The following is a 144,179-nucleotide window of genomic DNA, read 5'->3' on the forward strand; positions in this document are numbered from 1 at the left end:
GGCGAACACAGCGAGACCTGAGCTGCCTTCCTTCTATAAACACTGATGGCTGGGTGTGGTTTGATGGCTCAGCAATTGCCTGCTGTGTAGAAACTTCCTGGTGAGTCAGTGGGGTAACACCTGGGGTCGTTGATGTAACTAATCAGCATACCTCATCTACATCAACGCCCCCAGGTGTTACCCCACTGACTCACCAGGAAGTTTCTACACAGCAGGCAATTGCTGAGCCATCAAACCACACCCAGCCACCAGTATTTATAGAAGGAAGGCAGCTCAGGTCTCGCTGTGTTCGCCCTAGAACAAGGACAGAAACACCAGCCTGAAGATGACGAGTGGGACCTCATCGAAACGTCGCCAGAAATTTCCAAATCCTACATGGGAAGAAACCCGAATATACCAAGACCGTCATAGATATAATTCTATATAGTGCTGGGGTGTGGGTGTGTGATTGAAGTAGAACTGTTTGCACCTCATATAGCATTGCGTGGCCAAGGACGAGCTGCTAATTCTGTCAAATCTCTGTCTACAGTCGTTACAGCCAATCTCTGATGTTTCCAAAAAGAAGAGTGCTTGGTTGATTGCTCATCCCACATAAGGCGTCCCACACCGTCACTTCACAGCCAGAAAGAAGCTGCAGGGTTTGTGCAGCAAACACCCAATTTGTTCCACAATCATTCACTTTGACAGACATCACCCAACCTTATCCTGTTCTTATTTTTGAGTTTTCTAAACACCTTAAAGAGCCTAAAGCACACAGCTGCAGTCCCGTAAGTTGCAAGAGAGATTATAGATCTTTACGATAATATTTTCGGTGAAAGTGCTAATAGTAGAAGTTGCTTATCTCTACCTGGAACTCTAACCTTGAGATGTGAAAGGGAGAGGTTTGGATGGCTTTTCTGGGATTCCCAGAAGTACATAGCCTTCTAAATTTTGCAGCCTGACATTTTTGAAGGGTGGTTGTATTACCGAAGGCAAACGTTAAAATCTGTTTCTGCACAGAAAAGAATTTGTGGAGGGCAGAAGAGCCCAAAATAATCCACCACAAATCTACAGGGCAGGTTGCATCACAAGAATATGTGAGTCAATGACATTATCGAGTCAATTATATATCAGGGATCAACCCTAGCTTAGAGAAGGGGCGTGGAACACCAAGTTCCTTATATTATTTCTTGATAGCTGATTATGGTTGGGGGGGGGTCCACTTTAATTCCAGATGATAACGAATTGAGGTCTATTTCTTTCTGGCTCTAAGCATCCTTTCCTTTCCCTCCCCTCCCCAATTGCAATCACCTTTTGCACAAAGCAGTTAGCCTACAGTTTATTGCTATCCACCTGGACATAGATGCTGAGAGCATTTGCTGTGCCAGAAGTTTCTTTGGTTTCCATATTATCCTCTGGCCAAAAAAAAAAGTCCTTTAGTGCAGGGGTCTCCAAACTTGGCAACTTCAAGACTTGTGGACTTCAATTTCCAGAATTCTGGGAGTTGAAGTCCACAACTTATAAAGTTGCCAAGGTTGGAGACCCCCTGCTTTAGTGTCTGATCTAAGGCACCTTGCAAGCTTTCATGGAAGGAGGGGGAAAGGGTCCTTTGTACAGAAGACCTACATGACTTGCCAGCTTTACATATACAGTATATGATAATATGATATCCCTTTTCTAAGTCAAGTAAATATTTGTAAGAGTTATACTCCCTTCAATAAGATAAATTGATTGTTAATATATTTTTCCCCATGCTCCCCACTGCCTAAATAAAACCAATGTTCTTTCAACTTGGCTGTATCTTGATGTATCATTTTGTATGTTATTTATTTCTAATCCAGACATCTACAGATTTTGATACCGGACTATAATGAATGTAAAACTGTATAGCAAAAGTAATAGCAATATATTAGCAATAAAAGTAATAGCAATTATATAGTGCTTCACAGTGCTTTATAGCGGCTTACACAGTCAGCACATCACCCCCAACAATGGGTCCTCATTTGACCCAACTCGGAAGGATGGAAGGCTGAGTCAACCTTGAGCCTGGTGAGATTTGAACTGCTGAACTACAGTCAGCAGAAGCAGCTTGCAGTACTGCACTCTCACCACTGCGCCACCAAGGGTCATAGCATATGTAAAAGCATAACAACATCTACATGAAGCTTCCTAACAGACAGGAAGCAGCAGGTGAAGCTAGGAAACATCACATCAGATATATGTACAATTAGCACAGGTGCCCCCCAAGGCTGTGTACTCTCACCACTTCTCTTCTCTCTATACACTAATGACTGCATCTCCTACGATCCATCTGTTAAACTACTGAAGTTTGCAGATGATACAACAGTGATCGGACTCATTCGAGACAATGATGAATCCGCATACAGACGGGAAGTTGAACAACTATCCTTGTGGTGTGACCAGAACAATCTAGAACTGAACACACTCAAAACCGTAGAAATGGTGGTAGACTTTAAGAGAAACCCTTCCACCCTTCCACCTCTCACAATACTAGACAACACAGTATCAACAGTAGAGACCTTCAAATTTCTAGGTTCTATCATATCTCAAGACCTAAAATGGTCACCTAACATCAAAAACATCATCAAAAAAGCACAACAAAGAATGTTCTTTCTGCGCCAGCTCAGAAAGCTCAAACTGCCCAAGGAGCTGCTGATACAGTTCCACAGAGGAATCATTGAGTCTGTCATCTGCACCTCTATAACTGTCTGGTTTGGTGCTGCAACCCAACAGGACCGACACAGACTTCAGAGGAGAATCAGAACTGCAGAAAAAACAATGGCTGCCAATCTGCCTTCCATTGAGGACCTGTATACTGCACGAGTCAAAAAGAGGGCGGGTAAAATATTTACTGACCCCTCACATCCTGGACACAAATTGTTTCAACTCCTACCCTCAAAACGTCGCTACAAAGCACTGCACACCAAGACAACTAGACACAAGAACAGTTTTTTCCCGAACGCCATCACTCTACTAAACAAATAATTCCCTCAACACTGTCAGACTTTCTACTAAATCTGCACTTCTATTCTACTAGTTTTTCTCATCATTCCTTTCACCCATTTCCTCCCATGTTGACTGTGTGACTGTAACTTGTTGCTTATATCCTAAGATTTTTTATTAATATTGCTTCTTCATTGCTTATTTGACCCCTATGACAATCATTAAGTGTCGTACCACATGATTCTTGACAAATGTATATTTTATTTTATGTACACTGAGAGCATATGCACCAAGACAAATTCCTTGTGTGTCCAATCACACTTGGCCAATAAAAATTCTATTCTATTCTACATGAAACAAGCTTAAAATATAATACATCTCACTGTAAGGTTGAACGTGTACTTAAAATTTATCTGGAGCTGTTTACAATTCATATGGCCGATGCAGAAATGTGAATACCCCTTTAAGTTAAATTCTTGCAGTTAAAAATTTTTCTACTCTTGCTTTTTGAGGGGTTTCCCCCCCCCCACTACATTTCCTTGAACTTTTCGGCTAAAAAATATTATTTGGTCTCCTTTTGTACATTTTATTGTTGAGATCTCCAGAGATTGCTAGTAATATTGAAATCTGGGAAATGTGAAGAGTACAGTGGTACCTCTACCTAAAAACACCTCTACTTATGAACTTTTCTAGTGTTCTAGTCTAATGGGTGTTTCTAGTGTTCTAGTCTAATGGGTGTTCAAGGGTTTTTTTGCCTCTTCCCAAGAACCACTTTCCACTTACAAACCCAAGCCTCCAAAACTGTAACTGGAAAAGGCAGGGAGAAGCCTCCGTGGGGCCTCTCTAGGAATCTGGGAGGAAACGGGGCCGGAAAAGGCAGGGAGAAGCCTCTGTGGGGCCTCTCTAGGAATCTCCTGGGAGGAAACAGGGCCTCAACCCTCCCTGTAGTTTCCCCAATCGCACACATTATTTGCTTTTACATTGATTGGGAAAAATTGCTTCTTCTTACAAACTTTTCTACTTAAGAACCTGGTCACGGAACAAATTAAGTTCGTAAGTAGAGGTACCACTCTATTTCAAAAGGATCCTGACTTCCTATTAAGGCTCCATCTGTAGATGTCTTTGTGAAGGAGGAGATCTTTTATGATCCTGGGAATCTCTCTTGTACTATGCAACAATGGATTCGTCCATTGTGTTTTCTAAATCATGATTTATGACTTGAGGTACAGTATTCGCAAACTCAATCGCCTTTCTATTCGTCAAATCACAATTAAGCATGATGAATGAAACCCCTCCCTCATTCAAATGATACAAATAAGGGCCAGAGTATTGCATTCTCCCCTTTAAGATCCAAGGATTAATTTTCAAGCAGAATAAGTTTTAAGAACTGCAAATGATACAAGATCTGCACAAAACTTAACTCCATCTCTGTTGATTCTTGAAATTCAACCCATTTGGATAGAAGCCTTATTGCACAATTCTATCTCATTGGTCACTAACATGGTAAACGTGACAAGGAAATTTTTACCAGCCCAATAGAGGTGGGCCTTGACTTGCGACCATTCGTTTAGTGACTGAAAATGAAACAGCATTGAAACAATTGAGTTAATGATGGGTTTCACATGACCATTGCAGCCTCCTGCTGGTCACAAGATCAAAATTTGGGCACTTGGCAGCTGTCAGTTATGACCATTGCAGTACTTGGGATCAGAGTTTCTCACCTTCCCAACTTGCTTCCCATAAGCAGGCTAATCCCAGCGACCGGTTAGGTCCCACAGAGTGGGTATTCTCTGGGTCCTGTCAACTAAACAATGCCGCTTGGCGGGACCCAGGGGAAGAGCCTTCTCTGTGGCGCCCCCGACCCTCTGGAACCAACTCCCCCCACAGAATAGAATTGCCCCCACCCTCCTTGCCTTTCGTAAGCTACTTAAAACCCACCTCTACCGCCAAGCATGGGGGAATTGAGATGCTCTTTCCCCCTGGGCCTTTACAATTTCATGTATGGTATGTCTGTATGTATGTTTGGTTTTTTTATATTAATGGGTTTTTTAATCATTTTTAGTATTTTATTGGATTATTATTGTACATTGTTTTATTATTGTTGTTAGCCGCCCCGAGTCTCCGGAGAGGGGTGGCATTCAAATCAAATCAAATCAAATCAAAAAATAAATAAATAAATAAATAAATAGTGTGCAGAGTAATCTCTGAGTAGTCAAAGATACACATACACAGAGGAAACACGGAGGTCTAGCAGCTATCCAGCTGGTAGCCCAGAGCTATGAGTAATAATTCAGTAATACAATCCAGTGTATAAAATATTATTTACTTTGGCAAATATCTCAGTCAAGAACAATCCTAGCCATACAGAATTACATCTGTCAGTAACTCTCAATACATATACAATACTGCAAGCTTACTTGTTCAGCTTACATAAAACAGCATTTGAACACAGTTCTTATAACATCATAGTCACAAAGACAAAACAGAAATAGCAGGGAATAGTTGAGAGAGAATCACACTGCTAGCGCCCTCTTATGGCTAACTGCAACACTAACTCTTAAAGCTGTGGTGTTCTATTACATGTAAGCATACCTTGTGATTTGTGGTATACTGTACAGTGTTCCCTCGATTTTCGTGGGTTCAAACTTTGCGAATAGCCTATACCACGGTTTTTCAAAAAATATTAATTAAAAAATACTTCACGGTTTTTTTCCTATACCATGGTTTTTCCCACCCAATGACATCATATGTCATCACCAAACTAATAATTTTTGCAAATAAATGACCATAAATAATTATGTTTATAAATATCAGGATCACTAAGTGTCTTATTCAATGGTCAGTACCAGTAATAATAGTGAATAAATGGTTGTTAGGGGAATGGGAAATGGTAATTTAGGGGTTTAAAATCTTAAGGGATGGCTTGTGATACTGTCCATAGCCAAAAATGGTGTATTCCGCATCTCTACTTCGCAGAAATTTGACTTTCGCGGGCGGTCTCGGAACGCATCCCCCGCGGAAATCAAGAGAACACTTATATTTGTGGTATATATTTGTGGTATATAAGGAAAATCTTAGATTGCGCTGAAATGGATATGATGACAAGACAGTTGAACAATCAAGAAGAATCAGAATTTTATACTATTTGGAATAAAGTTTATATATGGATAAATAAAAAGAAAAATACTGTAAAATTTAAATGATATGGAAATGTTTAAATATACTGTTATTAGAATATTTTTTCTCTCTCCTTTTATAATGTTTAAATTACATAAAACAAAATTCTTCTTTTCATTTAAACTAGTATGTTGATTTTATGAATTATTAGTATATTCTTTTTCTGTATTAAAATAGACTTCTAAGATAAGAGGGGTAATTGCAACCCCAACTACAGTATATGTTAAATGTATGTAGGTCTGTTTGTCATTTTTATGAAAAATTAATAAAGTATATTTAAAAAAAAAAGAAGCACTGGTAGAAGACTGATGGTAGCCTTGAGATAAAAGGCTTTCCCCATTTTTAGGTGCACTACCAAATAATTTATGTGCACCTCCATAACAAGAGAGACACACACTTCAACAGATAATTAGATCTGCAGAAAAAAACGATTACTGCCAATTTGCCTTCTATTGAGGACCTGTGTACTGCATGAGTCAAAAAGAGTGCTGTGAAAATAACTACAGACCCCTCACATCCTGGACACAAATTGTTTCAACTCCTACCCTCAAAAAATGATGCTATAAAGCACTGCCCACCAAGACAACTGGACACAAGAACAGTTTTTACCCGAACGCCATTATTCGGCTAAACAAATAATTCCCACAACACTGCCAAACTATTTACTAAAATTATATTATTATTATTATTATTATTATTATTATTATTATTATTATTACGTCAGTACAACACATCAAACGAGATCACTATGTTGGATTTTGTATTTCATCACCAGTCGGGCGCTTCCCAAGCACCTAGGACTGCGTGATGTAGCGGCGAATTATGTTAGCCAATCCCAGTAAAGCGGCCTTTTGCAATTGACAGGTGGAGATATTGTCAATTCCGATGGTTTTCAAATGTCCGCTGAGATCCTTTGGTACTGCGCCCAGCGTGCCAAGTACCACTGGGACCACTTTCACTGGCTTATGCCAGAGTCGTTGCAGCTTGATTTTTAGATCTTCATATTTCACTAATTTCTCTAGCTGCTTCTCCTCAATTCTGCTGTCTCCTGGGATTGCGATGTCGATGATCCATACTTTCTTTTTCTCCACAATCAGGATGTCTGGTGTGTTATGCTTCAGAATTCGGTCAGTCGGAAGTCGGAAGTCCCACAGTAGTTTTGCTTGCTCATTTTCGACCACTTTTTCGGGCTTATGATCCCACCAGTTCTTTGCCACTGGTAAATGGTAGTTCCGGCACAAGTTCCAGTGGATCATCTGTGCCACAGCATCATGTCTATGCTTGTAGTCAGTCTGTGCGATCTTTTTGCAGCAGCTGAGTATGTGATTATTATTATTATTATTATTATTATTATTATTATTATTATTATTATCCTCCTTCCTATTACCTATTTCCTTTTCTACTTATGGCTATAAGTTTGTTGCCTGTATCATTACAATTTATATTGTTTTATTTAATTTCCTGGTATGATTTACTGTATGTTGATTGTTTTTTCAGTATCCTATGACTATCACTAAGTGTTGTATCCTATGATTCATGATGAAATTATTTTTATGACTATGATCATGTTTTATCACTTACAGCTTTTATGTACACTCAGAGCTTATGCACTGAAGACAAATTCCTTGCGTGTCCAATCACACTCGGCCAATAAAGGATTCTATATTCTACGTATTTCAACCCAACAGGCATACATACACAAACATATACACATGCGGTGTTCTTTTAACCAAAGTAGATATGTCTTCAAGTGATGGAAAGGAGAGAAAAATGCAGGAGAACAAATTAAAGCCTGGGGAGAAAACCCTGATCAAACGTTGATCAACGTTTACTAGCTAAGAAAAAAGGAAGCGGACGAGAAATGAATTACTGAAAGTTCCTCTTTATGGTGTGTGAACACACACTTTGTTTCAATATTTCGCTTTTCTACATATCCGTAGTATCGTTTTTCAAACTTAACAATTTTCAGTTATGTGGATTGCCAGCACTCTGATTTATACTGTATCCTTCACTATTATTTTGAAGAACTAAAGTGACTATGTTTATAATAAAGTGTCTTTTTTATTTTAAAAAAAACGTTGACTGGGGCCTAAAGAACAATCCTATATCTTTAAAGTCCATAGACTATTACGTTAGTAAGAAATCATGTTGCAAAAATCCACCCACTTCGGTCTTGAGAATCATGCTGATAAAATTCACAAGATTCCTTCCTTCTTTCCTTCCTTCCTTCCTTCGTTCGTTCGTTCCTTCCATCCTTCCTTCCCAACCTTCAAAAAAAATTGTGACAATCTTTCCTCCTTTCCTTTCCTCTTTCCTTTCCCCTTCCCTTCCCTTCCTTCCTTCCTTCCTTCCTTGCTGCTGAAAAAATTATGACAATCTTTCCTCCTTTCCTTTCCCCTTCCTTCCTTTCCTTTCCTTTCCTTCCTTCCCTCTTTCCTTCCAACCTGCTTAAAAAATATGACAACCTTTCCTCCTTTCCTTTCCTTTTCCTTTCCCTTCCTTCCTTCTTTCCTTCCTTCTTTCTTTCTTTCCTTCCTTCCTTCTTTCCTTCCTTTCTTCCTTCTTTCCTTCCTTCCTTCTTTCCTTTCCAACCTGCTGAAAAAACCATGACAACCTTTCCTTTTCTCTCCATTTCCTTTTCCTTTCTTTTCCTTTCCTTTTCCCTTCCTTCCTTCCTTCTTTCCTTCTTTCCTTCCTTCCTTCTTTCCTTCCTTCCTTCTTTCCTTCCTTCTTTCTTTCTTTCCTTCCTTCCTTCTTTCCTTCCTTCTTTCTTTCTTTCTTTCCTTCCTTCTTTCCTTCCTTCTTTCTTTCTTTCCTTCCTTCCTTCTTTCCTTCCTTCTTTCTTTCTTTCCTTCCTTCCTTCTTTCCTTTCCAACCTGCTGAAAAAAACCATGACAACCTTTCCTCCTTTTCTCTCCATTTCCTTTTCCTTTCCTTTCCTTTCCTTTTCCCTTCCTTCCTTCCTTCTTTCCTTCCTTCTTTCCTTCCTTTCTTCCTTCTTTCCTTCCTTCCTTCTTTCCTTTCCTTTTCCTTTCCCTTCCTTCCTTCTTTCCTTCCTTCTTTCTTTCTTTCCTTCCTTCCTTCCTTCTTTCCTTCCTTTCTTCCTTCTTTCCTTCCTTCCTTCCTCCTTTCCTTTCCTTTTCCTTTCCCTTCCTTCCTTCTTTCCTTCCTTCTTTCTTTCTTTCCTTCCTTCCTTCTTTCCTTCCTTTCTTCCTTCTTTCCTTCCTTCCTTCTTTCCTTTCCAACCTGCTGAAAAAAACCATGACAACCTTTCCTCCTTTTCTCTCCATTTCCTTTTCCTTTCTTTTCCTTTCCTTTTCCCTTCCTTCCTTCCTTCCTTCTTTCCTTCTTTCATTCCTTCCTTCTTTCCTTCCTTCTTTCTTTCTTTCCTTCCTTCCTTCCTTCTTTCCTTCTTTCCTTCTTTCCTTCCTTCCTTCCTTCTTTCCTTCCTTCCTTCTTTCCTTTCCAACCTGCTGAAAAAAACCATGACAACCTTTCCTCCTTTTCTCTCCATTTCCTTTTCCTTTCTTTTCCTTTCCTTTCCTTTTCCCTTCCTTCCTTCCTTCCTTCTTTCCTTCCTTCCTTCTTTTCTTTCCAACCTGCTGAAAAAAACCATGACAACCTTTCCTCCTTTTCTCTCCTTTTTCTTTCTTTTCCTTTCCTTTTCCCTTCCTTCCTCCCTTCCTTCTTTCCTTTCCTCTTCCGGAATTCCAGCCCCACTTCAAATCTTCTAGGCATGAATGACCATGACTTCTGCCTGACCAATTCTGTTAGATCCAAGCCAAAGAGGACGGATGGTTGCATAGCAACTTAGCAAATTGGATCACATGCTCTAGCCACAAAAAGAGACTTATGCAAAGATGAGCAGAAAGTGCCGTGCTCAGAAGCATGAATAGTCAAAATCCCCAAACCCCCACAGCCTTTTCTTTCATTTTTATTTTTTTCATTTTTATTCTTTTCAGCCGTCTTCACAGGCAGGCGTTAGATGCGCAGAGCCCTGGCACAACGGAACTGGCGGCCAGCAGAGTTTCAAGCGAAGAGGCTGCATGGTGGTAAGAAGCAACTAACTTTCCAAGCTCTATAAATAGTTCTGCGGCACATTGTGCGATCTCTTCCTATCTGATGTTTGCAAGGAAAATGTGTTTTTTTTTTTTTAAATGTAGATCTCAGCCAGTCACAAGATCTGCGAAACGCAGCCTGACTTTAGATTTTAAAAGTGTGGAACCTGAGGGTTACTAGGGAGGAAGCAGGAAGTGATTTCTGAAAAAGGGAAAAACAAAAAAATTCAAAAGAGAATGCTAAAGAACTAAACTTATTAAGTGAGGAAGCTGCCTCTTTTGTGAAAGGGTGTGTGTGGAAAGTTCCTGCAAGTTGTGACATTGCAGTTTTGCAGACATAGAATAGTTTAGTTTAGTTTAGTTTAGTTTAGTTTAGTCATTTAGTCATTTAGTCATTTAGTTATTCAGTTATTTAGTTACTTAGTTACTTAGTTATTTAGTTATTTATTTAGTTACTTAGTTATTTAGTTATTTAGTTACTTAGTTACTTAGTTATTTAGTTATTCAGTTATTTAGTTACTTAGTTATTTAGTTATTTATTTAGTTACTTAGTTATTTAGTTATTTATTTAGTTACTTAGTTATTTAGTTACTTAGTTACTTAGTTATTCAGTTATTCAGTTACTTAGTTACTTAGTTACTTAGTTATTTAGTTATTTATTTAGTTACTTAGTTATTTAGTTATTCAGTTATTTAGTTACTTAGTTATTTAGTTATTTATTTAGTTACTTAGTTATTTAGTTATTTAGTCAAGTACATATTGGTGGTATACAAAGATATAACCATGTTTATATACATGATACTAGTAAGAGAGAAACATTAGAAACATAGAAATGTAGAAGTCTGACGGCAGAAAAAGACCTCATGGTCCATCTAGTCTGCCCTTATACTATTTTCTGTATTTTATTTTAGGATGGATATGTTTATCCCAGGCATGTTTAAATTCAGTTACTGTGGATTTATCTACCACGTCTGCTGGAAGTTTCTTCCAAGGATCTACTACTCTTTCAATAAAATAATATTTTCTCATGTTGCTTTTGATCTTTCCCCCAACTAACTTCAGATTGTGTCCCCTTGTTCTTGTGTTCACTTTCCTATTAAAAACACTTCCCTCCTGGACCTTATTTAACCCTTTGACATATTTAAATGTTTCGATCATGTCCCCTCTTTTCCTTCTGTCCTCCAGACTATACAGATGGAGTTCATGAAGTCTTTCCTGATACGTTTTATGCTTAAGACCTTCCACCATTCTTGTAGCCTGTCTTTGGACCCGTTCAATTTTGTCAATATCTTTTTGTAGGTGAGGTCTCCAGAACTGAACACAGTATTCCAAATGTGGTCTCACCAGCGCTCTATATAGCGGGATCATAATCTCCCTCTTCCTGCTTGTTATACCTCTAGCTATGCAGCCAAGCATCCTACTTGCTTTCCCTATCGCCTGACTGCACATTAGGACAGGGGACAGAAGGCACACTGGTGCACTTATGCACGCCCCTTACTGACCTCTTAGGAATCGGGAGAGGTCAACAGTGGATATCTAAGGGAAAATTTTTGGCAGTTAGGTGATGATACTACAGAGTCAGTTAGTGAGTTCCATGCATCAACTACTCAGTTACTAAAGTCATATTTCCTGCAGTCAAATTTGGAGTTGTTTACTTAAGTTTGTATCTGTTGTGTGCTCGAGTGTTGTTGTGATGGAAGCTGAAGTAGTCATCGACAGGAAGGACATTGTAGCAGATGATTTTATGGGCTATGCTTAGGTCGTGTTTAAAGCGACGTAGTTCTAAGCTTTCTAAACCTAGGATTGTAACTCTAGGTGTGTAGCGTATTCTGTTGCAAGTGGAGGAAACAGGGCCAGAAAAGGTGGGGAGAAGCCTCTGGGGGGCCTCTCTAGGAATCTCCTGGGAGGAAACAGGGCCTCCACCCTCCCTGTGGTTTCCCCAATCGCACGCATTATTTGCTTTTACATTGATTCCTATGGGAAAAATTGCTTCTTCTTGCAAACCTTTCTACTTAAGAACCTGGTCACGGAACGAATTAAGTTCATAAGTAGAGGTACCACTGTAGTACCATATTTTCCCCAAAATAAGACCTAACCATAAGCCCTAATGCATATTTTGGTTTTGGAGCAAAAAATAATATAAGACCCAGTCTTATTTTTGGGAAAAGATGGTAATTTGTTTGCCCCGGAAGTTATCATCTTCTAGCAGGATAGAGAGATTTTTCCAGGCCTTTTTTCTTCTTAATTTTGTTGAGTCTTCTTGGCCTATTGCCCTGATTGGGATGTGCCTGCTGGAAAGGAAGAGGCATAGTTTCAGAGGCCAAACTTTGCCCTAGAGATGACTCCTCCAGCAACGCAATTCACACGTGACATTAAACTAAGTTTGCTAATAGCCACAGTGGGTCGAGCTAGCTAGATGTATACTGTTATGTCATCGATTTTGATAAATAAATAATGCCTGGCTAGAAAGCTGTGTTGACAAATAAAACTGAATCTACCTTAATGCGTTCCAAAAATATATCCTATATATATATTTAAAAACCCCTAGCCAATTCTATTCCAGTTACAATGATCTCACACACATTGTAATCTCATTGGACGCGTGACCTAAATCTCACCGTATACAATACACATGGAGACTTTTAATGCTAAGGAAGGTAGTTTGTATTGATGGCATAATTCAAACATTAGTTCTTCTACCTTAGTAAATTGTTCTGTCGGGCTCTCTGGTAGAATCCTCCCAAAAATTCACAGGTACAAATTTCAGACACACACACATTTGAAAATTCAAAACAATGTTCTTTATAATGAAAATTCACTTAAACCAAGCCCTCTTTTGGTATAGCAAAGAGCACTCGTCTCCAAACAAACTGGTAATTTGTACAAGTCCCTTATCAGTTCTGTGATACTTAGGCAATTCACAGTCCTTCTTCTTTCACAAAGTGAAACACACTTTGCTCTGGTTTAGTTTCAAAGTGGGGAAAAATCAGCACACAAAGGTCAAAGTCAGCAAGGCAGGCATGAAACACAACGATCAGATAATCCTCCACAATGGCCAAACCCACAGGCTGCTCTTTATAGCAGCCTCACTAATGACCACAGCCCCACCCAACCACAGGTGGCCTCATTTTCTTTGATAATAATCTCTCAGTTGTTGCTGCCTATGCATCGCTCTCCGCATGCGTGGCTGTATCATTAACTCTTGTTCTGAATCCAAGGAGGAGCTAGATAATTGATCTCCTTCTGAGCTGTCTGCCACACTCTCCTCCTCCCTGTCACTCATGTCTTCTTGGTCAGAGGAGCCTTCATCATCAGATTCCACCGGGGGCAAAACAGGCCTGCAGCATGTGGATGTCTACCCCACATCCACAGTCCTTGGGGCAGGAGCTGGGCCAGAGCTAACCACAACAGTAAATAAAGTGGCTTCTCCATTTTCCTGCCAACGTTTTAATTCCCTATCAAGTTTATTTACTTAGCTATTTAACATACTTCCAAAGACCACTAGTAATAAGTAGTTTCAAGACACAATCTGCTCAAGATACTTCTGTCACTGCATAGATTTACAAAGTAGTAAATAAACAAGCAAGTACATCAATATTTCTTTGAACAGCATAGCCGTCCCATTTTCAGATATCCCCACAATGCAAAAATATCTATAGATTTTAGTTTTTCCAGCAAATACTTCCTGGAAATTCTGCGTTAGGAAATAGTACGTGATGGGGAATTTCTGGGCAAATTTTCCAAGCATTTATGGGGCTAGGAAACTTTCTAAAACTTGAACTTGAACTACCTCTCTTCAGGCTTCATCCTACACCCCAATATCAGGACCTCACAGGCTCTTTCGCTCTGAAGTCAACAGCTATGTTTACACAACTCTCATCCTATTAAAAAAAAGATTTACAAGTCACAACAGCTCCGAGAAAACCAAACAAGCCTATTATGGCTCAGTTTGTTGTCTAAACTGGATCATCCCATTAAGCCTGGCAGATTACAGATATGGTCCTCAATTTATAACCATGTTTGGTCACTGTTTAGAGTTTGAATGACACTGAAAACAAAAACAACTGATTTAGGCTTGTTTTTCACACTTATGACGGTGATCACATGATCAAAATAAGCAAGTGACATGGATTTGTGATGGTGGCAGTGATCCTTGGGGACATGCAGGAGATGAAACTGTGGGACTTGATCACTGGAGGCTTTCAAGAAACCATTGTTTTTCCCATTTGTCACAAATGAGGTAGGCAATCTCCTGCTTTTGGGGTGCAGGGGGTGTAGGGATCTACAAATTCAAGATGAGGCCAACAAAGGCTGCTTGTGTGAGTTGTTGATGATGATGATGAGAGAAGAAGAGGAAGAGGAAGAAGAAGAGGAAGAAGAAGAAGAAGAAGAAGAGGAAGAGGAAGAAGAAGAGGAAGAAGAAGAGGAAGAAGAAGAAGAAGAGGAAGAGGAGGAAGAAGAGGAGGAAGAAGAAGAAGAAGAAGAAGAAGAAGAAGAAGAAGAAGAAGAAGAAGAAGAAGAAGAAGAAGAAGAAGAATTCATCAGCCAGCAGTGGAGTTGAAGTCCACAAGTCTTAAAGTTGCCAAGGTTGGAGACCCCTGTTCTAGATCACCCTCTTCCTCCAGCTGAGGTTTGCTGTTATTTCCATGCATGTGGGTATGTAACAATGGGTTCTGCCAATTAGCTTCTCTCTCTAATTGGGAAGTTATCAAAGTGGAGATAGTTGATCAATTGGCAACAGAACCCACCTTCCCACCCTCCTGGTCCAGTCCTGCCCAGCTTTTAATCGGGCTGTTGTGTTTTGGATTTTGGATTCAGTTATTTATATTTTTAGTTTAACAACAACAACAACAACAACAACAACAACAACAACAACAGAGTTGGAAGGGACTTTAGAGGTCTTCTAGTCCAACCCCCTGCTTAGGCAGGAAACCCTACACCACTTCAGGCAGATGGTTAATCAACATGTCTTAAAAACTTCCAGTGATGGAGCATTCACAACTTCTGGAGGCAAGCTGTTCCACTGATTAATTGTTCTAACTGTCAGGAAATGTCTCCTTAGTTCTACGTTGCTTCTCTCCTTGTTTAGTTTCCACCTATTGCTTCTTGTTCTACCCACAGGTGCTTTGGAGAATAGGTTGTCTCCCTCTTCTTTGTGGCAACCCCTAAGGTATTGGAACACTGCTATCATGTCTCCCCTGGTCCTTCTTTTCATTAAACTGGACATGCCCAGTTTCTGCAACTGTTCTTCATATGTTTTAGCCTCCAGTCCCCTAATCATCTTCTCTGCACTCTTTGTACAGTGCTCTTATGATTTGATTGCTTATTTGTACCCAGACTATCATTAAGTATTGTACCTTATGATTCTTGACGAATGTCTGCACCAAAGACAAATTCCTTGTGTGTCCAATCACACTTGGCCAAATTCTATTCCATCCCATCCCATCCCATCCTTATTTCTTCTATTTCTATTCTGTACATATCTATAAATGTGGCCACCTTTTATGACCTTGCAAGAAACAATGGGTCAATGCCAAGCCAGATTCACTTAAAAACTTTTGTTACTCCCTTAACAACTGCAGTCAATCACTTAACCCCGGTGCCCCAAAATTTCTGGAGCCAAGAAAGGCAGCTGCCACGTGGGCTTTATTGATTTTATTTATGTATTAATTGGACTTGTATACCTCCCCTCTCCGTGGACTCCTGGCGGCTCACAACATATGAGTAACCCAAACATTTGCCCGATTTTACGACCTTTCTTGCTACGATTGTTAGTGGAGGACTACCGATAAAAAGCCAGCATCTGTAGTCTCGGCACGCTCCAAATTTTTTAAATCTCGGGGGTTTTAAAGGAACGTAAAAGAAACGCGCCGAGCTCAAGCGGCGCTTCTACAGCAGTGCTTCCCAACCTTGGCAACTTGAAGATATCTGGACTTCAACTCCCAGAATCCCCCAGCCAGCATTCGCTGGCTGGGGAATTCTGGGAGTTGAAGTCCAAATATCTTCAAGTTGCCAAGGTTGGGAAACACTTACACGCTCCAAAGTTGGCAACTTCGGCGAAGTCCCGGCTCTTGCTGGCGAGGGGTCTCCGGGCCAAAAGCGAGGGTGCTCCGGGTTGCTATGCTGCCCCACCGAGACTGTGGACACGGAGCATGGACGGGGCGTCGTTGTAATGGGCGGCCCGTCCAGACCCAGTCGCGGCACCCAGGCAGGCGATGGCCGAGGCTTCCCGGGCGCCGCCTTCGCTCAACATCCGGGGCTGGCTCTGGCGAATGGGAAGCGTACGGAAGCCAGAAAAAAAAAGGGAAGGGAAGGGAAGAGAAGGGAAAGGAAAGGAAAAAGAGGAAATAAGAAGGGAAAGGAAGAAAAGGAAGATAAAAGAAAGGAAAGGAGGGAAGAAGAAGGGAAGGAAAGAAAAGGAAGATAAAAGAAAGGAAAGGAAGATTGTCATGATTTTTTCAGCAGGTTGGAAAGGAAGGAAGGAAGGAAGGAAGGAAGGAAGGAAAGGGAGGGGGAAGGAAAGAAGGAAGGAAAGATTATCATGTTTTTTTTCAGCAGGTTGGAAAGGAAGGAAGGAAGGAGAAAGAAAAGGAAAGGAAGGAGGGAAGGAGGGAAAGAAAGAAAGAAAGAAAGCGGGAGAGAGGGAAGAGCCGCTGCGGAGACCGTAGCACAACAGTCCAGGGCCGAACGACAGCCGGGCGCTTGCATCCAGGCTGGAGGGCGCTCCGATCTCCGATCTCCCTGGCCGTGTGGGGCACCAGCCGGGCTGGAGCCTCCACGCCGGCCACGAAGCCCGGGAGCCTGGCCGGCTCAGCTCGAACGGCGGTCTAGAGAGCCGGGCGCTTTGCTTGCCTGCCTCTGTGCGCGCAGCAGCCGGGCCGGGCGAAGAGAAGCGCACGGGACCCCGTGGGAACGTCGCGTCGAAGAGGCGGGGAGGGGGGGGATTGATGCTGCCCTTTTCGGGGAGGGACCGAGTAGATGCCCTTTTGGGGGAGGAGGAAGAGGAGGAGGAGGGAAGGGTGGTTTGCGTGCTGTGCGCACCCGAAACACACCCACCCGCGTCGGGGTTGGAGCTTGGAGAGGGCGCGCCCGCCGCCGGAGGAGACGGGAAGGTGGCGCAACGGGTCGTCGCAAGCCCAGGAGGGCCCCGAGTGGGAAGATGAGCAGCCTGCCTTCCCTGCCGGGGCTCCCGAGCGACGGTCGGTGCCAGTGGAGCCCGGGATCCTGCGCTCGGGGCGCTCGGGCGCGGCGCCCGCCGGCTCTTTGAAAAACGAGCCCAAGAAGTCGCCAACAGGTTCGCTCGACTTTGGGTGAGTTTTGGCGCGGTTGGCGCCCGAGGAAGACGGGTGTGTAGGATTGGGGCAAGGCTTTGGCAAAGTTCCGCTTTGGAAGCTTTTATTCCCCCCTCCCCTTCCAAATGAATCTTTCTAGAGAGCCACTTGGAAATTGCGCCCAGGGCAGGGCGACCGCTTGCAACCTAACCAATGGGCGCGGAGTGGATCGCAGTTGATCCGGCCTTTCAAGCCCTCTTTGCCAGCCGATCTCCCGGGTTACGTTTGTGCTGGGATCTGGTATTGGTGCAAACGGTTATAATGCAGTAGCGCGGTGTAAACTCACTGCCAGGAGTTGGAATCTCACGAGGCTCCAGGTTGACTCAGCTTTCCATCTTTCCGAAGTCGGTGAAAGGAGGGCCCAGGGTCAGGGGTCTTCAAACTTGACAACTTTAACACTGGTGGATTTCAACTCTAGCCACCTGGAATGGGCAGCATATTATTGATTGATTGATTCATTGATTCATTCATTTATTTATTTATAAATAAACAAACAAAAACAAACAAACAAATGCCTAGGGCTGGAGAATTCTGGGAGTTGAAGTCCACAAGTCTTAAAGTTGCCAAGTTTGAGGACCTCTGCAACCCGTTTAGAGAAGGCTGCAAACCACTGTGGAGCAGCAATCTAAGTCTAAGTCCTTTTGCTATCAATAGGTCCCGTTCCCTTCCTTTCTTGAGGCCTTCTGATTCTTTTAGGAGCAGGGAATTTCCAAGCACAAAGTTTTAACCTGAGTTAAAGCGTCTGCAGATCTTACTCACTTGGTGTATTCGGCCTTTTTTCCCTGTCGGGGCGTTTTCCCTGTCAAGAGGCAAAAACGTGCATTTTTCGTTCTCTTATCAGCTGCACAAGTTGACATAGCTGCAAAAGTGCTGGATTTGCGAGGCGAAAGAGGCGACCCTCTCACTTTCCAAGATCATTGTGTTTGTTTGCTTCTTTCATAAAAGAAGTGAAACTCAGTATCCTTCGAGTAGGCAAATGTATACAGTATTCTATTTAATGTCGGGAAACAGATACAGTGATACCTCATCTTACAAACTTAATTGGTTCTGGGATGAGGTTCTTAAGGTGAAAAGTTTGTAAGATGAAACAGTGTTTCCCATAGGAATCAATGGAAAAGATATTAATGCGTGCAAGCCCAAAATTCACCCCCTTTGCCAGCCGGAGCGCCCGTTTCTGTGCTGCTGGGATTTCCCTGAGGCTCCCCTCCCTGGGAAACCCCACCTCCAGACTTCCGTTGCCAGCGAAGTGCCCGTTTTGCGCTGCTGGGATTCACCTGCTGGGATTCCCCTGCAGCATCACAAAAACACGGAAGTCCGGAGGTGGGGTTTCCCATGGAGGGGAGCCTCAGGGGAATCCCAGCAGCGCAAAAACAGGTGCTTTGCTGGCAACGGAAGTCCGGAGGCAGGGCATCCAAGCGGCAGTGGTGGGTTTGTAAGGTGAAAATAGTTTGTAAGAAGAGGCAAAAAAATCTTAAACCCCGGGTTTGTATCTCGAAAAGTTTGTATGACAAGGCGTTTGTAAGACGAGGTATCACTGTTTATGAAATATATAAAAATGTGACCTGGGGGTGCTTAAGTCCACCTTAATGGGGCTACCGGAATTCAAACTGATCTGCAGTGTGATTTTTTTTTAAAAAAAGGGGGGGTCACAGACAAGTTCTCCTGCAAACATTGATATGGAGAAAATAAATTTAAAGGTTTTATTATTTTATTTGTTTGTTTGTTTTGTCAAGTATGTATTGGTGGTATACAAAGATATGATAATATTCATATACATGGTTAGGACAGGGGACGGAAGGCACGCTGGTGCACTTATGCACACCCCTTACTGACCTCTTAGGAATCAGGAGAGGTCAACAGTGGATAGTCTAAGGGTAAAGTTTTGGGGGTTAGGTCAGTGATTTTCAACCTTTCTTGAGCCGTGGCACATTTTTTACATTTACGAAACCCTGGGGCACATTGAGCGGGGAGGGGGGGGGGGCGCTGCTAAAAAAAGTTTGGACAAAAAAATTCTCTCTCTCTTCCTCCCTTTCGCTCTATTTGTCTCTCCCTCCCTCTTTTTCCCTTTCTCTCTCTCTCCATCCCTTTCTTTCTCTTCCTTCCTCTCTTTTTTGCTCTTTCTCTCTCCCCCCGTCCCTCCCTCCATGTCTTTCACTCTCTCCTTCCCTCCCTCTTTTTCTTTCTCTCTCTTGCTTTCTCTCTCTCTCTAGCTCTCTCTTTCTCTCTTGCTTTCTTTTTCTTGTTCTCTTTCTCTCTCTTGCTTTCTCTCTTGTTCTTTCTCTCTCGCTCGTTCACTCTTTCTCTCTCTCTCTTGCTTTCTTTCTCTCTCTCTCTCTTGCTTTTCTTTCTCTCTTGCTTTCTTTCTCTCTCTGAGCTTCGCGGCACACCTGACCGTGTCTCGTGGCACACTAGTGTGCCACGGCACACTGGTTGAAAAACACTGGGTTAGGTGATAATACTACAGAGTCTGGTAATGAGTTCCATGCATCAACTACTCGGTTACTAAAATTGTATTTCCTGCAGTCGAGTTTTGAACGGTTTACTTTGAGTTTGTACCTGTTGTGTGCTCATGTGTTGTTGTGGTTGAAGCTGAAGTAGTCGTTGAAAGGAAGGACGTTGTAGCAGATGGTTTTATGGGCTATGCTTAGATAAAATGTAAAACACAAAAGCAAATAGGAAGTGGGGGGTGAAGGGCAACGTAAGAATTAAGAGGTTGATCCTCAAATCCATGCTTGATCCAAAAGTCTAAAAACCTTGGTCTAAATGCATTATTTTTTGTTGCTTGTTAGTTTTTGTTCTTCCCTTTTATCACATCCGATTCTCGGAGACTTGCCTGGACATGTTGTGGGTTGTATTTGGTTTTTTGGGGGTTTTTTTAGTTTTAGACGAGGTTTGCCGTTGCCTCCTTCATAGGGCTAAGAGAAAGTGGCCGGCTTGATCATGATCACTCAGCTGACTTTGTGGCTAAAACTAGAACTCACGGGGTCTCCCAGTTTGTATTTTATTATTGCTTTAACTACTACACCAAACTGGCTCTCAAACAGAATTTTGGTTTGTTTGTTTAATCTTTGGTTAAAGGCAAGTTTTTTGGTTTTTTGGCAAAACGTGGTTTGGGATTTTGGTTTTAACATGGTTTGGGATTTCCATCAAAGGGGATTTTAAACCTCTCTCCATATTTTCCCTGCTCTGCATCTGACTCAGCTGCTTTCACATTCTAGTTATATTGAGAGAAGGAAAAGGAAGACAATTTGGGCATAGAAAAGAATTCCTTATTGTGCAGAGCTTCAAAGGTCAAGGCTGTGCATGGGGGGTAGAGACACAGATAGGGCTTGACATAGGACCCCAATTGACTCCAAGACTGTATAGAATATAATTCTTTATTGGAATTGCTTGGATATGCTTGGAAAATTTGCCCAGAATTTGTCTTTGGTGTACAGTGATACCTCTACTGAAGAATGCCTCTACTTAAGAACTTTTCTAGATAAGAACTGGGTGTTCAATATTTTTTTGCCTCTTCTTAAGAAACAATTTCTCCTTAAGAACCCGACCCCGGAAAAGTTTCCCAGGAAATTTGAGAGCGGCACAAAGACCAGGCCAGTATCCTGCCATTTCTCCTTTAATCCCGGCCATCTCGGACTTTTCTGGGCTGCCAGAGGAGCCTTTTGGTGGCGCTTAAGGAGGCTTTGGCAGTCCAGAGCGAACAAAGCATTTTCCTTTCTCTGGACGCTTGGAGAGGGAATAAACCGCTGCCAGCACCCAGAGAAAAGAAACGCTCCCTTCGCTCTGGACAGCGACTGTCCTCCTCCTCTTCCTCCCCCTCCTCCTCCCACCCAAATTCCAAGCTTGTATTTCTTTCCTAATGGGTTTGCATGCATTATTTGCTTTTACATTGATTCCTATGGGAAAAATTGCTTCTACTTACAAACTTTTCTACTTAAGAACCTGGTCACGGAACGAATTCAGTGTACATAAAAGGAAAAATAAAATACATTCCTCAAGAATAAAAAGATACAACACATAGTAATAGTCAAGGTTACTAATAAGCTATCAAATCATACTGGGAAAGGAATAAAAACAACATAAATTGAAAGACACAGGCAACAGGGTTATAGTAATAAATGGGTGGAGATAGCTACTAGTAACAATAAGAAGAATAATAGCAATACAGTCTTAGTGAATTATTTGACAATGTAGTTCCAGCGTGCAATGCTTGTTGTTTTGACAGTAGGAGTTGAAGCAATTTGTGTCCGGGATGTGTAAATATCTGTAAATATTTTCATGGCCCACTTTTTGAGTCGTGCAGTATACAGGTCCTCAATGGAAGGCGGGTTGGTATTATTTGTATTTCATTTATTTAATTAAATTTGTATGCTGCCCACTGCCGAAGGGCTCAGGGCGGCTTACAACAATAAAATAATAAAAACAGTACCAAAAATAATTAATTTACAACAATAGTTTAAACAACCCTTAAATATTATCAGTACATTCATACCATATCAAGCATCCCAGTCAAATCTAATGGCCACCAGGCCTGCCGGCAAAGCCAGGTTTTTAAGAGGAGCAGAAGCAGCTAGAGAAATTAATGAAATACGAAGATCTAAAAATCGAGCTGCAACGACTCTGGCATAAGCCAGTGAAAGTGGTCCCAGTGGTATTTGGCACACTGGGCGTGGTGCCAAAGGATCTCAGCGGACATTTGAAAACCATTGGAATTGACAAAATCTCCATCTGTCAATTGCAAAAGGCCGCTTTACTGGGATCGGCAAACATAATTCGCCGCTACATCACGCAGTCCTAGGTGCTTGGGAAGTGCCCGACTGGTGATGAAATACGAAATCCAGCATAGTGATCTTGTTTGCTGTGTTGTATTGACATAATAATAATAATAATAATAATAATAATAATAATAATAATAATAATAATAATAATAATATGGTAAATGATTTAGCTTTACTAGATAAATGGTCAAAGCAATGGAAACTGCAGCTTAATGTTTCCAAATGTAAAATAATGCACTTGGGGAAAAGGAATCCTCAATCTGAGTATTGTATTGGCAGTTCTGTGTTAGCAAAAATTTCAGAAGAAAAGGATTTAGGGGTAGTGATATCTGAGTCTGACAGTCTCAAAATGGGTGAACAGGGCAGTCAGGCGGTAGGGAAAACAAGTAGGATGCTTGGCTGCATAGCTAGAGGTATAACAAGCAGGAAGAGGGAGATTATGATCCTGCTATATAGAGTGCTGGTGAGACCACATTTGGAATACTGTGTTCAGTTCTGGAGACCTCACCTACAAAAAGATATTGACAAAATTGAACGGGTCCAAAGACGGGCTACAAGAATGGTGGAAGGTCTTGAGCATAAAACGTGTCAGGAAAGACTTCATGAACTCAATCTGTCTAGTCTGGAGGATAGAAGGAAAAGGGGGGCATGATCGAAACATTTAAATATGTTAAAGGGTTAAATAAGGTCCAGGAGGGAAGTGTTTTTAATAGGAAAGTGAACACAAGAAGAAGGGGACACAATTTGAAGTTAGTTGGGGGAAAGATCAAAAGCAACATGAGAAAATATTATTTGACTGAAAGAATAGTAGATCCTTGGAACAAACTTCCAGCAGACGTGGTAGATAAATCCACAGGAACTGAATGTAAACATGCCTGGGATAAACATAGATCCATCCTAAGATAAAATACAGAAAATAGTATAAGGGCAGACTAGATGGACCATGAGGTCTTTTTCTGCTGTCAGACTTCTATGTTTCTATGTTTATAATAATAATAATAATAATAATAATAATAATAATAATAATAATAATAATAATAATAATAACAACAACAACAACAACAACAATAACAATAACAATAAGTATTATTATTATGTCAATACAACACAGCAAATATTATTATTATTATTTGGCCCTACATTGAGGACTACCCATATATTTTACAATCTGTGGGATGAGGGGCACTTAATCTGGGCTTTGTCCTTGTTCTCTATCTGGACAGCTTGTCTGTATGCATGAATGCAACCAACCCACCAGCCCGATAGCACCAAAATAGAACAGTTGTACCTTGAAACTTGCCAGCCTTTGGCTGTCTGGCACCTCCTTTCATTCTACGAGAACCGAAAGCAGGACGTGCAGTCCCATATTACGGTATCTCCGTCGAGATTAGGCAGGAAAAGAAACCGAGCAGCGGGTTAGCTGGCTAGACTAAAAGCTGCACATGATGTTAATGGGAGGATTTGAGTTTAGCTCATCTTGGGCCACTTTCGCCTGTTAATCTCATTGCTTTGCATACGACAACAAGAAAAAAGCAGATTGGACAAGAAGAGAAGTTAATCTTGCCGCACGAATCCCAGCGACCGATTAGGTCCCACAGAGTGGGCCTCCTCCGGGTCCCGTCAACTAAACAATGTCGGTTGGCGGGCCCCAGGGGGAGAGCCTTCTGTGTGGCGGCACCGACTCTCTGGAACCAACTCCCCCCGGAGATCAGAACTGCCCCTACTCTTCCTGCCTTCCGTAAACTCCTCAAAACCCACCTTTGCCGTCAGGCATGGGGAAACTAAACATCTCCCCTTGGGCACGTTGAATTTATACATGGTATGCTTGTGTGTGTGTATGTTAGTATAGGGGTTTTTTAAATTTTTGAAATATTTTAATTAATTGGATTATGTATTGGATTGGTTTTTTTCACTTGTGAGCCGCCCCGAGTCTTCGGAGAGGGGCGGCATACAAATCCAAATAATAAATAAATAAAATAAATAAATAATCTTGCCGAAAGTAGCTGAGACCTGGTTTGTAGTCAATCAAGTGGGATAAAAGTGCAGGCAGGAACTTCGTTTGGGACAGGGGTGTCTGACACTGGCAACTTTTAAGACTTAAGAAGGGAAGATCTCTCTCTCTCTCTTTTTTTAAAATAATATAATTTTTATTGATTTTAAAAAATTTTTTTTGCAAGAAGCAAAAACATAAAAAAGTGTACCATCGCCAAACAAGAAAATAAAAATTCCCTTCACCAGGGACGATTCAATTCTGTGTCCTTCATTGGCTTCGTCTCTGGATTACATTGTTCATTCGTTGTAAAGTGATTGGATTTTATTTTTTACATGTGCATCGCTTGCTGATATTGTTAATATATACGCAGTCTGCATTGGCTGCCGATCAGTTTCCGGTCACAATTCAAAGTGTTGGTTATGACCTTTAAAGCCCTTCATGGCACTGGACCAGAATATCTCCGAGACCGCCTCCTGCCGCACGAATCCCAGCGACCGATTAGGTCCCACAGAGTGGGCCTTCTCCGGGTTCCGTCAACTAAACAATGTCGGTTGGCGGGCCCCAGGGGAAGAGCCTTCTCTGTGGCGGCACCGGCCCTCTGGAACCAACTCCCCCCAGAGATTAGAACTGCCCCTACTCTTCCTGCCTTCCGTAAACTCCTTAAAACCCACCTTTGCCGTCAGGCATGGGGGAACTGAAACATCTCCCCCTGGGCATGTTTAATTTGTATATGGTATGCTTGTGTGTATGTCTGTTAGTATATGGGGTCTGTTTTAAATCTTTAAATATTTTAAATTTGTCAAATTATTTATGATTTGTTTCCACGTGTTGTGAGCCGCCCCGAGGCTTCGGAGAGGGGCGGCATACAAATCTAAGTAATAAATAAATAAATAAATAAATAAATAAATAAATAAATAAATAAATAAATAAATAAATAAATAAATAAATAAATAAATAAATAAATAAATAAATAAATAAATAAATAAATAAATAAATAAATAAATAAATAAATAAATAAATAAATAAATAAATAAATAAATAAAATAATTTTTGACCTTCTCCCACTGCCTCATTGTTGCTGCTAATTTCTCTTCATTATAGTTATGTAATCTAATTTCCATAATTTCATAGTGAATGTGGTCCACCATGTACCTGCACCAATTTTTTAATCGTCCATTTATTATCATCTTTCCACCCAAGCACTATAGTTGCCTGGGCGCTTTCTATCGCTGCAGTTTTGATTTCTTCATATTTTTTTACTTCACTGTTTTTAATCAATAATGCTGCTTCCTTGGTTATTTTCCAGTTGCCATTTGTAATTTTACTCACTTCCATTTGTATTTGCTTCCAAATTTTTTTAACTTTATTACATTCCCAAGAAGGGAAGATCTCACCTACAAAAAGAGATGGATAAAACTGAATGGGTCCAAAGACGGGCGACAAAAATGGTGGAAGGTCTTAAGCATCAAACTGATCAGGAAAGACTTCATGAACTCAATCTGTATCATCTGGAGCAGGGGTCCCCAACCTTGGGCGCTTTAAGCCTGGAGGACTTCAACTCCCAGAATTCCCCAGCCCAGAATTCTGGGAGTTGAAGTCCGCCAGGCTTAAAGCGCCCAAGGTTGGAGATCCCTGATCTGGAGGACCGAAGGGAAAGGGGGGACATGATCGAAACGTTTAAATAGGTTAAAGGGTTAAATAAGGTTCAGGAGGGAAGTGTTTTTAATAATCTGCTAATTAACTTGCTGCTTATCTTGCACCTGTGTTATATGCTTTTGAAGAAAAAAACAAACCCTGGTGCCCATATATAATCTATCAATGCTTATCTGCCTTGGGAAAACTTATTTTAAGGTTACTCAGCTTTGCTAAGTAAATATGTCTGGGCAGGAATAGCTGAGGTAGTTGGCTTTTCTTTCTTTAGAGGTTGCTTTGAAGCCAAGCGAAGGTTGCTTCTGCACCCACTCTTCTTCTTTCCTTCCCGCTACAGTGGTACCTCTACTTTATGAACTTAATTCGCTCCGTGACCAGGTGCTTAAGTAGAAAAGTTTGTAGGAAGAAGCAATTTTTCCCATTGGAATCAATGTAAAAGCAGGAGATTCCTAGAGAGGCCCCACGGAGGCTTCTCCCTGCCTTTTCTGGCCCTGTTTCCTCTTGGGAGATTCCTAGAGAGGCACCACGGAGGCTTCTCCCCACCTTTTCCAGCCCTGTTTCCTCCCAGGAGATTCCTAGAGAGGCCCCACAGAGGCTTCTCCCTGCCTTTTCCGGCCCTGTTTCCTCCCAGGAGATTCCTAGAGAGGCCCCACAGAGGCTTCTCCTCGCCTTTTCCGGCCCTGTTTCCTCCCAGGAGATTCCTAGAGAGGCCCCACGGAGGCTTCTCCCCGCCTTTTCCGGCCCTGTTTCCTCCTTGGGAGATTCCTAGAGAGGCACCATGGAGGCTTCTCCCCACCTTTTCCAGCCCTGTTTCCTCCCAGGAGATTCCTAGAGAGGCCCCACAGAGGCTTCTCCCTGCCTTTTACGGTTACAGTTTCAAACGCTCGGGTTTGTAAATGGAAAATGGTTTTTGAGAAGAGACAAAAAAAATCTTGAACACCCGGTGTTCTTATCTAGAAAAGTTTGCAAGTAGAGACGTTCTTAGGTAGAGGCACGACTGTATTTCTGTCCTGACCAAAGGTTAGTCGGTTTCTATGTGTGCATTGCAGGCGTCTTCCTCCTTTCCAATCGATACGTCCCCGTGTGGTTGAACATTAGGACAGGAAGCTGAGCAGACGGAAGATACTTAGGAACTTGGCTGCGTTCCCTGGAATGAAAGAGGATTAGCTTCACAGTTGTGTTCATCCGAAAGTCTTTTTCTTTCTTTGTAGCTGGAGGTTTCAATGCTTTGGCAACAGAAGGAAACCCTATGTGGCTTAGGACCAGAGCCTTCTCTGTGGCGGCCCCGACTCTCTGGAACCAACTCCCCCCAGAGATTAGAACTGCCCCTACTCTCCTTGCCTTCTGTAAACTCCTTAAAACCCACCTTTGTCGTCAGGCATGGGGGAACTGAAACACCTCCCCCGGGCATGTACAATTTATGCATAGTATGTTTGTGTGTGTGTTTGTTAGTAAAATGACCGTCTCCTGCCTCATGAATCCCAGTGACTGGTCAGGTCCCACAGAGTTGGCCTTCTCCAGGTCCCGTCAGCTAGGCAATGCTGCCTGGCGGGGCCTAGGGAAAGAGCCTTCTCTGTGGCAGCCCCGGCCCTTTGGAATCAACTCCCTCCAGAGATTCATACTGCCCACACCCTCCTGGCCTTTTGTAAGGCTTTAAAAACTCATCTGTGCCAGCAGGCTTGGGGGCCATTAAGCACTGGTATTCTGCTGTAGCCATATATATACTGCTCAAAAAAAAATAAAGGGAACACTTAAATCACACAATATAAACTCTAAGTAAATCAAACTTCTGTGAAATCAAACTGACCACTTAGGAAGCTCTCTACATGGGGCTACCTTTGAAAAGTGTTTGGAAACTTCAGATTGTGCAGAATGCAGCTGCGAGAGCAATCATGGGCTTCCCAAGGTATGCCCATGTTACACCAACACTCCGCAGTCTGCATTGGTTGCCGATCAGTTTCCGGTCACAATTCAAAGTGTTGGTTATGATCTATAAAGCCCTTCATGGCACCGGACCAGATTATCTCTGGGACCGCCTTCTGCAGCACGAATCCCAGCGACCAGTTAGGTCCCACAGAGTGGGTCTTCTCCGGGTCCCGTCAACTAAACAATGCCGCTTGGTGGGACCCAGGAGAAGATCCTTCTCTGTGGCGGCTCCGGGCCTCTGGAACCAATTCCCCCCAGAGATTAGAATTGCCCCCACCCTCCTTGTTTTTCGTAAGCTACTTAAAACCCACCTCTGCCGCTAGGCATGGGGGAATTAAGATTCCTTTTCCCCCTAGGCCTTTACAATTTTATGCATGGTATGTTTGTATGTATGTTTGGTTTTTTATATTAAGGGGTTTTTAATTCGTTTTTAGTATTGGATTATTATTGTACACTGTTTTATGATTGCTGTTAGCCGCCCCGAGTCTTCGGAGAGGGGCGGCATATAAATCCAATAAATAAATAAATAATAAATAAATAAACACTGATTGACAATCAATTTCACATGCTCTTATGCACATTCAACTTTGTACAGAACAAAGTATTCAATGAGAATATTTCATTCATTCGGATCTAGGATGGGTTCTTTGAGTGTTCCCTTTATTTTTTTTGAGCAGCATGTATATGAGTGTAAACGAATGAATGTGAGTGACTGTTCTTTAATAATTGGGGTTTTAGACTAATTTTAGATTTGTTTTAACCTTGGGTTTCTCACATGTTTCTCCTGCCCTCACTGTGGTTTCCCCAATCACATGCATTATTTGCTTTTACATTGATTCCTATGGGAAAAATTGCTTCTACTTACAAACCTTTCTACTTAAGAACCTGGTCACGGAACGAATGAAGTTCTTAAGTAGAGGTACCACTCTATTTTGCTTTGCAGAATACATTTTTGTTAGAAGAAATCTTTTCCAAAATGTCTATCTTGGGAACCTTACTTCCTGACCAGATTTAGATCTTCAGAAAAATAGCTTTATATGTCAGGGTTCAGATTGCTTTCTTGCAAGACTCTGGAATCCAATCCCCTTCTCTCTTTTTTTCCTTCTTTGTTTCCTTTCCAGTAAATAGCACTTTGTCCCCAAGAAGTGAGCTTTGTTCTCTTTGGGTTGTCTAGCCATCTAGTATTAATTCTTTCTGTTTTCTGGAAAGGATTTTTTAATACTTCCGCAAACCTCCACGTTCTCCGTTGCTGATTGCTATCGGTCTCTTGTTACCTGGTCAGGAATAGTTGAGAACTGAGTGCGGACAGAATGAATGAGCCTTAAGTCATTTAGATATCACAAATAGCTGTGCTAATGACAGTTGATGAATTTATTTGCCTGGGAGAAAGGAAGTACAAAATATCTCTCTCTCTCTCTCTCTCTCTCTCTCTCTCTCTCTCCCTCCCTCTCTCTCTCCCTCTCTCTCCCTCCCTCCCTTTTACACCTATGTATTTATTTTATTTATTTTTACTTGTTTATTTGTTTTGTCAAATACGTTTGGTGGTATACAAAGATATAACAATGTTTATATTCATGATACTAGCCTTCTGCCGCACGAATCCCAGCGACCGATTAAGTCCCACAGAGTGGGCCTTCTCTGGGTCCCGTCAACTAAACAATGTTGGTTGGTGGGCCCCAGGGGAAGAGCCTTCTCTGTGGCGGCCCCGACTCTCTGGAACCAACTCCCCCCAGAGATTAGAACTGCCCCTACTCTCCTTGCCTTCCGTAAACTCCTTAAAACCCACCTTTGTCGTCAGGCATGGGGGAACTGAAACAGCTCCCCCGGGTATGTACAATTTATGCATGGTATGTTTGTGTGTGTGTTTGTTAGTAAAATGGGGTTCTTTTTAAATATTTTAAATTATATTTGGATTTGTTATGAATTGTTGTATCTTGCTGTGAGCCGCCCCGAGTCTGCGGAGAGGGGCGGCATACAAATCTAAATAATAAATTAATAAATAAATAAAATAAATAAAAGAGAAACATTAGGACAGGGGACGGAAGGCACACTGATGCACTTATGCACGCCCCTTACTGACCTCTTAGGAATCGGGAGAGGTCAACAGTGGATATCTAAGGGAAAATTTTTGGGAGTTAGGTGATGATACTACAGAGTCCGGTACTGAGTTCCATGCATCAGCTAGTCGTATTTCCTGCAGTCGAGTTTGGAACGGTTTACTTTAAGTTTGTATCTGTTGTGTGCTCTTGTGTTGTTGTGGTTGAAGCTGAAGTAGTCATTGGCAGGAAGGACGTTGCAGCAGATGATTTTATGGGCTATGCTTAGGTCGTGTTTAAGGCGATGTAGTTCTAAGCTTTCTAAACCTAGGATTGTAACTCTAGGTGTGTAGCGTATTCTGTTGCAAGTGGAGGAGTGGAGGGCTCAACTGATAAAGTATCTCTCGACATTTTCTAGAAATGTGGTGTGGGTTCCAGACAGATGATCTGTATTCGAGGATTGGTCTGGTCATTTAATAAACCATAGTTTAATAACCGATACACTTATGCATGAATACAGACTGAAATTCCAGTGGCCTGAACGGAATCCCTCTCCATTGCCATCGACTTATACAAGTCAACCAAGAAACTGATCTTGAAAGAAAAGTAGGATATAAAATTAAAGGCAACCACTTAAGAACCAAAAATTGGCAGGGAAATATGATGTTCAGTTGTGCAGGGTATTCTGTTGTGAGTAGACGAATGGAGGGCTCTTCTAGTAAGTATCTCTGGACATTTTCTAGAGTGTTTATGTCCGAAATGTGGTGTGGGTTCCAGACAGATGAGCTGTATTCAAGGATATGAAGATATAAAGAAATACATTCTGTGTCAATGTCCATTTGCATAAAAACTATTTAAACATTTTAAAAAGAGACACCTCCTTGACTCTCCACTCAGCAAGCTAAATGTGGTTTCAATGTTCTTGATATTTTTTTTTAAATGCCTTCTGTTGTTGGTGGTTGGTGATGGTTTTATTGAAGTGGGGGGGTGTTTGTAGGGGTAGCTGCTTCTCATTGGTACAACATTTTCAAAGTGGGTCGTAGGCTGTTTGCTTAGAACATGGCAAGTGTGCAATTTGGGTGGCAAAAATATTTGTGTGCATGCACAACTCAAGTTTGTGCCATTAGGTGCAAACGCGTAGCGTAATTTCATAAAAGGAAGTTGAATAATATCACAGTGTTGTAAATCAACCAACCAACCTTCCCCCACCCTTTCTCTCCGGATGGATGACCTAGCAATGGGGCTTATAGTGCCACAACACCTCTGGTTTTCTCTTAAAAGGAAAAGGAAGACCTATTTTAATCCTTTTTTGTAAAGCAAATAACAGTTTCTGCTTGAACGCCGTTTATCCGCGTTCAACACGACAGGCCGAGTAGCCTTTAAAACCGAGGCTAAGCAAATAAGCAGTGGCTTTAAAGAAAGTTAATGGACTTTTAGAAGTACAGACAGTCCCCAACATACAACACTTCACTTAGTGACCGTTTGAAGTTACAACAGCACTGAAAAAAGTGATTTATGGCCATTTTTCACACTCATGACCAGGGGTCCCCAAACCTGGCAACTTTAAGACTTTTGGACTTCAACTCTGTTGTGGTTAGCTCTGGCCCAGCTCCTGCCCCAAGGACTGTGGATGTGGGGGAGACAGCCACATGCTGCAGGCCTGTTTTGCCCCCCCCCGTGGAATCTGCTGATGAAGGCTCCCCTGACCAAGAAGACATGAGTGACAGGGAGGAGGAGAGTGTGGCAGACAGCTCAGAAGGAGATCAATTATCTAGCTCCTCCTTGGATTCAGAACAAGAGTTAATGATACAGCCACGCATGCGGAGAGCGATGCATAGGCAACAACAACTGAGAGATTATTATCAAAGAAAATGAGGCCACCTGTGGTTGGGTGGGGCTGTGGTCATTAGTGAGGCTGCTATAAATAGCAGCCTGTGGGTTTGGCCATTGTGGAGGATTATCTGATTGTTGTGTTTCATGACTGCTTTACTGACTTTGACCTTTTGTGTGCTGATTTTTCTCCGCTTGGAAACTAAACCAGAGCAAAGTGTGTTTCACTTTGTGAAAGAAGGACTGTGAATTGCCTCACAGCTGCAAGCTAAGTATCACAGAACTGATCAGGGACTTGTATAAATTACCAGTTTGTTTGGAGACGAGTGCTCTTTGCTATCCCAAAAGAGGGCTTGGTTTAAGTGAATTTTCATTATAAAGAACATTGTTTTGAATTTTCAAACGTGTGTGGGTCTGAAATTTGTACCTGTGAATTTTTGGGAGGATTCTACCAGAGAGCCCGACAGAACAAACTCCCAGAATTCTTAATCAGGAAATAATTAAAATAATTAATCAGGAAACAATCAATATTAATATAAATCATAAAGTTACAAGCAACAAGTTACAGTCCTACAGTCCTAAGTGGGAGTAGATGGGTGATGGGAACGATGAGAAAACTAATAATAATAGTAATGCAGCCTTAGTGAATAGTTTGACAGTGGTGAGGGAATTATTTGTTTAGCAGAGTGATGGTGTTTGGGGAAAAAATCTGTTGTTGTGTCTAGTTGTCTTGGTGTGCAGAACTTAAGAACTTATTTATTTATTTGTTTGTTTGTTTGTTGATTGATTGATTGATTGATTGGATTTGTATGCCGCCCCACTCCGCAGACTCGGGGGGGCTAACAACAGCAGTAAAACAGTACAACAAAATCCAATACTAAAAAACAGGTTAAAACCCATTATATAAAAACCAGTCATACATACAAACATACCATGCATAAAATTGTAAAGGCCTAGGGGGAAAGTGTATCTCAATTCCCCCATGCCTGGTGGCAGAGGTGGGTTTTAAGTAGCTTACGAAAGGCAAGGAGGGTGGGGGCAATTCTAATCTCTGGGGGGAGTTGGTTCCAGAGGGTCGGGGCCGCCACAGAGAAGGCTCTTCCTCTGGGTCCCGCCAAGCAACATTGTTTGGTTGACGGGACCCGGAGGAGACCCACTCTGTGGGACCTAATGTTTGTTAGTTAGCGGTGACCAATTGTTCTAGATTCCAATGTCTGGCATTGTGATTTTTTTTTAAGTGCAATAATTTGCAGGAAGTATTTTGAACCTTCTTGAAAGTGTAATGTATTGGCTGATGATTGTCCCTGAGTCTTTGTGGAAGGAAAGTGTGTGAGAAAGGTCTCGTTTTCTGATATCATACAATTTGTCAGCCTTGGCTTTTTGGCTGGCCTCCAGAATTCCGTGTCCTTCAGAAATGTTGAGCTTGAAATTCCTCTTCTTTTTAAATATTTTTATTAATTTTCCTCTTCACGGAGTTGTGGAAGAGGGAGATTGTGATCCCCTTATAAAGAGCGCTGGTGAGACCACATTTGGAATATTGTGTTCAGTTCTGGAGACCTCACCTACAAAAAGATATTGACAAAATTGAACGGGTCCAAAGAAGGGCTACAAGAATGGTGGAAGGTCTTAAGCATCAAACGTATCAGGAAAGACTTAATGAACTCAATCTGTATAGTCTGGAGGACAGAAGGAAAAGGGGGGACATGATTGAAACATTTAAATATGTTAAAGGGCTAAATAAGGTTCAGGAGGGAAGTGTTTTTAATAGGAAAGTGAACACAAGAACAAGGGGACACAATCTGAAGTTAGTTGGGGCAAAGATCAAAAGCAACGTGAGAAAATATTATTTTACTGAAAGAGTAGTAGATCCTTGGAACAAACGTCCAGCAGACGTGGTTGGTCAATCCACAGTAACTGAATTTAAACATGCCTGGGATAAACATATATCCATCCTAAGATAAAACACAGGAAATAGTATAAGGGCAGACTAGATGGACCATGAGGTCTTTTTCTGCCGTCAGTCTTCTATGTTTCTATGTTGTGTGAAATTTCTCTGGGTGTCAGTTTCCAAGAAGTCTGGAAAATCCAGTGAGGAGGAACTTAACTCGAAGGCAGTGTTTCCCCACTTTGGGTAGTTTAAGATGGGTGGACCTCAACTCTTAGAATTCCCCACCGGCGAAGCCAGCACCCATCTTATAGCTACCAAGGATGAGTGTCTGGGGAGATTCTCAGTGATGCAGATCATAGCTGACTCCAAAGTGCTTTTGATTTTTTACCCAAAAGGCAACTGGACTTCCCCCCCCCCTTTGAGGAAGAGGAACAAAATGTTTTGTTTCTCATCCAAGAAACTTCATCTGTTGAAACTTCAGAGGAATGATCTGTATATATTAGACCAGACACAAATCTGGTATAAAACCTTTCCCTTTCTTTTCTAATAGTTGCAAGAGATATTAGATATATAAATATGAAATTTTCCTTCTAGTTTCAAAATCTCTATACAGTGATACCTCGTCTTACAAACGCCTCATCATACAAACTTTTCGAGATACAAACCCGGGGTTTAAGATTTTTTTGCCTCTTCTTACAAACTATTTTCACCTTACAAACCCACTGCCACCACTGGAATGCCCTGCCTCTGGACTTCTGTTGCCAGCAAAACACCCGTTTTTGTGCTGCTGGGATTCCCCTGAGGCTCCCCTCCATGGGAAACCCCACCTTCGGACTTCCATGTTTTTGTGATGCTGCAGGGGAATCCCAGCAGTGCAAAAATGGGTGCTTCGCTGGCAACGGTAGTCCGGAGGTGGGGTTTCCCAGTGAGGGGAACATCAGTGAAATCGCAGCATCACAAAAGCACAGAGGTCTGGAAGTGGGGTTTCAAGGACTTGGGTGTTTTTGCGATGCTGCGATTTCACTGATGCTCCCTTCGCTGGGAAACCCAACCTCCAGACCACCGTTGCCAGTGAAGCGCTCGTTTTTGCGATGCTGGGATTCCCCTGCAGGGATTCCCCTGCAGCATGGCAAAAACACAGAAATCCAGAGGTAGGGTTTCCCATGGAGGGGAGCCTCAGGGGAATCCCAGCAGCTGAAAAACGGGTGCTTCAGCTGGGTGAATTTTGGGCTTGCACGCATTAATCACTTTTCCACTGATTCCTATGGGAAACATTGTTTCGTCTTACAAACTTTTCACCTTAAGAACCTCGTCCAGGAACCAATTAAGTTCGTAAAACAAGGTATCACTGTACTATGATTAATTCAACGCTTGCTTCTACCTATCTATATGATTAATCTTGATCTAAGGTAATGAGCTAATAAATCTAAAATTAGTTCATATTCTTAACACAGCTCCACTGTACGCTCGCCCACCCTTCTCTCTTTTTCTTTTTCCTTCCTCTTCTTTGCTTCGCCCCTTTTTCTTTTCCCTTCTTCTTCTCTCTACTTTTTCTCTATTCCTTTTTCTGTAAGTCTATATGTTTATTAATGGTTATATTTTTACATCCAGACATATTGTATTGTATTAAGTCTCAATTGTCAATTGTTATGATTGTCTTTTATGTTTTGTATACTTGTAAATAAAAACTTTATTAAAAAAAAAAAGAAACTTCAGAGGTGGGCTGCTAAGATGGAATGGTGATGTGTGCTCGCCCCCATGGCATTGCACCTGGGCAGGTAGCAAAATCATGCGCGGACACGCAGGTGTGCCTGCATAGTTGTGCTGGACTCCGCTAGCACTCGGAGCCACGGGAGCGAGCACACGTCACCGTTCCACCTTAGCAGCCCATGATGATCGAAACATTTAAATACATTAAAGGGTTAAATAAGGTTCAGGAGGGAAGTGTTTTTAATAGGAAAGTGAATGCAAGAATCAGGGGGCACAATTAGTTGGGGGAAAGATCAGAAGCAACGTGAGAAAATGTTATTTGACTGAAAGAGTAGTAGATGCTTGGAACAAACTTCCAGCAGACATGGTTGGTAAATCCACAAGGGGAGCTGGTTCCAGAGAGTCGGGGCCGCCACAGAGAAGGCTCTTCCCCTGGGGCCCGCCAACTGACATTGTTTAGTTGACGGGACCTGGAGAAGGCCCATTTTGTGGGACCTGATTGGTCTCTGGGATACTAGTCCTTGTTGACAGATTTAGCACAAGCATTAGCTCCAAAGAGCCTGACGTTTGGCCACCAATGAAACATCAGATGTGGCTTGTGGTAGCTCCTCCAGATTTGACTGGCCTTTTTGGCCACAAAAGAGAGATGTGCTCTGTTGCAAAAAAAAAAATCTGAGTCACTGAAAGAAGAACTCAAACTCATCTCTGGGGGCTTTGGATCAGACTCCCATGTTTTATGGATTATGATCCCGCTATATAAAGTGCTGGTGAGACCCCATTTGGAGTACTGCGTTCAGTTCTGGAGACCTCACCTATAAAAAGATATTGCCAAAATTGAATGGGTCCAAAGACGGGCTGACAAGAATGGTGGAAGGTCTGAAGCATAAAACGTATCAGGAAAGACTTCATGGACTCAATCTGTATAATCTGGAGAACAGAAGGAAAAGGGGGGACATGATTGAAACATTTAAATATGTTAATGGGTTAAATAAGGTCCAGGAGGGAAGTATTTTTAATAGGAAAGTGAACACAAGAACAAGGGGACACAATCTCAAGTTAGTTGGGGGAAAGATCAAAAGCAACATGATAAAATATTATTTTACTGAAAGAGTAGTAGATCCTTGGAATAAACTTCCAGCAGACGTGGTTGATAAATCCACAGTCACTGAATTTAAACATGCCTGGGATAAACATAGATCCATTGTAAGATAAAATACAGGAAATAGTATAAGGGCAGACTAGATTGACCGTGAGGTCTTTTTCTGCTGTCAGACTTCTATGTTTCTATGTATAAGACGTATGGAGTACAAGGTGCATCTTAATTTTTTGGGTGGGGGATATAGGGAAAAAAATGATATTTCTGCAACGAACTCTGATTGGTGCTAGATTAGGCACAGGGATATCCACAGTGATGGGCTCCTGCAGGTACATACTGTCAGGTACACAGAACTGGTAGAAAATTTTTGATTTTTTTTTTAAACTTTTTTTCCCTTCTGGGCTCTGGGTATGTTTTTCCTGTTGCAGTAAATGAAGTTGAATGTGTATAATTTTAGCTGTGCGTGCGTATGTGTACATAACTTTATAGAGTAGATAATGTATATTTTTCTGTGCCTGTGTGTAATATGTATGTATACATATGGTATATGCACATAGAATTAAATAGTACATTTTGGACGTTTTTTGAGGCGATGAGAGGCCAGGCACCCTAACGCAAACCCTTGATGTGAGTGACATCAAGTTGGCCACCTTTAATAGAATAGAATACTGTAGAATAGAATTTTATTGGCCGATTGGACACACAAGGAATTTATCTTGGTGCACATGCTCTCAGCGTACATAAAATAAAATATACATTTGTCAAGAATCATGTGGTACGACACTTAATGATTGTCATAGGGGTCAAATAAGCAATGAAAGGCCTTTTTCAAAGGACTTTGTTGAAAGAGGTGAACATCAGTGTCCCTGACTTCTACCCGAGCTTGTCTGCAAAGGAAAAGGGCGTGGTTGGCTCAGACCGAGCGTGCCCTACAAGCCGAGAAGTTAGCATGTGCCCCAGAACCTTTCTGCGCATTCCAGAACATCCTGTGCTTAAAGCTTCTGTGGTTGTAAAGTGGTTAACAGTCTCCACCCCTCAACTCTGGTTACAGAAGGAAAGGCTGTCACTTCGTACTTCTGAACGTGATAGCGAGCTGTCCGGGAGACCTTTGTTTCGCTGTCATCTTCTGTTTGGTGAGCTTTTGTTGGAGACGATGCTCCAGGCTGGCGTCAGCTTTTGATGTTGTCTGATCACATCTCAATTTAGAGAAGGACGAAGGGAACGCATTTAACTGCACAGTTCCCTTCAAGAGAGGCCAACGAAAAGGTAGGTTTCCTGAGCACACTGCTGTCACCCTGCAGTTGTGCAACGTGAACTCTTTTAATTGTTGAACAAGAAGTACAATACGCCTACTTTGGTTTTCTAAACTCCTTTCCAGCAGTCCCCAAAGATGCTGTCGATGGACTAGCCTGACCTTGGATCCTTTTTATCGTCCCCCCAATTTTTATGGGGACGAGGGCATGAATTAAATTTAGAGGAGCATTTCGGGATTTGCTCTTGGTACAGACACCATTGAGTGGTGTCCTCTCCGCCTGCAAAAAAACCCCAACCACAACAAAACTTGATTGCTTCATCGTACTTTTAAAGCAGAATTATTTTTCAACGTTGAAGTCCACGTATGTTCAATCTGCATTTTTCACTTGCTGTTCCTGGTGGATTTTTCTCAGCTGGCAAAACAAGGAGGGGTTTTCTGCCTTTGTGAGAGGTGCATTGATATTTCCCTGGAGAAACTAGAAAGAGAAAGTAACCATTATCTGGTTATTAGAGTATTACACTCCAGATTAACTTCCCAGTTGGCTGTGAAGATTGCGGGTGGATGTTGAACACGTTGCGTGCTCTCTCTCTCTCTCTGTTTATCCTGATCACTCTTAGAGATTTGTTTTGAAAAGGTGAGGGGAAAATTATTATTATTATTATTATTATTATTATTATTATTATTATTATTATTATTATTATTATCTGTTTATCCTGATCACTCTAGAGATTTGTTTTGAAAAGGGGAGGGGAAAATTATTATTATTATTATTATTATTATTATTATTATTATTATTATTATTATTCTCTGTTTATCCTGATCACTCTTAGAGATTTGGTTTGAAAAGGGGAGGGGAAAAATATTATTATTATTCACAAAAAAACAGTAATACACAGCAAACGATATTTAGAATAGAATAGAATAGAATTTTATTGGCCAAGTGTGATTGGACACACAAGGAATTTGTCTTGGTGCATATGCTCTCAGTGTACATAAAATAAAATATACATTTGTCAAGAATGATGTGGTACGACACTTAATGATTGTCATAGGGGTCAAATAAGCAACGAAGAAGCAATATTAATAAAAGTCTTAGGATATAAGCAACAAGTTACAGTCATGCAGTCAACATGGGAGGAAATGGGTGAAAGGAATGATGAGAAAAACTAGTAGAATAGAAGTGCAGATTTAGTAGAAAGTCTGACAGTGTTGAGGGAATTATTTGTTTAGTAGAGTGATGGCGTTCAGGAAAAAACTGTTCTTGTGTCTAGTTGTCTTGGTGTGCAGTGCTCTGTAGCAACGTTTTGAGGGTAGGAGTTGAAACAGTTTGTGTCCAGGATGTGAGGGGTCAGTAAATATTTTCCCCACCCTCTTTTTGACTCGTGCAGTATACAGGTCCTCAATGGAAGGCAGGTTGGCAGCAATTGCTTTAATATGCTGGATTTCATATCACAATAGCACAAGTCGAACACTTCCCGACCGTCTAGGACTGTGTGATGTATTTTCCTATGATGCGTGCAGATGCAAGGACGGTGGCCTTTTGCAACTGACAGACCGTGATTTTGTCAATGTTTATTGTTTTCAAATGCCGGCTGAGGTCTTTTGGGACAGCACCCAGTGTGCCAATTACCACTGGGACCACCTGTACTGGTTTATGCCAGAGTCGTTGTAGTTTGATTTTAAGATCCTGATATCGGCTAAGTTTTTCTTGTTGTTTTTCATCAATTCGATGGCTTTTTGTTTCTTTTCCACAATCGTGAGGTCCTGTGTATTGTGTTCTAAAACCAGTTTGAATTCGAAAGTCCCAAAGTATTTTGGCATGTTTGTTTTCAACTGTTTTCTCAGGTTTATGATCGCATCAGTTCTTTACCACTGGTAAGTGGTATAGTTGTGACAAAGGCTCCAATGAAGCATTTGGGCCACATAGTTGTACCTTTGTTTGCTGTCCATCTGTGCAATTTACTTGCAACTGCTAAGGATGTGATCGCACGAATCCCAGCGGCCAATAAGGTCCCACAGAATTTTTTTTTTAAAATTTATTCTTTGTCCAATATACAATACATATGGAAAAGACTAGGCATTAAGTAATATATATAAAGATAGAAGGAAAAAGAGGATATATATGATATAAGAGATAAGGAGAGAATATATATGATATATGTATATATATATATATGTATACAGATAGATAGACAGACAGACAGACAGACAGACAGACAGACAGACAGACAGACAGACAGATAGATAGATAGATAGATAGATAGATAAGGGAAGGGAAGACAATTGGACAGGGGACGATAGGCACATCAGTGCACTTATATACGCCCCTTACTGGCCTCTTAGGAACCTGGAGAGGTCAATTGTGGAGAGTCTAAGGGAGAAATGTTGGGGGTTGGGAGTTGACACTATTGAGTCTGGTAATGAGTTCCACGCTTCGACAACTCGATTGTTAAAGTCGTATTTTTTACAGTCAAGTTTGGAGCGGTTAATATTAAGTTTGAATCTGTTGAGTGCTCTCGCAATACTTAAATCGTGTTTTAGGCGCCGCAGTTCTAAGCTTTCTAGACCCAGGATAGTTAGCCTTCTCCGGGTCCCATCGACTAAACAATGTCGTCTGGCGGGCCCCAGGGGAAGAGCCTTCTCTGTGGCGGCCCCGGCTCTCTGGAATCAACTCCCCCCGGAGATTAGAACTGCTCCCAACCTCCTTGTCTTCCGTAAACTACTTAAGACCCACCTATACCGCCAGGCATGGGGGATTTGAGACACCTTTCCCCCAGGCTTATTATAATTTATGTTTGGTATGTATGTGCTGTTTGGTTTTTAATTATGATAGGGTTTTTAGTTTTTTTAAATATTAGATTTGTGCCATTATAATATTGTTTTTATCATTGTTGTGAGCCGCCCCAAGTCTTTGGAGAGGGGAAGCATACAAATCTAATAAATTATTATTATTATTATTATTATTATTATTATTATTATTATTATTATTAATTGTCTCATCAGGTTCCTTGCTGATTTTTCGATCCTGGCCTTAATTGCCTTTGTTCTGATTGCTTTCTCCTGGGTTGAAAGAATCAATACTTCTGTCTTCTTCTTCAGTGTTCCATTAGTGAGCCATAACCAAGTCTTCTCCTTATCAACTTTCTCTCAACTCCTTATTTTTATTTTTTATTTTTTATTTTTATTTTTATTATTTTTATTATTATTATTATTATTATTATTATTATTATTATTATTATTATTATTATGTCATTACAACACAGCAAACGAGATCACTATGCTGGATTTCGTATTTCATCACCAGTCGGGCTCTTCCTAAGCACCTAGGACTGTATGATGTAGCGGCGAATTATGTTTGCCGATCCCAGTAAAGCGGCCTTTTGCAATTGACAGGTGGAGATTTTGTCAATTCCGATGGTTTTCAAATGTCCGCTGAGATCCTTTGGCACTGCGCCCAGCGTGCCAAGTACCACTGGGACCACTTTCACTGGCTTATGTCAGAGTCGTTGCAGCTCGATTTTTAGATCTTCGTATTTCACTAATTTCTCTAGCTGCTTCTCCTCAATTCTGCTGTCTCCTGGGATTGCGATGTCGATGATCCATCCTTTCTTTTTCTCCACGATCACAATGTCTGGTGTGTTATGCTTCAGAATTCGGTCAGTCGGAAGTCAGAAGTCCCACAATAGCTTTGCTTGCTCATTTTCGACCACTTTTTCGGGCTTATGATCCCACCAGTTCTTTGCCACTGGTAAATGGTAGTTCCGGCACAAGTTCCAGTGGATCATCTGTGCCACAGCATCATGTCTATGCTTGTAGTCAGTCTGTGCGATCTTTTTGCAGCAGCTGAGTATGTGATCGATTGTTTCATCTGTTTTCATTATTATTATTATTATTATTATTATTATTATTATTATTATTTATGATTCATTGTATCATGAACCAGATGTTCAGACTGCACCTTGTTAGAGGTAACTTGGTAGGAGATAAGCTGTTCTGAGTATTATTACTGTGGTTTGTTGCACAGTCCCCCAGATGTTTAGATACAACTGGACCTTTTTATCCACCTCATCAAGTCCTCTCTGAAGATCAGAGATAAGTAGATGGTGCCGTTAGGTGATGTTAAAGATGCCATTGCAGAATCTAAGCTGTTCCAAGAAGCGCTGCCTTTTGCAGTTGGCTGGTGATGACTTTCTGGTGTTCAAGTGATTGTTCTTTGTTATCTATTGGTCATCCAGGTTCAAGGGTCTTGGGGCAGTAGTTGTATAGCCCTCCATGTAACTCTTTGGAAGCACTTTTGGGTGAGAGAATCCAGCAAATGGTCCCAGTTTTACCTGGACGCTTTAGTTGGGTATTGAAAGGAGTGCTACCAGATACAATGCCAGCCTTTACTGATACGGTAGAGAAAGCCATTGTTTTCATTCTGGAAGGGAGACATCAGAAATCTTAAAATAGAAATCTGAAGTATTCTGCTAATCTTAATGCATTATTCTTGGGGGGGGGGCTATATTTTAGTTAATTAAAGGAGTATAGATGCAGTCCTTCCTTCCCTCTTTCTGTTTGTCTTCCTTCCTTCCTCCCTTCCTTCCCTCCTTCCTTCCTTCTTTCCTTCCTTTCCTTTCTTTCTCCCTCCTTCCTTCTTTCCTTCCTTTCCTTTCCTTTCTTTCTCCTTCCTTCTTTCCTTCCTTCCTTCCTTCTTTCCTTTCTTTCTCCCTTCCTCCTTCCTTCCTTCCTTCTTTCCTTTCCTTCTCCCTCCTTCCTTTCTTCTTTCCTTCCTTTCCTTTTTTTCTCCCTCCCTCCTTCCTTCCTTCCTTCCTTCTTTCCTTCCTTTCCTTTCTTTCTCCCTCCTTCCTTCCTTTCCTTTCTTTCTCCCTCCTTCCTTCCTTCTTTCTTTCTTTCTCTTCCTTCCTTTCCTCCCTCCCTCCCTCCCTCTCTCCCTTCTTTCTTTCTTTTTCTTTCTTTCTCACTTTCTCACTTTCTCCTTCCTTCCATTCAATTACTCATTCATTCATTTCCTGTGTCACTTCTTTACCAGAAACTGAATGATGTAGACAGTGTTGAAGCTATACGCAGTGTATCTCAACCTATAACTTTGTTGCTTGTATCCTTAACAATTTATATCGACTAGTAATACGCTTAATATGATTTGATTGCTTATTTGTACCTGGACTATCATTAAGTGTTGTATCTTATGATTCTTGATGAACTTATATTTTCCTTTATGTGCACTGAGAGCATATGCACCAAGACAAATTCCTTGTGGGTCCAATCATATAAAATTCTATTCTATTCTATTTGCTATTTTCATTATTTTCTATTGTGTTCTAATTTGCAGTTCTGTTCTGTTCTGTTCTGTTCTATTCTGTCCAATCACATTTGGCCAATAAAATTCTATTCTATTCTGTTCTCTATTTTCTATTATTATTTTCTATTTTCTATTGTTTTTTTTTTAATTTTGCAGTTCTGTTCTGTTCTATTCCCTGTCGGTCCAATCACACTTGGCCAATAAAATTCTATCCTATCCTATCCTACCCTACTCTATCCTATCCTATTCTATCCTATGTATTCAGTGTTGATGTTATATGCAGTGTCTCTCAACCTCAGCAATTTTAAGATATTTACACTCCAACTCCCAGTGTTTCCCAGTCAGCTAGGAAATTCTGAGAGCTTAAAGTTGCCAAGGTTTAATAAAACAGTATTTATAAGGATTAAAAACAATATCTTTAATGGCAATTCAATGGAGTTTTGTGCCACAGATGACTTTGGTGTTGTGGGAACGTTTTTGCATGGCCCTTCAGCAAGGATTCAGATGCACATGGTAAGGGTATGTACCATGGGTGTCCAACCTTGGCAACTTTAAGACTTGTGGACTACAACTCCCAGAATTCCTCAGCCAGCAAAGTCTTTGAGTCCATAAGTATTAAAGTTGCCAGGGTTGGAGACCCCAAGTATGTACTATGACAAGATTTCCAGCCTTGATGTGTGGCCAATGCGTTGGTTGCAGCTGACGCTTGGAGTCATTTACTTCCAGCTCTTCGCCCTGTCTTGTTCTCACCACCATATTTTTATTTTATTTTAGTCATTTGTCCAATACAGAAATACATAGGAAGAAAAATAGACACGTGGTAATATATATAAGGGTAAAAGTGAACTTAGAGGAGAGGATATATGAAGGAAGAGAATATATATGATAGGTGAAAGAAAGGAGAGACAATTGGACAGGGGAAGAAAGGCACACCAGTACACTTATGTACGCCCCTTCCTGGCCTCTTAGGAACCTGGAGAGGTCAATCGTGGAGAGTCTAAGGGAGAAATGTTGGGGGTTAGGGGTTGACACTATTGAGTCCGGTAATGAGTTCCACGCTTCGATAACTCGATTGTTGAAATCATATTTTTTACAGTCAAGTTTGGAGCGGGTCGTATTAAGTTTGAATCTGTTTTGTGCTCTTGTGTTGTTGCGGTTGAAGCTGAAGTAGTCATTGACCGGTAGGACGTTGCAGCATATGATCTTGTGGGCAATACTCAAATCGTGTTTTAGGCGCCGTAGTTCGAGGCTTTCTAGGCCCAGGATTGTTAGTCTGTTTTCGTAGGATATTCTGTTTCGAGTGGAGGAGTGAAGAGCTCTTCTGGTGAAATATCTTTGGACATTTTCAAGGGTGTTGATGTCTGAGATGTGGTATGGGTTCCAGACAGATGAGCAGTAGTCTAGGATGGGTCTGGCAAAAGTTTTGTAGGCTCTTGTGAGTAGTGTGAGATTGCCTGAGCAGAAGCTGCGTAGGATCAGGTTAACAACTCTAGAAGCTTTTTTGGCGATATTGTTGCAGTGGGCTTTGGCACTTAGTCATTCGATATTAGTATTCCAAGGTCTTTTACTGAGTGTGGGTTAGCTGTGAGAGATTGTTTATTCAGTTCCTATGTGTGGTTTGTATTATTTTTGCCGATGTGAAGGGTAGAGCATTTGTTGGTTGATATTTGAAGTTGCCAGGTGTTAGACCAGTCTGAGACAAAGTCCAGGTCTTTTTGGAGAGTGAGTGTGTTGTCAGTGGTGTTGAAAAGTTTCACATCGTCGGCAAAAAGAACACAGTTGCTTTCGATATGGTCACAGAGGTCATTGATGTAGAGAATGAAGAGAGTAGGACCTAGTACGCTTCCCTGGGGAACGTCGCTAAGAAGGAATCTTGTAGTACCTACCACATCTGTCGTGCAGAAGCTACTTCCTTCCTTTCCTGTAACATACTACCAGATTAACTAACTTTAGAAAAACAAAAGAGAAACTTCTTATTTTTAGTTTGCAAATGTTGTGTGTGTGTGTGTTTTTAAAAAAAACAAAAGGTGCAGTTTTAATTTCCTTTTAATTGCACACCACCCAAAGCCGTTTGGTGCAAGAGGGCGGCCTTGTAAACCATGATGAATAAAGGAATAAATGCAATAGGTTGGCATCTTTAATCTCGCGGTTGCAAAGCTCTCTACGTGGGTGATTCCCTTGGGGAAAACTCCGACGCAGCTGTGGCTTGAAAGCACCCTTTCTCTCCCCAGTCTAAGGGCTTAATAAATATTTATATTATTTTATGATGATAGAACGTTATATTATTTTATGATGACAGATAATACAGCTAATATAGCAGTGGCAGGGCCTGCTGGTTAAAGGGCACAGGGAGTTGCCTTTTGCAAAGTCCAACCACTGGTCCATCTGACTCAGTATTGTCTATAGTCATAATTATTATCCAACATATATAAAGATTAGATTAGATTAGATTTATTGGATTTATATGCCGCCCCTCTCCGAAAACTCGGGGCGGCTCACAACAAGATAAAAACAATACATAATAACAAATCCAATACCCACCAATCCAATTACAATTTTAAGCTAAAAATTCATAAAAACAACCCCAGAATATTAAAACACGCATACAATCAATCTAACACCAAAACAACATGGGCAAGGGGGAGATGTTTCAGTTCCCCCATGCCTGACGGCAGAGGTGGGTTTTAAGGAGTTTGCGAAAGGTAAGGAGGGTGGGGGCAACCCTAATCTCACGGGGGAGCTGGTTCCAGAGGGTCAGAGCCACCACAGAGAAGGCTCTTCCCCTGGGTCCCGCCAGACGGCATTGTTTAGTCGACGGGACCCGGAGAAGGCCAACTCTGTGGGACCGAACCGGTCGCTGGGATTCGTGCGGCAGAAGGCGGTCCCGGAGATATTCTGGTCCGGTGCCATGAAGGGCTTTATAGGTCATAACCAACACTTTGAATTGTGACCGGAAACTGATCGGCAACCAATGCAGACTGCGGAGTGTTGGAGTGATATGGGCATACTTAGAGAAGCCCATAATTGCTCTCGCAGCTGCATTCTGCACGATCTGAAGTTTCCGAACACTTTTCAAAGGTAGCCCCATGTAGAGAGCGTTAGAAGTAGTCGAGTCTCGAGGTGATGAGGGCATGAGTGACTGTGAGCAATGACTCCCGGTCCAAGTAGGGCCACAACTGGCGCACCAGGCGAACCTGGGCAAACGCCCCCCTCGCCACAGCTGAAAGGTGTTTCTCTAATGTGAGCAAATCTATCAAATCATAACAAATCTATCCATAAATTGGTAAGGCCACGCTTGGAATACTGCATTCAGTTTTGGCCACCACAATGCAAAAAGGATGTTGAGACTCTGGAAAGAGTACAGAGAAGAGCAACAAAGAGGGTTAGGGGACTGGAGGCTAAACCATATGAAGAACAATTGCAGGAACTGGGTATGTCTAGTTTAATGAGAAGAAGGACCAGGGGAGACATGATAGCAGTGTTCCAAAAATCTCAGGGGTTGCCACATAGAAGAGGGAGTCAGACTATTCTCTAAAGCACCTGAGGTTAGAACAAGAAGAAATGGGTGGAAAGTAACAAGGAGAGAAGCAATTTAGAACTAAGGAAAAATTTCCTGAGAGTTAGAACAATTAACCAGTGGAACAGCTTGCCTCCAGAAGTTGTGAATACTGTACTGCAACACTAGAAGTTTTTAAGATGATGTTGGATAACCATTTGTCTAAAATAGTGTAGGGTTTCCTGCCTAAGCAGAGGGTTGGACTAGAAGACCTCCAAGGTCCCTTCCAACTCTATTATTATTATTATTATTATTATTATTATTATTATTATTATTATTATTATTATCATCATCATCATCATCATCATCAACATTATCATTATCATTATTTTTAATTACTTTTATTAATATTGATTGTTTCCTGATTGCTTATTTGACCCCTAGGACAACCATTAAGTGTTTTTCCACATGATTCTTGACAAATGTATCTTTTCTTTTATGTACACTGAGACCATATTTATTTATTTATTCGATGTTTATGCCGCCCGTCTCCTTAGACTCAGGGTGGCTTACAGCATGTTAGCAATAAACACGATTTAAGTATTGCCCGCAAGATCATATGCTTCAACGTCCGGACTCAATAGTGTCAACCCCATTTCTCCCTTAGACTATCCACGATTGACCTCTCCAGGTTCCTAAGAGGTCAGTAAGGGGCGTACATAAGTGCAGTAGTGTGCCTTTCGTCCCCTGTCCAATTGTCTTTCCTTTATCTCATATATCATATATATTTTCTTCCTTTCATATATCTTCTCCTCTATTTTTACTTATTATCTTTATATATATTACTTTATGTCTATTCTCTTCCATATGTATTGTGTATTGGACAAATGAATAAATAAAAAAATAAAAAAATAAATAGCACTTTTTTAACAGAGCCAGCATATTGCCTACACAATCTGGATCCTCAAGACAAATTCCTGGTGTGTCCAATCACACTTGGCCAATAAAGAATTCTACTCTACTCTATTTTATTATTATTATTATTATTATTATTATTATTATTATTATTATTATTGTTGTTGTTGTTGTTATTGTTAGTAGTAGTAGTACTAGTAGTACTAGTACTACTACTAGTAGTAGTATATGCTGGAATAATTTATGCATATTATGGTGGCTCTGCCTGGACGTTACTATTTTCTTGGCTTTAACCCTCTGCACATGGACGAAGCCTTCTGCGCATGGGCAGAGGGTGAAAAAGCACATGTGACAGTCATGCACACATATGCACACTCCTGAACTGGTAGGGAAAGTTCATTCCTGATATAAACACTATTGAAAAAATCTTCATCCCGGTTACCAGGAAGGTATAGGACATCAAACATCTTCATTTGCTATTAGAGAACTGGGAGCCTGACCTATTTTTTGCTTCAAACAATCACTGATCTAACTTTAAGAAATCATACAGATAGTTTTTGATTTGCAATAGTTCGCTTGGTGACCATTTGAAATTACAACGGCAGTTGTAAAAAAAATTTAAAAAAACTTAGAGCATTTTTTACACTTCCTGCATGACTTTTGACGCATTCTCTATATTTGCATTCGAATTAGTATATTCAGATCCGGGCATTTTCTGTTCTTATTGCATTAGTTGACAGTGTTAATTCCGCTTTCTGAATTACTCAACCAGTGTGCGAAAGGATTCCTTGAGAAACTCCAGATATGAAAGGGGGAAATGGGGGGAAAAAACCTCCCCAGCAAAAAACGGCTACCGTATCATTTAGGAAAGCAAAAATGACTAATTTACATTTCCCCTGAATTTTGGGGAGAGTCTAATAATAGATTTTTTCAAACGTTTCCTTTAGAAAAGAGAAACACTCTTGAATTTTTTTAGGGACTTGCCCTCTGGCTGCTAGTCAGCTGGTGAGTTTGGGTTTGCCATGGCAAACTACCAGCCAGGCAAGGAGAAGGAATCAACGGCGGCAAAAAAACTACGTTTCCCCTGGGTCACATTTCCCCCTTGGGGGGGGACGCTCCACTATTGGAGAAACACTGGGTTAAGGCAAAATACCTCTGAGTGATTTGGCAAAGAATTTTTTTTCCTCTCCAATCACAGTACAATAAAAATTATAACAACAACATCAAATTGTTTTACAATAAATCAATTTCAGGATGTTATAGAATACAATGCTACCACCTTCACTTTTGACATCTGAATAAAAAGAGCTGCCCAATTTTTTTAATGCTATAGAAATATACTATTAGCTAAGACTCCATTTAAGCTGTTCCGAATTCTAGTACTGTATCTCACATTGAATAGGCTGAAATTTATTTATTTATTTATTTATTTATTTATTTATTTACTTATTTATTTATCCAATACACAAATACATAGGAAGAAAAATAGACATGTAGTAATATATATAAGGGTAAAGTGAACTTAGAGGAGGGGATATATGAAAGAAAGAAAATATATATGATAAGTGAGAGAAAGGAAAGACAATTGGACAGGGGACGAAAGGCACACCAGGGCACTTATCTCTCCTAATCGCTCCCGTATCAATTTTATTTATTTATTTATTTATTAGATTTGTATGCCACCCCTCTCTGTAGACTCGGGGCAGCTCACAGCAACAATAAAACAATGTACGACAAATCTAATAATTTTAAAATCACTAAAAAACCCATTATTAAAAGCAAGCGTACACACAACCATACCATGCATAAACTGTATAGACCTGGGGCAGATGTCTCAATTCCCCCATGCCTGACGGCAGAGATGGGTTTTAAGGAGTTTGCGAAAGGCAAGGAGGGTGGGGGCAGTTCTAATCTCCTGGGGGAGCTGGTTCCAGAGGGTCGGGGCCGCCACAGAGAAGGCTCTTCCCCTGGGTCCCGCCAAACAATATTGTTTATCCTTCTCTGTGGCCCTCTGGAATCAACTCCCCCCCTGGAGATTAGAACTGCCCCCACCCTCCTTGCCCTTTGCAAACTCCTTAAAGACCCACCTACACCGCCAGGCATGGGGGAGTTGAGACACCTTTCCCCCAGGCTCTTTATATTTTATGTTTGGTATGTATGTGTTGTTTGGTTTTTAAATATGATAGGGGAATTCTGGGAGTTGAAGTCCACGCATCTTCCAACTACCAAGGTTCAGAAACACTGCTCTAACCACTAAGCCCAACTATCTGTGGGTCACATGGCCACAGACCTCCTTGGGAGTATTTATTACTATTATTATTATTATTATTATTATTATTATTATTATTATTATTAATAATTAGATTTGTATGCCGCCCCTCTCCGAAGACTCGGGGCGGCTCACAACAGTAATAAAAACAATATAGCAGTGGAACAAATCTCATATTAAAAACATATAAAACGCTATCGTTATTTAAAAAACCAAACAGCACATTCATACAAAACATAAAACAAAGTATAAATTTTTTTTAAAGAACCGGGGCAGTGCAAGAGGTCTTGGTGTGCAAAAGGCTCGGTCCTCACTTTGTGTGTGTTGCTCTCTTTGCAGAGGAATGCTAGCAGTGCCTCGGAATGCCTTATGTAGACCGTCAGAATCGAATTTGCGGATTCCTGGATATTGAGGATAATGAACCCTGTGGCAAGTTCCTGCGTCGGTATTTCATTCTGGATACCAAAATCAACAGCCTTTTGTGGTACATGGACAATCCTCAGGTGAGTCCCCTCCCTCTAAGCATTTTGTGAAGCCCCTAAAACCCCTCATTCACACATCCAACTTTCCGAGGTGGCTAAAATGAGGACCTAGATCAGTGATTGCAAACCTATGGCACGGGGGCCAGAGGTGGCCCGCGGAACCATATCTGCTGGCACATAAGCCATTGCCTTAACTCAGTTCCAACATGCATGTGCATGCCAGCTCACACAGAGGCTCTGGGAGAGCGTTTTTGGCTTCCAGAGAGCCTCAGGGAGGATGGGAGAGGATATTATAAGAATAAGAACCCATATCGCATCTCAGACATCAACACCCTTGAAAATGTCCAAAGATACTTCACCAGAAGAGCCCTTCACTCCTCCACTCGAAATAGAATAGCCTATGAGACTAGACTTTCAATCCTGGGCCTAGAAAGCCTAGAACTAAGATGCCTTAAACATGATCTAAGTATTGCCCACAAGATCATATGCTGCAACGTCCTGCCTGTTGGCGATTACTTCAGCTTCAACCACAACAACACAAGACTACACAATAGATTTAAACTTAATATTAACCGCTCCAAGCTTGACTGTAAAAAATATGACTTCAGTAACCGAGTTGTCGAAGCGTGGAACTCATTACCGGACTCCATAGTGTCATCCCCAAACCCCCAACACTTTACCCTTAGATTATCTGCGGTTGACCTATCCAGATTCCTAAGAGGTCAGTACGGGGCGAGTACAAGTGCACTAGAGTGCCTTCCATCCCCTGTCCTATTGCTCTCCTATATCTCCTATATCTTTCTTCTATTCCTATATCTCTTCTTCTATTCTTTCATTGATATGTTCTATTACTATACCTTCTTTTCTATTCTTTCATAGATATATTTTACTATGAGTGTCTCCTCTATAACCGTCATCATGTATTTTACTCTGTGTGTGTGTGTGTATATATACCCACTAAAACTCTCATTGTGTATTGGACAAAATAAATAAATAAATAAAAATAAATAAACAAGAGCAAGAATAAGAATAAGAATAATAGTAATAGTAATAATAATTTATTTTAATATAGCCGCCCCGAGTCTGGGGAGAGGGGCGGCATACCAATCTAATAAATAAATAAATAAATAAATAATAAATTAATAAATAAATAAATTAATTAATATAGGTGTGTGATTTATGTGCCAGTAAACAGAAGTAAACCTAAAGTATGTTTACTTCAGTGTACAGTAAAGCCTTAATTTTATGGATCATTAACAAAAAGTGTCTTCTTAAATCCAAATGTCCATTAAATCCAAATTGATATAATTGCTATAATTTGTTCCTTTTAATTTGGACATTGACATAATGATGTCTGTTGAGTCTTATTTACTTCATTTGCAACAATGCAAAATTATGCAAACGATGCCATTATGTTGATTCTGTAGTTATGCAAATGGACAAATGACGTATTTTGGGGTGATTTTTCCAGAGTGTTTCAGAAGAAAATAGACAGGAACATATATTAATTCTGAAGATTTTAAAGATTAAAGTACAACTGATACCAGATGCTTTCTTTTAGGAGTAATGGATCTGTCTTTTATATATGACAACTGGAGTGAAACAGTGGAAAGTGAAATAAATAAATAAATAAAATTAGAAAGGAGAGACTTCTGATTTCTTTTGCAGCAAATATACAGGGGGTGGACAAAGAAATGGAAACACCTTGCAGCTCTTCCGTGGAATCCAGATTTGTGAAGCTGCCTTAGAACAGTTTTTGTGGAAACTGGGTTCTGTACATATCTATTGAGCTCTGCAGTGATTTTAGGAGCTGTGGTCTTGCGATCCACTCTAAAAATTCGCTTTAGAGTCCGATGGTCTCTCTCAGACCACTTCGACTTTCGACCAGACCTGTGCTTGGCTGAGGACATTTTCCCTTCTCTTTCAAAAGCAGTCATTACATGAGACATGACCTCTTGAAACGCCAAACATTTGGGCACTTTCTGTAACACTAGCGCCTGCTATTCGAGCACCAACAATTTGGCCTCTTTGCAAGTCTGAGAGGTCTGCCATTTCTAGAAGGTTATAACCAATTTCCTTAATTTTTGGTAAAAAAAAAAGGTAGTTTAAAAAAACATATCAAATAACAGAATTTTTTTAAAAAAACACATTAAAATATGTCAAGTTTTGATTGATTTGAACATGTTCAAACATTATGATGCCAAAAAGTCAAGTGTTTCCATTTTTTTGTGCAATTATAAAGTTATCTCTTATTTTTTTCCCCCCTGTTATGTAATTTTTTTTTTTTTTGCTAATAATCAAAACTGAAAGTCATAAGTGCATTATTTTCTGTTTCATGCAAAAAGTCTGTAAGGGCTTTGCAGTCAGCCATGAATAATTGTTTTTTCTCTAATAGAGGAAACCAATTTAGCCTCTCTTTGTAAGTTCCAGCGTCTTCACCAACCATTTCTCTATTGTGGTTAGTAGCAAACTTTTTTTTTTCACTTTTGAGCCTACAGTCATCTAACTGCAGCTGTCATGTGTAGAAGCCAATGCAATCCTAAATTGCGTTAGCAGAGGGATTTAATCAAGATTAAGTGAGATGCTAATACCACTCTGTAAAACCTTAGTAATACCACACCTAAAGTGCTAAATCCAGTTTTAGTCATCATACATATAAAAAGAGTGAAGAGAAGAGCAATTAGGGGCAGTGATGGGCTCCTATGGGTATGCAGAACTGGTAGAAAAATTTTATTTATTATTTTATTGATTGATTGATTGATTGATTGATTGATTTTGTTCATTACACAATGAGGGTTTTAGTGGGTATACACATAGTAAAATACATAATGAAGGTTGTAGAGGATATACTCATAGTAAAATATATCTAAGAAAGAATAGAAGAGAAGATATAGGAATAGAACATATCAATGAAAGAATAGAAGAAGAGATATAGGAATAGAAGAAAGGTATAGGAGATACAGGAGAGCAATAGGACAGGGGACGGAAGGCACTCTAGTGCACTTGTACGCGCCCCTTACTGACCTCTTAGGAATCTGGAGAGGTCAACCGTAGATAATCTAAGGGTAAAGTGTTGGGGGTTTGGGGATGACACTATGGAGTCCGGTGATGAGTTCCATGCTTTGACAACTCGGTTACTGAAGTCATATTTTTTATAGTCAAGTTTGGAGCGGTTAATATTAAGTTTAAATCTGGTGTGTGCTCTTGTGTTGTTGTGGTTGAAGCTGAAGTAGTCGCCAACAGGCAGGACGTTGCAGCATATGATCTTGTGGGCAATACTTAGATCTTGTTTAAGGCGTCTTAGTTCTAGACTTTCTAGGCCCAGGATTGAAAGTCTAGTCTCGTAGGGCATTCTGTTTCGAGTGGTCAGGCATGCAGAACTGGTAGAAATAAATGGATTTTTTTTCCTTCTGGGCTCTGGCTATGTTTTTTCTGTTGCATAAATTACTGTAGGTTGAATTTGTATAATTTTAGAAGAGCTTTGTGTATGTGTGTACATATACATACAGTTTATATAGTAGATAATGTATATTTCTGTGTGCCTGTGTGTAATATATATGTACACATATGGCATATATATATATATATATATATATATATATATATATATATATATATATATATATATATATATAATTAAATAGTATATTTTGGATGTTCAGCAATAGTAAACACATAGGGAAATTGTATCTCTTTGAGGCAAGGAGAGGCCAGGCACCCTAACCCTTGAGTTGGCCAACTTTAAGCCAGTCACATGACCTTTACACATGATTGTCTTGCCCCTCCCACCTGGTCACATGGACGGCAAGCCACACCCACACAATAAGCCATGCCCACAGAGTGGTGGTAAAAAATTTTGCAGCTCTTCACTGATTGGAGGCTAAAATGATGAATGGTTGCAGGAACTGGGCATACCTAGCCTAGTGAAGAGAAGGACCAGGAGAGGCATGATAGCAGTTTTCCAATATTTGAGGGGCTACCACAGAGGAGGCCAAGCTATTTTCCAAGGCACCCAAAGGCCAGGCAAGGAATAATGGATGGAAACCGAACAAGGAGAAATTCAGCTTGGAAATAAGGAGGAATTTTCTGACAGTGAGAACAATCAATCAATGGAACAGAAGTTGCCTTCAGAAGTTTTGGGTGCTCCAACACTGGAGGCTTTCAAGAAGAGACTGGACTGCCATCTGTCAGAAATGATGTAGGGTTTTCTACTTGAGCAGGGAGTTGGACTAGATGACCTACAAAGTCCCTCCCAGCTCTGTTAATCTGTAAATCTGTAAAAGTTCCATGGCATTTATTTTTAGCTGTCTGTCCATTAAAGGACAAAAGAAAAGTCTATAGTTTCAATTGTATGCATCCATCTGTAAAATCTCTAATATTTACTTATTGTATGTCCAAACATTTTTGATTGGATTGGATTGGATTTGTATGCCGCCCCTCTCCGTAGACTTGGGGCAGCTAACAACAGTAGTAAAACAGCATATGACAATCCAATATTAAAACAATTAAAAACCCTTATTGTAAAACCAAACAGACATACCATGCATAAAATTGTAAAGGCCTAGGGGGAAAGAGTATCTCAATTCCCCCATGCCTGGCGGCAGAGGTGGGTTTTAAGAAGCTTACGAAAGGCAAGGAGGGTGGGGGCAATTCTAATCTCTGGGGGGAGTTGGTTCCAGAGGGCCGGGGCTGCCACAGAGAAGGCTCTTCCCCTGGGTCCCGCCAGGCGACATTGCTTAGTTGATGGGACCCGGAGAAGATCCACTCTGTGGGACCTAACTGGTCGCTGGGATTCGTGCTGCAGAAGGCGGTCCCTGAGATAGTCTGCTCTGGTGCCATGAAGGGCTTTATAGGTCATAAACAACACTGTGAATTGTGACCGGAAACTGATCGGCAACCAATGCAGACTGCGGAGTGTTGGTGTGACATGGGCATTCCACCATAGATGATAACATGTCTCTTCATTCCTTTTTTTTTTTGAATTTTTTTTATTAGTTTTCAAATATATTTTAAAACAGACAAATAAATCCCACGTTCCTAATGAGAAAATCCAAGCCGGTGGTTTTCTCTGACTCATCTCCTATACCTCCGTCTGTCTGAGCATCTTGGCAAGAAAACCGCAGCAAATATTTTTATCTGAGAAGCCGCGCCTCTCCCCGCTGGGAGAAACTGAATGGGGACTTAATGGTTCAACTGAGAAAAAAAAAGAGAGTCCACCAGAGTACTCCCAGTCCCATAGGACTCAGGGCGGCTTACAACAATAGAAAACAATATAAAATATGTCCATGCGCAGGGCTGCCAGAAGGAAAGAAGTGTTACAGAGGAAAAGGACTACTCAGGAGTAAGGCTTGGAGATGACTGGCCCCTCCCATAGGATATAAAAGTGGAGCAAATGGATGTGCTCATTGCAGGAAGCAACTTTGTTCAATTCATGTCTCAGCATTTCGGTTCTGACTCCTTGTTTCTGTTTGGCCTTGCAAAGCTGCCAGCCAATTAGATCTTTGGCAGCGTGTCAAGAGAGATAAAGGTTGGTGCTTATCAGCCTTCTTCTGAAAGACTGTGGCAGACTTCTGTCAAACTAATTAAAACTGTTTGGGACCTTAACCGCAGCTGTGAATGAACATAATTCATAGTCATTGAAATAAAAAAGAGGCGTTTTGGGGGACTACGTTTGTACTTTATGCTTTATCAGGAAGCCTTGGTCAGAATACTCAGAAAGGCCTGGTAGCATAAGAGGGGTTTTTTTTTGGGGGGGGGGATCTGGAATGAACAAAAATGTTCTTTGATTTGCAAAAGCCGAAGTTGCAAGATGGGGACCAACCCCAGAGATTTCATAAAGCATCTTCAGGGGGGGAAAGGGGGTGATCATTTTAAATCTGCTCCAGAAATGGTTATTCTCGGAATTCTCAACTCTAGCAACCATTGTAAGCTTGTACAAATTGCAAGTTATTACAAGTTACCCTTGTTAGCCATGAGGAGGACGACGGCCTATAAATCTAATTAATAAATTAATAAATTGTTGGGGGAAGGAGGGAGAATGAGAATTGTGCAAAAATCAATGTTTCTCAATGTTGACAACTTTAAGATAGCTGAACTTCAAACCCCAGAATTCCCAAGGCAGTCGAAGTCCACCCAAATTAAAGTACCCAAAGATTAAAAAAAACCCCAAAAAACCCAATGAAATAATTTAACTTTATGGGCAATAGCACTCCAATTTTTCTACTCCTGCGGATTAGCTAGGGAAGGGAAGCTTTACCTTGGATGAGTTAAAGAGGGCACAGTGTAGTTCTCTGAAAGAAATTAGCTAAAGTGATTATCGGGGTGAAAAACCTTTAGGGTTGTGTACCTACGTCCAAAGTTGCGATGATAGTCTCAAAAGACTATAAATGGCCAGAACAAAGAGCCGGAATGGCACAGTGGTTAGAGTACAGCACTGCAGTCTACTTTAGCTAACTGCTAGCAGTAGTTCAGCAGTTCAAATCTCACCACCGGCTCAAGGTTGACTCAGCCTTCCATCCTTCCGAGGTGGGTAAAATGAGGACCAGATTGTTGGGGGCAAATATGCTGATTCTGTAAATGGCTTAGAGAGGGCTGTTAAAGCACCATAAAGTGGTATATAAATGCTAAATGCTAAATGCTAACAAGGTATGACTCCAGGCTAGACCAAGGGGTCTGCAATCTTGGCAATTTTAAGATGTGTGGGCTTCAACTCCCAGAATTCTTCAGACGGCATTGATGTCCACAAGTCTTAAAGTTGCCAAGGTTGGAGACCCCTATCTAGACCAGATAATTCCACATTGCAGATGAAGTGGGATAGCTCTTTTGCCCCCACTTCTTGAAAAAGCTGAAATGCAACTAGTGAATACAGAAGGACAAACTCCAGGGAGTGTAGCTATTGAATTGTAGTTCTGACTTTCGATTGTATTTTTGCTGACGATAAAACATCACTATGTCTTTGTAACTTGGTTATGACCTATAAAGCCCTTCATGGCATCGGACCAGAATATCTCCGTGACCGCCTTCTGCTGCACGAATCCCAGCGACCGATTAGGTCCCACGGAGTGGGCCTTCTCCGGGTCCCATCAACTAAACAATGTCAGTTGGCAGGCCCCAGGGGAAGAGCCTTCTCTGTGGTGGCCCCAACTCTCTGGAACCAGCTCCCCCCCAGAGATTAGAACTGCCCCTACCCTCCTTGCCTTTCGTAAACTCCTCAAAACCCACCTTTGTCGTCAAACATAGGGGAATTGAGATATCTCCCCCGGGCCTATACAATTGTATGTATGTCTACTTAATAATGGGGTTTTTTAAATATTTTAAATTGTAAATTATTAGATTTGTTATGAACTGTTTTATTGTGTTAGATTAGATTAGATTTATTGGATTTATATGCCGCCCCTCTCCGCAAACTCGGGGCGGAGCCGCCCCGAGTCTATGGAGAGGGGCGGCATACAAATCTAATAAATAAATAAATAAAATAAAATATAACTGCCAAGAAAATTGTTCATAAAGTCAGGAACAATTGGAACTTGATTTGAAAGAGGTGTCGCCTTTCACTTCTGAATAAGCAAAGGAAGAACTCCATCCCTCTAATGGACTGTTGATTGTGGGTTTTTTTACTTTTATTTCAGAATCTGGCTGTAGGCTCAAAAGCAGTAGGCTCTCTACAACTGACCTACATCTCTAAGGTAAGGCTAAAACAGAGTATTGGGTCCCTCTGGAAACTGATTGTTAGTCCTGACGACACCCCTGTGTTTCTGGTCCTCATATTGTAACTCTTGTTTTTGATTTTTTTTTAAGATGATTTCCCTGTGTTTCTGGTCCTCATAATTCTTGTTCTTGATCTCCACCTCTGTGCTTCATAATATAACCCAATAAGGAGAATGCTTGGCCAGGATGGATAGGTGGTATGTTTCATGATCACAGGTTTTTTTTCATTTTTGACATGGAGCTGTGTAAGTTTTAAGCAGCAATAGTAAAACTGCATGTTTCTTAATAAAATCTATTTGTCGGAAAAGGTGATTATTGTTGACCATGGACCAATGACGGCAAACCTATGGCATGCCCTCATCACCTCGAGGCTCGACTACTGTAATGCTCTCTACATGGGGCTACCTTTGAAAAGTGTTCGGAAACTTCAGATCATGAAGAATGCAGCTGCGAGAGCTAACATGGGCTTTCCTAAATATGCCCATGTTACACCAACACTCCACAGTCTGCATTGGTTGCCGATCAGTTTCCGGTCACAATTCAAAGTGTTGGTTATGACCTATAAAGCCCTTCATGGCACCAGACCAGGGTATCTACGAGACCGCCTTCTGCCGCACGAATCCCAGCGACCGGTTAGGTCCCATAGAGTGGGCCTTCTCCGGGCCCCTTCAACAAAACAATGTCGTTTGGCGGGGCCCAGGGGAAGAGCCTTCTCTGTGGCAGCCCCGGCCCTCTGGAACCAACTCCCCCTGGAGATTAGAATTGCCCCCACCCTCATCGCCTTTCGTAAGCTCCTTAAAACCCACCTCTGCCGTCAGGCATGGGGGAACTGAGATATTCTTTCCCCCTAGGCCTTTACAATTCATGCATGGCATGTCTGTGTATATGGATGTTTGGTTTTATAATAAGGGTTTTTAGTTGTTTTAGTATTGGATTTACATGCTGTTTTTATTACTGTTGTTAGCCACCCCGAATCTATGGAGAGGGGTGGCATACAAATCCAATAAATAAATAAATAAACAAATGGGTGCCACAGATGACACATGGAGCCCTATCTGCTGGCACACAAACCGTTGCCCTAGCTCAGCTCCAACATGCCTGTGTGTGCCGGCCAGCTGATTTTTGGCTCACACAGGGGCTCTGGGAGGGCATATTTGGCTTCCAGAGAGCCTCCAGGGCAATGGGGCGTTTTTACCTTTTCCCAGCTCCAGGGAAGCCTTTGGAGCCTGGGGAGGGCAAAACATGAGCCTACTGGGCCCACCAGAAGTTGGAAAACAGGCCAAACTTGACTGTAAAAAATATGAAAACAGTTAGGTCCCACAGAGTGGGTCTTCTCTGGGTCCCGTCAACCAAACAATGTCGCTTGGCAGGGCCCAGAGGAAGAGCCTTCTCTGTGACGGCCCCAGCCCTTTGGAACCAACTCCCCCCAGAGATTAGAATTGCCCCCACCTTCCTTGCCTTTCGTAAGCTGCTTAAAACCCACCTCTGCCGCCAGGCATGGGGGAACTGAGATACTCTTTCCCCCTAGGCCTTTACAATGTTATGCATGGTACGTCTGTATGTATGTTTGGTTTTTTATATTAATGGGTTTTTAACTGTTTTTAGTATTGGATTATTGTTATATGCTGTTTTGCTACTGTTGTTAGCTGCCCCGAGTCTGCGGAGAGGGGTGGCATACAAATCAAATAGATAGATAGATAGATAGATAGATAGATAGATAGATAGATAGATAGATAGATAGATGATAGATAGATAGATAGATAGATAGATAGATAGATGATAGATAGATAGATAGATAGATAGATAGATAGATAGATAGATGATAGATAGATAGATAGATAGATAGATAGATAGATAGATAGATAGATAGATAGATAGATAGATAGATAATTATGGGTGTGGGCACTCGCACATATGCGCGCTCATGCTCTTTTGGCACCTGAGGAAAAAAAGGTTCGCCATCACTGCCATAGGCTAATCCTTGCTGATGAACTGTTGTAACCTGTCGGTCACTGGCCCCTCCTGCAGCCAAATCAGATGAGGAATTGACGTGGGAGTGAGGGTCAGCATCAAGGCAACCTTAGAACTTCTAGGGGAGGAAGAGGAATGGAGTGGCAGAGAGAGAGAGAGAGAGAGAGACTGGGCCATCCATCAGCCCTCAGATGGAGAGTCCACAGCCCCCAGTTTTGGCCGATGAGGAAGCGGAGGAACAGCTGGATCCAGTGCCTGACGCACGGATGCGCAGAGGAGAGGAGAGCAGTGGAAATCTATGGGCCGGTCCTTGGGATGGAAGAGCCACTGCTATTAGGAAAGCCCCACCCCAGCTCTGGGGATAAAAGACAGTGGGCAGAGATGAATAAATGTGACGGACAACTATTCATCTCCCTGTCGGACAGACTTGTTAGCCTGCAGTGAGAGAAAAACCTTTTGCCGGAGCTGCTGCTCGGGCCTATTATAATAATTAATAATAATTTATTAGATTTGTATGCCGCCCCTCTCCGAAGACTCGGAGCGGCTCACAACAGTAATAAACAATGTACAAATATTATACTTAAGAATCTAGTTAACTAATAGTCAGCGCTACTTTGATGTTACCGTGTTTCCCCGAAAGTAAGACAGTGTCTTACTTTCTTTTTACCCCAAAAAGCCCGACTATGTCTTACTTTCGGGGTATGTCTTACATTGGAAAGGAGGCGGGCGAAGGAGGGCGCAGCTCCGGCCGCTCGCCTCGGAGTCGGTCGGCCTCGCTGGCCGCTTGCAGCCGAGCCACCGGCGCCACCGCCTCTTCCCCTGCCGAGGCTTGGCTGCAAGCGGCCAGCGAGGCCGACCGGCTCCAAGGCGAGCGGCTGGAGCTGCGCCCTCCTTCGCCTGCCTCCTTTCCGGCAGCTCCCCGCGCGCCCCTCACCTTCGCCTCGCCGCGGCGCCACCGCCTCTTCCCCTGCCTCGCTGGCCGCTTGCAGCCGAGCCTCGGCAGGGGAAGAGGCGGTGGCGCCGTGGCGAGCTGCCGGAAAGGAGGCGGGCGAAGGAGGGCGCAGCTCCGGCTGCTCGCCTCGGAGCCGGTTGGCCTCGCTGGCTGCTTGCAGCCGAGCCTCGGCAGGGGAAGAGGCGGTGGCGCCGCGGCGAGGTGAAGGCGAGCCCGATGACGTCGCTTCCAAGGGAGCCCGATGACGTCACTTCCAAGCTCCCCGTGCGCCCCGCATGGGGAGCTTGGAAACGACGTCATCGGGCTCCCCCCCCCCGGCAATACCCCCGTGTTTCCCCGAAAGTAAGACATATGTCTTACTTTCGGGGTACGGCTTATATTAGCCGACCCCCCTGAAACCCCCGATACGTCTTACAATCGGAGGTGTCTTACTATCGGGGAAACAGGGTAGATGAAGAGTTATCAGAATTCTAGAGGGGTTGGACTGTAGGAACCTATTGACTCCAAGCTCAACCTCTTTGCCTTGTCTTCTTCTACAGTCTCTTTTCTAAAACCGACAATTAAGCAGCTCAAGCAACCACACCAGCAACTCATTTCCTTTTGCTTTCTTTGCAGGTCAGCGTGGCTACCCCCAAACAAAAGCCGAAAACACCATTCTGTTTTGGTAAGCCTTAAAGTGGGGGGAGGGACGCTTTCACTGGACAGTGTCACATTTACCTTTTGGTCCCTATACTGAAGAATTGATTTTGGGAAAGGTTTTTTCAAGGGTGGAAGAGATGATTGGTGCTGAAGACTTGTTTTTTGTCCCCTAGGCAAATATGGCTGAGTTTGGGGAGGCTTGCTTTAAGGGGCGCTAATATGTATGACTGCCTCTAGCCTCTAGCATTTGTTTTTGCCTGATGCCCCCCCACTCAATTAAATGATAGAAATATAGAAGACTGATGGCAGAAAAAGACCTCATGGTCCATCTAGTCTGCCCTTATACTATTTCCTGTATTTTATCTTACAATGGATATGTTTATCCCAGGCATGTTTAAATTTAGTTACTGTGGATTTACCAACCACGTCTGCTGGAAGTTTGTTCCAAGGATCTACTACTCTTTCAGTGAAATAATATTTTCTCACGTTGCTTTGATCTTTCCCCCAACTAACTTCAGATTGTGTCCCCTTGTTCTTGTGTTCACTTTCCTATTAAAAACACTTCCCTCTTGGACCTTATTTAACCCTTTAACATATTTAAATGTTTCGATCATGTCCCCCCTTTTCCTTCTGTCCTCCAGACTCTACAGATTGAGTTCATGAAGTCTTTCCTGATACGTTTTATGCTTATCAGGAAAGACTTAATGAACAAATCTGAAATGTTCAGCCCTGCTTTGCTCTTGAAGATTTATTTTTATTTATTTATTTATTTTGTCCGATACACAATGAGGGTTTTAGTGGATACACACACACACACACACACACACACACACAGTAAAATACATGATGAAGGTTATAGAGGAGATATTCATAGTAAAATATATCTATGAAAGAATAGAAAATAAGATATAGTAAGAAGATCTTACAGACAACCCGAACTCTGTAAAACAGCTTGGAATACTCATATCAAATGATCTAAGTGCCAAAGCCCACTGCAACAACATTGCCAAAAAGGCTTCAAGAGTTGTTAATCTAATCCTACGTAGCTTCTTCTCCAGTAATGTCACACTATTAACCAGAACATACAAAACTTTCGTCAGACCAATCCTCAAATACAGCTCATCTGTCTGGAACCCACACCACATTTCGGATATAAATACATTAGAAACTTCCAGAGATACTTTATGAGAAGAGTCCTCCACTCCTCTACTCGCAACATTATACTATACACAACCAGACTTGAAATCCTAGGTTTAGAAAGCTTAGAACTACATTGCCTTAAACCACGACCTAAGCATGGCCCATAAAATCAAATACTACTACATCCTTCCTGTCAATGACTACTTCAGTTTCAACCACAATGATACACGAGCACATAACAGAAACTCAAAGTAAACTGCTCCAAACTCGACTGTAGAAAATATGACTTCAGCAACCGAGTAGTTAATGCCTGGAACTCACTATCTGACTCTGTAGTATCATCACATAACCCCCAAAACTTTACCCTTAGACTCTCCACTGTTGACCTCACCTGATTCCTAAGAGGTCAGCAAGGGGCGTGCATAAGTGCACCAGCGTGCCTTCCATCCCCTGTCCTAATGTTTCTCTCTTATTAGTACCAATATAGCATTACCAATAACAGTGTATTTCTTTGTATACTACCAATACGTACTTGACATAAACAAACAAACTGCAGACGAGGTGCTTTGTTGCTACGTGCAGGACTTGGGTTGTGAGTTGTCCATCTTTAATGCAAGTCATTAAAGGGAGGATGAAGATTGGAGGAAGCCTTTGTGGTGCCCTTTGGAGCAGAACTTTGGCTTCAACAGGTACAAACGTGCCATAAACCTCACAAGTACTTCCTGGGAGGAGGCACCCAATTCAAACATCTTGCTCTTCAAATCCAGAGCATTGCCTAGTCTTAACCTATAGGTGGAAAGTGGACAAGTAAATCCACTTCTTACTTAGCAGACAAGTGTCAGCGTTCCAAATGGCATCCGAAACTAAATCAGTCCGAGGCATATCTTTCTTCAAAGTTCCAATTTATTAGCAGAGACATGTTGGCACAACAACGAGAAACCCAAATCTGAAGTCCTGTGAAGTCCCACAAAGTTTAAAGTTCATTCGTTTGTTTCCTCACACAAGTTCATCACATGGTGCTGTCTGGTTCCGCCAATGTGTCGCGTCCTCCCATCAACTTCCAGACATGTTCTGTCGGGCTCTCTGGTAGACTCCTCCCAAAAATTCACAGGTACAAATTTCAGACACACACACGTTTGAAAATTCAAAGCAATGTTCTTTATAATGAAAATTCACTGAAACCAAGCCCTCTTTTGGTATAGCAAAGAACACTTGTCTCCAAAGAAACTGGTAATTTGTACAAGTCCCTTATCAGTTCTGTGATACTTAGCTTGCAGCTGTGAGGCAATTCACAGTCCTTCCTCTTTCACAAAGTGAAACACACTTTGCTCTGGTTTAGTTTCAAAGCGGGGAAAAATCAGCACACAAAAGGTCAAAGTCAGTAAAGCAGTCACGAAATACAACGATCAGATAATCCTCCACAATGGCCAAACCCACAGGCTGCTATTTATAGCAGCCTCACTAATTACCACAGCCCCACCCAACCACAGGTGGCCTCATTTTCTTTGATAATAATCTCTCAGTTGTTGCTGCCTATGCATTGCTCTCCGCATGCGTGGCTGTATCATTAACTCTTGTTCTGAATCCAAGGAGGAGAGAGATAATTGATCTCCTTCTGAGCTGTCTGCCCCACTCTCCTCCTCCCTGTCACTCATGTCTTCTTGGTCAGAGGAGCCTTCATCAGCAGATTCCACCAGGGGCGGGGGCAAAACAGGCCTGCAGCATGTGGATGTCTCCCCCACATCCACAGTCCATGGGGCAGGAGCTGGGCCAGAGATAACCACAACAAGCCAGGTGCTGAACAAAGGATGACCTTGTGAATCTGGAAGGAATTTTGTTATGGCTACAACTCTATCTAATTTGTTAAGGCTTCATGCAACAGCCCCTCCCAAATTCTCCTAGCACTAATACCAGTAATGGGCTGCTGCCCCCACACAGTGGAGTTAGTAAGTTTATGCTCTATTTATTGAATACTTAACAGTGTTTTTATTGCCCTTCCTTCTCTAGTACCTTAATATGATCCTTAATTACTTTTAAAATAGGAAATAATTAAATAGTATGTCTTTACCCATAAATGCTTTAATCATTTAAATCATTATCTAGAATTGAACTTTTATAGCAATTAAAGAAAAATGAGCTACTTGCCTAATCTGTTATCATACTGGATGTTGTGGGTTCAGTACAAAACCTTAAAATATTCCTGTACTCCTCCACAAATAATGCTGTCTACCATTTGTCCTTTCAAATAATGTGACTTAATCAATTGAAAAAGAGTACAAGCACCTATTTGAAAACTTATCTTGGTCTGTAAGCCACTCCCACCCAGCCACATGACCTTTAAGCCACCCCCAGTCACATGATTGTCAAGCCACTCCCACCCAGTCACATGGCCGGCAAGCCACTCCTACCCAGTCACATGACTATCAAGCCACACCCACACAATAAGCCACACCCACAGTGTGGCAGTAAAAATTTTGGCAGCCCATCACTGGCTAATACATTCCACATTCTAATATGTGGCAGGCCAAAGTCTCCAAATCAAACGATGGCTTCGGCTTGACAGCAACATTGAGTATTGTTGGTGGCTTTTTAGATGCACCAACGTGGGAATCAAATGGCGCATTTGAGCACCTTTCCCCCAGGCTTTTTTATATTTATGTTTGGGTATATATATGTTGTTTGCTTTTTTCAATATGATAGGGTTTTATGTGCTTTTTAATATTAGATTTGTTTTCGCTGGAATATTGTTTTTATTATTGTTGTGAGCCGCCCCGAGTCTTCGGAGAGGGGCGGCATACAAATCTAATAAATTGAATTGAATTGAGTTCAATTCTTGTTTGCCCTGATGGAGACAGATTATTTTTTTAAAGTAATGAGGAAGTGGGTCACCATCTCCTTTTAAGATGATGATACATAACGCAGCAATCTAACTTGGTGCATGGGATTCCCCTGTGACTCCCTACCCAAGTGGTAAACTATTGTGACCCTACCTACTTCACCATCATGTGCTACGTGCATAAGTGCACCTTTGTGCCTACCGTTCCTGTCCTAATGTCTTTTTTTATCTTTTCTATCTCTACTTTATACTTATATTATGTTCAACATACTACAATACAATCAGGACCAGCCCATGTCAGTAAATTGTTGCCACCTAGCTGGTCTTAGAAGAGCAGGTTTCCGGATATTATTTTGAACTTATTTTTTATTAATTAATTAAAATTTAGTAGTCAGGGGGTCTAAATCTAATTGCCCCAGGCCTGGCAATTACGGTAGATCCACAGTAGATCCCTTCCAAGGGAGGACCACTGGGTCTTGATCCTTGAGGCATAACTTAGATGTAGATTTCTACTAGCTTAGCCTAGCTGTGCACAGGAAGAAAAAAAATTTAAGCCGAAGAAAAAGGAAATATTTCATCAGAGCTTCAAGCCCTCCTGTTCATCTGTGTTAAGGAGAAGTGACTGAGATGGATTAGACAGAAGGATTGAAGTAAACATCTTCATACAGGAAGCCCTGGGGAATCGGGAAGGAAGTGACAGAACCACACAAATTGGAACTGGTTGACTGCCTTTGTCCTTCTCAGACAATGTATCATTCTATTAGTCTGATTTCTTTCTTTTTTCCACCTCTTTAAGCTTTGAAGAATACATTTATTTATTTAGAAAGGTGTTCTGTCGGGCTCTCTGGTAGACTCCTCCCAAAAATTCACAGGTACAAATTTCAGACACACACAGGTTTGAAAATTCAAAACAATATTCTTTATAATGAAAATTCACTTAACCTAAGCCCTCTTTTGGTATAGCAAAGAGCACTGGTCTCCAAACAAACTGGTAATTTGTACAATTCCCTTATCAGTTCTGTGATGCTAAGCTTGCAGCTGTGAGGTAATTCACAGTCCTTCTTCTTTCACAAAGTGAAACACACTTTGCTCTGGTTTAGTTTCAAAGCGGGGGAAAATCAGCACACAAAAGGTCAAAGTCAGTAAAGCAGTCAAGAAACACAAGGATCAGATAATCCTCCACAATGGCCAAACCCACAGGCTGCTCTTTATAGCAGCCTCACTAATGACCACAGCCCCACCCAACCACAGGTGGCCTCATTTTCTTTGATAATAATCTCTCAGTTGTTGTTGCCTATGCATCGCTCTCCGCATGCGTGGCCGTATCATTAACTCTTGTTCTGAATGCAAGGAGGAGCTAGATACTTGATCTCCTTCTGAGCTGTCTACCACACTCTCCTCCTCCCTGTCACTCATGTCTTCTTGGTCAGAGGAGCCTTCATCAGCAGATTCCACCGGGGGGGGGGAGGGCAAAACAGGCCTGCAGCATGTAGATGTCTCCCTCACATCCACAGTCCTTGGGGCAGGAGCTGGGCCAGAGCTAACCACAACAGAAAGGTTTATAGGCTGCCCATTTTATTGCAAAGTAAACCTGAGCAGCTTACTGTCATTAAAAAAAAGTCAAAATGATATAAACGATGCAAAAAACGACTCTAGAAAAAGTGCAGAGAAGAGCAAAAAAGATGATTAGGGAACTGGAGGCTAAAACATATGAAGAACGGTTGCAGGAACTGGGCATGGCTAGTTTCATGAAAAGAAGGACCAGGGGAGACATGATAGCAGGGTCCCAATATCCCAGGGGTTGCCACAAAGAAGAAGGAGTCAAGCTATTCTCCAAAGCATCTGAGGGTAGGACAAGAAGCAGTGGGTGGAAACTAAACAAGGATAGAAGTAACTTAGAATTAAGGGGAAAAAATCCTGACACTTAGAACAATTAATCCGTGGAACAGCTTGCCTCCAGAAGTTGTGAATGCTCCAACACTGGAAGTTTTTAAGAAGATGATGGATAGCCACCTGTAGTGTAGGGTTTCCTGCCTAAGCAGGGGGTTGGACTAGAAGACCTCCAAGATCCCTTCCAACTCTGTTGTTGTTGTTGTTGTTGTTGTTGTTGTTAAACTAAAAACATAAATAACTGAATACAAAATCCAAGGGGTGGCGCAGCAGGTAGAGTGCTGTACTGCAGGCCACTGAAGCTGACTTGTAGATCTGAAGGTCAGCGGTTCAAATCTCATCACCGGCTCAAGGTTGACAGCCTTCCATCCTTCCGAGGTTGGTAAAATGAGGACCCGGATTGTGGGGGCAATAGGCTGGCTCTGTTAAGAAAGTGCTATTGCTAACATGTTGTAAGCCGCCCTGAGTCTAAGGAGAAGGGCGGCATAAAATCCGAATAAATAAATACATACATACATACATACATACATACATACATACATACATACATACATACACACACACACATGACCTAACGGTCCCTTTCAACTCTATTAATAAAATAAATAAATAAAATAAACAGCCCGATGAAAAGCTGGGCAGGACTGGACCAGGAGGGTGGGAAGGTGGGTTCTGTTGCCAATTGATCAACCATCTCCACTTTGATAACTTCCCAATTAGAGAGAGAAGCTAATTGGCAGAACCCATTGTTACATACCCACATGCATGGAAATAACAGCAAACTTCAGCTGGAGGAAGAGGGTGATCTAGAACAGGGGTCTCCAACCTTGGAAACTTTAAGACTTCTGGACTTCAACTCCACTGCTGGCTGAGGAATTCTAGGAGTTGAAGTCCACAAGTTTTAAAAGTTGCCAAGGTTGGAGACTCCTGACCTAGAAGTCAGAGAAAATTGCCATGTTTTTAGAATAGAAGAGAAAAGAACAGAACAGAATAGAATTTTATTGGCCAAGTGCAATTGGACACACAAGGAGTTTGTCTTTGGTGCATATTTATTTATTTATTGGATTTGTATGCCGCCCCTCTCCGGAGACTCGTGGCGGCTAACAGCGACAATAAAACAGTGGACAATATGCTTTCAGTGTACATAACAGAAAAGATACATTTGTCAAAAATCATAAGATACAACACTTAATGATTGTCATAGGGGTCAAACAAGCAACCAGGAAACAATATTATTAAAAATCTTAAAGATACAAGCAACAAGTTACAGTCATAAGTGGGAGGAGATGGGTAATAGAAATGATGAAAAAAATTAGTAGCAATAGTAGTGCAGACTTAGTTTGACAGTGTTGAGGGAAGTATTTGTTTAGCAGAGGGATGGCATTTGGGGAAAAACTGTTCTTGCGTCTAGTTGTCTTGGTGTGCAGTGCTCTGTAGCGACGTTTTGAGGGTAGGAATTGAAACAGTTTATGTCCAAGATGCGAGGGGTCCATAAATATTTTCACAGCCCTCTTTTTGACACACCAAACTTTGTTGAAATATAAAGAGGTGTCCCATCTCTACCTTCCAAAGAGAGGCCGAGTAACATCCCTGCTTATTCGGGAGCCGTGGGAAGGCAGATAAGTGGTAGGACAGGGAACGGTTGAGGAGTCAACCTTATCGTGTTTTGCTTTGTCAGGGCAAAGGAAACCTGGCTTGTTTTCAGACAAGGGCCAGAGGAACCAGATATTATTGAAGATCCCTCCCAGCCAGGATCCTCCCAGGCCTTTAGGGATTCTTCTGCCATTCCTGCTGATATTTCTAATCTACCTCCTGAGTTCCAATCTATTTTTGCTGTGTTGTCTAAGGCCATTGATGCCAAACTCTCTTCCATCAATGAGCCTCCCTTACCTCCTCCTCCTCCTCGTCCCTCCCGCCCCTTGGGTTCTTCCCCAGCGGTTAGGGCTCCTATTCAGGATGATTCAGATTCCTCTCAGGACGAATATGAGGATATGGAGGATGATGAGGACCCTTTCCAAGGGCTATCAGATGATGAGGAATCCCAAATAAAGGTTCCTTCTCCAATTACCATTTTCCCTTCTCAATTATTCAAATCTCTCCTCCTCAAAGCTAGGATTTCTACGGGATTAGCGGCCCAGGAGAAACAAGCCTCCACTTCCACTGATCCCCCGGAGGAGAATTTACCTTATTTCACTGAGGAACAGGAGGATAACGAGGTAATTCCTATGCCTAAATTATTTAAAGATGCCTTGCTCAAACAGTGGGATTTCCCAGCCTCTAGTCTTAATCCCTCAACTAAAGACAGGAAGTTGTACAAACTTTCCTCTTCCTATGAAGAGCTTCTATCCTTTCCCAAACCGGATGAACCTGTCAAGATCCTTCATTCGGCAGCGGCTGTGCCGGGAGAGGCGGAGGAAGTCCTCCGCCCAGAGGACAAGCGCATTGAACAAATGCTCAAAAGAGGATTCACGGCAGATTCCTGGGCCATTAAAAGTTCTGCAGCAGCCTCCTTTTTCTCCAGAGCCATGCTGCTGTGGCTTCGCCAACTTCAACAGCATATTCCTCCCGATGACTTGAGAGGTCAACAAGACTTCAACAAGGTCTTTGCAGCTGCCCAGTACGTGGCTGATGCCACCTTGCAATCTACCAGATTTTCTGCTAAGTCTATTGCAGCTTCTACAACGGCAAGGAGACTCCTCTGGATTCGCCCTTGGCAAGCGGGAGTACGCCAGAAGTGGCAGTTATCCCAGGGACCCTTAAAGCGCGGCCTTCTTTTCGGTGATCTTCTGGATCCACTCCTCACGGAAACCACGGATAAGAAGAAAGTTTTGGGTCCAACCACAAAAAAGGCTACCAAAACGCAGTCCTTTCGTCGCCCGGGGCGCCAGCAAGATCAAGCGGCTTCCTATCAGAGATCTCCAGGTCAGTATTCCCCCCGCTTTCGTTCCCAAAGTAGGAACTCCAGGGGTAGAGGTTTTCGCTTCCAAAGGGGAGCTTCTTCTAACAGGGCCTCAAAAAAACCTAGATGGTAATTTTCCCTCTATTCCCATAGGGGGTCGCCTAGCCCATTTCGCCTCAAATTGGCGTCTCACCTCCAAGGACCCCTGGGTCATTGACACTGTTCAAACTGGCCTTCTGTTAGAATTTATTTCTCCTCCCCCCAAACGTTTTATTTCCTGCCCTTCTCCCAGGTCCTCCTCAGATTGTAACCGTATGGAAGAGGCCATTTCTCATCTATTGTCCATCAGAGCCATTCAACCGGTTCCTTCCGGTCAGAAGGGCCTAGGTTTTTACTCCATTTTATTTATGGTTCCAAAATCCTCTGGAGGTTGGAGAGCTATTTTGGATTTAAAGAAACTAAACCTATTCATCAAATATAGGAAGTTTAAAATGCACTCCTTATCTTCTATTTTGGCCGCCATTCACTCCGGAGATTTCATGGTCTCCTTAGACCTCACTGAGGCCTACCTTCACATTCCTATAGCCAAATGCCACAGGAAGTTTTTACGTTTTTCCTTTCAAGGCAGGCATTTCCAGTATAGGGCGATGCCATTTGGCCTTTCCTCGGCCCCTCGGGTCTTTACAAAGCTCTTGGGGTCCCTGGCGGCCTATATCCGGGCGTCTCCCATTCACATTTTATGTTATCTTGATGATATTTTGATTCATGGGAACTCCCTAGAGAAAGTGAAAACAGACCTTTCTGTCACCATGTCAGTCCTTCAGGACCATGGTTTTTCCATCAACTTTGAAAAAAGTCACCTCCAACCTTCCACATCCATTTCTCACCTGGGTTCCATTATCAATTCAGAATCTTCCCAGGTTTTTCTCTCTCCCGAGAGAAAACTCAGTATAGGGGAGTTAATTTCTAACATTTTATCTAATTCTTCAGTATCCATAGTCACTCTGTCTTCCCTTTTGGGGAAGATGGTGTCATGCATAGGCATCATTTCCTGGGCTCGCCTTCATGCTAGGGAACTCCAGTGGCTCCTATTACCCTTTCAGAGATCGGGGCACAGCAACTCAAATCGGCGCATTGTCATCCCACCAAGTGTTCGCAGATCCTTCAAGTGGTGGAAGTCTCCGGCCATGGACAAAGGATCCCCGTTCAGATGCCCGGATCAATTTGTCATCACCACAGATGCCAGTCTATCGGGATGGGGCGCCCACGCCCAGGGGATGATAGCCCAGGGCACGTGGTCCCCGGAGGAAGCTTCCAGGCCAATCAATTGGCTAGAGTTAAGAGCCGTTTCCCTGGCTCTGAAGCATTTCTCTCCTCGCATTCCCAACCGGCACGTTCTCATTCTCACCGACAACATTGCCACAAAAAGCCATATCTGCAGACAGGGGGGCACGAGATCCAAAGCTCTCATGAGGGAGGCCCTCAAGTTAGGCCTTTGGGCGGAAAAACATCTTCGGTCGCTCCTAGCCGATCACATCTCGGGGAGCCTCAACGTCCAGGCGGACTGGCTATCTCGAGCAACGATAGACCCAGGAGAGTGGAACCTCCATCAGGACCTGTTCCATCAAATCACCCTCAGATTCGGCCTACCAATCCTGGATCTCTTCGCGACCAATGCGAACGCCCAACTCCCTCGCTTCTATTCCAGATTTCCATCCCCGGGAGCGGAAGCAATCAATGCCCTCCGGAGTCCATGGCCTCCAGGCCTACTCTACGCATTTCCTCCAATTCCAATCCTCCCGGACGTGATTCACAAGGTCCTCACCGAGAGGGCCCGAGTAATCCTAATCGCCCCTCACTGGCCCCGCCGGCCCTGGTTCGCGGATCTCCAACAGCTGTCCGTCCAGGACCCTTGGCGACTCCCCGTTTCGGGGGATATGCTGCGGCAGGGGGCCTCTTTCCATCCAGACCCGGAGTGGTTCCACCTCACCGCCTGGCTGTTATCAGGAGAGATTTAGAACTGCGTGGTCATGACCCCGATTCAGTGGAGGTCATTTTAAAGGCCAGAAGGGGTTCGACCAATCGAATCTACGACCACACGTGGTCCAAGTTTCACCAGTGGTGTCTACAGGAAGGTCTCTCCCCTCTGTGCATCCCCATACACAGAATAATTTCCTTCCTTCTGCAAGGCTTCCATAAAGGACTTTCCACCAGCACCCTCCGGCGTCATCTGGCAGCCATTTCATCTGTCCTAGGGGGTCCCCGCAGACAGCCTCTCCGATCCTTCCCTGAAGTTCAGGAATTCCTCAAGGGCATAGCCAACCTCAGACCTTCCAAGGTCCACAGGTACCCATCCTGGGATTTGCCACGGGTTCTCCATTCCCTCACGCAGGCACCATACGAACCCCTAAAATCGGCGTCCCTCAGGTACCTATCCTTTAAGGTAGCATTCCTGGTGGCTATTACCTCTGCCCGACGCATTTCGGAGCTGGCTGCCCTCTCAATCAGGCAGGACCTTTGTCAATTCCATCAGGACAAGGTAGTCTTGCGACTGGACCCCACCTTCTTACCCAAGGTCAGTTCCATGTTCCACAGATCTCAGGATATTGTCCTACCTTCCTTCTGCCTCCAACGAGACCATCCCTTGGCAATTAGATGGCACACCCTGGATCTCACCAGAGCGCTGAGAATTTATATCCAACGCACAGGACCCTTTCGGAGGTCAGAAGCACTTTTTGTAGCCTATCATCCCAGAGTCATGGGGGCCAAAGTGTCTTCAACAGTAATAGGCCGTTGGATCAGAGGGACTATATCTAAGGCCTATGAGTCGGTCTCCCTCTCAGTTCCAAGGAACATCACAGCGCATTCCACCAGGAGCGCAGCCACCTCGGCCGCTTGGGCGACTCAAGCCCCGTTGGAGGAGGTCTGCAAAGCAGCCACTTGGGCCTCGCCAAATTCCTTCATCAGGCACTACAAGATTGATTCTTACGCTTCAGCGGACGCTGCCTTCGGCAGAAGGGTACTCCAATCCGTTATCTCACACGATAGCAATCTAATCCCACCCTAGGGACCATCTATTGGGTATGTCCCATGTGACTGCTGGACCCGCTCCTTCAGTACGGAGAATAGGCGTTGATTGCTTACCTGAACGCCTCTTCTCGTACGGTGAGCGGGTACAGCAGTCACTTCCCGCCCTTGTATGTGTCTTCTTCACCTTTCTATAATCCTTTTTTCTCTAACAATGAGAGTTGAACACTACAGAGCTTCACAACTGAGCCTAGTCTATGGATTCGCGAATTCTGGGGAAGGGGCGGATCCGGCAAGCTTTTTTAATACTAGGCTCAGTTCCACCGGATTGGACATGAGCAACCCATGTGACTGCTGTACCCGCTCACCGTACGAGAAGAGGCGTTCAGGTAAGCAATCAACGCCTATTTTGTGGTTTTTCGGTTCGCCTGGCCCCCTTTCCGTGGTGGCTTCCTACCAGTGCAATCCAGTGCGCCAATCCAGTAGTGGCCCGACGATTCCACAATTCTTGTGCAACGGCTCTGCTTTGTCTTTGCTGTTTTGTGCGCATCGCCATCTTTTAAAAAATAATCATCCATGCCTTTTGGCTCTCTGAGCATGCACAGAAGGAAAATTGTCCCGCTGTGCATACGCAGAAGGAAAATCATGATGGGGACTCGCGCATATGCGCAACATTGCAATGCGCATGTAGTGCACCAGTAAGAAAAGGTAAGCAACCCACCCCTGCCCCCTTTCATTCTGTAGCCTACGTCCTTGGTAGAAAGGACTTTTTTCTCTCTCAATTGATGTGCTGCCACCAGCTGTTTTAAATTGGAACCATCTTTCTCCTTTAATTTCAGCTACAGGCGAAGCATGGAAAACCTCTTCCGTCTTTCCCTGTAAGCGCATGAAAATGAATCCTTTTTTGCAAGGGCTGGCAGCTGAGCAGTGGGTGGGATGAAGGGGGTAACCTAGGGCTGCCCCTCAATGAGAAGCCAATGACCTATAAAGCCCTTCATGGCACTGGACCAGACTATCTCAGGGACCGCCTTCTGCTGCACGAATCCCAGCGACCAGTTAGGTCCCACAGAGTGGGTCTTCTCTGGGTCCCGTCAACTAAACAATATCGCCTGGTGGGACCCAGGGGAAGAGCCTTCTCTGTGGTGGCCCCGGCCCTCTGGAACCAATTCCCCCCAGAGATTAGAATTGCCCCCACCCTCCTTGCATTTCATAAGCTTCTTAAAACCCACCTCTGCCACCAGGCATAGGGGAACTGAGATACTCTTTCCCCCTAGGCCTTTACAATTTTATGCATGGTATGTCTGTATGTATGTTTGGTTTTATAATAAGGGTTTTTAACTGTTTTAATATTGGATTGTTATATGCTGTTTTTATTACTGTTGTTAGCCGCCCCGAGTCTACGGAGAGGGGCGGCATACAAATCCAATTAATAATAATAATAATAATAATAATAATAATAATAATAATAATAATATAGAATATTCATTTTATTAATGCAAAAGCTGGCATCTCCTATACCTTTCATTGATATGTTTTATTCCTATATCTTCTCTTCTATTCTTTCTTAGATATATATTACTATGAGTATATCCTCTATCACCTTCATTACGTATTTTACTATGTGTATACCCACTAAAACCCTCATTGTGTATTGGACAAAATTGATCAATCAATAAAATAAAAATAAATAAATTCCCACCATATATTTCACAGGCCAAAGTTAAATGAAAAAGTCAACTCTAAAAACCCCCCTGAAGTTATTAAATTGCCTTTTATATATGGCAGGAGGCAAGGATTAAATGCACAACTCATTTGTATTGCTGGGACACAATAGCTCTCTCTTCTCCTCTGAACTAAACTGCGGTTGAATCTCAGCAACAAAATATGAATGAGTTTTAAACTTTTCGTACCACACGAAGGCATGCCAACCTAACATTGTCATGTCCCTCTAAATTTAATAATCTTCTATTATCCAAAATTAGCCATTCTTTTATCCAAGTTAGTGCTGCCGCTTGGTAATATAACTTCCAGTTTGGGAGGACAAGCCCTCCTCTTTCTCTTTGATCTTCTAATGAATTTTGTTTTATTCTAGGTTTCTTGCCTTGCCATATACATTTTTTTTAGTAATCTTAGTTAGTTCTTTAAAAAAATTTCCTTGTGGGTTTATTGGAATTACCTGAAATAGAAACAATACTTTGGGAAGAATATTCATTTTAATTGTAGAAATTCTTCCTACTAAAGATAACTGTAAATTATTCCATGTTTCCAAATCTTTTTTAATTATCTGCTACAATATCCTACGTGTCTATGACTACTTCAGCTTCATCCGTAATAATACACGAGCACACAATAGATACAAACTTAATGTAAACTGCTTCAAATTCGATTGCAGAAAATATAACTTTAGCAATAGAGAGGTCAATGCCTACAATGCAATTACCTGTCTCTTTGGTTTCATCCACAAACTCTCATAACTTTAACCTTAGACTATCTACTCTTGACCTCATCTCATTCCTAAGAGGTCTGTTAAGGATGTGCCTACCATCCCTGTCCTAATGTCCCTCTTTATTCGTATCCATTTCCTGTATTCATAATCATGTTTCTAGTTATGTTTGTTATCTTAAACATGCGTGACAAGTAAATAAAATAAAACTAAATAAAATTCTTTCTATCTGCAGTTATCAACGCCTTGTCTCAGCGCTATGTCTTGCAAGCCAATGACCAAAAAGACTTGCAGGACTGGGTGGAAGCGTTAAATACCGCCAGCAAGATTACGGTAGGTCTCCTCTCTTCACATCAGCTGGGCTTTCCAAACCGTCTTCCACTAAAGATCCCCAGGGAAAAGGAGAGAGCAGGTCATTTTATCTGGGTGAAGGTTGAATTTTACTGCTCGCCTCCTTGTACAGTGGTACCTCCACCTAAGAACGCCTCTACTTAAGAACTTTTCTAGATAAGAACCGGGTGTCCAAGATTTTTTTGCCTCTTCTTAAGAACAATTTTCTACTTAAGAACCCGAGCCTGGAAAAATTTCCCAGGAAATTTGAGAGCAGCAAGAAGGTCCAGCCAGTTTCCTGCCATTCTCCCTTTTAATCCCGGCCATCTCAGGCTTTTCTGGGCTGCCCGAGGAGCCTTTCGGTGGCACGTAAGGAGGCTTTGGCAGCCCAGAGTGAACGGAGCATTTTCCTTTCTCTGGGCGCTTGGAGAAGGAATAAAGAACTTCGCTGTGGTGACTCCCTCGCGCTGCCTCCCATACACCCAGTGCGAGGTTGCTTCCCGGTGCGTCTGGGCATAGAAAGGCAAAAGGGGGAGCTTCGCTACACCCACTAAAACTCTCATTGTGTATTGGACAAAATAAATAAATAAATAAATCAGGAAACAATCAATATTAATATAAATCGTAAGGATACAAGCCACAAGCTACAGTCATACACTCATAAGTAGGAGGAGATGGATAGAATAGAATAGAATAAAATTTTATTGGCCAAGTGTGATTGGACACACAAGGAATTTGTCTTGGTGCATATGCTCTCAGTCATACAGTCAACATGGGAGGAAATGGGTGATAGGAACGATGAGAAAAACTAGTAGAATAGAAGTGCAGATTTAGTAGAAAGTCTGACAGTGTTGAGGGAATTATTTGTTTAGTAGAGTGATGGCGTTCGGGAAAAAACTGTTCTTGTGTCTAGTTGTCTTGGTGTGCAGTGCTCTGTAGTGACGTTTTGAGGGTAGGAGTTGAAACAGTTTGTGTCCAGGATGCGAGGGGTCAGTAAATATTTTCCCCGCCCTCTTTTTGACCCGTGCAGTATACAGGTCCTCAATGGAAGGCAGGTTGGCAGCCATTGTTTTTTCTGCAGTTCTGATTCTCCTCTGAAGTCTGTGTCGGTCCTGTTGGGTTGAAGCACCAAACCAGACAGTTATAGAGGTGCAGATGACAGACTCAATGATTCCTCTGTAGAACTGTATCAGCAGCTCCTTGGGCAGTTTGAGCTTCCTGAGCTGGCGCAGAAAGAACATTCTTTGTTGTGCTTTTTTGATGATGTTTTTGATGTTAGGTGACCATTTTAGGTCTTGAGATATGATAGAACCTAGAAATTTGAAGGTCTCTATTGTTGATACTGTGTTGTCTAGTATTGTGAGAGGTGGAAGGGTGGAAGGGTTTCTCTTAAAGTCTACCACCATTTCTACGGTTTTGAGTGTGTTCAGTTCTAGATTGTTCTGGTCACACCACAAGGATAGTTGTTCAACTTCCCGTCTGTATGCGGATTCATCATTGTCTCGAATGAGTCCGATCACTGTGAATAGTGATGGTGAATAGTTTGGTGGTGAGGGAATTATTTGTTTAGCAGAGAGATGGCGTTCAGGGGGGAAACTGTTCTTGTGTCTAGTCGGCTTGGTGTGCGGTGCTCACTGCTTAATGTTGTAACCGATCTCAGCCACTTGTGAAACGAGAAGTTAGACTGTTACAGGTTTACTTCCTGTTTCTGCAGGTGACTTCTCTTTGAATTAGCCAAGCTTGACTTGTCAAAATTGCGACCAGAGAGATGAATCAGAGAGGCCTTTGGCTAGTCAAGCCAAAACAGACCCGATGCATACATTGGCTGGGCTTAAATAGCACAGGAAGTCATCAAGCTCGCCCATACGTTTTAGGTGATGCTCCACCAACCATTTATGGAGCACACAGATGTGGGATGTCATGCTTAATTTGCCATTGGCCCACCACAAGGACAGCTGCAGCCCTTTTATTGTTGTTGTTGTTGTTCTGCATCAAAAATGGTGCTTTCCAACTTCCACAATGCTTTATTTGGTTGAAGGAAGGTCTACCCCTTGTAGTTGGCTGTTGCAGCCACATTCCCCTCCATTCTGATACATGCTCTTAATGGCCGTTTTGTTAATGCTATGTGCATAACTAGTTGGGTGTTATATGCAATAAAGGTTTGAAAGGTTTAGTAAATTAGATCCCGCTATATAGAGCGCTGGTGAGACCACAGTTGGAATACTGTGTTCAGTTCTGGAGACCTCACCTACAAAAAGTTATTGACAAAATTGAACGGGTCCAAAGACGGGCTACAAAAATGGTGGAAGGTCTTAAGCATGGTTTTTTTTAAATATTTTAAACTACAATTTAGATTTGTTATGAATTGTCTTGTTCTGTTGTGAGCCGCCCCGAGTCTGCGGAGAGGGGTGGCATACAAATCTAAATAATAAATAAAATAAAACGTATCAGGAAAGACTTCATGAACTCAATCTGTATAGTCTGGAGGACAGAAGGAAAAGGGGGGACATGATTGAAACATTTAAATATCTTAAAGGGTTAAATAAGGTCCAGAAGGGAAATGTTTTTAATAGGAAGGTGAACACAAGAACAAGGGGACACAATCTGAGGTTAGTTGGGGGAAAGATCAGAAGCAACATGAGAAAATATTATTTGACTGAAAGAGTAGTAGATGCTTGGAACAAACTTCCAACAGACGTGGTTGATAAATCCGCAGGAACTGAATTTAAACATGCCTGGGACAAACATATATCCATCCTAAGATAAAATACAGAAAATAGTATAAGGGCAGACTAGATGGATCATGAGGTCTTTTTCTGCCGTCAGTCTTCTATGTTTCTATGTTTCATTGATGCATTGGTTTGGCCACTGGGAAAAAGAAGATAGAAGTATGAGATAGAACTATAGGCACAGGCAGGTTGATTCTCTTTTTGGCTCTGAATCCCCTCGCATCATTGCTTTGGTACCAGATTTTCAGTTAGCTTTGAACTTCACTGGTGCGTGGATGCTTCAGGATGCTTTGAGGATGCTCCATGCTGGATCCGATGCAGGAAGGAAGCCTTTTGGGTGTTAGTCTAATAAAAAGCCAGTTTTACCAGCCTAGCTCTTTGTCTTTCCAAGGGGAAGAATCCAACTTTTCTGTTAACTTTATCATTCTATCTTTAACTTCCCTTTTTATATGGGCACGAAATCATATATCCATATAATCGGTTAACCTAATGACATGTTTTGCTCATCCCACTCCCCTGAAAAGGTGTATGAATCCAAGCTAAACTGTTAATGGTGGTTCAGATGTTGTTTTCCTATCTTTGAACCTGCATGCAATAAACTCCAGCTCTTTTTCTTTTATATTTCATGAACTTAAGTAATTAACTTTATTGATAGAAGACATAGAATTAAAATTGAAAGCATGAAAAATACCAATATAAAAAAATCTGCATAATATGTAGAATTATAAAAGAGATAACATGTAAAGGTATCTCTCTAGTTTTTAAAGGTTTGTGTGTATTTGTGTTTGTCTTTTTAAAATGTATATGAATTTACCCTTCCGAATAAAAAATAATTTAAAATTTAAAAAGAGATATATGTAAGGCATATGCATTGATATTTGTATGAATATGAAGTCAAAAATAAAATAAAACAAAACAAAAAACATATTAAAAATAACAGGATAATAACAGGAAACCTAGCTTCAAGTTCCTGAAGATGGAATAAGATTCTCACTTTAGAAGATTAGATAATTTATGAGTCTTGGCTCTGATGTTAGCCTTAACGCAGGACTGGCTTATGATCTAACACTGAATTAAGAAGCATTAAGTCTAGTGAAAGCTTTCATCCTTGAATGGATCATAGTCTAAAGGCTTTGGAATGTGCTATAGCAAAAACATTTCTGTGCTAGGAAGAAGTTGCAGACTTCTGCTTAAACACCACTGGCAAGCTAAAATATTCTTTAAATAAAAAAAGGTCAGATGTACACATTTGCTGTAATACCAGACTCAAGAGGACACAGATAAAACTCCTATTCTATTCTATTCTATTCTATTCTATCCTATCCTATTCTTCATTCTAAAAGCTAAATTCTATTTTATTATATTCTTACCTTCTTCATTCCAAATCTATTCTATTCTCTTCTTCTTCATTCCAAATTCTATTCTATTCTCTATTCTTCATTCCATATTCAATATTATTCTATTCTTCTTCATTCCAAATCTATTCTATTATATTTGATTCAATTGATTCTATTCTATTCTTCATTCCAAATTCTATTCTATTTTATTCTATTCCTTGTTCTTTTGTACTGTACTGTTCTGTTCTACTCTACTCTATTCTATTCTACTCTCCAAGTCTATGGAGAGGGGCGGCATGCAAATCTAATAAATAATAATAATAATAATAATAATAATAATAATAATAATAATAATAATAATATTCTATTCTAGTGAGTGCTTCAATGAGTGCTTTAAAACAGAGGGGTCCCCAAACTCGGCAACTTTAAGACTTTTGGACTTCATCTCCTAGAATTCTCCAGCCAGCATTCTGGGAGTTGAAGTCCACAAGTCTTAAAGTTGCCATGTTTGGAGACCCCTCCTCTCAAAGGATGCAAATGGCCAGCTGTCTGAGAGGAGTATCAATACTTCCATTCCCCCACCATCCCATCAGAACTGAAGAAGCTTCTTGGACGTCTTCAAAAGAAAACACCAGAAAGTCCAGCTGCTTCCTGAAAAAGCACCTTTGGGGCAACCATGGCCTGGATGAATAAACTGGGTCTCTTCATACCACATCTTAGACATCAACACTCTCGAAAACATCCAAAGATATTCCAGCAGAAGAGCCCTTCACTCCTCCACTCGAAACAGAATATCCTACGAAAATAGACTAACTATCCTGGGTCTAGAAAGCTTAGAACTACAACGCCTAAAACGAGATTTAAGTATTGCCCACAAGATCATATGCTGCAACGTCCTTCCGGTCAACGACTACTTCAGCTTCAACCGCAACAACACAAGAGCACACAACAGATTCAAACTTAATATTAACGGCTCCAAACTTGACTGTAAAAAATATAACTTTAACAATCGAGTTGTCGAAGCGTGGAACTCATTACCAGACTCAATAGTGTCAACCCCCAACCCCCAACATTTCTCCCTTAGACTATCCACGATTGACCTCTCCAGGTTCCTAAGAGGCCAGTAAGGGGCGTACATAAGTGCACTGATGTGCCTATCGTCCCCTGTCCAATTGTCTTTCCTTTATCTCATATATCATATATATTCTCTCCCTCCCATCTACTTCTCATCTTTTTACTTTCTATCGTTATATCTATTACTTAATGTCTATTCTCTTCCATATGTATTGTATATTGGACAAAGAATAAATAAATAAACAAAATAAACAGGCCTCATAGCATAGTGGAGCTCCCCACTTCCATCATTCCCCGTTTGGCCCTGGTCATCCTTTTTCAGCGCCATCGTTGGGCGTGTTGGCAGGGACAGATGGGAGTTGTAGTCCAACAAATCGAGCAGATGGGAACGAGCCGCTGTTATTTCTGTGGTAATCCCCCCCCCTCAAGTGGAAACCACATTAATTAATCGCCTCTGAATCCAAAACAGCCTGATGGAACTTTAGAGACATTTATTTATTTATTATGGCACAAGCTGTTTTGGGATTAAATGTCTGTTGTTATTTTCTTCTTCAACCAAAGATGTTGATTGAGGCTTATTACATTATGTTTATTTGTAACGGGGCTGCTAAATTTGACAAGGCAAATTGATGACAGCATTGCGATTTTTGCAATTATATAACAGCTTACACTGAGGGAATAGGGTGGAAGGAATCCAGTTTCCAAAGGAAGAGAAAGTGCTGAGAAATAATATTGACCTTAACATGAAGATGAAACATCAGATGTAAAATGTCACCACAATGTTGCCACGATGTAAAAAATAAAAACAAAAGAGTGCAGAGGAGAGCTACAAATAAGATTAGGGAATAAATGGAGGCTAAAACATATGAAGAACGGTTGCAGGAACTGGGTTTCTCTAGTTTAATGAAAAGAAGGACTAGGGGAGACATGATAACAAGAATTTGATCTAGTCAAGACAAATCCTGGGCCTTGAAAGCCTTGAACTCTGACATCTTAAACATCATCTAAGTATTGCTCACAAGATCATATGCTGCAACGTCCTACCTGTTGTTCTGTCAGGCTCTCTGGTAGAATCCTCCCGAAAATGCACAGATACAATTTCAGACACACACACGTTTGAAAATTCAAAACAATGTTCTTTATACCAAAAATGCAAATAAACAAAGCACTCTTTTTGTATAGCAAAGAGCACTTGTCTCCAAACAAACTGGTAATTTGTACACGTCCCTTATCAGTTCTGTGATACTTAGCTTGCAGCTATGAGGCAATTCACAGTCCTTCTTTCACAAAGTGAAACACACTTTGCTCTGGTTTAGTTTCAAAGCGGGGGAAAATCAGCACACAAAGGTCAAAGTCAGCAAAGCAGGCACTAAACACAACAATCAGATAATCCTCCACAATGGCCAAACCCACGGGCTGCTATTTATAGCAGCCTCACTAATGATCACAGCCCCACCCAACCACAGGTGGCCTCATTTTCTTTGATAATAATCTCTCAGTTGTTGTTGCCTATGCATTGCTCTCCGCATGCGTGGCTGTATCATTAATTCTTGTTCCGAATCGCTAGATAATTGATCTCCTTCTGAGCTGTCTGCCACACTCTCCTCCTCCCTGTCACTCATGTCTTCTTGGTCAGAGGAGCCTTCATCATCAGATTCCACCAGGAGCAAAACAGGCCTGCAGCATGTGGATGTCTTCCCCACATCCACAGTCCTTTGGGCAGGAGCTGGGCCAGAGCTAGCCACAACACCTGTCAAGGACTACTTCAGCTTCAATCACAACAACACAGGAGCACACAACAGATACAAGCTCAGTATTAACCGCTCCAAACTTGACTGTAAAAAATATGACTTTAGCAATCAAGTTGTCGAAGTGTGGAACTCATTACTGGACTCCGCAGTGTCATCCCCTAACCCCCAACATTTTACCCTTAGACTACACGGTTGACCTCTCCAGATTCCTAAGAGGTCAGTAAGGGGCGTGCATAATTGCACTAGAGTGCCTCCCGCCCCCTGTCCTATAGTCTCTCCTATATCTCATACATCTTTTTCTTCTATTACTATATCTCTATCTCTTCTTCTACTACTCTTCTGATGTTTTATATTATTCCTACATCTTCTCCTCTATTCTTCCATTGATTGATGTACTATGTGTATATCCCCTGTAACCTCATTGTGTTTTGGATAATTAATAAGAAAGAGAGAAAGAAAGAAAGAAAGAAAGAGAGAGAGAGAGAGAAAGAGAGAAAGGAAGAAAGAAAGAAAGAAAGAAAGAAAGAAAGGGATTTGGATTTGGGTCTCTTGTGAATGCATAGTGACTCCAAAATGATGATGTGCTGACCTCTCCACCGTTGAGCTCAGCTGAGTTATATGTTACTACAGTAATTTATCCTATTTCTCCATTTAGGTACCAAAGCATGGAAGTTTGTCACTAGCCACTGAAGCAGGAAGGCACCCATATAAGACTGAAATCATTGGAGGAGTCGTTGTGCAGACACCCATCACAGTCAACCAGGTGAGAAAGCATCCGATATCAGACAGGCTGGAGAATTCTGGGAGTTGAGGTTCACAAGTCTTAAAGTTGCCAAGTTTGAAGACCTCTGCTCTAAAAGAACAGGTGGGAAGAGTGAGCTTGGAACAGTTCTTGGAGTGGGGAGGGACAGTCTGGCGCCAATTTATGCCATCTTTGGGGGGGGGTTGCCAGGGCCTTGACATTCTAGTAGGTGCCACGGTTAAAGCTTGTTTTGTGCCCTCTCTTAATTTTTGTTTTCTTCTGAGCCAATTCTGGAAACACTGCAAGGCACAGGATCTGGCCCATTTGGGGATTTTTCACAATGCCTTTAATTTAACATGGCTTTGGGGGATGTGGGAAATAGGGTGTAAGAATTCCATCCAGTCAACAGACACGATCTCCTCTTTTCTATAGAAGTCTGACGGCAGAAAAAGACCTCATGGTTCATCTAGTCTTCCCTTATACTATTTTCTGTATTTTATCTTAGGATGGATCTATGTTTATCCCAGGCATGTTTAAATTCAGTTACTGCGGATTTATCTACCACGTCTGCTGGACGTTTGTTCCAAGGATCTACTACTCTTTCAGTAAAATAATATTTTCTCATGTTGCTTTTGATCTTTATTCTTACTTTTGCATGCAAGGGCACTGGGGATATTCCAGTCAACATCAGGCATGTTGAAATCACCCATAACCACAATATCTCCCTTCACTGCCATTTGGGTAATTTCATCCACCATCTTGTTGTCATATTCCTCAGATTGCCCTGGAGGCCTATAGATCACGCCAATTCTAATGACAGAACCTTCTTTATTTTGCATGCAAATCCAGAAAGTCTCCAGATCTTTACATGTATTTTGAATTAGTGTTGTTTTTAGACTTTCTTTAACATAAATGGCTACTCCACCTCCCCTTCTCTCTATTCTATCCTTCCTATACAGTGTATATCCTGGTATAGATATTTCCCATTCATTAGAATCCTTAAACCATGTCTCAGTTATGGCAACCAGATCCAAATTATCTCTAGATATTATGGCCATTAACTCACAGAGCTTGTTGCTCAAGCTTCGAGCATTCGTGCACATTACCCGAAGAACATTATTTTCATTATTAGTTTGCCCCTTATCATCAACAACTACATCTATTCTTCCAGAAACTGATTTATCCTCATTGGTCGGGGACATCTCTGTCCCATTTACCTAGTTTAAATGCCTGTCCAAAAAAGTTCTGAATTCCTCACTGAGCATCTGGGTACCTCTGTATGATGGATGCACACCATCCCTCTTAAACAACTCCCTATTAGACCCACTATCTTCCTGCCCATCCAATTCTGGCCTTCTCCTTTTATTTTATTTTATTTTATTTTCTTCCCTTCTCCTTTCCTTCTCCTTCCTTCCTTCCCTCCCTCCCTCCTTCCTTCCTTCCTTTCTGTCTGGCCCAGTTAATTATCAGTATTTAATCCCCATTGTCTATTTACAAAGAAATGGAAACAGCAATGAAATGATAGGAACTTTAGTCCGCTACCAAAAATTCATTGTTATCTGCACATTCATAACAAGCATACACCATAAGGTAATAAATTCAACTCATTAATTCTCAGCATTGACAGATACGAATGCTCTCAAAAATCAGGATTGCAGGATTGCAGAAGGATTTAAGAGAGAGACTCTTTGGCTGCTAGTTCTCTCTCTCCATATAGGAATGTTGAACTTCTGCACCGAGGCTTCCCATCCTCCTCCTTTTTTATATTGTCAGTGATGACAAGCTGTGCATAGATCAATGTCTAGATCTACATTGCTAGAGATATTCTTGTCTCCTTCGCATTCTTCTTACCCTAGCATCTAATATTGGGTCCACAATATCCCCCGCCTCATCTGACTCATACATTACCACAGCTGGGGTTTTTGCAATCCATGGAATCAGAAACAGTCTCTCAAGGCACCATCTTCATGATGAATGTTGCTTGCCATACCTTTTTTCCCATTAGCCTGCCCTATATATACTGACAAGATGTGTCTAAATGTTCCATAGATCTAATCAATGTCTAGAACCCTTTTCTAGAGAGATATTCATGCCCGGCTCTCATTCTTCCAACTCTCACATCTAAGAGAGAGTCCTCAAAGTCCCCACTGTCCTCTGACTCAGGCTATACCCTAACTGGAGGTTCTACAGTCTCAGGTGGTTCCACAGTCTCCAATTCCCCTTCACTCTCACTCTCAGATTCAGATGGCAAGAACAATGGCCTGCAATCCCAGAAGACCTCCGTCTCCTGGTCTTCCAAATCCATCACCAGCTGAGCCAGACGTGGACCACTCATGATAAAAAGTCTTCATTTTTAAAACCTTCTTCAAACCTCTTCTTTCCCTCACTTGCCAGCTCAATTGTCTCCTACCGGTCCTTCCTTTTCATCTCTCTTTTGGAAAGTCCAATTCTTGGCAGATTGCCTGCGAGCATCTGCATTTGATGCTACATCGGCCTTGTCCTTCACAAGGGACAAGTGTCGTCATTTTGGACTCTTAGATGGTGTATGTGTGTGTGTTTGGCTCTTTCCGCTGTCTAGAACGTAGGCCTAAATTGACCGAAGACAGAAGGGTCTTTGTTATGGATCTTCCATGGCCTGATGTCTTGACCGAGGGAGCCAGTTACACAATATGGTTCACACAGTGGTGTATTGTGTATGTCTCTTGATATCTGGGGAGCTGGAATTATTAAAAAGCATGAAGCAGGCACTTTTGGTAATTTATGTAAGGAAGAAAAAAACCCTTCAAAGTAGGGGCTGATAAAGTCTGGAGGACAGAAGGAAAATGGGGGACATGATCGAAACATTTAAATATATTAAAGGGTTAAATAAGGTCCAGGAGGGAAGTGTTTTTAATAGGAAAGTGAACACAAGAACAAGGGGACACAATCTGAGGTTAGTTGGGGGAAAGATCAAAAGCAACATGAGAAAATATTATTTTACTGAAAGAGTCGTAGATCCTTGGAACAAACTTCCAGCAGACATGGTAGATAAATCCACAGTAACTGAATTTAAACATGCCTGGGATAAACATAGATCCATCCTAAGATAAAATACAGAAAATAGTATAAGGGCAGACTAGATGGACCATGAGGTCTTTTTCTGCCATCAATCTTCTATGTTTCTATGTTTCTAAAGACTGAAGCGGAACCTTCAAATGTCTCTCTTCACTCAAGCCCCACGTTTAAGCAAATCTAGATCGCAAAGGATTTGTTTTTACAAACGCTTTCCCAATTTTGGGAACTAAATCCATACGTTTTCTCTGCCTTTCTCCACTAACCTTGCGTTCTTATTTTGCCTCTTCCTCGTGCTCTTTCTTCTCTGTAATTGCTGATCATTATTCTCTTGGTAAAAATATTCTACCCCAACTTCAAAACAGGAAGGGGGAAAAAAAGAACCCAAGCATGAGGCTTTTCTTCTCTTGGCCTTTAAAAAAAAAATTGGGATGGAGGAGGAGTGAAATGTTCCCAGTTTGCTTGTGTCTTGTCATCAGTCGTTGGAGCACAAAGTTATTCTGTACATGTACAGAGGGTAAAAGAACCTAAGGCGTGGCATCTGGGCAGGTGGGTGGAGCCAATGATGGGCTGCCAAAATTTGTACTACCACACTAGTAAAAAAAATGTTTTTACACCCACAAACGGCAATAGGCAGTTTTTAAGTTGATCTACCATCTTCTTCAGTCCTATAATCCTCTCATAATTCTTCTCGCAGTAGAATACCTGATGCAACTAGACTTGGAATTTTGGGCCTGGACAATCTAGAATTGCGATCCACCCATCTTAAATTTGCCAAGATGAAAAAACACTGCTCTAAGGTGTTGTGGTCCAGCCTGAGCCAGATCAAAGACCAGCTGCGTCTCTGCTGGCTCCATGCCCGGGGGAGGCTGAGAGCGGAGAGGAGAGTTCTTTGCAGTCAGACAGTGCAGACAGCAGTCAGGAAAGTGAAGGTGATGCAAGGCCTGGGAGCCCTGGGGAAGGGCTATCTCAAGCAAGTAGCTGTGATTCCCTGGAGTCCCTGGATGATGACGCACAAGCTATCATTAGTATGCGGCAGAGACGCATAGCTCAAAGGAGAAATCAACTGCGTAGATATTATCAGCGTTGAATGAGGAACACCAGGGGGTTGGGTGTGGTCCTCATTAGCAGGGAAGGGTTTATAAGGCATGAGAACCATTCTGGCAGCGTGGAGTGTTATCAAAGGGGAGTTGGTGTTATCTGCCTTTTCTCTCAGCGTTTTTGTTTCTGGCTCGTGGCCCAGCAGCCTTGAAGACTGGTGGGAGGTGTGTGTGTCTGTTAGCTCAACAGCCTCGTCTGGCATTAAGGATCCGGTGTTTCTGTATGAACAATTGCCTTCGTGTATCTATTTGGAGTTCCAGTGTTTTCCTGATCTGTAAGGACATTTTCTGTTGGCTTCTTTTCTCTTTACCATTATAAAACTGTGTTTGGATTCAACCGGTGTGTCTGGCTTATCTTTTTGGGTTGGTCATAGCCTCCGGAGTGACCCAGACAGAACATAAGGGAAGCAAAGAGGTCCACAGGGGCAGGTTAAAAAAGAAAGAAAGACAAAATGGCCACCGCAAGTACTCAATGGAAGTCCTGCCATTTTGTTTACCTCACATATTGCACAGGGAGGGAGTAATTTGTTCTTGTGGTTGTGGCCACCATCTTTACTTACTTGATGCTCCTTGTGGTTCCTCCTAATGGAAAAGCGGTTTTAAACAGGAAGAAATAAAAGTTACCCTTCCTTTAAGTCGAGGTACATTTCATGGCTTTCTTGACGTGGCCTTAGGGTTGCACTTCAAAAAGCATTTGAAAGAGAGGGAATCATGAAGAGGGTAAGGCCAGGAAAGAAAGCTATATGAAATAAAATTTAATTAAAATATATATCAAGTAATTACATAGATTAAACAGAGCAACTAAGATTTATTCCTCATGTATTTCACCATTTCCTCTTTTATGGTATTAAAAGCGAGCATTAGATGGCTACTTCCGTAAAGACTGTAGCCACCTCGCCCAACTTTTTCAGCAGTGACAGCAATTTGGGATTGGCAGTTGCACGTCCTGGTGTCCTTGGATTAATTTAATGATCATGGTTAAGTCCTCGCAGTTACAATCGTGCTGGCTGCTCGTCGAGCCTGATTTGCCTCGAATTTTGGGACTGGTTTAAAATGGATTCCGATGGCCGACTGTGGTGGTGCCACCTAAACCAACGAGGCCGGCGAGTCCCATGTGATGACGCACCTCGGCCATCCGTCCATCTACCCGCCCTGGTTTCTCCCACTCCACCTCTAACCGTTTCGCCGCCTTCCTCCATCGACTTTCCACCGCTTGTCTCACCTGCTAGTTGAGCCTCCAATGACGAAGCTCCCACAACTTCTGAAGGCAACGTCTGTTCCATTGGTTGACAATTCTCACTGTCAGGAAATTTCTCCTTAATTCTAGGTTGAATCTCTCCCTGTTCAGTTTCCAATCATAATTCCTTGTCTGGCCTTCAGGTGCCTTGGAAAATAGCTTGAACCCCTCCTCTCTGGGGCAGCCCCTCAGATATTAGAAGATTGCTATCCTATCCTCTGGTCCTTCTGATCATTATTATTATTATTAATTAGATTTATTATCCCCCCAAAATAACAAGCAGAAAACAAGATGGCAGTGCATGGACAGTGCTGGGAACTTAGCCCCCCTGAGCCCCATGGGATTGGGCATCATATAAATTTAAACTAACTAACTATTTATTTATTTATTATTTATTTATTATTTAGATTTGTATGCCGCCCCTCTCTGCAGACAAACTAACTAACTAACTAACTAACTAACTAACTAACTAACTAACTCAGCTTCTGCGTATATACAGAAGAAAAAAAAATCAGCAAAAAATCCCCCCCCCCAATTAAAAAAAAAAATCGGCGCTTACAGACCAGCACCAACAGAACCGGTTCTGTGATGTCATTGTGACATCACCAGCGGTTTGGTAGCAGTTCTATAGAATCAATTCAAACCAGGCGGTACCCATCTCTGGTCTTTCTAAAATTTTATAGAGTGATATTAGTACCTCATGTGATCTTGACCAAATCCTTCTCTTAATGCAATTTAGGATTGCATTGATTTTTGTTTTTGGCTGCTGCTTCACATTGTGAAATACAGAAAAATATGCAAAAAGAGTTTTGGTTTGGTTTGGTTAAGCTTTCTTTGAAAACCCTCTGCCCATTTCTCCCCACCAAAAAAAGAGAGACTTTTGGAATCGCAAATATAAGAGTTTAGGCAATAATGCAAATACATTTTTTTAAAAAAATTGTCCAATTTCTGCTAGCCTGTTTTTACTGCTCCATTTCGCCCACCAAATTTTCATGGCTGCTCTAGTCTAACCGGAACTTTATTACCCTTCTCCTTTTCCCCTCACAGAATGGAGGAGAGGGCTCGGAAGGCCACGAGATTTCGTCTCACCCTTTGTTGAAACGGTCCCAGAGTTACAACCCTGCTACCAAAACCCCAGTGGGACCACTAGTCCTCAAGAGCGGCTACTGTGTGAAGCAGGGGAACGTGGTCAGTGGTCGTTTTTGACTTGACTTTGGTGACTCTCATGGTCATTTTATCTCATCCCAACGTGCGCCCGTGTGCCCCTATATCGCTGCACAAGGCGTGTTAATATAAGGCAACTGGCAGTTGGAACAGAGTTCTTTTCAGGTGGGGAGGGGCAGTAGAATGTCTAAACTCCCAGCCCGCAGGCCAGATAAGTCATGTTCTGGCCATGCCAGCACACAGTTTAGTAAAGGGGTAACACCAGAGCGTGTTAATATAAAGCAACTGGGAGTTGGAACAGAGTTATTTTCAGGTGGGGAGGGGCAGTAGAATGTCTAAACTCCCAGCCCGCAGGCCAGATAAGTCATGTTCTGGCCATGTCAGCACACAGTTTAGTAAAGGGGTAACACCAGAGCGTGTTAATATAAAGCAACTGGGAATTGGAACAGAGTTATTTTCAGGTGGGGAGGGGCAGTAGAATGTCTAAACTCCCAGCCCGCAGGCCAGATAAGTCATGTTCTGGCCATGCCAGCACACAGTTTAGTAAAGGGGTAACACCAGAGCGTGTTAATATAAAGCAACTGGGAGTTGGAACAGAGTTCTTTTCAGGTGGGGAGGGGCAGTAGAATGTCTAACTCCTTAGCATCAGTGTGTGTTAATATAATACTGTATAAGAAATACTAATGAACTGATGGTCATTTCGAAGAAAATCCTTTCTTAACGAACACCTAGAAGCCAAGAGGAACATACGTGCCAAGTTTCAAGTTTGTCGGTGTTACAGTTCTGGAGATTTTGTGATGAATGAGTGGCATTTCGCTTTTATATGCATGTAGATTTAACGGGAGAATGATTTAAAAGGGATTCTTCTTTCCTTTCAGAGAAAGAGCTGGAAACGGCGTTACTTCATCCTGGATGAAATTTCTGTCAATTATTTCAAATGTGAGCAGGTAAACAATCCAGACTTTTCAAAGTTGTGATTTGGTCTCGTTGTCTCTCTTCCCCTCATGCAGTGATTTTCAACCTTTTTTGAGTTGCGGCACATTTTTTACATATACAAAATCATTGGGCATATTGAGCAGGGGGGGATGGGGGGACTAAAAAAAGTTTGGACAAAAACATATATCTCTCTCTTCCTCCCTTTCGCTCTATTTCTCTCCCTCTTTCTCTCTCTTTCTTCCTTCCCCTCTCTATCCATCCCTCTTTCTTTCTATCTTCCTTCCTTCCTCTCTTTTTTGCTCTCTTTCTATCTCTCCCTCCTTCCCTGCTTCTCTTTCTCTCTCTCTTGCTTGCTTTCTCTCTCTTTCTTTCTCTCTCTCTCGCTTTCTCTCTTGCTTTCTTTCTCTCTCTCTCTTGCTTTCTCTCTATCTCTCTCTCTTTCTCTCGCTTTCTTTCTCTTTCTCGCTCTCTTGCTTTCTTTCTTTCTTTCTCTCTCTCTCTTTCTTTCTTTCTTTCTCTCTCTCTTGCTTTCTTTATCTCTCTCTCTCTCTTTCTTTCTTTCTTTCTCTCTCTCTCTCTCTCTTGCTTTCTTTCTCTCTCTCTCTTTCTTTCTTTCTCTCTCTCTCTTTTTCTCTCTTGCTGAGCTTCGCGGCACACCTGACCATGTCTCGCGGCACACTAATGTGCCACGGCACACTGGTTGAAAAACACTGCCCTAATGGCTGCAGAGAAGATGGCTGTAGATTCTCTTCCTCAGACCCAAATCTTCATGTTCTGTGAAGTAAATTGCATTTTGATATCCAAGAAGGATATTTGTCCCAGGACTGCTGTGGTAATCCCTTGAAAATTCAGATTAGGACAGATAGGGGTTAAACGTGATGCTAAATGCCTGAGAAGTTTTAAAGTTTCTTCAAGATCTTATGAACACACCTGTGTTTTAGAGGCATGGTTCTTAACCTTGGTCCATGGACCCCCGGGGAGGGGGGGCACAATGTTATCACAGAGGGTCCACAAAGACTTGAAGAAACGTTACGATTTAAATCTTGAGTTAAATCTTGGTGGTGTAGATATATACTGTAGTCCCTCGCTATATCATGGTTCATCTGTTGCAGATTTGCTACTTCACGGGTTTTCAAAGGAGGCTTAAATTCATTAAACCCATTGAAAATTTTAAATCCATTGAAATTCATAAAATTCTTCTACAGTATTACTGTACTCTATTACTGTCGTTTTGCGGGACCCAGGGGAAGCGCCTTCTCTGTGGCGGCCCCGGCCCTTTGGAACCAACTCCCCCCAGAGATTAGAATTTCCCCCACCCTCCTTGCCTTTCGTAAGCTTCTTAAAACCCACCTTTGCCGTCAGGCACGGGGGAACTGAGATATTATTTCTCCCTAGGCCTTACAATTTACGCATGGTATGTTTGTATGTATGTTTGGTTTTATAATAAGGGTTTTTTTTAGTTGTTTAGTATTGGATTGTTACATGCTGTTTATTGTCACTGTTGTTAGCCGCCCCGAGTCTGCGGAGAGGGGCGGCATACAAATCCAATAAATAAATAAATGAATGAAGGAAGGAAGGAAGGAAGGAAGGAAGGAAGAAAGAAAGAAAGAAAGAAAGAAAGAAAGAAAGAAAGAAAGAAAGTGGTAGGATATCACATGTAGTTCCAGCTGAGAAACATTATAGAATTACTGTTTAATGCAAAGGGTAGGTTTTAAAAGTCCAAATACTCATTAAATATATATATAAAAATATCTTTCCTCTACTTCACGGAAATTCGTTTTTCACGGGTGGTCTTCGAACGCATCCCCTGCAAAAAAAGGGTGGCTTACTATAAAGGGATTCTGTGGTGAACAAAACATAGAGAAGTTACTGTCTTAGAGAAATAGTAATACATTATTTGGAAGAGATTATTCTAAACTCTCTTTCTCTTAATCAGTGATTAAGTTCATAAAGGATGCAAAGAAACGGCTGCTTAATTGTGGCTTGGTGATTCAGCAGGAATTGGCTGGATTCTGATAACTTGCTAAGCCATAAACTATTGTTACTAACGCCTGCAGGTGGATTTGTGCAACAGACTGAATCAAAGCCAAGAAAATCACCTGTTTAGCATCATGAAAGAAGTAGGTCTTTGATAGAACACTAAACCAGTCTTAAATAACGCCATCACAGTAAAACAAGCACTTAAAAGTGATGGTTTTTAAGCCATCGCTTAAAAACAACAAACACCAAAATTCATTGTGAAAAGAAAATGAAGCAAAGCATCCTCCACTCAAAACAGAATACCCTACGAGACTAGACTTTCAATCCTGGGCCTAGAAAGTTTAGAACTAAGACGCCTTAAATAAGATCTAATATTGCCCACAAGATCATATGCTGCAACGTCCTACCTGTCGGCGACTACTTCAGCTTCAACCACAACAACAGCAGATTTAAACTTAATATTAAGTGCTCTAAACTTGACTGTAAAAAATATGACTTCAGTAACCGAGTTGTCGAAGCGTGGAACTCGTTACCGGACTCCATAGTGTCATCCCCAAACCCCCAACACTTTACCCTTACATTATCTATGGTTGACATATCCAGATTCATAAGAGGTCAGTAAGGGGCAAGTACAAGTGCACTCGAGTGCCTTCCGTCCCCTGTCCTATTGCTCTCCTATATCTCCTATACCTTTCTTCTATTCCTATATCTCTTCTTCTATTCTTTCATTGATATGTTCTATTACTATACCTTCTTTTCTATTCTTTCATAGATATATTTTACTATGAGTATCTCCTCTATAACCTTCATCATGTATTTTACTATGTGTATATATAGATATATATATACCCACTAAAACCCTCATTGTGTATTGGACAAAATAAATAAATAAAATTATTGTTGGGGGAGAAAATGCAAAGTTTATGTTTCAAACTTGTATTTGAAAGCACTTAGCAAAAAGTCAACCAAAGACCCGCTGGCTGGCACATGTATGCCTACTTTTTGGGTGTTTTTTGGGCCATCTTCTGGTGCTCCAACACCTGTGAAGACCAGATGGCTGGCACACTTGAAACCAGAAGGGTGGCTGGTGACGGCACACATGCCCATAGATAAGGTTCTGCGTGCCACAGCTGGCACGTGTGCCATAGATCCACCATCATGGATCTAGAGATTTAAATGATGTTAGGTCTAATGGTGTCACCCTTATTCATCAGTATGAAAGCCCTCCAAGGCTTAGGACCAGATTACTTATGGGATCGCCTTATGTGTCATGTGTCCTAGCAGCCAGTTAGGTCCCACAGAGTTGGCCATGATCTTTAAAGCCCTGCATGGCATTGGACCAGAGTACCTCTGGAACCACCTGCTACCGCACGAACCCCAGCGACCGATAAGGTCCCACAGAGTTGGCCTTCTCCGGGTCCCGTCGACCAAACAATGTCGTTTGGCGGGCCCCAGGGGAAGAGCCTTCTCTGTGTCAGCCCCAGCCCTCTGGAATCAACTCCCCCCGGAGATTAGAACTGCCCCCACACTTCTCGTCTTTCGTAAATTACTCAAGACCCATCTATACTGCCAGGCATGGGGAAGTTGAGACACCTTTCCCCCAGGCTTTTTAATATTTATATTTGGGTATGTTTATGTTGTTTGCTTTTTTAAATATGATAGGGTTTTATGTGCTTTTTAATATTAGATTTGTTTTCGCTGGAATATTGTTTTTATTATTGTTGTGAGCCGCCCCCGAGTCTTCGGAGAGGGGCGGCATACAAATCTAATAAATTGAATTAATTGAATTGAATTGGCCTTCTCCAGATTCTTTCAGCTAGGCAATGCTGCCTGGCAGGGCCTAGGGGAAGAGCCTTCTCTGCGGTGGCCCCGGCTCTCTGGAATCAATTCCCTCCAGGGATTCTTACCGCCTCCACCCTCTTGCTTTCTGCAAGGCCTTAAAAACCCACCTTTGCTGGCAAGCTTGGGGCCGTTGGGTTACGTCTAGCTCCGGCCAACGATTGGAATGTACGTGGGATGCGTGTGGATGATTGTTTTAATGTATTGGGGGTTTAGATCCGATTTTTAAATTTAGATTTTTTATATACATTTTATTTTTGTACCTATTTTGTTGTGAGCTGCCCTGAATCTACAGAGAATGGTGGCAGAGAAATCTAATAAATAAGTAAGTAAGTACTGTATATCAGATATCTGCAGTAAATAGCGACATAGAAAAATGTTTCAGCAAACATCAGAAATCTTTCTCCAAAGAGTATTGTGCGCCCTAGAAATTTGCTTCTTGGGTTTTTATCTACTTTCCTACCCTGTTCTCACCTGTTGGCTAATTGTGCATTGCCCTGTTGGTTTTCTTTATCTTGTCAGGATAAAGAGCCCTTGCGGTCAATCCTCCTGAAGGACGTTTTGAAGACTCATGAATGTCTCGTCAAATCTGGGTAGGAATGTTCTTTATATTCGGATTTTAGCTTAGCATGGATATTTGTACTGCCAAATTGCTCATGGAATGGGACAGTATGCAATGGCAGATGACATAACATAAGAAGAGCCATGCTGAACCTCGAGCCTTGCGAGAATCGAACTGCCAAATTGCAGGCAGACGGCAGTCAGCAGAAGTAGACTGCAGTACTGCACTCTAACCACTGCACCACCGCGGCTCAGGTACCTGAAAAAGAGACACAGTCGTGATGTAATTTGACTCATTAAGGCAGTGTTTCTCAACCTTGGCTGTTTGAAGATGTGTGGACTTCAACTCCCAGAATTCCCCAGCCAGCGTTGCAACAGACTCAAACTCAACCCGGATAAGACGGAGTGGCTATGGGTTCTGCCTCCCAAGGACAATTCCATCTGTCCATCCATTACCCTAGGGGGGGAATTATTGACCCTCTCGGAGAGGGTTCGCAACTTGGGTGTCCTCCTCGATCCACAGCTCACATTAGAGAACCATCTTTCAGCTGTGGCAAGGGGAGCGTTTGCCCAGGTTCGTCTGGTGCACCAGTTGCGGCCCTACCTGGATCGGAACTCACTGCTCACAGTCACTCATGCCCTCATCACCTCGAGGTTCGACTACTGTAACGCTCTCTACATGGGGCTACCTTTGAAAAGTGTTCGGAAACTTCAGATCGTGCAGAATGCAGCTACGAGAGCAATCATGGGCTTTCCTAGATATGCCCATGTTACACCAACACTCCGCAGTCTGCATTGGTTGCCGATCAGTTTCCGGTCAAAATTCAAAGTGTTGGTTATAACCTATAAAGCCCTTCATGGCATCGGACCAGAATATCTCTGGGACCGCCTTCTGCTGCACGAATCCCAGTGACCGATTAGGTCCCACAGAGTTGGCCTTCTCCGGGTCCCGTCGACTAAATAATGTCGTTTGGCAGGTCGAAGCGGAAGAGCCTTCTCTGTGGCAGCTCCGACCCTCTGGAACCAGCTCCCCTCTGAGATTAGAACTGCCCCCACCCTCCTTGCCTTTCGTAAACTCCTTAAAACCCACCTCTGTCGTCAGGCATGGGGGAACTGATATAACTTCCCCAGGCCTCTATTGTTTATATATGGTATGTTGTGTGCATGTTTTTTTAAATTATGGGTTTTTAGTTTTAATTATTAGATTTGTATTCTACATTGTTTTTTCTATTACTGTTGTGAGCCGCCCCGAGTCTAGGAAGAGGGGCAGCATACAAAATTAATTAATTAATTAATTGATTGATTGATTGATTGATTGATTAATTAATTAAGTCATTCCATTTTGCTTTTTCTTGAGCTGAAAAATTATCCCAACGAGTCTGAGAAACAATGCCAAGCAAAGCCAATTTCAGTAAATGTTAATATTGAATCAATTCTTCAGAGAAATTGGCATTCGGGGAAAAAAAAGTTCATGGTATATGGAGTTAAGTTTAAGGTTAATACTTTTTCTGTTTTGTTTTTCAAGTGACCTTCTAATGAGGGATAATCTCTTCGAAATTACAACAAGCTACCGGACTTTCTATATCCAGGTAAAATATATATGAAACACAGGGTCTTGCAAATTTCCATCGTTTGGAAGTTATTTAAGCCTTCTTCCCAAAAATGTTGCAAATAGTGAAAATTCCAGGTGTTACTGAACTATAGAAACATAGAAGTCTTGACGGCAGAAAAAGACCTCATGGTCCATCTAGTCTGCCCTTATACTATTTTCTGCATTTTATCTTAGGATGGATCTATGTTTATCCCAGGCATGTTTAAATTCAGTTACTGTGGATTTATCTACCACGTCTGCTCGAAGTTTGTTCCAAGGATCTACTACTCTTTCAGTCAAATAATATTTTCTCATGTTGCTTTTGATCTTTCCCCCAACTAACTTCAGATTGTGTCCCCTTGTTCTTGTGTTCACTTTCCTATTAAAAACACTTCCCTCCTGGACCTTATTTAACCCTTTAATATATTTAAATGTTTCGATCATGTCCCCCCTTTCTCTTTTGTCCTCCAGACTATACAGATTGAGTTCATTAAGTCTTTCATGATACGTTTTATGCTTAAGACCTTCCGCCATTCTTGTAGCCCGTCTTTGGACCCGTTCAATTTTGTCAATATCTTTTTGTAGGTGAGGTCTCCAAAACTGAACACAGTATTCCAAATGTGGTCTCACCAGCGCTCTATATAGCGGGATCATAACCTCCCTCTTCCTGCTTGTTATACCTCTAGCTATGCAGCCAAGCATCCTACTTGCTTTTCCTACTGCCCGACCACACTGCTCACCCATTTTGAGACTGTCAGAAATCACTAGCCCTAAATCCTTCTCTTCTGAAGTTTTTGCTAACACAGAACTGCCAATGCAATACTCAGATTGAGGTTCAAGGACATCGTATGCCCACCCACCTGGGCGGAAGCAGGAGGACTGGTCATACTGGCACAATCTGAGTAGGCGACAAAATTGAACGGGTCCAAAGACGGGCTACAAGAATGGTGGAAGGTCTTAAGCATAAAACGTATCAGGAAAGACTTAATGAACTCAATCTGTATAGTCTGGAGGACTATATAACTTTCAGCGGGGCAAATAATGTTGGGTGTTGGGATTTGTAGTTCAGTGATTAAAGAAGGGTTACATACTTCCTAGCAGGTTTATCTGGTTAGTTTTCAGAGGCTCTGAAAGTCACCTGGCTTCTCAGAAGGCTGGTAAATCTTCGCGTGTTTAAAAGTGGATTCCTAGTGTGGGGAAGGCCAGTGTTTTTTAATTTAGTTTGCGAGGCCATCAATTTAGCTTTTGACAGTTGAAAGCATTCTTCCCCCTGCCAAACAGGTTGCTTTGTTGACGGGCTGCCAAGCAGAAAGGGTAAGCAGGGTGAGACTTCACACACAGTCCATTTTGGCCCTCGGGAGCCGTGAAGCGCGAGAATCCAGCCCTTGCCACAATTTCACTTCTCCATTTCATCACGTTCGTAATGAAAGTTATTTCTACAGTTGCAGAAACAGAGCCATAAACATGCGGATTTGAGTGTAAGATTGCAGTAAGAGAACTTTCCCCAGATAAGAGATAGAACTGCTTTTCGGGGGTGTTGGGACAACATTCCTGAAACCCCAAAATTATTATTATTATAATATAATTATTATAATTATTATAAAAAGCTGTGGCGAGGGGGGCGTTTGCCCAGGTTCTCCTGGTGCACCAGTTGCGGCCCTACTTGGACCGGGACTCACTGCTCACAGTCACTCGTGCCCTCATCACCTCGAGGCTCGACTAGTGTAACACTCTCTACATGGGGCTACCTTTGAAAAGTGTTCGGAAACTTCAGATCGTGCAGAATGCAGCTACGAGAGCAATCATGGGCTTCCCTAAATATGCCCATGTCACACCAACACTCCGCAGTCTGCATTGGTTGCCGATCAGTTTCCGGTCACAATTCAAAGTGTTGGTTATGACCTATAAAGCCCTTCATGGCACCGGGCCAGGTTATCTCTGGGACCGCCTTCTGCCACACGAATCCCAGCGACCGATTAGATCCCACAGAGTTGGCCTTCTCCGGGTCCCATCAACTAAACAATGTCGTTTGGCGGGACCCAGGGGAAGAGCCTTCTCTGTGGCGGCCCCGGCCCTCTGGAACCAACTCCCCCCCCAGAGATTAGAATAGCCCCCACCCTTCTTGCCTTTCACAAGCTTCTTAAAACCCACCTCTGTCGTCAGTCATGGGGGAATTAAGATATTATTTCCCCCTAGGCTTCCACAATTTATGTATGGTACGTTTGTATGTATGATTGGTTTTAAAATAAGGGTTTTTAGCTTCTTTAGTATTGGATTGTCGCATGTTGTTTTTACCACTGTTGTTAGCCAGCCCGAGTCTGCGGAGAGGGGCGGCATACAAATCCAATAAAATAAAATAAATAAATATAATAATAATAATAATAATAATAATTATTATTATTATTATTATTATTATTATTATTATTATTTACTGGATTTGTATGCCGCCCCTCTCCGCAGACTCGGGGCGGCTAACAACAATGATAAAAAACAACATGAAACAATCCAATTTAATAAAACAACTAAAAACTCTTATTATAAAAACCAAACATACACACAAACATACCATACATAACTTGTAATGGCCTAGGAGAAGGAATATCCTAAGTCCCCCATGCCTGGCGACAAAGGTGGATCTTGAGTAATTTGCGAAAGACAAGGAGGGTGGGGGCCGTTCTAATCTCTGGGGGGAGTTGATTCCAGAGGGCCGGGGCCACCACAGAGAAGGCTCTTCCCCTGGGGCCCGCCAAATGACATTGTTTGGTCGACGGGACCCGGAGAAGGCCAACTCTGTGGGACCTTATCGGCCGCTGGGATTCGTGCGGTAGAAGGCGGTTCCGGATGTATTCTGTCCCAATGCCATGTAGGGCTTTAAAGGTCATTGCCAACACTTTGAATTGTGACCGGAAACCGATCGGCAGCCAGTGCAGGCCGCGGAGTGTTGCAGAAACGTGGGCGAATCTAGGAAGCCTCACGATGGCTCTCGCGGCCGCATTCTGCACGATCTGAAGTTTCTGAACACTTTTCAAAGGTAGCCCCATGTAGAGAGCGTTGCAGTAATCGAACCTCGAGATGATGAGGGCATGAGTGACTGTGAGCAATGACTCCCGGTCCAGATACGGCCGCAACTGGTGCACCAGACAAACCTGGGCAAACGCCCTCCTCGCCACAGCCGAAAGATGATGTTCCAATGCAAAAAACAGCCCAACGTTTCCTTCCAGGAGATTCCTAGAGAGGCCCCAGGGAAGCTTCTCCCCACCCTTTCCAGCCCTGTTTCCTCCCAGGAGATTCCTAGAGAGGCCCCACAGAGGTTTCTCCCGGCCTTTTCCAGTTACAGTTTTGGAGGCTCAGGTTTGCAAGTGGAAAATGGTTCTTGAGAAGAGGCAAAAAAAAATCTTGAACACCCGGTTCTTATCTAGAAAAGTTCGTAAGTAGAGGCGTTCTTAGGTAGAGGTACCACTCTACCTGAATTGCAACCAATGGCTGTCCAAGGTCTGTGACAGCCGAAGTGGTCTTTTGAAATGTGCAAACTGCAAACAGGTTTGTTTTGAATTCATCCGAGCTAATTCACACCTGTCTCCCCTAAGACACTTTTGGAATTTGGACGATGTTTTACAGCCGTACTCAAATGACAGCCTGCTGGGAAGGAGAGTTGCATATTTGCGCAGTGACTGACATGGGAAACATAACATGAGTTATAATGCACTAATTAAGCGGAATGTGACTGCCATCCCTCTGCCACCCCTGTTCCTCCCTCTACTTTTGGAGGGATGAGCAAATCCTCAGCCTTCAACCTTTCATTGTTCTCTTCTAAGAAAGCTTTAGGGGCTTTTTGAAAATTGAGTTGATGCTAGCCCTGTTTTTCTCTCTCTCTTCGGATTCCAAGAATGGCTTGGAAGCATAGGAAGTCAAGGTGGGGCAGAAATTATTATTTTATTTATTAATTAATTGGATTTGTATGCCGCCCCCTCTCCGAGGACTCAGGGCGGCTCACAGCATAATAAAAACAGTATACAATATCAAGTCTAAAATCCAATTAATATAATTAACTAGTCTAAAAACACTGGAGCTAGTTTGCCTTCTGCCACTAGAGTGATATCGTCTGCATATCTGAGGTTGTTGATATTGGACTTAGAATAGCACAAAACGTGTAGCTTGAACAGACTCTGGAAAGCTTTACCTATTTTTCTCAAAAGGCACAGAAAAATGTCCTCTTTTTACGGTAGGGAAAGCAAGTAGGATGCTTGGCTGCATAGCTAGAGGTATAACAAGCAGGAAGAGGGAGATTATGATCCCGCTATATAGAGTGCTGGTGAGACCACATTTGGAATACTGTGTTCAGTTCTGGAGACCTCACCTACAAAAAGATATTGACAAAATTGAACGGGTCCAAAGACGGGCTACAAGAATGGTGGAAGGTCTTAAGCATAAAACATATCAGGAAAGACTTCATGAACTCCATCTGTATAGTCTGGAGGTCAGAAGGAAAAGGGGGGACATGATCGAAACATTTAAATATGTTAAAGGGTTAAATAAAGTCCAGGAGGAAGTGTTTTTAATAGGAAAGTGAACAGAAGAACAAGGGGACACAATCTGAAGTTAGTTGGGGGAAAGATCAAAAGCAACATGAGAAAATATTATTTTCCTGAAAGAGTAGTAGATCATTGGAACAAACTTCCAGCAGACGTGGTTGGTAAATCCACAGGAACTGAATGTAAACATGCCTGGGATAAACATAGATCCACCCTAAGATAAAATATAGGAAATAGTATAAGGGCAGACTAGATGGATCATGAGGTCTTTTTCTGCCATCAGTCTTCTATGTTTCTATAGATGTACCCATCCCCAAATGTGAATTTTTATGTAAATAGTTTGTGTTAGTATGTGTCGGTGCAGATCTGTGCAAAACCTTCTACATACAATCAGCAGAGTTGTTGCAGTGATGTAGATCAGTGATTTTCAACCTTTTTTGAGCCGCGGCACATTTTTTACATTTACAAAACCATGGGGCACATTGAGGGGTGGGGGCAGCTAAAAAAAGTTTGGACAAAAAAATTCTCTTCTTCCCTTTTGCTCTATTTCTCCCTCCCTCCCTCCCTCTATGTCTTTCTCTCTCCCACCTTCCCTCCCTCTCTTTCTCTCTCTCTCTCTCTTGCTTTCTCTCTCTCTTGCTTTCTGTTTCTTTCTCTCTTGTTTTCTCTCTTTCTTGCTCTTTCTCTCTTTCTCTCTCTTTCTCTTGTTTTCTTTCTCTCTGAGCTTCGCAGCACACCTGGCCATGTCTCGCGGCACACTGGTTGAAAAACACTGGTGCAGATAATGTGGGCTAGCCAGATAAAGACTCAGACTTAGTATTAACAATATTATTATTTACAAATATACAACCATATTAACAATAGGTTACAAACCGCACACAGCTAGATTAATGCGACTCACAAGCAAAGATATCTCAAAGTAACTCCCCTTACAGGGAATGGTGCTGGCGCCCTCTAATGGCCAACCAGTCAAAGTTCTTAAAGATACAGTCTTTACTTTCATAGACCAACCTTGTTAGTTCACTATATGGCGACCCCAAAGCAGGTTATGTACCATGTACTAACAGTTTGGAAGGGAAGAGCATAATCAATGGAGTAAGTGTAGATGATTTTAAGAATGACATATGCAATGCAGATTGCTGGGGCGGGGGTGGTGGTGGGATTTGCACCTGTCCAGGAGTTATGCTTGGCTGTGTTTTGTTTACTGGGTAAGCAACTGTGTGGAGAGGCGTTGTGCAAGAGAGCGTGGCCCCCAGCTGTTTGAGGAAGGCCCTGGTTCTGCAAAAGGATGCATTTTGGCTAGTATATACACTGCTCAAAAAATATATATAAAGGGAACACTTAAACAACTCCAAGTAAATCAAACTTATGTGAAATCGAACTGTCCACTTAGGAAGCAACACTGATTGACCATCAATTTCACCTGCTGTTGTTGTGCACATTCAACTTTGTACAGAACAAAGTATTCAATGAGGATACAGTATTTCATTCATTCAGATCTAGGATGGGTTCTTGGAGTGTTTCCTTTATTTATTTAATTTTGAGCAGTGTATTATATTCCTGTGATCTTCAGCTACATTAGCCTTGACTTCTTTTAGATTAAAGCAGCGCCTCTCCAAACTCGGCAAGTTTTAAGACTTGTGGACTTCAGCTCCCAGAATTCCTCAGCCAGCCCATGTGAGGTTCGGCTTCTGCACATGTGCAGGAAGTGAGATTTTGCTGATTTTTGGCAGGTTTTTTGTTCAGAGCATCTTGTGCCGATACATGTGCATACACCAGATGCATGCACACCCATGGGACGCACCGGGAGCACTGGTGATGGGAAGCCCTTCACTGATTGTGATCCTGTTGGGTTATTTCTTCTTCTTCTTCTTCCTCTTCCTCTTCTTCCTCCTCCTCCTTCTCTTCTTCCTCTTCCTTACTTCCTCCTCCTCCTCCTCTTTGACATCGTCCTCCTCCTAAATAAGATCTTCTTCCATTTCTGCTTCCTCTGCTTCCTCCTCCTCCTTTTCTTCTTCTTCTTTTTCTATCCTCTTCCTCTTCTTCCTCTTCCTCTTCGTCACCCCTCTACTTCCGCTGCTTCTTAACACTTCTTAACCAACTCAACACCTCCTCCTCTTCTTCTTCTTCCTCCTCCTCCTCCCCCCTCCTCCTCCTCCTCTTCTTCTTCCTCCTCCTCCTCCCTCCTCCTCCTCTTCTTCTTCTTCTTCCTCCTCCTCCTCCTCTTCTTCCCTCTACTTCTGCTGCTTCTTAACACTTCTTAATCAACATAACACCTCCTCCTCTTCTTCTTCTTCCTCCTCCTCCTCCCCCCTCCTCCTCCTCCTCTTCTTCTTCCTCCTCCTCCTCCCTCCTCCTCCTCTTCTTCTTCTTCTTCCTCCTCCTCCTCTTCTTCCCTCTACTTCTGCTGCTTCTTAACACTTCTTAATCAACATAACCCCTCCTCTTCCTCCTTTTCTTCTTCTGTTTTGTGTTTTATTTTGTTTTTCTTTTTTGTCTTTTCCAGTCTAGTTTGTATAAATTATTTATGTTCTGGGCACTAAAGCAATGAGTTTAAACGCAAACAGCCAGCTATTAGTCACCCGTGGGGTTTTCTGTTGACCTCGTATGGCTTGTAGTCCAGGTACTACAATGGTCCTGTTAATTTTAATTTAGTGTGTGCTTACAGCTAAATGCAGTACTGTAAATCGATACAGTATTATACACTTCGGCATTCAATCTTCACAATGTCAGCCACTGTCAAAAGAAAACAGCGAAGTACATCAAAACAAAGACATTTCCGAACTTTAGCACAGCCATTAATATTAGCGTCAAGCAATTACAAGCAGATGTATTAGCTTCGCAAGGGACTTGCAAAAGATATATTTTAAGGGCTTTTTAAAACTTCAGGATATTCCATTACAGATATTAATCGAGACAGAGTTCAACCAGAGGGCAGAATGAGAGCTTTCATTCATAGTCTGTTAGATTAACCACTTCTACTTTTATTAGAATCTATCAAGATCTGCATTTTTGCTAAGTGAGATTTATATACATACATTGAGTTCCAAATCTCATATCTGCCCTCTGGTGGATCTTTTCAAAGGGGCCGGAATTTAGCAATAGCATCGTAGCAAAAGCATTTAGACTTGTATACTGCTTGATAGTGCTTTTACAGCCCTCTCTAAGTGTTGTGATTCCGTCTGAGGCTCCTCAGGGAACGGCTGAACCTCTGCCGGCTCCCTTCTCAGAGGGGGAGGATGAGGAACAGGAGGAGGAGGAGGCCCAGGCAGAAGGGGAGGAGGAATATCAGGCCGAGGGAGAGGGAGAACAGCCAGAGTCCCCCGGGGTGGAGCTCTCCCCAGCAAGCAGCCTGGAGTCCTTAGATGAAAATGCACAAGCCATCATCGATCACAGGCAGAGAAGAGCAGAACAACGAAGGGGACAATTAGCCAGGTACTTCCAGTCCTAAATAGGTAACAGCTGGGTTTGGGTGTGGTTCTCCCCAGAAAGGCTGAAAAGGCAGACCCACCCTTCCTGTCTTGTGGAGTAGTATCTTTGGGAGTCCTGGGACCTGGCTGTGATCTTTGGCGTCTCTGATTCTGACTTGTGGCCTTGAAGGCTGAAACCTTGGGGGAAAAGGCGTGGGAGCTTATTCTCTACAGTGGTGTGTGTGCCAGCAAGAAGTCTGCTGTATTGTCTGGTCGTCAGGACTTTGCTGTGAAGCCTCATAGCCTGCCTGTTGGGAAGAACAGGTTTTTCTCTGTGTTTATTTTTCAAACTATAAAGTGCTTTTGCTTTTACCAGCGTGTCTGGCTGCTTTTTCCAGTTGGTGTTGAAGTCTGGGGGCACCCAGACAGAACACTAAGCAGTTTACAGAATCAGCCTCTCGCCCCCAACAATCTGGGTCCTCATTTGACCCACCTTGGAAGGATGGAAGGCTGAGTCAACCTTGAGCCGGTAGTGAGATTTGAACCGCTGAACTACAGCTAACAGTTAGCTGAAGGAGCCTGCAGTGTTGCACCCTAACCACTGCGCCACCCCGGTTCTTAAATAGGGCATCGGACTATAAGATCCAGCAGACACACCAAGATTTCAAAGTGGTAAGAAAGAAAAAGTTATTGTCTTTCCCAGCCTCCCAAGTTCTCTGCACGGCCTGTTTTTTTTTTGTTTTTTTTTGCAAAATTGGGCCCATTTTTAGCCCATTTTTTTCATTAAAATGGGCTGGGCAGAGGGTCTGGGAGTGCTGCAGAGCTTCTGGGGGCTGGGGGAAAGCAAAAACGCCCCTGGTTTTGCAGGGGAAGAGCCTTCTCTGTGGTGGCCCTGACCCTTTGGAACCAACTCCCCCCAGATATCAGAGTTGCCCCCACCCTCCTTGCCTTTTGTAAGCTCCTTAAAACCCACCTCTGTCGTCAGGCATGGGGGAATTGATACTTTCCCTCCCCCTAGGCTTATAAAATTTATGCATGGTATGCTAGGATGTATGATTGGTTTCTAAATTGGGGTTTTAAATTAACTTAAATATTAGATTTGTTTACATTGTATTATTATTGCTGTGAGCCGCCCCGAGTCTACGGAGAGGGGCGGCATACAAATCTGATTAATAAATAAAATAAATAAATAAATAATAAAATAAAATGGCCCATTTTTTGCCTTCCCCCAGACCCTCTGCCCACCCCATTTTTGCAAGAAAACGGGGCCATTCTTAGCCAAAAATGGGACTTGGGGGCAGTGCTTCTGGAGGCCAAAAATGGCTGTATTCGGCGTATAAGATGCACCAACATTGCCACCCTCTTTTAGGAGGGGAGAAGGTGCGTCTTATACTCTGGAAAATACGGTAAGGAAAACGTTTAGAAAGGGCCTTTCCTCACTTCTACCCACCTTTTCGGTTCCTTAAGAGATACCACATTAGAAGAGAAGTCAACAATTCAAAGTTACTAAAAAATGAAATCTGAACTGTGGAATTGTTAGGATTTAGAATGGTCAAGGTTGGAGAACTTATTTATTTATGATTTGATTTGATTTGAGTCCCTCTTTTTTTTTCAAGCCTTAAAGTTTTCAATTTTTTTGATTCCCCTCCCCTCCCCTTCTTCCTTTGGCAGTAAATTCCAAGCTTTTATTTCTTTCCTAACGGGTTTGCACACATTATTTGCTTTTACATTGATTCCTATGGGAAAAATTGCTTCTACAGTAGTACCTCTAGATACGAGTTTAATTCGTTCCAGATGGGAGCTTGTATGTCGAACAACTCGTATCTGGAACAAATGGCTTTAGACTTTGTTTTTCCCCTCCGAGATAACCAGAAGCAAGGATTCTTGCACCACCTAGTGGACTCGTATCCCGAATTTGAGCTCGGGTCTCGAAAAGAAATTTCTCTCCCCTCGTGGCTTGTATCTTGGAATACTCGCATGTGGAGCAGCTCGTATCTAGAGGTACTACTGTACTTACAAACTTTTCTACTTAAGAACCTGGTCACAGAACGAATTAAGTTCTTAAGTAGAGGTGCCACTGTATTTGTATGCGTTTGCCCAGGTTCGCCTGGTGCGCCAGTTGCGGCCCTATTTGGACCGGGAGTCATTGCTCACAGTCACTCATGCCCTCATCACCTCGAGGCTCGACTACTGTAACGCTCTCTACATGGGGCTATCTTTGAAAAGTGTTCGGAAACTTCAGATCGTGCAGAATGCAGCTGCGAGAGCAATTATGGGCTTCTCCAAGTATGCCCATATCACTCCAACACTCCGCAGTCTGCATTGGCTGCCGATCAATTTCCGGTCACAATTCAAAGTGTTGGTTATGACCTATAAAGCCCTTCATGGCACCGGACCAGAATATCTTCGGGACCGCCTCCTGCCGCACGAATCCCAGCGACCGGTTAGGTCCCACAGAGTTGGCCTTCTCCGGGTCCCGTCGACTAAACAATGTTGTCTGGCGGGACCCAGGGGAAGAGCCTTCTCTGTGGGGCCCCCGACCCTCTGGAACCAGCTCCCCCCTGAGATTAGGATTGCCCCCACCCTCCTCACCTTTCGTAAACTCCTTAAGACCCACCTTTGCCGTCAGGCATGGGGGAACTAACACACCTCCCCCTTGCCCATGTTGTTTTGTTGATTGATTGACTGTGTGCCTGTTTTTTTTTAATATATATATATACTGTTTTTATGAGATTATTAATTTTAAATTGTAACTAGATGGGTGGGCATTGGATTTGGTATTATGTACTGTACTGTTTTTTATTATTGTTGTGAGCCGCCCCGAGTTTGCAGAGAGGGGCGGCATATAAATCCAATAAACCTAAACCTTTTCTAATAAAAAAATTTAAAATAAAAAAGAGAGAATTTAAGTTTCATAGTCCTCTAGGATGGTTATATTTCCCTCTCTCTTTTTTGGTCTTTTCTGATAGGCCTACAGCCCTGAAGACATGAAAAGCTGGATCAAAGAGATTACGGGTGCGGTGCAGGTGTTAAAGAGCTGTCCCAGAGTAGGTCAAATTCTTTCCACTTTGACTATGGCATTTGTTCACCGTTGGGTTGTTGGGTTTTCTTATGGTTTTGCTTCTTTGAAGAGGAGGTCATCTGTTTTCGTAATTTCAAGCAAACATTTGAAAAAGAGCTCATTTCCTGGAGAAGAGTTTTACCCAGCCATCTGAATAAATAAATACATACCGCAAATAACAAGATCGCAAATGGACTGCAGGGAATACCAGGGGCATGGGTCATTCAGGAACCTGCAGCTTTGGGCCGCGGTCACAAGAAGAGTTAGGTAACTTCCCAAACCATCCAAGAAATCTTTTAACTCTCTTTCCAAATCCCCAAATTTTGCACTTTTGTATTGGGGATCCATCCTTGTAAGCTGCTAAGTCACCAAGAGAGAGTTGGGTGGCCATATTAAATAAATAGAATGAACAAGCTGAGGGAAGATCCCATCTTTCCTCATCCTGCTCTCAGACCGAAGCCATAGAAACATAGAAACATAGAAGACTGACGGCAGAAAAAGACCTCCTGGTCCATCTAGTCTGCCCTTATACTATTTCCTGTATTTTATCTTAGGATGGATCTATGTTTATCCCAGGCATGTTTAAATTCAATTACTGGGGATTTACCAACCACGTCTGCTGGAAGTTTGTTCCAAGGATCTACCGTGTTTCCCCGAAAGTAAGACAGTGTCTTACTTTCTTTTTACCCCCAAAAGCCCCACTACGTCTTACTTTCGGGGTATGTCTTACATTGGAAAAAAATTGAAAGGGTCGCATTCCCGAAGGCATCTCCCCAGAGTCCAGAAGGGCAGCCGCGGGACAGGAGCCTCGTGAGCCCTTTTCCAAGTTCAATCTCAGGGCTCCAAGCGGCGTGCACGCGTGGAGCCACAGACGCATGTCGGGGAAGCGTGTGTCTGGAGGGGAGGAGCTGCTCTGCCCAGTTGGGCAGCCCCACCTGCCTGCCGGAAAGGAGGCGGGCGAAGGAGGGCGCAGCTCCGGCCGCTCGCCTCGGAGCCGGTCGGCCTCGCTGGCCGCTTGCAGCCGAGCCTCGGCAGGACTCGGTTGCTGGGACGAGCGCCTTTGCTGCAAGCCGCCGCCTGCTCGGCTCGCTTCGGACCAGCGCCGTCCTTCGCTTTGCCAAGCCGGGGAAGAGGTGGTGGCGCCGCGGTGAGGCGAAGGCGAGGGGCGCGCGGGGAGCTTGGAAGCGACGTCATCGGGCTGCCCCCCCGGCAATACCCCCGTGTTTCCCCGAAAGTAAGACATATGTCTTACTTTCGGGGTACGGCTTATATTAGCCGACCCCCCTGAAACCCCCAATACGTCTTACAATCGGGGGTGTCTTACTATCGGGGAAACAGGGTACTACTCTTTCAGTAAAATAATATTTTCTCATGTTGCCTTTCATCTTTCTCCCAACTAACTTCAGATTAGCCATCATTTGGAGTTAGAGGCTTCGGCCTGCCACAGTAGAATAGTATCATGGGAAACGGGAGAAGTGGTTGCATGAGAAGGAAAGTCACGAGCCATAACAAATTCCTTTCTTAGAGTCCAAGGTCATCCTTTGTTCTGCACCAGCGGATGTAAGGAGGAGGTCGGTGGAATCCCTGTACCTGGACTGGTCCTCGAGTTGAACTTGTGGGTGTGGGGATGGGGGATGAACCTTAACCTGGGTGGGATACTGGAAGGAAGTTAGTATCGGGATGGCAACAGCGGGGCCAACTTGGCTCTGTTAATACATTGAACCTTGGATGAGAGAATTGGACTGGAATCTGATTTATTTCCTAGATGCTATTTGGGGCACTGACATGATCCCGATACTAACTTCCTTCCACTGCAGTTTTGAAGTCTTCAGAGAGGGGCGGCATACAAATCTAAATAATAATAATAATAATAATAATAATAATAATAATAATAATAATAATAATATAGTTTTATGCTTGTGTTGTATGTTCTTTTAAATAATGGCTTTTTAGATTTTTAAATATTAGATTTGTTCTCTGTACATTGTTTTATTATTGTTGTGAGCCGCCCCGAGTCTGCGGAGAGGGGCGGCATACAAATCTAATAAATAAAATAATAATAATAATAATGATGATGATGATGATGATGATGATGATGATGATATTATTATTATTTGTTCTGTCAAGCTCTCTGGTAGAATCCTCCCGAAAATTCACAGATACAAATTTCAGACACACACATGTTTGAAAATTCAAAACAATGTTCTTTATAATGAAAATTCACTTAACCTAAGCCCTCTTTTGGTATAGCAAAGAGCACTCATCTCCAAACAAATTGGTAATTTGTACAAGTCCCTTATCAGTTCTGAGGTACTTAGCTTGCAGCTGTGAGGCAATTCACAGTCCTTTTTCTTTCACAAAGTGAAACTCACTTTGCTCTGGTTTAGTTTCAAAGCGGGGGGGGAAATCAGCACACAAAAGGACGAAGTCAGCAAAGCAGGCACGAAACACAATGATCAGATAATCCTCCACAATGGCCAAACCCACAGGCTGCTATTTATAGCAGCCTCACTAATTACCACAGTCCCACCCAACCACAGCTGTGAGGCAATTCACAGTCCTTCTTCTTTCACAAAGTGAAACACACTTTGCTCTGGTTTAGTTTCAAAGCGGGGGAAAATCACCACACAAAGGTCGAAGTCAGCAAAGCAGGCATGAAACACAGTAATAATCAGTTGTTGCTGCCTATGCATCGCTCTCCGCATGTGTGGCTGTATCATTAACTTTTGTTCTGAATCCAAGGAGGAGAGAGATAATTGATCTCCTTCTGAGCTGTCTGCCACACTCTCCTCCTCCCTGTCACTCATGTCTTCTTGGTCAGAGGAGCCTTCATCAGCAGATTCCACCGGGGGCAAAACAGGCCTGCGGCATGTGGATGTCTCCCCCACATCCACAGTCCTTGGCGCAGGAGCTGGGCCAGAGCTAACCACAACATTATTATTATTATTATTATTATTATTATTATTATTATTATTATTATTATTATTGACAAGTTCTAATTTTGTTATTTTAGCACCGTACTAATTTTGAACGCTCGCTGAATCTACGGACAGAGCCAAAGGACTCCCTGTCATTGATTCTTAGCTGGCCCTGACCTTCTGGTTTTCCCCTTGCAGGAAATGCCTTTGGTGAGATCCGTGTCTATGGATAAACGAGGGAGCCCCCCCTTCTCCAGCTCCACCACGGCATCCATAGCCTGGCTGAAGCAGCGAGGAGAGGAGTCCAAGGCGGCCCACAAGGGTCCCTCCCCTTCTTGCTGGCTCCCTTGGGTGCCCGTGCCACAGTTGGGGGAGAAGCAGCAGCCGCCGGCATCCAAGGAACAGGCCGAAGAGCTGAGCAACTCTGGGTTCGCCCCTTTGTCCGCCGAGCGAGACGCTGGAGAGGCCCCGGTTAGGCGTCTCCGGCACCGGTCGGAACCCCAGAACTTCAAAGAGCACCGTTTTCTGCTTGACTTGGATGACGAAAGCATCAGAACCTCCGACGTGTGAATTGTGTGGCGAGAGGGATGCTGCCGGGATGAAGCGGGCCTTCGCAGGGCGGGATGTTCTGGGTGAACAATTGCTAGCTTCCACCAGCTCCAAATGCAGAGAGGGAACAGATACTCCAACGCTCAGGAGGATCTACGCCTACGTGTGGGTTGCGTGTTCTGCTGGAGTCTCCTCTCCTAATTCAGAGGGTTGCCGGAATGGTCCTGTTTCAAGTCTGTTGAGGTTGCCGGAACCGTACAAATTCACCACAAGAAGCTGTCCGTTCCGCTATCATTGCTTCCGGTTCTGGGAAGGGAAGGCAGTTGGAGGCCTTGAAAAACGTGTCGCGTTCCTGTCTGTTTGCTTGTGCAAAAAAGGCTTCACTAGAGTTACCCGGAACATACAGCGACAGAGCATATCGGCTCTTTGTGTTCTGGTAGCAACGACAGTGTGGTTTTGCTTGATAGCAGGTGAATTGAAAGGCAGTTTCACCTTGTTTAATGTCCAAAGTTTAGGCTAGGAAAAGAGCTTCCAATCCTTTAATTCCCTTCCTTTTCCTCCCCTCCATTCCCCTTCCCTTCTTCCCTTCTTTCTTTCCCTTCCTTTTCTTTTCCTTCATTTTCATTTCCTTCCTTTCAGTTCCCACCCCTTCTTTCCTTTTCCTTCCCTTTCCACCTCTCAATTCCTCTCCCCTCCCTTCATTCCTTCCCTTCTCTTCTTTCTTTTCCTTCCCTTTCCCTCCCCTCCCCTCCCTTCTTTCCTTTCATTCCCTTCTTTCTTTCCCTTTCGTTTCCCCTCCTTTCCCTTTCCCTTTCCCTCCCCTCCTCTCCCCTCCCCTTCTTTCTTTCCCTTCCCTTTCCTTTCCTTTCCCCTCCTTTTCCTTCCCTCCCCTCCTCTCCCTCCCCTTCTTTCTTTCCCTTTCCTTTCCTTTCTCCTCCTTTCCCTCTTCTCCCCTCCCCTTCTTTCCTTTCATTCCCTTCTTTCTTTTCCCTCCCCCTTCTTTCCTTTCATTCCCTTCCTTTCCTTCCCATCCCTTCTTTCCTTTCCTCCCTCCCTCCCTTCTCCACTGCACTTCCTTCCTTCCTTCTTTCCTTCCTTCCCTCCTTCTTTTCCTTCTCCTTGGCTTCCTCCCTCCCTAGTCAAGACTTTGAGCTCTTCATGATAGAATCGTTTGTAACAGGTCGCTTACCTACCAAAAAGCAACAGGGTAGGGTGAATAACATCGCCCAAGAAATTCTATGAAAATTCAGTCTGGCAATAAGGTAGACATAAAATCTATACTGAAGAAAGGAAATTTCAAGAAATTGGGGAGAAGACACAGGGCAAGGACATCATCATTGAAATCGCATCTTTTTCGGTTCTTCTCTGGGATCTGTGTGACTGTGAAAAAAATAACAACGGAGGTGCCAAAAGGTTTTTTTTCTTCCCATAGTGAATGTCAAATGATGCTTTGAGTCAGTGCTTCCCAACCTTGGCAACTTGAAGATATCTGGACTTCAACTCCCAGAATCCCCCAGCCAGCATTCGCTGGCTGGGAAATTCTGGGAGTTGAAGTCCAAATATCTTCAAGTTGCCAAGGTTGGGAAACACTGCTTTGAGTAATGAGGTTCTTATATGCCGGGCAGATATTGACACCTAGAACTGAGTAATTCTTTTAATGACTGTCTTTCCTGGGAACTTTTGGATCCTGGAGACCTGGGAGGGGGTGCAAACTGGGGGAATCCCCTGACACTTTGACCCATTGTGACGGTAGCAGAGATGGACACCTTGCAAGGAACAAGGAGGCTTCGGTCTCCTTTAGCCTTTGCAAGACTGCTTCCTCCTGCTTTGGCAGTTCCGAGAGCAGCTGGGTTGGAGGGCAGGAGAAATTTAATTCAGAAAATGTGGGAGTCGGGAATACCGGGCTGTGCCACAAAGGAGGAGAAAGGATGCCCAACAGAACTGAAGAGCCACTTTTCCAAAACAAAGTCCAGCTTCTTGCTTTCTTCTCACGTCACAACCTTTCCCAAAGTTGGACCTTACAAGCTCCGGCTACCATGCTTTCATTTTAGGAAGTTTATGATGAATTAAGATGAGTTCCTAATCTTTACTAAGTCAGCAGGTAGAAGGTACTACGGAAAGTTCCGAATGGTGTGTAGAGGCAGGAGGAAAACTCTCCTAGATCTATTTCCCGGGACAGTGATAGCTCTACCTAAGAACACCTCTACTTACGAACCTTTCTAGATAAGAACCAGGTGCTCAAGATTTTTTTGCCTCTTCTCAAGAACCATTTTCCACTTACAAACCCCAGCCTCCGAAACTGTAACCGGAAAAGGCAAGGAGAAGCCTCCTTGGGACCTCTCTAGGAATCTTGTGGGAGGAAACAGGGCCAGAAAAGGCAGGGAGAAGCCTCCATGGGGCCTCTCTAGGAATCTCCTGGTAAGGAAACAGACCCGGAAAAGGTAGTGAGAAGCCTCCATGGGGCCTCTCTAGGAATCTCCTGGTAAGGAAACAGGGCCGGAAAAGGCAGGGAGAAGCCTCTGCGGGGCCACTCTAGGAATCTCCTGGGAGGAAACGGTGGGGAGAAGCCTCCATGGGGCCACTCTAGGAATCTCCTGAGAGGAAGCAGGGCCAGAAATGGTGCGGAGAAGCCTCCGTGGGGCCTCTCTAGGAATCTCCTGGGAGGAAACGGGGGCCCCACCCTCCCTGTGGTTTCCCCAATCGCACACATTATTTGCTTTTACATTGATTCCTATGGGAAAAATTGCTGCTTCTTACAAACTTTTCTACTTAAGAACCTGGTCAAGGGAAGAATTCAGTTCGTAAGTAGAGGTACCACTGTACTATGGTTCCATCTGACTCAAGCTTCACGTTCTCTCCTTAAAAGAAAACAGTTTCAGGAGACGTTGCAAGCACCTCAATGGCAGCAATGAAAGGCTGCTTGTCTTCGGCGCTACCGGTGCGCTCTCTAAGGCTGTCACAGGCGTCCGGCATGTGTGTGCACGCCCGTCAGCATGGGATTTGGCTTCTGCACATGCTCAGGAAGTGAAATCTCACATGGGACGTGCACGAGAGTGAGATTTTGGCAACAGAAATTTTTTGCACAGAAGCAAAAAAATTGGCGGAAATCACCGAAATCTTGTTTGCACGAACACTCTTCCATGAGTTTTCACTTGCTGGTCATGCACAGAAGCCAAATCCTGCATAGGGGCACATGTCAGGGATGGTCAGCTGCATGCATGAGTTTCATACCGGTCGGCGCACCTGATGGTACCGGCTTTTTGCCCACCCCTTAATGGCGGTACAGATTTGCCTCTGAAGATGCACAATGCTTATCTTGCCTTCCAAATACAATGATACCTTGTCTTACAAACGCCTTGTCATACAAACTTTTCGAGATACAAACCCACCACTGCCACTGGGATGCCCCACCTTTGGACTTCCGTTGCCAGCGGAGCATCCGTTTTTGCACTGCTGGGATTCCCCTGAGGCTCCCCTCCATGGGAAACCCCACTTCCGGACTTCCGTGCTTTTGTGATGCTGCAGGGGAATCCCAGCAGCACAAAAACGGGCGCTTCGCTGGCAATGGAAGTCTGGGGGTGGGGTTTCCCAGCGAGGGGAGCCTCAGTGAAATCGCAGCATCGCAAAAACACAGAGGTCCGGAGGTGGGGTTTCGAAAACTTCGGTGTTTTTGCGATGCTGCAATTTCTCTGATGCTCCCTTCGCTGGGAAACCCCACCTCCAAACTTCCATTGCCAGCAAAGTGTTCGTTTTTGCGATGCTGGGATTTCCCTGCAGCATCGCAAAAACACAGAATTCCGGAGGTGGGGTTTCCCATGGAGGGGAGCCTCAGGGGAATCCCAGCAGCGCAAAAACGGGCGCTTCGGCTGGCAAAAGGGGTGAATTTTGGGCTTGCACACATTAATCACTTTTCCATTAATTCCTATGGGAAACATTGTTTCATCTTACAAACCTTTCACCTTAAGAACCTTGTCCTGGAACCAATTAAGTTTGTAAGACAAGGTATCACTGCAATTGGCAAGAAGCATTGCTTTGGATCAGATGAGAAGGAACCACGTCCTCCGTTTTGAGCCATAGGCTTACGGTTACAACCTGTGTTCAATTGTGCAAAGACTACTCTCTCACACACACACAGAATGTGTGAATGTCTGTGATACCAAGATTCTCAGGTGTGCATACTCTTGTACTTCGGTTAATTCAGGAATAAGACTTGGTTTTGGTTTTGGTTTTTAAAGACTCAGTATGATCTCTCCTATTGAGCCAGAAGGGGTCTTTTGCTGTGGCTTCCAGATTTCTGCCAAGCATTTGACAAAATAATACACTGCTCAAAAAATAATAAAAATAAAGGGGACACTTAAACAACGCAAGTAAATCAAACTTCCGTGAAATCAAACTGTCCACTTAGGAAGCAACACTGATGGGCAATCAATTCCACAAGCTGTTGTGCACATTCAACTTTGTATTCAATGAGAATATTTCATTCATTCAGATCTAGGATGTGTTCTTTGAGGGCTCCCTTTATTTTTTTGAGCAGGATGCTTCAGATGTGAAGCTGTGGGTGAATTCGAACCCCTAATCATCGTGGGAAGAACGGTCACTGAAATAATCTTCATTATTCTTACCCCCTCCAAAGGGGAAAGAAAAAACTCTATTTCAACCTTTGTAAATTTAAGGAAATGGAATCATTTGCCATCTTCCTTCCTTTTTTCATTCGGATGTCATTGGTGTCAAGGTTCCAGGTAACATCTGAACTGAATCAGAGTCAAAATACTCCTCAAAGTTCCAATTTATTTCCGGAGCCATCCTGGCACTGACACTGTGAAACTTGAATCTAAGTTTCCCACTTAGTTGAAAGTTCACATGCTTTGTCGTCCCCCCACCCACACATTTGTCACGTTGCCCACTCAGATTATGCCAGCCTGGCCAGTCCTCCTGCTTCCACCCAGGTGGGTGGGCATGGGATGGCCTTGAACCACTCGAAATAATGCTTTATGGCTGCATCTGTCCCCTCATGAAAATCACCCCTCCCATAAAGTTCCCATAAGCATCAGGCCTTCTATAGATAGTGTGGCCACCCGTTAATTTATCACCAACTTTTGCACTGGCTTGACAATTGGATCCTTGTGATGGGCATAACTTATGTGAAGGTTGCTATTCAAACTTTTGGAAGCAAGCTGCTAAAATCATTTAAGACGGGGGTGTCCAACTCAAGGCCCACCAGCTGGATCCAGCCCATGGGCTGCTTAGCTTTGGCCTGCAGAGCTGACCGCCCTGGCCCATGTTGCTTCTGACAGTGAAAATTGAGACCAGGAGGACCACATATGTTTCCCCTTGAACTCCATTTTTGCTGGACGAGGGTTGCATGAGGCTGTCGCAGGCAAAAACAGCGCTTGCAGGGCCACAGGCAACACTCTCAAGCTCCATTTTCACCAGATGAGGATTGCAGGAGGCCGTCACAGCCAAAAACAGCTTGGAGGGCCACAGGCGGCCCTCTCAAGCTTCATTTTCATTGGCCAAGGGTTGCAGGAGGCTGTCACAGGCAAAAACAGCGCTTGGAGGGCCACAGGCAACACTCTCAAGCTCCATTTTCACCAGATGAGGATTGCAGGAGGCCGTCACAGCCAAAAACAGCTCGGAGGGCCACAGGCGGCCCTCTCAAGCTTCATTTTCATTGGCCAAGGGTTGCCAGAGGTTGTCGCAGCCAAAAACAGCTCGGGGGGGGCCACAGGTGGCCTTCTCAAACTTCATTTTCACCAGATGAGGGTTGCAGGAGGCCAACGCACCAAGATTGGAAGCCTGTTTTCGCTGCCAGAGCACTTGGGCCATCACAGGCGCCCCCCAAAGTGAGTGACGTTGAGCTGGCCACACCCACCCCGGCCAAGACCCCACCCATTCGACATCAAATGCAACCATGATGCAACCCTCAATGAAATTGAGCTCGACACCCCTGATTTAAGAGATCATGCTGTTCTTTGGTTTTAACATCCATAATACTGAGGCAAGGAAAAAAGAAAGCAAGGTCAATTAAAGCCTTACCTTGTGGGCCACCTGATTTTTTGGGGGGACACCCTCTGGAAGGTGTGTTTATTACTGCAGAGTTAAATGGGGTTTAATCCCCAAATCCATAGACCCACAATCACAACTTTCATCCATTATTTTTTTTAGCCATTGTTAATTCATAAAAATTATGACCACAATTTTGTGTTGTCTCCCTCTGTCTCTCTCTCTTTTTTCCCCTTCTTCTCTTCATGTTGGATTTCATATCAAATTAAATACTGTGTCCTAGTACAGGGAGTTCTCAACTTACGACCACGAATTTCCATTGCTAAGCGAGAACGTCGCTATAAGTGAGTCTTGACCCCCTTTTTATGACCTTCCTAAACCACTGTTGTTAAGTGAAGTATTGCTCTGGTTAAGTTAGTCACAGGGTTGTTAAGGGAGTCTGGCTGCCCCGTTGACTTCTCTTGTCAACAGGTGGCAAAGTGAGGAATCACATGACCACGGGATACTGCAACAGTTGCAGGTATGAAAAAGGGTCATCAGTCACTTTTTTCAATGCTGTTGTAACTTTATTTATTTTATTTATTAATTTTGTATGCCGCCCCTCTCCGCAGACTCGGGGCGGCTCACAACAGCCACAGAAAACAATATACAGTGATACCTCATCTTACAAACACCTCGTCATACAAACTTTTCGAGATACAAAACGGGGGTTTAAGATTTTTTTGCCTCTTCTTACAAACTATTTTCACCTTACAAACCCACCGCTGCCGCTGGGATGCACCACCTCCGGACTCCCATTGCCAGCGAAGCACCTGTTTTTGTGCTGCTGGGATTCCCCTGAGGCTCCCCTCCCTGGGAAACACCACCTCTGGACTTCTGTGTTTTTGTGATGCTGCAGGGGAATCCCAGCAGGGGAATTCCAGCAGCGCAAAAACGGGCACTTCGCTGGCAATGGAAGTCCGGAGGTGGGGTTTCCCAGCGAGCGGAGCCTCAGTGAAAACACAGAGGTCCGGAGGTGGGGTTTCGAAAACTTCGGTGTTTTTGCAATGCTGTGATTTCACTGATGCTCCCTTCGCTGGGAAACCCCACCTCCGGACTTCCGTTGCCAGCGAAGTGCTCATTTTTGCGCTGCTGGGATTTCCCTGCAGCATCACAAAAACATGGAAGTCCAGAGGTGGGGTTTCCTATGGAGGGGAGCCTCAGGGGAATCCCAGCAGCACAAAAATGGGCACTTCGGCTGGCAAAAGGGGTGAATTTTGGGCTTGCACGCATTAATCGCTTTTCCATTGATTCCTATGGGAAACATTGTTTTGTCTTACAAACTTTTCACCTTAAGAACCTCATCCCAGAACCAATTAAGTTTGTAAGACAAGGTATCACTGTATAATACAAATTCAATAATTAGAAAGTTAAAAACCCATAATTTTTTTTTAAAAAAAACATGCACACAACATACCATGCATAAACAGTATAAGCCTGGGGAAGATATTTCAGTTCCCCCATGCCTGACGGCAGAGGTGGGTTTTAAGGAGTTTGCGGAAGGCAAGGAGGGTGGGGGCAGTTCTAATCTCAGGGGGGAGCTGGTTCCAGAGGGTTGGGGCCGCCACAGAGAAGGCTCTTCCCCTGGGACCCGCTAAACAACATTGTTTAGTCGACGGGACACTTCAAACGGCCACTAAGTGAAATGCTATTAATCCAGGACTACCAGTGCCACATTCATCACTCTTTTATTCTTTATTCTTTTATTTTTATGCAGTCTTTGTCTTAAGACCAGAATTGGGACAAGAATTTGGGCATTGAGCCGAGGTGGCACAGTGGGTAGAGTGCTGTACTGCAGGCCACTAAAGCTGACTGTAGATCTGTAGGTCAGCAGTTCAAATCTCATCACCGGCTCAAGGTTGACTCAGCCTTCCATCCTTCCGAGGTGGGTCAAATGAGGACCCGGATTGTGGGGGCAATAGGCTGGCTCTGGTTAAAAAGTGCTATTGCTAACATGTTGTAAGCCGCCCTGAGTCTAAGGAGAAGGGTAGCATTAAAAAAATTGAATAAATAAATAATAAATTACTTTCCGTTGCTAAGCAAGGTGGGTGTTACAAGAACCATGCCTGATTCAATACATGCTGGTTGTCAGGGAAAAGCCATAAGCACTTAAGACTTATATACCATCAGTTTCCGGTCACAATTCAAAGTGTTGGTTATGACCTATAAAGCCCTCCATGGCACCGGGACCAGAATATCTCCGGGACCACCTTCTGCCGCACGAATCCCAGCGACCAGTTAGGTCTCACAGAGTTGGCCTTCTCCGGGTCCCGTCAACTAAACAATGTCATTTGGCGGGACCCAGGGGGGAAGAGCCTTCTCTGTGACGGCCCCCGACCCTTTGGAACCAACTCCCCCCAGATATCAGAGTTGCCCCCACCCTCCTTGCCTTTTGTAAGCTCCTTAAAACCCACCTCTGTCGTCAGGCATGGGGGAATTGAGACTTTCCCTTCCCCCTAGGCTTATAAAATTTATGCATGGTATGTCAGTATGTATGATTGGTTTCTTAAATTGGGGTTTTTTAAATTAACTTAAATATTTGTTTACATTGTATTATTATTGTTGTTAGCCGCCCAAAGTCTACACAAAGGGGCAGCATACAAATCTGATAATAGATAGATAGATAGATAGATAGATAGATAGATAGATAGATAGATAGATACAGTGATCCCTCGAGTTTCGCGATCTCGAGTTTCGCGAAACGCTATAATCGCGAGTTTTCTACCCGGAAGTAACACCACCATCTGCACGCATGCGTAGATGGTGGAGTTTGCATTACCGCCGGGCAGATCAGCTGCTAGGCGGCCAAAGGAACCTTCCCTGGGTCTTCCCGCCGGCATGGGGGGCTTCCTAGCACCCCCCGAACCCCCAACCCGGGTTTGGGGGGGTGCTAGGAAGCCCCCCATGCCGGGGGAGACCTTTTAAAACACCCGTGCCGCTTCCCAGCTGAGTCCTGAAGCCAAGCGCAGAAGTTCGCCTTTGGCGCTTGGCTTCAGGACTCAGCTGGGAAGGGCGCGGCTGTTTGAAAAGGTGGCAGTCGGCCTGGGGGGCTTCCCAGTACCCCCCCCCAACCCTGTCTCCTGCCGCCGGTTTAGCCAGGAGAGGAGCGGCAAAGTGACTTGGAGGAATGGGAAACTCAAACCGCCCAGTTTCAGCTTTCCATTCCTCCACGTCACTTCGCCGCTCCTTCTGGCTGGTGGGGGGGGGGAGTTAGGAAGGTTCTACTTCTCCCCCCCAGCCAAAAACTCAAAGCCTGTCTCCTGCCACACAGTTTAGCCAGGAGAGCAGCGGCGAAGTGACTTGAAGGAATGGGAAACTCAAACCGCCCGGTTTCAGCTTTCCATTCCTCCACGTCACTTTGCCGGGGGAATCTGGGAGGGAAGATGACGCGCCGGCAGCACAGGGGCGAGGGGTGGGAGGCAAAGCTCTGCGGGTACAGCCCCTTTCGGCCAAGCCTCCCCCCCCCCGCCAAGCAGCCAGGGAAGCCGAGCCGGGCGTGGAACATCGGCGCGGGAGGCAGGAGACGATCGGGCGACCGGAGCAGCAGCGCCGCCGCCGCCACGCCCGGCTCGGCTTCCCTGGCTGCGTGGCCGGGGGAGGCTTGGCTGAAAGTGGCTGGAGCCGCAGAGCTTTGCCTCCCCCCCCCCTGTGCCGCCCGCGCGTCATCTTCCCTCCCAGACAAAAAGGCCACCCTTCGGCTCTGCAGTTTCAGTGGGGTTTCCCCGTTGCCCAGGGATTCCTGAACACACCACAGCCACCTCCGTTCGGGGCGAAGGAATCCCTGGGCAACGGGAAACCCCACTGAAACCGGGCGGGTTAAGCCTCCTTCGGCGACTGCGGAACTGCTTGCTGTCAACTTTGCACTGGGCAAAGAACTCTTCACCTCCCGCCAGGCACGGACGAAAGGCGTGGAAGTCTATTGTAGCAGCTGCTACAGCGGAGACATTTTGGGGGGGAGGCAGGAGGCAGGAGATCTGGCCCTTCACTTGCCCCTCCCAGCAAAAGGCAAAGCCGCGCAGCTCCCCAGCCGCCAAAGGAGGCTTAACCCCACCCCTCTGTCCCACCCATCGCCCGTGGCCGGCAGAAAAGCGGGGATAGGCAGGAGGAGGTTATGCCGACCACGGGCGATGAGTGGGACAGAGGGGTGGGGTAAAGCCTCCTTTGGCGGCTGGGGAGCTGCGCGGCTTTGCCTTTTGCTGGGAGGGCAAGTGAAGGGCCAGATCTCCTGCCTCCTGCCTCCCCCCCCCCCAATGTCTCCGCTGTAGCAGCTGCTACAATAGACTTCCACGCCTTTCGTCCGTGCCTGGCGGGAGGTGAAGAGTTCTTTGCCCAGTGCAAAGTTGACAGCAAGCAGTTCCGCAGTCGCCGAAGGAGGCTTAACCCGCCCGGTTTCAGTGGGGTTTCCCCGTTGCCCAGGGATTCCTGAACACACCACAGCCACCTCCGTTCGGGCGAAGGAATCCCTGGGCAACGGGGAAACCCCACTGAAACCGGGGCGGGTTAAGCCTCCTTCGGCGACTGCGGAACTGCTTGCTGTCAACTTTGCACTGGGCAAAGAACTCTTCACCTCCCGCCAGGCACGGACGAAAGGCGTGGAAGTCTATTGTAGCAGCTGCTACAGCGGAGACATTTTGGGGGGGAGGCAGGAGGCAGGAGATCTGGCCCTTCACTTTGCCCTCCCAGCAAAAGGCAAAGCCGCGCAGCTCCCCAGCCGCCAAAGGAGGCTTAACCCCACCCCTCTGTCCCACCCATCGCCCGTGGCCGGCAGAAAAGCGGGGATAGGCAGGAGGAGGTTATGCCGACCACGGGCGATGAGTGGGACAGAGGGGTGGGGTAAAGCCTCCTTTGGCGGCTGGGGAGCTGCGCGGCTTTGCCTTTTGCTGGGAGGGCAAGTGAAGGGCCAGATCTCCTGCCTCCTGCCTCCCCCCCCCAATGTCTCCGCTGTAGCAGCTGCTACAATAGACTTCCACGCCTTTCGTCCGTGCCTGGCGGGAGGTGAAGAGTTCTTTGCCCAGTGCAAAGTTGACAGCAAGCAGTTCCGCAGTCGCCGAAGGAGGCTTAACCCGCCCGGTTTCAGTGGGGTTTCCCCGTTGCCCAGGGATTCCTGAACACACCACAGCCACCTCCGTTCGGGCGAAAGAATCCCTGGGCAACGGGGAAACCCCACTGAAACCGGGCGGGTTAAGCCTCCTTCGGCGACTGCGGAACTGCTTGCTGTCAACTTTGCACTGGGCAAAGAACTCTTCACCTCCCGCCAGGCACGGACGAAAGGCGTGGAAGTCTATTGTAGCAGCTGCTACAGCGGAGACATTTTGGGGGGGAGGCAGGAGGCAGGAGATCTGGCCCTTCACTTGCCCTCCCAGCAAAAGGCAAAGCCGCGCAGCTCCCCAGCCGCCAAAGGAGGCTTAACCCCACCCCTCTGTCCCACCCATCGCCCGTGGCCGGCAGAAAAGCGGGGATAGGCAGGAGGAGGTTATGCCGACCACGGGCGATGAGTGGGACAGAGGGGTGGGGTTTAAGCCTCCTTTGGCGGCTGGGGAGCTGCGCGGCTTTGCCTTTTGCTGGGAGGGCAAGTGAAGGGCCGGATCTCCTGCCTCCTGCCTCCCCCCCCCCCCCCAAATGTCTCCGCTGTAGCAGCTGCTACAATAGACTTCCACGCCTTTCGTCCGTGCCTGGCGGGAGGTGAAGAGTTCTTTGCCCAGTGCAAAGTTGACAGCAAGCAGTTCCGCAGTCGCCGAAGGAGGCTTAACCCGCCCGGTTTCAGTGGGGTTTCCCCGTTGCCCAGGGATTCCTGAACACACCACAGCCACCTCCGTTCGGGCGAAGGAATCCCTGGGCAACGGGGGAAACCCCACTGAAACCGGGCGGTTTGGACTTTCCATTCCTCCAAGTCACTTCGCCGCTCGTGTCCTGGGTAAACCGGGCGGCAGGATACAGGCTTTGAGTTTTTGGCTGCAGGGGGAGGGAGTTAGGAAAATCCTACTTCTCCCCCCGCAGCCAAAAACTCGCAAGGTAAGGTTCGGGGCGGGGCGGGCGGGGCCCTTTTGTGCCAGTCGGGGAGGCGGCGGCGGCTGCAGCAGAGGCGGGCGGGGGAGGCCGGCCCGCCGGAGGGGCGATGCTGGCGGCGGAGACAGGCGAAGTCCCGCCCGCCCCCCCGCCCGCTTGGCCCCGGGGGGCTGAAGGGAGCCAGGCGGGGGAGGGCGGGGGCTACTCGGTTCTTCCTCAGCCGGGGGTAGCCGGAGCGCCGGCCAGGCGGGGGCGGGCGAGGGCGAGGGCTGCGGGGCGTGCCGGGCTCCAAGTTGCCGCGCTGCCTTTGTAAACCTGCCCGAGGGAGGCGAGGGAGCCCCTTTGTTGGCCGGCGGCCTGGCCGGCCCTTGGCGCGCGGTGCCCGCGGGGACTGCTGCGGCGGGGACTGCCCACTGCCTTCGCCCAGACCAGAGGCATCGCTCGGCTGGGTTTGCAGATCCGCGGAGGCATCGCCGAGGGCGGGCTGAGCGGCGCTGTGTTGGGAGCCCGTGCCGTGGGAGCGGGCGGCTTGGCCTCGCTGCGGCGGCGGCGGCTTTGCGGGTCCTCGCTGGCGGCCTCGCCGGGCGGAGGAGGCTGCGGGGCTTTCTAAAGGGAGGAAGAACTTGCTATCGAGCCTGCTAATGAAATCCAACCGGCGGAGGGTCTGAAATTCCACCCGAGGGGAAATGGGGGAAAAAAGCCCAGCCGGGAGCGCGGCGCCAGGCATTGTTCTCCGGACCCCTCCCGCAGCCTGGAGAGGGAAAGGGCCGCTGCGGGTTGGATTTCATTAGCAGGCTCGATAGCAAGTTCGATAGCGGCGGGCGAACGAGGCGAGCGTGCGGGCGAACGAGGGGAGTGGGGGGGCGAACGAGGGGAGCGGCGGGCGAACGAGGGGAATGGGGGGAGAACGAGGGGAGCGGCGGGCGAACGGGGGCGAGCGGCGGGCGAACGGGGCGAGCGGGCGGGCGAACGGGATGTGCGGCCGCCGAACGGGGCGAGCGGGCAAAACGGCGGGCGGGCATCAGCGAGGATCCGAGGCGGCGGGGAAGACCCAGGGAACGTTCCTTCGGCCGCCCAACAGCTGATCTGCTCGGTAGCGCGGCAGCAGCGAGGAGCCGAAGATGAGGTTTCCCCGTTGCCCAGGCAAAGGGGAAACCCCATCTTCGGCTCCTCGCTGCTGCCGCGCTACCGAGCAGATCAGCTGTTGGGCGGCTGAAGTAACCTTCCCTTGGTCTTCCCCACCGCCCACACGCAAACTTCACCATCTGCGCATGTGCGGCCATGAAAAAATGGCCGCACATGCGCAGATGGTGTTTTTACTTCCGCACCGCTATATCGCGAAAAATCGAGTTTCGCGAGGGGTCTTGGAACGGAACCCTCGCGAAACTCGAGGGATCACTGTAGATAGATAGATAGATAGATAAATACCACTTTACAGTGCAATGTTACAGTCCTCTCCAAACAGTTTACAAAGTCAGCCTCTTGCCCGCAATAATCTGGGTCCTCACCTCGGAAGGATGGAAGGCTGAGTCAACCTGGAGCCTGGTGAGATTCGAACTGCCAAATTTGCAGTCACCCGGCAGTCAGCAGAAGCAGCCTGCAGTACTGCGCTCTCACCACTGCGCCACCATGGCGCTTGTGCACTCAAATTTTGATCGTGTGTCCTCTAGGAATGCTGTTGTTGGGACTTCGAATGGTAACTGAATGAATGAATGTAAGTCAAGGACTATCTACACCATTTTTGTGACTGTAGATAGTCTAGGATCAACATGTGTTTCAGGTTCTCCCAAGAAAAAAGTTTGAAAGCTACATTGGCACCTGGGCTGTCACCCAAAATTAGACTTATTGCGGGAATTCGCATCCTAAAAGTTTTGTACTTCTTTTGTCTCTCTGGAAAGGAAGTAAAATTTTATGGGGGGGGGGGGAATGATGGGAGTCCGGTGAAAAAGAGAAGGACCAGGTTGACACACAAACCCCAGGAGGGACATGATTAGATTAGATTGGATTGGATTAGATTAGACTAGACTAGACTAGATTACATTAGATTACATTAGATTACATTAGATTAGATTTATTGGATTTATATGCCGCCCTTCTCCGCAGACTCGGGGCGGCTCACAACAATGGCAAAAACAGTACATAGTGACAAATCTAATATTTACCAATCTAATTACAGTTTTAGGTTAAAAAATTCATAAAAGCAACCCCAATATATATGAAAAACAAGCACACAATCAATCAAACACCAAAACAACATGGGCAAGGGGGAGATGTTTCAATTCCCCCATGCCTGACGGCAGAGGTGGGTTTTAAGGAGTTTACGAAAGGCAAGGAGGGGGGGGGCAATCCTAATCTCTGGGGGGAGTTGGTTCCAGAGGGTCGGAGCCACCACAGAGAAGGCTCTTCCCCTGGGTCCCGCCAGACGACATTGTTTAGTTGACGGGACCCGGAGAAGGCCAACTCTGTGGAACCTAACCGGTCGCTGGGATTCGTGCGGCAGAAGGCAGTCCCAGAGATATTCTGGTCGGTGCCATGAAGGGCTTTATAGGTCATAACCAACACTTTGAATTGTGACCGGAAACTGATCGGCAACCAATGCAGACTGCGAAGTGTTGGAGTAATATGGGCATACTTAGAGAAGCCCATAATTGCTCTCGCAGTTGCATTCTGCACAATCTGAAGTTTAACAGTTTCCTAATATTTGAGGAGCTGCCACAAAGAGGAAGCTATCTGTTTTCCAAAACAGCTGAAGGGTAAATAAGGAACAATGGATGGAAACTAATCAAGGAGAGATTCAACCTGGAAATAAGGAGGAATTTTCTGACAGTGAGAACAATCAACCCGTGGAACAGAAGTTGCCTTCGGAGGTTGTGGGAGCTTCACCACTGGAAACTTTCAAGAAGAGACAGGACTGACATCTGTCAGAAATGGTTTTGTCAAGGTTCCAGGTAGCATCCAACCTAAATCAGAGTCCGAGTCAAAAGTATTCCTCAAAGTTAAAATTTATTGCCCGAGCTATCCTGGCACCTACACTGGGAAACTTAAATCTGAGTTTCCCACCCAGTTGAAAGCTCACATCCCTTGTCCCCCCACCCACAAACTTGTCACGTCGCCTACTCAGATTGTGCCGGTATGACCAGTCCTCCTGCTTCCACCCAGGTGGGTGGGCATAAGATGTCCTTGAACCTCAATCTCAGTATTGCATTGGCAGTTCTGTGTTAGCAAAAACTTCAGAAGAGAAGGATTTAGGGGTAGTGATTTCTGACAGTCTCAGAATGGGTGAACAGTGTGGTCGGGCGGTAGGAAAAGCAAGTAGGATGCTTGGCTGCATAGCTAGAGGTATAACAAGCAGGAAGAGGGAGATTATGATCCCGCTATATAGAGCGCTGGTGAGAACACATTTGGAATACTGTGTTCAGTTCTGGAGACCTCACCTCCAAAAAGATATTGACAAAATTGAACGGGTCCAAAGACGGGCTACAAGAATGGTGGAAGGTCTTAAGCATAAAACGTATCAGGAAAGACTTCATGAACTCCATCTGTAGAGTCTGGAGGACAGAAGGAAAAGGGGGGACATGATCGAAACATTTAAATATGTTAAAGGGTTAAATAAGATTCAGGAGGGAAGTGTTTTTAATAGGAAAGTGAACACAAGAACAAGGGGACACAATCTGAAGTTAGTTGGGGGAAAGATCAAAAGTAACATGAGAAAATATTATTTTACTGAAAGAGTAGTAGATCCTTGGAACAAACTTCCAGCAGACGTGGTTGGTAAATCCACAGTAACTGAATTTAAACATGCCTGGGATAAACATATATCCATTGTAAGATAAAATACAGGAAATAGTATAAGGGCAGACTAGATGGACCATGAGGTCTTTTTCTGCCGTCAATCTTCTATGTTTCTTGAAAGAATGCTTTGGGGCTGCATCTGCTACCTCCTGAAAATCCCCCCTCCCAAGTTCCCATAAACATCAGGCCTTCTATACAGTAAATCAGTGTTTCCCAACCTTGGCAACTTGAAGATATTTGGACTTCAACTCCCAGAATTCCCCAGCCAGCAAATGCTGGGGAATTCTGGGAGTTGAAGGAAACACTGGTCTAGCCTCCTATTCTCCACCTCTGAAGCCAAATATTTATTTTACATATGATACTTAAGTCACAATAGAATGCTGGCTGGGGAATTCTGGGAGTTGAAGTCCAGATATCTTCAAGTTGCCAAGGTTGGGAAACACTGCGGTAGATAGTGTGGCAAGCCGTTAATTTATCAACAACTTCTGCACCAGCTTGGGTCTCCTGCTTGGGTGGTAAGTTGCACTAGATGCCTTCAAGATCCCTTCCAACTCTGTGAATCTGTAAAATCCCATTCCCAAAAGCTAAGAATAAAATGGGGCATTTCATAATAAAATCTACATTACAGGTATCCAGAACTCTATATAAAACTAGGGGTATGCCAAAACCTTTACTGCCATGCTGTGGGTGTGGCTTATATTGTGGGTGTGGCTTGATGGTCATGTGGCCGGGTAGGAGTGGATTGCCGGCCATGTGACCAGCTGGGAGTGGCTTGACAATCATGTCACCGGGGGTGGCTTAAAGGTCATGTGACTGGGTGGGAGTGGCTGACCGACCAAGATAAGTTTCCAAATAGGTGCTTGGACTCTTTTTCAGTCGATTAAGTCCCATTATTTGAATAGCCACAAAAAGGACAAATGATAGCATTATTTGTGGAGGAGCACAGTAACATTTTTAGGTTTTGTACTGAACCCACAAAGTTCAGTATGATAACAGATTAGGCAAGTAGCTCAATTTTCTTTAATTGCTATAAAAGTTCAGTTCTAGATAATGATTAAAGTGTTTATGGGTAAAAACATACTATTTAATTATTTCCTTTTAAAAAAGTAATTAAGAATCACACGAAGATACTAGAGAAGGAAGGACAATTAAAAAAAACCTATTAAGTATTCAATAAATAGTTCATCCATGGGAGGGTTGAAAAAGATGGCCACAACCACTGAATTAATGACCAGCCATTTTGACCTTTGGTTGGATGGGGAATTCTGGGAGTTGAAGTCCATCCTTCTTAAAGGTTGTTGAGGTGGAGAAATACTCACTTGATCAAAAAGGGTGAGAAAAAAATATATACAGTGATACCTTGTCTTACAAACTTAATTGGTTCCGGGATGAGGTTCTTAAGGTGAAAAGTTTGTAAGACAAAACAATGTTTCCCATAGGAATCAATGGAAAAGCGATTAATGCGTGCAAGCCCAAAATTCACCCCTTTTGCCAGCCAAAGCGCCCGTTTTTGCTCTGCTGGGATTCCCCTGAGGCTCCCCTCCATGGGAAACCCCACCTCCGGACTTCTGTGTTTTTGCGATACTGCAGGGGAATCCCAGCATCCCAAAAATGAGCGCTTCGCTGGGAACAGAAGTCCAGAGGTGGGGTTTCCCAGCGAGGGGAGCCTCAGCGAAATTGCAGCATCGCAAAATCATGGAAGTCCTCGAAACCCCATCTCCGGACCTCTGTGTTTCTGCGATGCTGCAATTTCACTGAAGCTCCCCTCGCTGGGAAACCCCACCTCCGGACTTCCGTTGCCAGCAAAACGCCTGTTTTTGCGATGCTGGGATTCCCCTGCTGGGATTCCCCTGAAGCATCGCAAAAACACAGAAGTCCGGAGGTGGTGTTTCCCATGGAAGGGAGCCTCAGGGAATCCCAGCAGCACAAAAACGGGCGCTTCGCTGGCAATGGAAGTCCGGAGGCGGGGCATCCCAGCGGCGGCAGTGGATTTGTAAGGTGAAAATAGTTTGTAAGAAGAGGCAAAAAAATCTTAAACCCCGGGTTTGTGTCTCGAAAAGTTTGTATGATGAGGCGTTTGTAAGACGAGGTATCACTGTATAAGCTGGTTTTTTAAATCTATTTATCACACACAAAAAAGCAATGGAACTGTTTTACACACGTTTTAGGGACTACTACCAGAATAATTCTCAGTTTTAATTCTAGTCCTGGAAATAAACTTATACAGTGATCCCTCGATTTTCGCGATCTCGATCTTCGCGAAACGCTATATCGCGATTTTTCCCACCCGATGACGTCACTCCCTTCCCTTCTCATCTTTCTTTCTCTCTCTCTTTCTCTATCTTGCTTCTTCCTCTCTCACACTCTCTTCCTCCCTCTCTCATCTCTTTCTTTCCTTCTCTTTCTTTCTCTATCTCTCCCCCTCTTGCTGGCGGGCGGCGGGCGGCGGGCGGGCGGGCGAGCGGGGGCATCAGCGAGGAGCCGGGGTTTCCCCTTTGCGTGGGCGGCGGGGAAACCCCGATCTTCGTCTGCTCGCTGCTGCTGCCGCCGAGCAGATCCCACGCAAAGGGGAAAGCCCGATTCGGCTCCGCGCTGCTGCCGCCGAGCAGATCAGCTGCTGGGCGGCCGCAGCGAGCAGCGAGCAGACGAAGATCGGGGTTTCCCCGCCGCCCACGCAAACTCCACCATCTGCGCATGCGCAGCCATGGAAAATGTGTGCGCATGCGCAGATGGTGTTTTTACTTCCGCAACCCTACATCGCGAAAAATTGATTATCGCTAGGGGTCTTGGAACGGAACCCTCGCGATAATCGAGGGATCACTGTATTATCACAAATTCTTCTGCTTCACCCACTGGAGTTTTTGGCAATAAACATGTGGAGGGTTTTAATATTTGAACATTTCACTAAGCATTTCTTCCCAGCTATTGAGCAATTTAAAGTGCCTCTTTTTAATTTTACCTACCGAAATGAATGTATACATTTCACCAAGGCAACAACAAAATGACATATAAATTTTTTGGGGGGAGAGATATGAGAAAAGTTGTTTACTTGAAGGATAAAACTTTTATTTCCATAAACATGTTGTGCTTGTAATTTTTTCCCATCTGCTAGCAAAGGAGCATGCAATTCTTGGCCAAGATTGGATTTATTTTAAATATTTATTTCCTGCTCTGGTCTGCTCTGAACCCATCAGACTTTGCAGTAGTGAATGTGTGATGATTGAGGTCATATTAAATTAATGTTTTCTTGAATTGTTATTTACGGAATAAAGGTTAATAGCCAGGTGACTATTAAATATAGTGATAATAATCCTGAACTGAAGGTCATTTGTGGCCATTTCTAAATTAGAGGCAAAGAAAGTGAGGAGAGATTAATAAAGATAAAAATAATATCCCCTTTTTGCCTACATTGCATGTAAAATATTAATAGGGGTTAGTGGGGGGCAAATCTAGAAGGCAATAGGAATCTACTGCTACTGTAAAAAAAAACCATGCAGGCATATTCATATAATTGCCACCAATGGAGCTTGGCTGAAGGCCTTTTAATTTGTTTGCAGGTATAATAATAATAATAATAATAATAATAATAATAATAATAATAATAATAATAATAATAATAATATTTGTATGCTGCCCCTCTCCGAAGACTCGGGGCGGCAGGTATACTGCGGTGGGCAGAGGTGCTTTACAAAGTTTTGTTTAATTTCCTTTATTAAGAAAATTTATATGGCTGCCCAACTCACTTACAGTGACTCCGGCTGACTTACAAAAATAAAACCCTCTTTTTAAAAAACCCAGTAAATCTACACACATACACACACACAAGCACACACAGTTCACATCATCCTGAGGTCCCTAAAACAGCTGACAAAACCCTTATCTTCAGGTTTTTATGTATGTATGTATGTATGTATGTATGTATGTATGTGTGTGTAGATTGTTCTGATTTCGGGTTTTGCCCCGTGTAATATTTTGAATGTCTATGCGACGTTTCGGTGAAATCACATTCACCATCATCTACGGAAAGGGGTGGCATACAAATCTAATAAATAATAAATAAATAAAATAAATCATCAGGCTGAAGTTGTAAGCTTCGTGCTGCTGTAAATATAGTAAATATAGTAAATAGTACATATATATATATATTTATATATATATATATATATTTGTTTTCGAAAAATTTTCACGGGTATATGTATGTAGATTTACAACATTTACAACAACACAAAGATTGGAACTTCAGCCTGATGATGGTGAATGTGATTTCGCCGAAACGTCGCATAGACATGCAAAATATTACACAGGGCAAAACCCGAACTCAGAACAATCTACATATATATATATATATATATATATATATATATATATATATATATATATATATATATATATATATATATATATATATATATATACACACACACACTATATTTATATATATATATTCACCTTTAGATATTAAGATATGCGTGTGTTTGCAGATATGATTGATTATGATGATATATGTGTTTTACTTATGCATGTTTTAAGGTGCAGAAAAATAAAAAACTTTATACAAAAAGAAGAGTCATTCTGTGTCAAGTGGACCAGTGGTCCCCACCTTAGGCTCTCAGATTTTGAGTAAAGGGTTTTCTTTGCAAAGTTTGAGCCTGAACCATGTAAAAAGAAAGAGGACTAGATACATGGGGTTTTGCCAGTTTATAAAGCATTACAAGGTGTGCAGGTTCTCCAAATATCTCCAACATACTACTGATATTGCCACGTTTACAGCTTCTGGAAGTTGGCCCAAAATGTCATTTTGGCTGATTCCGCATTTTGCAACCTTTTAGTTGAGGTCTCCTAAAACTCCCAATTTTGGAGTCTTTTGATCTAAAATTTTGCACAGCATAGTTTTATATCATAAAGAAACTATGTGCCAAATTTCATCAAAATCTGAGACGGTAAGGTGGGGGTGATCTTTAAAATTGGTCCACTTGACACGGAATGACTCCGAAGCAAAACAAGGAGAGAAGTAATTTAGAACTAAGGAGAAAATTCCTGACAATTAGAACAATTAACCAGAAGAACAGCTGGCGTCCAGAAGTTGTGGATGCTCCAATGCTTTAAGTTTTTAAGAAGATGTTGGATAACGATTTGTTTCAAGTGGTGTAGGCCTAAGCAGGGGGGTGGACTAGAAGACCTCCAAGGTCCCACTCAACCATATTATTCTATTCCAGGCTAAAGTCCTAGTCTTAGCGTCATAGCCCCGTTTCCATCCTGACTTTTGGCCAGTGCGCCTCTGTGTTTGTCTTGGTTTTGGAGTAAGGAAAACTTTGCACATCCAGCTTAGGTTCTGATCCAAGTTGCTTTGCTCTGACTCCTGGCAGAGAGGCAGGCGAGGGTCAGCCCCCGCCCCCTTTGGCCCAGACCCTTCTAGCTTCCCCGCATAAAGCCTGCCAGCCGCGCACTCGGCTACCCAGTCTCGCTTCATCCAAGCCACGGACACTCCATCCAACGCCATGGCCCGGCTGCCGCTCTCGCTCCTCCTGCTGCCGGCCTTGCTGGCCGCTCCTTCCAGCCTCTTGCCTCCGTGCCCGGCGGAGTGCCAGCGGACGCGCTGCCCGCCGCACTCTCGCCAAGCCTGCCTGGCCGTCGGGGGCGAGCTCCAGCTGGACCGCTGTGGCTGTTGCTGGGATTGCGCGCCGGGCGAGGGTCAGCCGTGCGCTCCGGACGGCTCGTGCGCTCGGGGCTTCTTCTGCCACCGGCCGCCGGGCAGCCGCCAACCGGGCACCTGTTCGTGCGTCGAGGGGCCGCCGGGCTTCTGCGGCAGTGACGGGCACACCTACAGCAGCCTTTGCCAGCTGCGCGCCCGGAACCATCAGTCCAACTCCGACCACCAGCCGCTCGTCGTCCCGGTCCATAAGGGAAACTGCGGAGAAGCAGGTAAGGACGGAGTCCAGGGTGGGGTGGGGGGCGACGGGGGGGGCGGTAGAGGAGGAGAAGAATGAAGGTCACCCTCCTCCTTGGAGCCATAATTTGGCTAGAAACTTAGTTTGCCAGGCAGGCGAGCGTGGAATGTGTTCCTGGACGCTTTAAACCGGCCAAGCAGAGTAGGAGTTTGCAGGTGAGACTCCACACCGTTTCTCTTGGGAAGGGAAAGTAATCCCTTCGGAGACAGGTAACCTCCCCCTCCCCCTCCCACGTGCAGATGGGTAGTTACAAGCAGTGTTCCCTCTAATTTTTGGGGGGTGGGTGGGCGGAAAAGTATAGTGTCTGAGCGGCAGTCCCTTCGGGACTGGGCGGCACAGAAATAATAAACAAACAAACAAACAAATAAAAAAACCCACCCTGTTTTGCCTCAGAGAATTTCAAAATAAAACACTGTACTGTGTGTCTATAACAGTGAGCTCATAATAGGGCAACTCTATCAATATCAAAATGCCACTTAAATAGTTGAGCTAGTTTCAAACTAGATTTTGATGTTCTTTCTCTCTTTCTTACTCCCATTCTTTTTCTTTCTCTTTTCCTTCCTCTCTTTTTTCTATCTGTTTCTCTCTCTTCCTCTCTCTCTCTCCTTCCCTCTCACTCTTTCCCTCTCGGCTTCTGGGCAGGTTTGGAAAACTCTGAGTTGATGATGATTTTTAAGTGAGCGATTGCTCACTGCTCAGCTTAGAGGGAACTATGGTTACAAGTAAAAAAATATACTACTGGAAAAGTGGGATGGGATGGGAGGGGAGGGGAGGGAAGGGAAGGGAAGAGAAGAGAGTAATAGGGTTGGAAAGACCCTTGGAGTCCAAACAAACAAAAAATAAGTCTGTTGTTCATCCAATTAAATTTAATTTAAAGGACAAGTATAAAAAGTGGAAAGAAGGGGAAATAACTAAGGCAGAATACCAGCAAATAGCCCGAGTCAACCTATTCTCCAAAGCTCCTGAGGGTAGAACAAGAAGCAATGGGTGGAAACTAAACAAGGAGAGAAGCAACTTAGAACTAAGGAGAAATTTCCTGACAGTCAGAACAGTTGATCAGTGGAACCGCTTGCCTCCAGAAGTTGTGAATGCCCCAACACTGGGAGTTTTTAAGCAGATGTTGGATAACCATTTGTCTGAAGTAGTGTAGGGTTTCCTGCCTAAGCAGGGGGTTCGACTAGAAGACCTCCAAGGTCCCTTTCAAGTCTGTTATTGTTGTTGTTCTAAGGGGCTTTAGGGGGAACTGGACCCCAAATCCCCATGTGTTTTAGCCTTGCATCTCACTGGCTTTAAGATGCTTCAATGAACTGGGGGAGACATTGTTTTACAGGTGCTGCGGACCTCAACAGCCCCAGGAATAAATTTAACTTTATTGCTGACGTGGTTGAGAAAATTGCTCCTTCTGTGGTTCACCTGGAACTCTTTCGCAGGTAAGAGAAACTGGTTATAGGTAGGTGAGAATGACCAAATTGTCACCAGATGAAATTGATAAGTCTCTGCAGTTGTTGGCATTAACCAAATTCTAATTACCGTATTTTTCAGAGTATAAGATGCACTTTTCCCCACCATAAAGAGGCTGAAAATTTGGGTTCATTTTATACTCTGAATGTAGTTTTTTCGAAGCTTTTTCCCCCCAGCCCTAACAAGGTGCTATTGATCTTCCGGCTTTTCCTGATTTGAAGGCTTTTTTTATTGCTACTCATTCTCAATAAGGTTTTTCAGCCCTAATGAACTACTAATGATTTTCCCAGCTTGCAGGATTTTTTCATTCCTACTCCCTCTGAAGAATTTTTTCCAGCCCTAAGTCTTTGCAGGCTTACTTTTATTGCTACTCCTGTGAAGATTTTTTTCAGCCCTAACCTGGGGATAAAATAATGTGCTGAAGCTGACCAGACTAAGGATGAATACCTGGAATTTCCTCTATTTTCCTTCCCCCAAATTAAGGTGCATCTTATACAGTGATACCTTGTCTTATAAACTTAATTGGTTCCGGGACGAGGTTCTTAAGGTGAAAAGTTTGTAAGACGAAACAATGTTTCCCATAGGAATCAATGGAAAAGTGATTAATGTGTGCAAGCCCAAAATTCAACCCTTTTGCCAGCCAAAGCGCCTGTTTTTGTGCTGCTGGGATTCCCCTGAGGTTCCCCTCCATAGGAAACACCACCTCTGGACTTCCATGTTTTTGTGATGCTGCAGGGAAATCCCAGCAGTGCAAAAACGAGCACTTCGCTGGCAACGGAAGTCCGGAGGTGGGGTTTCCCAGTGAAGGGAGCATCAGTGAAATCGCAGCATCGTAAAAACACCAAAGTCCTCAAAACCCCACCTCTGGACCTCTGTGTTTTTGCAATGCTGCAGGGGAATCCCAGCAGTGCAAAAACGAGCGCTTCGCTGGCAATGGAAATCCGGAGGTGGGGTTTCCCAGCGAAGGGAACCTCAGTGAAATTGCAGCATCACAAAAACACCGAAGTCTTCGAAACCCCACCTCCGGACCTCTGTGTTTTTGCGATGCTGCAATTTCACTGAGGCTCCCCTCACTGGGAAACCCCACCTCCGGACTTCCATTGCCAGTGAAGCGCACATTTTTGCGCTGCTGGGATTCCCCTGCAACATCACAAAAACACAGAAGTCCGGAGGTGGTGTTTCCCATGGAGGGGAGCCTCAGGGAAATCCCAGCAGCGCAAAAACGGGCACTTCGCTGGCAATGGAAGTCCAGAGGCGGGGCATCCCAGCGGTGGTGGTGGGTTTGTAAGGTGAAAATAGTTTGTAAGAAGAGGCAAAAAAAATCTTAAACCCCGGGTTTGTATCTCGAAAAGTTTGTATGACGAGGCGTTTGTAAGACGAGGTATCACTGTACTTCGAAAAATACGGTAGGTGTTGAAAATGATCTTCTGGCTATCCTTTTATTTTTCCCCTTATAGATTATTCCCCTTAAAAATGGAACTGCAGCTGTAACAGTTCTGCTGGCAACTTTCAGCCTGAAGAGAATAATTATTTACATCAAACATTTAAATACAGTACATGTTCTCACTAGCATTTAAAACCTGCTTTAAATAAGACTGCTTGGATTTTTTTTTTAAAAAAAATCACTTGTACTTGCTTTCTTTATTTTGCAAAAAAAAGGGGGGGAATGGAAGATATTATCAGAATATCTGTTTAGGCAGCTTTGGAACTTACTCTGAAGTGAGTAAGACGTATATTAATGATGGCTAATTTATTTTGCTAATTCCAGGGATCTCTTGTAATAGTTTGGATTCAGCCTGTAATTTTTATGGAGTAAGTTATTCCCTAATGTGGTGATTGTGAAACTCAGGAATTTAAAATTTTATATAGACTACTACTCACAGAATTTTGGGATTGGAACCTCACACAAGTTCCTGAAGTTAAGGACAAAGTCCTAGCAGTTCAAATTCAGTTTTATTTTGGAATGGAAGAATAGTTTATTTGGCTATAAAGCCCTTCACGGCACCGGGCCAGATTATCTCAGGGACCGCCTTCTGCTGCACGAATCCCAGCGACTAGTTAGGTCCCACAGAGTGGGCCTTCTCCGAGTCCCTTCAACTAAACAATGTCATTTGGCGGGACCCAGGGGAAGAGCCTTCTCTGTGGCGGCCCTGGCCCTTTGGAACCAACTCCCCCCAAAGATTAGAATGCCCCCCCCTCCTCACGTTTCGTAAGCTTCTTAAAACCCACCTCTGCCGTCAGGCATGGGGGAACTGAGATATTCTTTCCCCCTAGGCCTTTACAATTTACGCATGGTACGTCTATATGTATGTTTGGTTTTTATAATAAGGGTTTTTTTAGTTATTTTAGTATTGGATTGGATTGTTACATGCTGTTTTTATCATTGTTGTTAGCTGCCCCGAGTCTACGGAGGGGGGCGGCATACAAATCCAATAAATAAATAAGTAAGTAAGTAAGTAAGTAAGTAAGTAAGTAAGTAAGTAAGTAAGAAAGAAAGAAAGAAAGAATATAAATATAAATATAAATATAAATATAAATATAAATATAAATATAAATATAAATATAAATATAAATATAAATATAAATATAAATATAAATATAAATATAAATATAAATATAAATATAAATATAAATATAAATATAAATATAAATATAAATATAAATATAAATATAAATATAAATATAAATATAAATATAAATATAAATATAAATATAAATATAAATATAAATATAAACAAACAAACAAATAAATGTGGTTATACTTTTGATCTCACCCACCATTAATTTCCAAAATTTCCCAGTCCACTGATCTTGAATTGCTGGTCTTGTTGCCTTAAATTGCAAAGTTTGTCAAGAATGCCTTTATTATGCTTTTTTTTTGTCTCTCTTCCTGGGTCAGGGTACCCTTCACAAAGAAAGAAGTTCTGGTTTCCAGTGGCTCCGGCTTCATTGTATCCGAAGACGGGTTAATCCTCACCAATGCCCATGTCCTCAACAAGAAGCAGAGAATCAAAGTCGAGCTTAAAACTGGCCAACAGGTGGACGCCCAGATCAAAGATGTGGACCATAAACTGGACATTGCTCTGATCAAAATAGACACCCAGGTGAGTATAGCTTTAAGTGGTATTTTACTCCCGTTAAATTCGCACACTTTCAGCAGAATGTCAGAGGGAATTGTTGGCATGGGTGTCAAGACAAAGGAGTGTTTATGCACATGTTTTGGGAATGCCCGATAGTGCAGGAATTTTGGCAAAAAGTGAAAGAGGATATCAATAGAATGCTAAATATACAATGGACAATCACTAAGGAAATGGCAGTACTAGTAAAAAGTAATGCGATGGGAGAATTTAGGGAAATAAAAAAAGCAGCAATAGAAAGCGCTCAGGCAGTAATAGTTTTGGGTTGGAAGGATGCAACAAAATGGACAATGCAAAATTGGTATAGGTACATGGTGGACCATATTCAATTTGAAATTATGGATAAAAGGATAAATTCGGATAATGAAACTGAGTTGGGACAACTGATGGGACGGTGGGACAAGGTAAGACAATATATGACGAGCAGAATCCGAGACCAAGTTAAAAGAAATAAATTGGAATCACTCTATAATATTTAAACAGATATATTGCTCTTGGGTTAAGTGGACTATACAAGAAACACCCCCAATTTGGTGGTGGGGAATGTGTGTGTGTCGGGGTGGTGGGCACAATTCACTATGCACTGTTTTATGTTGTGTGATATAAAAATTGTTAAAAATCAATTTAAAAAAAAAGTTTAGCTTTCTCATTCCAACAGGGAAAAATTGCGGGGTAATTTTGTTTTAATCTCTCAACATAGATTTAAACAATGCGATACACCATCTATTTTTCATAAAATAAAATGCAATATTTTGTTAGTAACTCCTATCAATCATAAAAGAAATTACAGCCATTTTCTAATGTTGTCATCTAGTTATTGTTCATCCCTGGAGACTAGGAGAAATGGTTGCCTCCAAATCTTGAGTTTTGATTTCTTCTTGAGCCAGGTAGCCCTCCCTGTTCTCCTACTGGGAAGATCCTCTGATCTTCGGCCTGGGGAGTTTGTGGTGGCGGTGGGGAGCCCCTTCTCCTTGCAAAACACGGTGACGACTGGGATTGTAAGCAGCACCCAACGGGATGGACGGGAGCTTGGGATGAAGGACTCGGACATGGAATACATCCAGACTGATGCCATTATCAATGTAAGAGGCTTCTCTGTGGCTTTTCCAGAAGAGATGGGTATTTTTCTCAATTCGGGACAAAGTATTCAGTTATTACCCCTTGTCACTTAGTTATTAATATTAATATGTAATTATAAGATCCGGGGTGGGTGGGTTGGCACAGTGGTTAGAGTGCATCCGTGCAGGCTACTTCAGCTAATTGCTAGCTGTAGTTTAGCAGTTCAAGTGTGCACAATCTGAAGTTAGTTGGGAGAAAGATCAAAAGCAACGTGAGAAAATATGATTTTACTGAAAGAGTAGTAGATCCTTGGAACAAACTTCCAGCAGACGTGGTTGGTAAATCCACAGTAACTGAATTTAAACATGCCTGGGATAAACATACAGTATATCCATTGTAAGATAAAATACAGGAAATAGTATAAGGGCAGACTAGATGGACCATGAGGTCTTTTTCTGCCGTCAGTCTTCTATGTTTCTATGTTTCTAAGTCTAAATGCTATATAAGTCTAAATGTTATTATACAGTAATTAATTTGGTGGGACCTAGGGGAAGAGCCTTCTCTATGTCTTTGCAGGGGGGTTTTCATTGCTCTAACTTGCTCGGGAAAGGTTTCTTTCCAGCCCAAGCCAAGGGGCTAACGATGTTCCCATCTCTTATAGCTGGCTGGAGAATTCTGGGAGTCGAAATCCACAAGTCTTAAAGTTGCCAAGTTTGAAGACCTCTGCCTCAATCCTTCTTTTTGTTAGACTGGGCCTACCTAGTTCTCTCAATCGTTTAGCCTCCAGTAACATAGGGCACAGAATAATTGTGTTGGGAGGGACCTTGGAAATCTTGGAGGAAACAATTTTTCCATGCTATGATCACTTCCTTCTTTTCTCATTCACAGTATGGAAATTCAGGAGGGCCATTGGTGAATTTGGTAAGGAATGTTTACTTTTTTTTTCTTTTGTCTCTCCACTTTGTGGAGAACTTAATACAGTTTGTTGATGGAATATGAACAGAACAGAATAGAATAGAATTCTTTATTGGCCTTGTGTGTGATTGGACACACAAGGAATTTGTCTTTGGTGCATATGCTCTCAGTGTACATAAAAGAAAAGATACATTTGCCTAGAATAGACTAGACTAGATTAGATTAGAACAGAACAGAACAAATCTCTTTATTGGCCAAGTGTGATTGGACACACAAGGAATTTGTCTTTGGTGCAGATGCTCTCAGTGTACATAAGAGAAAATATACATTTGCATAGAATTGAATTGAATCGAATCGAACAGAACAGAACAGAACAGAATAGAATAGAATAGAATAGAACAGAATAAAATAGAATTCTTTATTGGCCAAGTGTGATTGGACACACAAGGAATTTGTCCCTGGTGCATATGCTCTCAGTGTACATAAAAGAAAATATTCATTTGTCAAGAATCATGAGGTACAACACTTAATGATTGTCGTAGGAGTCAAATTATTTGGATTCACACAACCAAAAATAAAACCCAAGCAAACCAGAGTGTAACTCAGAACATATGAATTTCAGTGGATGCTTAATCCACAATGAGTGATAATAAAATGTGAATTGCGAGACGTGTTATCATGATAGCATAAAATGCTGGAGGTCTTTTTCCCCCTGTTTTAACTAATTAACAGAGTTGGAAGGGACCCTGAAGGTCTTCAAGTCCAACCCCCGGCCCAAGCAGGGCTGTGGATTATGGGCATGAATCTTTTTTCACAGGATGGTGAAGTCATTGGAATGAACACTCTGAAGGTCACAGCGGGCATCTCTTTTGCCATCCCCTCCGATCGGATCGGCCACTTCCTGAAAGAAACCCACAACCGACAGGTGAAAGGTAGGATCTCGGGAAATTGCTGAAGTGACTCTCGGATGCCGCCAGAACAATGTAAAGTAGAGGTCTCCTCGTGGGAGAAGAGTGCACCTTTTCATTAAGTGATCCTTACCTTTTAATCTTTTTTTAAAATTTGGCCTTTGAAGCAACACTTTTAACTTCCTGCATCTCACTAGGTAAGACCGTTCCCAAGAAGAAGTATCTGGGACTCCGGATGGTCCCCCTTACTTTCAAGTAAGTCATTCCTCTACCCTTCCCTCCTTCTTGTTCCCACACAGGCTGTTTCATCCACCCATCTCTCTCTCTTTCTCTCCACGGTGTCTGTCATCTATCTAATCTAGATCTATCTATCTATCTATCTATCTATCTATCTATCTTTCTTTCTTTCTTTCTTTCTTTCATTCTTTCTTTCTTTCTTTCTTTCATTCTCTCTCTCTCCCTCCCTATCTGTCTATCTGTCTTTTTATCTTTCTATCCTCTTTCTATCTTTTTCTCGTGTTCTCTATCTATCTTTCTATTGTCTATCTGTCTGTCTGTCTATCTATCTAACCCCACTCCAAGTCTTTGGAGAGGGGCAGCATACAAATCTAATAAATAAAAATAAAATAAATTATCTATCTTCTTTCTATCTTTCTCTCGTGCTTTCTTTCTATCTCTCTATCATCTATCTATTTGTCTGTCTGCCTATCTATCTATCTATCTATCTATCTATCTATCTCCCTTTCTATCTTTCTCTATTTTTCTCTCTCTTTCTCTCTCTCCCTTTCTATCTTTCTATCTTCTTTCTATTATCTACCTCCTTTCTTTCTTTCTCTCATGCCATTTATCTATCTATCTATCTACCTATCTATCTATCTATCTATCTATCTTTCTTTCTTTCTTTCCTTCTTTCTCTCTCTCTCTCTCCCTCTCTCTCTCTCACACTATCTGTCTGTCTGTCTGTCTATCTGTCTTTCTGTCTTTCTCTATCTTTCTATCTTCTTTCTATCTTTCTCTTGTGCTCTCAATCTATCTTTTTATTGTCTATCTGTCTATATAATTCCCTTTCTATCTATCTGTCTGTCTGTCTACTTACCTACCTACCTACCTCATCTATCTAATCTATCTCAATCTGTCATGTCTGTTTCCTCTTTGTCATCTCTGAGTCTGTGTCTATCTTTCTCCCTCTCTCCCCACCTCACACAAAGGGATTTATAAAATTAAAAACAAACAAACCCCCAAACATCTAAGAATGAATTCTAAGTACTAGCCACCCATAGTAGCAGAGTTCAAACTCCCCTGATCCAAATGTCTGAGGCATTCAATGTCTTGCAAAAAGGCTAAGAGGCTTGGGGTCATCTTAATCTCCTGATTGTAGGGTTTTCATTTCACATTCCATGGCTGTGGCCATATTGCTCTTTATCTGTTGGCTTAAAAATGGCTTCTCAAATCACTTCTTGTGAACTTAGAAGGATGCCACACCTGTCATTTGTTCTTTTGCCAGCTCATTTTATCTGTAGGCCTTCCCCCACCTAGTACTTTTCAGGTATGTACACCAGTGTTTTTCAACCAGTGTGCCGTGGCACACTAGTGTGCCGCGAGACATGGTCAGGTGTGCCGCGAAGCTCAGCAAGAGAGAGAAAGAGAGAGAGAAAGCAAGAGAGAGAGAGAGAAAGAAAGCAAGAGAGAGAGAGAAAGAGAGAGAAAGAAAGAAAGAGAGAAAGAGAGAGAAAGAAAGAAAGAGAAAGAAAGAGAGGGAGGGAAGGAGGGAGAGAGAGAGAAAGAGCAAAAAAAGAGAGTAAGGAAGGAAGAGAGAAAGAAAGAGGGATGGAGAGAGAAGAAGGAAGGAAGAGAGAGAAAGAGGGGGAGAAATAGAGCGAAAGGGAGGAAGAGAGAGAGAGAGAATTTTTTTGTCCAAACTTTTTTTAGCCCCCCCGCTCAATGTGCCCCATGATTTTGTATATGTAAAAAATGTGCCGCACCTCCAAAAAGGTTGAAAATCACTGATGTACACCTCCCATGGCATTAACTAACTAATTAATTAATTAGTTAGTTAATTAACTAATTAATGTATTTTTAAATTGTTTTTAATCATTGTTTTATTGCAAGCCGCCCAGAGTCCATGTGGAATTGGGTGGCATATAAATTTTACAAACAAACAAACAAATTATGGGAACCGTAACCTAATTGTGGAGAGAAAAGCAGGAAAAATTGTAGGCCCTTATTAGTGGCATAATCTGAAATATCTTAAGAGCATTTGGAGCGGCTGCTGGTGGAGCTGTCGTTCTCTCTTTCTTAGTCTCATCCATGAGCTGAGACGACATCATCGAGATTTTCCCAACCTGACTTCCGGTGTCTATGTTTATGAAGTGATACCAGGGACAGCTGCTGCGAGGTAAGAGGTGGCTGCTTTTTTCCAAAACTTTCCAGAGAACAAAATACACTGCTCAAAAAAAGAATAATGGAAACACTTAAACTGCACATTAAAGTACCGCATAATTATTGGCAAATGTATCTTTTTCTTTTATGTACACTGAGAGCATCTGCACCAGGACAAATTCCTTGTGTGTCCAATCACACCTGCCCAATAAAGAATTCTATTCTATTCTATTCTATTCTATTCTACTCTACTCTACTCTACTCTACTCTACTCTACTCTACTCTATTCTACTCTATTCTACTCTATTTTATTCTCCAAGGAAATCAAACTTCTGTGAAATCAAACTATCCACTTAGAAAGCAACATTGATTGACAATTAATTCCATATGCTGTTGTGCACATTCAACTTTGTACAGAACAAAGTATTCAATGAGAATATTTCATTCATTCAGATCTAGGATGTGTTATTTGAGTGTTCCCTTTATTTTTTTGATCAGTACCATGGTACCTCTACCTAAGAACGCCTCTACTTATGAACTTTTCTAGATAAGATCTGGGTGTTCAAGATTTTTCTGCCTCTTCTCAAGAACCATTTTACACTTACAAACCCGAGCCTCCGAAACTGTAACTGGAAAAGGCAGGGAGAAGCCTCCGTGGGGCCTCTCTGGGAATCTCCTGGGAGGAAACAGGGACGGAAAAGGCAGGGAGAAGCCTCCGTGGGGCCTCTCTAAGAATCTCCTAGGAGGAAACAGGGGCAGAAAAAGCAGGGGAAAGCCTCTGTGGGACCTCTCTAGGAATCTCCTGGGAAGAAACAGGGCCGGAAAAGGCAGGGAGAAGCCTCTGTGGGACCTCTCTCTGAATCTCCTGGGAGGAAACAAGGCTGCAAAAGGGCCAGAACCTGACCTGAATTGTCCGTAATGTCAGGTAAGATGGGGCTGCCTGTCACTTGCCCCAATGATGGATGTTATTGGTATGTTTCTTTTGTTTAAATATACACTCA

General features: G+C 43.4%; 2 protein-coding genes across 4 annotated transcripts in view; both read left to right on the plus strand.

Annotated features, from left to right (window-relative positions):
- Positions 1–9,954: 9,954 nt before the first annotated feature.
- PLEKHA2 (pleckstrin homology domain containing A2) lies at positions 9,955–112,943 on the plus strand. Of its 3 annotated transcripts, none has more exons than XM_070765375.1 (12): positions 9,955–10,172; positions 49,993–50,156; positions 57,764–57,820; positions 61,381–61,429; positions 75,875–75,972; positions 83,516–83,623; positions 90,038–90,178; positions 91,033–91,101; positions 95,432–95,502; positions 96,996–97,059; positions 107,973–108,050; positions 111,181–112,943. In XM_070765375.1, exons 2-12 carry the CDS (start codon positions 50,016–50,018, stop codon positions 111,550–111,552), a joined length of 1,248 nt encoding a protein of 415 aa, XP_070621476.1. In that variant the 5' UTR covers positions 9,955–10,172; positions 49,993–50,015; the 3' UTR covers positions 111,553–112,943. The 3 variants fall into 3 exon arrangements, with proteins under 3 accessions (XP_070621476.1, XP_070621475.1, XP_070621477.1); XM_070765374.1 differs by lacking the exon at positions 9,955–10,172 and adding an exon at positions 17,248–17,488; XM_070765376.1 differs by lacking the exon at positions 9,955–10,172 and adding an exon at positions 38,287–38,305.
- Positions 112,944–132,824: 19,881 nt separating this feature from the next.
- HTRA4 (HtrA serine peptidase 4) overlaps positions 132,825–144,179 on the plus strand; it is a 12,555-nt gene continuing 1,200 nt past the window's right edge. Inside the window, exons 1-8 of the mRNA XM_070765916.1 lie at positions 132,825–133,293; positions 134,650–134,749; positions 137,680–137,884; positions 138,805–138,999; positions 139,865–139,897; positions 140,709–140,823; positions 140,997–141,054; positions 143,099–143,194. Of these exons, the coding sequence (XP_070622017.1) occupies positions 132,870–133,293; positions 134,650–134,749; positions 137,680–137,884; positions 138,805–138,999; positions 139,865–139,897; positions 140,709–140,823; positions 140,997–141,054; positions 143,099–143,194 (1,226 nt within the window). The 5' untranslated portion in view covers positions 132,825–132,869. The remainder of the gene's footprint in view (positions 133,294–134,649; positions 134,750–137,679; positions 137,885–138,804; positions 139,000–139,864; positions 139,898–140,708; positions 140,824–140,996; positions 141,055–143,098; positions 143,195–144,179) is intronic.

Source organism: Erythrolamprus reginae, chromosome 12 (assembly GCF_031021105.1).
Source record: "Erythrolamprus reginae isolate rEryReg1 chromosome 12, rEryReg1.hap1, whole genome shotgun sequence".
NCBI lineage: Eukaryota > Metazoa > Chordata > Lepidosauria > Squamata > Dipsadidae > Erythrolamprus > Erythrolamprus reginae.

What these genes read in the sequence shown, in the direction of transcription:
- PLEKHA2 (XM_070765375.1), top strand. Translation starts at nt 50,016, where the DNA reads ATGCCTTATGTAGACCGTCAGAATCGAATTTGCGGATTCCTGGATATT. An exon ending in GGTACATGGACAATCCTCAG is followed by an intron (nt 50,157 to 57,763) that starts GTGAGTCCCCTC and finishes CTTTTATTTCAG; the next exon opens with AATCTGGCTGTAGGCTCAAA. An exon ending in CACCCATCACAGTCAACCAG is followed by an intron (nt 83,624 to 90,037) that starts GTGAGAAAGCAT and finishes TTCCCCTCACAG; the next exon opens with AATGGAGGAGAGGGCTCGGA.